The sequence below is a fragment of the Lissotriton helveticus genome, chromosome 1_1 (genome assembly GCF_964261635.1).
Source record: "Lissotriton helveticus chromosome 1_1, aLisHel1.1, whole genome shotgun sequence".
NCBI lineage: Eukaryota > Metazoa > Chordata > Amphibia > Caudata > Salamandridae > Lissotriton > Lissotriton helveticus.
Window position 1 is genome coordinate 1,744,456,027 of NC_136057.1, and position 144,179 is coordinate 1,744,600,205.

Genomic DNA, 144,179 nt, shown 5'->3' on the forward strand with positions numbered 1-144,179 from the left:
CACCAGACATCTTTAGTTATCTAGGGGTACAGATTTATCACAGTGATGATGATCATGTCCAGGAAATGTAGGAAATTTCAGAATCAGATCCTCCAATCCATTTAGGACTGAGCTCCGTCTTTTTCCCATGGGGCGGATGGCTATTGACAAAATGTTAGTCCTGCCCAGGTTACTATATCACTTGTGGCCATTCATCACATCATCCTTAAAAAAGTGTTTTCAAGGAACTCAATAGGCTCCTAGTAGACTTAATTTAGGAAACCAAAAGGAAACAATTGTTCATTGCTAGACTATGAGATCCCTGAATGAAGGCAGATGGAGTGCTAAACCTAAAGGTCTACTTTTGTGCAGCACAGCTGATCTGGATGATGCTATGGATAGCAAATACAATTGATCAATCAATCAATCAATCAATCAAGTATTTGTAAAGTGCGCTACTGACCCGTGAGGGTCTCAAGGCGCTAGAGGTGAGGGGGGGGGGCAGCTACTGATCGAACGGCCAGGTCTTGAGAAGTCTCCTGAAGGACAGCATGTCCTGGGATTGTCGCAAGTGGGTGGGGAGGGTGTTTCATGTTTTAGCGGCGAGGTAGGAGAATGATCTGCCACCGCTCGTCATTCGGCGGATGCGTGGGACGGTGTCGAGGACAAGGTCAGCGGAGCGAAGTTGGAGGTTCGGGGTGTAGAAGGTGAGTGGTGATGTGGCTGTGGCAAGGGATTCGGAGGATGAGCTGAGCAGAGGCATTTTGTATGCATTGAAGTCTTTTCTGGAGTTTGGTCGTGATTCCAGCGTAGAGGGCGTTCCCGTAGTCCAGCCTGCTACTGACGAGGGCTTAGGTGACTGTCCTGGTTTCGGTGGGGATCCGTCTGTAGATCTTGTGGAGCATGCGGAGGGTGTTGAAGCAGGAGGAGGAGACCGCGTTGAATTGCTGGGTCATAGAGAGCGTAGAGTCCAGGATGACCCCCAGGTTACGGGCTTGGTTGGTGGGTTTTGGGGGAGTTCCCAGCGTGGCCGGCCACCAGGAGTTGTCCCATGCAGAGGGGTTGGAGCCGAGGATGAGGACCTCTGTCTTGTCAGAGTTCCGTTTCAGGCGGCTGGTCTTCATCCACTCTGCGACAGCCTTCATTCCTTCGTGGAGGTTGTATTTGGCGGTCACCGGGTCCTTGGTGAGGGAGAGGATCAGCTGGGTGTCATCGGCATATGAGATGATGTTGAGGTGGTGTGCTCGGACGATGTTGGCAAGAGGTGCCATGTAGATGGTGAAAAGGGTCGGGCTGAAGGATGATCGTTAGGGTACGCCGCAGGTGATCGTGGTGGCCTCAGATCGGAAAGGCAGGAGGCGGACTCTCTGGGTTCTGCAGGTGAGGAAGGAGGTGATCCAGTTTAGGGTTTTGTCGTGGATCCCTGCGTCATGGAGGCGTGTGCGCAGGGTGTGGTGGCAGACAGTGTCGAAAGCAGCCGAGAGGTCCAGGAGGAAGGCCGCGGTTTCGCATTGTCCAGCAGGGCCCTTATGTCGTTGTGGCGGTGATGAGGGCGATTTCGGTGCTGGTATTGCTACGGAAGCCGGATTGAGAGGAGTCCAGGATGTTGTTCTCCTCAAGGAAGTGGGTCAATTGTCTGTTGACGGTCTTCTCAATGACTTTCAAGGGGAACCGGAGCAGGGAGATGGATCGAAAGTTCTTGAGGTCCTTTGGGTCGACCTTGGGTTTCTTGAGTAGGGCGTTGATCTCGGCATGTTTCCAGCTCTCCTGGAAGGTAGGGGTCTCGAAGGAGTTGTTGATGATCTTCCGGAGTTGGGGTGCGATGATGGAGCTTGCTTTGTTGAAGATGTGGTGGGGGCAGGGGTCGGAAGGTGAGCCGTAGTGGATGGTGTTCATGATTTAGTTGGTGTCTTTGTCGACGTTGTTCCAGGAGAGCGGGGTGTTTGGTGGGCGCAGAGTCGGGGGTGTCGGCGTCTGTTGTCGGTGTCTGGGTGTCGAAGCTGTTGTGGATGTCTGCGATCTTGCGGTGGAAGAAGGTGGCCAGGGAGTCGCAGAGTTCTTGCGACGGCGGGATGTCATTGGAGCTGGCGCTGGGGGTGGCGAGTTCTTTCACGATGTTGAAGAGCTCTTTGCGGGAAACATCCTTTACAACGCACCTTTTACCACGCAGTGCCTTTACGACGCAACTTTTACAATGCAAACCATTACAACGCATTGCGCTGGGGGGTGCTCTAGGATAGGGAATAGGTTTAATTTACTATCCAACACCTTCCCTACTATCCACGGGGACTGGAGTTGGAATAGTAAATTAAACTATTCACTATCCAGGGTCCCAAAGCACTATGCGTTGTAAAGGCATGCGTTGTAAAAACAGCGTTGTAAAAGCATGCGTGGTAAAAGCATGCGTTGTAATGTCATACATCCGCTCTTTGCTGTTGTGTGCATTGTTGTCGATCCGCTCCTTGAAGGAGGTCCTTTTGGTGTATCGGATGAGTTGGTGGTGCTTGCGTCTAGCGTTTTCGAGGGCTGCATAGTTGTTTGGTATCTGGTCATGGTGCCACTGCTTCTCGAGTCTTCGGCAGGTTTGCTTGGAAGTCTGGAAGTCGGTGTTGAACCGGATGGCTCTCGTGCCAGTGCGCCTGTTTGAGGGTTTCCTGATTGGAGCGAGGGTGTTGGCGCAGTCGTCGATCCATTGTCTGAAGTTGTGGGCTGCTGCGTTGGTGTCTGCGGGCTCGGGTGGAGGGCTTTGGGCGAGGGTGGTGATCAGCTGGTCTTCGATGACTTTGTTCCAGCTGTGGTGTGGGATTCGTTGAGGTTGGTTGTGCGCGGTGTGTTTCTCGAAGGAGAAGTGGATGCAGTGGTGATCGGTCAAGTGGAGTTCGGTGGTGTGGGTGAAGGTGATGTGGTTGCTGGCGGAGCAGATGGGGTCAAGGGTGTGTCTGGCAGAGTGAGTGGGTGTTGTGACGACCTGTTTGAGTCTGAGGTTGTCAATCAAGGTTGTGGAGTTGCTGTTTGTGTTCTCAAGGTGGAAGTTCAGGTCTCTGAGGAAAATGTAGTCTGTGGAGGTGAGGGCATGCAAGCTGATGAGGTTGGTGATGGAGCCGCTGAACTGTGGTCGGGGTCAAGGGGGTCTGTAGACAAGGGTTCCTCTGAGGGTGGTGTTGTGATCAACGTGGATCTGGAAGTGTAGGTGTTCGGCTGTGCTGAGGGAGTCTTCGGTGTTGGTCGAAATTCTGATGATGTTCCTGTGGACAATGGCAATTCCTCCTCCTGATATGTTGTTTAGGTCCCTGCGGGTGATCTTGTAGCCATCCGGGATGGCTATGGCTATGTCCAGCGCCGAGGAGGCGTTCATCCAGGTCTCCATCAGAAAGGCGATGTCCGGGGAGGATGAATTGTGCAGGTCCCAGAGTTCGACAGCGTGCTTGTTGACTGAGCGGGTGTTGAGTTGTATGCATCTGAGATGGTTGAAGTCTGCTTTGGTGGAGTGGGCAGGACATGCGGGTGTGCACTGGTGGGTGTAGCTGCAGTTTTGGCAGGTGAAGGGTCCGTCGGTGAGCTTCGGGGTGGCCTGGAAGCAGGTGAAGAATCGGCCGGCGTTGAGTGCGTGGAGGTTGTTGGCGTCGTTGCCGCGTCGGGTGTTGTGGCGCTCGAGGGGGCCATGGGGTCTGGCGATGGGCATATGTATGGGAAGGGGGAGGGAGCGGGGCTCGGTCGGGGGGCAACCACAGTGGCAGCAGCGGCTGGAAGGGTGTGGGCAGGTGGTGCAGTCAACCAGCAACAGTGGTGCAAAAAATCACAAGCAAACAAACATGAATTAGGAAGCCAGAATTAAATAGTACAGCAATTTAGGGAGAACCACAGACACAGAAGGAGAACCTGCGAAGGGGGGGCAGCCGGCTTCAGCCCTGCCGGGTTAGCTCAGTGCTGGAGCGGACAGCTGACTGCAGGAGCTGCTGGAGAGGGTGTTGGCCTTGGCCCAGGAGGTCAAGGAGTCACGCACGCTCCCCTGCAGCGGTCGGCATATTTAGGGGAGGGGGGGCAAGAGCAGCGGAAGGGAGGCGGGAGCTGGGTCCGTCAGGGGATGGGCCGCAGGGGCAGCTGCGGCGGGAAAGGTATGGGCAGGTGGCACGGGGGAAGAACCCCAGTCAACCAGCAACAGTGGTGCAAAAAAGAACAAGCAAACAAACACAAATCAGGAAGCCAGAATTAAACAGTACAGCAATTTAGGGAGGAACACAGACACGGAAGGAGAACCTGCGAAGGGGCGGGCAGCCGGCTCGAACCCTGCCGGGTGAGCTCAGTGCTGGAGCAGACGGCTGACTGCCAGAGCTGCTAGGGAGAGTGCTGGCCTTGGCCCAGGAGGTCAAGGAGTCAGGATGGTTTGGAGGTCCAGGCATGTCTGGGTGAAGAGTGAGTTGTAGGGACATTCCTTTGGAGCAGGAAGGGATTTGGACAGTATGCCAGGGCCATTAATTTGGTTAAGAACTGTTGACAAAGGTATGCCTGTAGACTCGGCAGTGGGAAAATCTATGCACCAGAGATACCATCTTGGCACATAAGGTTCAGGGACCTGACAAAAATGTATAACAAAAAGTTCTTGGGTGGAGGTCTGGATATATGTAGGGTTTGGTTTGTATCAAGATGGGTTGTTAGACCTCCTAACAAAATCTGAGAGACAAACTCGGAATATTGGTAGGACTGTTCATGACACATACTGACTTAGTGCATGCTGCTACGTGAACATGGGGGGTAGAAGATGAGCCCTGTAAATCTGAGGTACTTACCAAAATTATTATTCTGGGGTACTGCATACACAGTGACTATCCTATATGCAAGAATGACTCTTGCCTTGTACATTTATATATCTCTAGTCTATAATGTTACTGTTTTAACATGTGATTCATGTGTTATATTATCCTAGCCTGCATGTACAACGTCCTGCATATGCCTGTTTCTCTTAAAAGTTTATTTCTTGTAATCTTGCAGTCTTTCAGTAGGAGCTGTCACGGAGTAGGACAGCCTTGCCAAGAACAGAACGTGTGGGATGTGGATTTGAAAACATGAGAGGGAGTGAGAGTTGTGGAATGTACTTTTGGTCTCAAAGTGCAGTGTAGAGAGCAGTGATGCACAAATGTGCTCGGTGTTGTACATTGAGAGATAAAGTATGTGATGCTATAGGACATTGAGAGATGAAGTATGTGAATCTATAAGCAGTTGTTCACAAATGTGCATTGTGTTGTACATTGGTAATATTCTGAAGTTCTTACTATCGGCTTTGACATGGCCTCATATCATCCTGAATTCTGACTCTGCCTTGCTTGAGCTTTTCTGCGTGCACAGCAGCACTTGCAAGTTGTTTGGGTTAATCCGTTCAAGGATTGTTTTTGTGAGAGATTGTTTAATGTACCCTGAAGATTTTGTGAGCTTCGCCAAGAGAAAGGCTGAAACAAACGAGATTGGAGAAGGGAACGTGGGAACTCCTTCCAGCCAGGGAATGCTTGCTTGGAACCTGGCCAGTTCTGATAAGATTCCTCTGGCACAGGGAGTTTGGAATTCGAACTGGGACGGACGCATCTATTTCGGAGCGTGGAACCCTGGTTGCTGAGGCTCTGAACCACGGCTGTTTAATTCCCCCAGTCGGGAGTGGCTAAGATACAGTGTTTGCACCAAGTGAAGTATTGAGTTTTGACTAGTGCCATTGTGATGCATGGTTTCAGTGGCTGTGGTCATTTGAGTTGATTGAGCTTTTATTATTGCCATTGTGATGTTTGGCCAGTGGCTCTGATCATTTGAGGTGCTTTCTTTGTGATGTGTGAGTGAGTTGAGGTGCACAACCAAAGTAATCATTTGATGTGTATATATATATATATATCTTTCTGATCTCTTGCAGGATGCCCTGTATATTTGCTTGAGTCTTATTTCATATTATTTGCTGCTTGTTTATTCATCAGTATTATTCATGCATTATTATTGCTTGCAAATAAACATATAGATCTCTTTGTGTATTTGAATCTTGCACATATGGCATCTGGGAAAGCATTTCTGGTAGAGAGCATTGTGTAAAATAAAACCCCAAACCTTATTCTAAAAGAGGGAGTCCTTGCATTTTGTAAAATAAAACCCTTTTCCAAAGGTGCTGTTTGATTTGTGTTATGTCTTATACTTCGCCGAGTGTTGAGCCATCGTGTGGAGGCTGTACTATCTGAAAGGCAAAAGCAAGACAATATCCCAATTGAAGATCAGATAGGAACCAATGCATTGGGAAAAAAATCTCATATACTGCCTTGTCCAGCATTCTGAGGTATCCCAAACCAGTCACTTAAGGTCCGAAAGACACAGGTGGATTCGTACCACACAGAGCGGGATGTCTGTAGATCAAGGCTTATTCTTCATAACAGGAAGTATCTGTACAAAAGCATTTGAGGTTAAATAAAGCCCATCCATGATCCTAGAGTGATATCCTACTGTATTTCCAGTCATCCAACTTGTGTATGGATCTAACAGACTGTTAACTTGTCATGCACTGAACCCCCACAAATAGGGTCAACACACCTACTACTGCATACTGTTTACTACAAGTGTCACATTTGTAGGATGCTGGTCTTGCAGTAAGATAGAGATGCTTGTGGAGTGAAATAGAGTTAGAGTGTGTCGAAACCTACACTAGGGTCTGGCATTTCGCTCTCATTAAGTTGCAAAGCAACCCTCCACATCTGTCAAATGTATTTCTGTGCATGGACATTAATTCACCAAAATGCCAGGGTAAACAGAGGTGACATCACACATTTTTTACCTCATAGGAGGTGACGTCATATGACCGTTGGCCTGGAATTTTACCAAGAAGTGAATATAACGTGACGTTAACACTGACTGACATTGCTGATTTTCCATAATAACAAAACACAGGTAAATGTTTATTTTAGATATCACCTATATATTAATAAGGGTGCTGACATGATATGCAGGGGAGCATCTCTCAATTCATTTTGTCATGCATGACAAACTAGGTGCTGAATTAAGGTGGATATACTGTCTGTTAGATATTGGGCTATTGGTTGGCTGGGGTGTGAGCCCTGGTCAAGCAGCAACTACAATCCTAGTCAGGATAAGGCACAAGCGATCCCCAGATTAACCTGTGCTCAACCCCCTGGTACTCTGGTAGTCTGGCACAGAGCAGTCAGGCTTAATTTAGAGGCAATGTGTAAAGGATTTGTACACCACTTCAAACAATAAAACAGGGAAAACACCACACAAAAGATCCCACACCAGGTTAGGAAAATAGAGCTTAATTTAATAAATAAAGCAAGACCAAAACAACAAAATTCATATCAATATAACTGGAGTTATTGAATTTTAAAGAATAAACTTTAGTATAGCTCCTAAAAGCATAAAGCGCCAACTGGGGATTTCTGGTGGCACCGGACCTGTACAAAGTCACAAGTTCAGGCTGATCGTGATGGAGTGCGAGCCTAGTTAGGCCAGCTGAACAAAGTACCTTAAATCCTGGTTGCATAGGGTTGTGTGTATTTGCATAGAAGACACCCCGCAGCTGAAGCGATACGGCCCATTCTGAGATGCGGCGAGGCTGCAGTGCGAGGTACTATTGCGTCATCCATGAGGAACCCATCGACAGTGCTTGTGATGTGAAGTCTAGCATTGGGGATGCAGCGGCAGCTGGCAATGAATCGGTTCCAAAGAGCTGCGAGGTGCAATGCAGAGACGACGAGAGATACAATGACCTGGGATGTGGATGGGCCCTACCCTTGGGGTGATGTGACGATTCTGAGGGCTGCAGGGGAAACATGGGTCTTTGCAGCGAGTCCAATCCTCACAGCAGTGGCGATGTGTCGGTTCTGCTCGGAGATGCGCTGCTCAGCAGAGAAGATGCATTAGTTCTACTGGCATGCACCATAGGCTCATTTGTAAGTTTCCAGGGCTGGGTTGGCACCACTTCACAGGGTAGGGTCACAGATGGCAGAATCCAGGTGCAAGGGTGTTAGAAGCCTTTTATGTCCCTAAGGCTTCAGATCAGTAGGCCAGCCAACTAGCCCTTTCAGTCACTCTGGATTCTGGGTTCAAGAGATGCAAGTCCAGTCCTTCCCACCCAAGAAAGAGGGCAGCAGGCCAATAGCAAGGAGGGCAGCAGTTCAACACAGCAAGCAGGAGTCCAGCAGAGTGCAGTCCAGCAAACTGGCAGCCCTTCAGCAGCACGGCAGTCCTTCTTTATGGCAGAGTATCCACAGGTCCAGAAGTGTACTGAAGTGATGGTGTCTGAGATCCTTCTTTTATAACCAGTTGTGCCTTTGAAGTTGGGAGAAGCTTCTAGAGGCATACTGTTATACTGCTGCTGCTCAGCCTGAGTGTCTGTGTGAGAGAATGTTGGTGAATGGAATGTTATTTTTGTGAGAAACACAGTCCCAATCGTTTACAATTCATCGTGTTGTGAGGATGTTTAAACCATCGTTCTGGTTCAAATTTAAAACTTAGCACGTGCCACTCACTTGGCATTCATGCTCTCGCCGTGCTGCAGTGTGTTCTCCATGACGTCCTTGCTTCTTCGCTTTTTGCTGCTGAGGAACGCTCAACAGACCAACGTGCCGTGAGCCACCTGGCTCAGCGTCACAAATGTGCCACCATCTTAAGTTTGGCATAAGAAGGCCTATGTCTTCTGTGATATCCTGTATGTTTTTGGCCAACCAAGATGGGTTTTTTTTCCAATAAAGTTTGTCTCTCCTGATGTCACCGAGAAAGTCATTGCATCCACGTAGACTGGTTATCTCTGCCTCTTCTGTGACTTTGCAGTGAGTTTACTGAATGTGTTTTTTTGCACCTGTATGCTTACGAAGCACATGTCCCTGTTTCTCCAGATGCTCCGATTTCCTTCTTCAGTGGACTCGATTCTTACATGTTATTGTTTCATTTCAGACAGTCCTTTGTTACCTCTCGCCTTGAAGGTACTGCTTTGTTTTCTTTCCTGCTTTCTACCACATCTTATGCAAGCAACAAGAATTTACACTGTTACATGATGGAAACATTTTTCATGTTCATTGGACCTTAGTTATTCTCATTTATTTAATCGCTGCTCATGTCATTAATGCTTCTTACCTAATGCGTGTGGTACTTTACTTTACCCCGGGTGAAAGTTCGCTCACCAGCGATCAAAGTGTTACGCAGGGCTAATATCCGATGCCTTGTACATGCTGTTGTGTTTTGCTTACTAATGTGCTAATGTGTTAACTCCTTCCATGCTCATGATGAGCTCAGCTCATCATGAGGCACGGTGCTCGTGTGCTGATGACGAGCTGAGCTCGTCATGACCACACCCGTTTCTATTGACCTTCAGCACAGCAGGGGAATATCTCAAGCAGCCAAGGTGTTAATTCTTTATGCTTTTCATATTTCCCTATGGTTCAACTCCTTATTGTTTGAGTGTGCTATACATTTGCTGATTCAAATGTGTGCTTGTGTTGACTACTGGCATTTTCATTTCTTTCAACGTTGAGATGATTGTTTATTAGTGTATATTTGGAGTTCTGTTTCCTGGCATGTGAACATTTTCAGGCGTATGCAGATAAGTGAAGGGTAGTTTTTGATTGTTTTTTTCTCCCACTTTACATGGTTATGGGTTAATGGTGAACAACCACCCATTGTAGTACGGATGTATTGTGTTTGCTTTAGACAGTTGTCTTTTCTAGTGCGTAGTATGCATGTCTGCATGAGTCATATTTGACATTCTGTTGTGCATTTACTTACTTTATGTGCACCTAATTTCCCTATGTGTATTTACTTTAATCCTGTGTGGAGCCCCTTCCTCACATCACAACCCAAATTTTATGTGTGGGTGGAGTTTATTATTGCTGATTGCTTTACTTGTTCTGGGTAGAGCTTTACATTTTAAGTAATTTGATGTGTGCTTGATTGGTTAGGTGTAGACACATCACACCCTAACTTCCTGTTGGGGAAGAGTTTTGCGTACTTACTTCATGTGCATTGACTTACATGATTTCAGGTTGCTTCTTGCTTTGGTCTGCTTTGCATTTTTACTCCCTTGGACGTCAAGGTTTTCTTGCTAGATTTGGGTTTGCATTTTACTCCCTTGGATGTCAAGGTTTCCTTTGCTAAATTTGGGTTTTTTCCCTCGCACGTCAGGGTTTGTGTTGGGAGTCCTGGTGGTTCTGTGAGAAGCCCCATACACACATCACATCCAAATTTGTTGTTGGGGGGAGTTTTATTAAAGTGTGCTTGTTACTTTGTGGAGATTTTCCACGCCTACATTTCTTTTTTTTTCTTTCACACTCTTATGGTTGGTTCTCTCATGCTTCCCATGTTTGCCTGGCCAGCTTGCACGATCCTAGTACTTGGGTTGGTCTGTTGTGTGGGAGTGTGTGGGTTGTATTGCGATAGAAAGGAGGATGGTGGGCATGAGTCATCATGCTGGTGCTTTGTTTCCCTCTCCTCACTTGATTTTCTTGCATGAATGTACCATCTTTAATTTGTCATGCCTTGTTCCAAAGTTGTTGTCTTTTATATTTCTTGTAATGTATTTAATGTCTTTTGAGATTTCCTTCTCATCCATTACAAAGAAGGGGGATGTGTTATACTGCTGCTGCTCAGCCTGAGTGCCTGTGTGAGAGTGTTGGTAAATGGAATGTTCGTGTGACTGAGTGCCAGTTGGAGATGGGCTGAGCAGCAGTGAGGCAGCTCATTATGGGGCTCTCATCCTTGTAACATCTAACTTATAATAAATCTACATGGAAACTTATCTGGACTACTTATCATCTCTACAACACATACCTTTGAATAGCACAGAGGCTGTGCCTTCCCTGCCCTGGCCTCAGACTAACTACAGTGGGTATGCAGCCTTTTGTGTGGGGACAAAACAGCGCCTATTCAGGTGTAAGTGAGGTGGGGCCCAGCTCCTCCCTCCCATCCTGTCAGTGATGGCTCATTCGGTCAAACCTAAGTTCGCATTGTGTGTGGCTTTCTAGGAGGAATACACAAAACCCACATGCCAACTAGACGTCATGATTTTTATAGGGTTTTTATGAGACTGTGATTTGTGATGTTTTAATCAAAATAAAATATTTTATTGCTGACATACAAGTGTTGTATATGTAATTGTTAGGCTCTACCATATGGGCTGCATTGTTTGTAGTGAGAGGGTGTATTGCAGGAGCGACACATTCTTGCTTGTGCGCCCAAGCATTCCACCGAGTGATCAGACAGAATTTTCTACCAAGGGATAAACTCCTTCTACTTTCCAATTAATGACACCTGTTATTTCTTCCATGGCGGCAGCAATTAACACGTTTGTCCTTTATGGGCTGCTCCAATACTCCTCATTTCCCTCACAGCCACTCATGTCATGACAAAAGTGTGGTGTCATTTGGCAACGAGAGTCCTCTGCAGTGCTCAGTATTCTAACGCAGGCACTAATTCTCATGCACCAATATCATTGCTGATACCACGGGACTGGTAATTTCCGGGTTCTCTAATACTTTAGTATTCCAGATCTCCAGTCCTCCTCTGACATGGCGATTTACTGGGGCAATTAAGATTTCTGGCAGTGAAGATGTGTGTTGTCTTAGGTCATTTAACACACCTCATAGTCACCTTTACCTGTTCTATTAGCACTCACTGTCCATGAAAACCATTTACTCTGAATGGTCAAAGGCCTTCTGGTTAAAAAGCCAACTGGGTTAGAGCTTCGATAATCTGACATCCTGGCAGATAAACTGAAACCCCTCCCTTTTCACAATGCCAGTCTTTCCCTGTTGGAATCATAAGGTGGGAATTAAAATAAACACTTCGTTTATTTTACAGATATCGTGGTTGGATTTTACAGTAGAACCCCTTTCCTAAACCAAATGCCAACAACTTGTGAGTGGATGGGCATGATAACTTAACGGTTGCTACTTTTAGAGTTCGACACACTTCTGCAGAAGTAAGATTTCTGTCATTCCTGAAGCCTTTTGAAATTTGATAGCTATAATTAATCTTGAGATAAGCACCCCTGAGCTGGTGGGCAGCATTTGATTGCAAGATTGTTGGATAAACACACTCTGGTTAGAGCACAGTGCCCCCATTTCAACAAATGGAATAAATGGCCACTCCAAGAAAACTGATTATAGATTTCTGTTTGTGTGCGTTTGTTAATAATATACAGCCTTCCCTGCACACTGTCTCATCACCGCACACTTGGCTAGTATAGACTGTGTGCTTGCTAAGCTTTCACTTAATTTAATATTAAAGTTGTGGTTGGGATGTGAATTGCTTCCTTTTTGCTGAACTGTGTCCTTCAGAGTAACATCTTCATGTGTTTGCCAACTCCACAACAGCTCCTTAAAGTGCAGTTAGAAGACACAATCTGCCCATTGTTTGTAGGTCTAGGTCTCGCTGGTGGGAGGTAACTTTATTCAAAGCACATTTACTGTTCATTTTTCAAAGGACACATTCAGCCAATGCTTAACCGATTTGGGGCTATACAACTAGAGGTATACTCGAGAAGGCCAACTTAATGAATTAGCTTTGCAGAGTCTACTCTTTTTGAGCAAATAACTGTTTTGTTTGATTTCTCCATGATGTACTTCGATTAATCATGAAAATAATTTACACATCCTCTGTTGAAGCTTTTACCCATGCTGCATACTGTGCCTAGCGAGCATGATAGTTTTCTTTTTCACAGCCATGCTTTCTCAGCAGCATGCTACCTAATTAAACCATGTCTCAAAAGCCTTTTACTTCAACTGAGATTCGTTTGCTTCTGTTCATCACCACTATTATTGTGCTCAATTCCTTTCAGATTTCCTTTGGCATTTTTACTCTGCAGGGCAATAATCTGACAAATTAATGGCTTTCATTTAGCTGGGAACCACTGAGATTTAAAAAAAACATTTTATAAAAAAATATTTTTTAAAGATGTGCATGGGGAATCATGACTGGCCTCCCAACAAATGCCATGCCCCCTACCTTGAAACGCCACCGCCCAACTAGAGCTCACCACTCTCAAACTTCACCAGCCGCCACTGGTGCCGTGTGTGTGAGGTAGCACACAAGTTCTCTGGGTTTGTGGTCCCAAACTCAATCAGAATTAAACTAATCCCCGCAGCATTACTTCCATGCTGAAGTAAGCACTCAACCCTTGCTGTGGTACCAGTGACCCCTAGCGTTTAATGCAGCTAGTGTTGAGCAAATTGTTTTACACCTGGGATCAGATGTACTAGCTTTTCATAAAATGCTGAGCAGCAACCACATTTTCTGTGTATTGTTGTGCAAGGCGGGGGGGACACAGAAGAGCTACTCTGTTGAGATGGGCCTTCTTTTGCAGCGATTCCCCTGCTGGTGAATAAACAAAGGGGCATATGTAGGTAATTTCCATTTTGCGATTCCCAAATAGCGATTTTTAAGGAATCGCTATTTGAGAATAGCAAAACGGAATGTAGGTAAAAATTTGCAATTCTTTTGCGAATCTCTAACATTCCTTATTTGCGATTAGCAAATTGCGAATCGCAATTAAGGAATGAGTGTCCCATTCATTCCTTTGGGCCAAAAGGCCCATAGGAATGAATGGGGATACATTCTCAAATTGCGATTTTCTGTGTGAAAATCGCAATTTGAGAAACGCAATTCCAAGAGTGCCAGGGTGTCTGAAGGACACCTGTTGCACCCCTGGAATGTGCCTGTAAGTACATGTGGCGCACATACATGCCCTAAGGGCATGTCTGTGCGCCACATGGCACTTTAAATTTTTTGTAAAAATGCATTTTTGAAGGAAATCGCAAAATACCATCTGCTTGAAGTAGGTGGTATTTTGCGATTCCTTATGCAAATAAGGAATCGCAAAAATTGCTTATAGCATTTAAGGAATCGCAATTTTGCGATTCCTTAAATGCTAAGTGGCACCTACATATCAAAACGCCGTTTGCGATTCGCAAACGCCAAAATTCGCCGAATTTTTGCGTTTGCGAATCGCAAATGGCTACCTACATATGCCCCAAACTCCCTTGTGTGATGCACAGCCTCGCACCATGGTGCAGAGGTAAGTGGGCATCGTTTAGCATAGGACTCTTAGTGGAAGAATATGCTTCCAGTATAAATCCTATGTCTAGACATACACCCGTGTTTGCTGTTCACCGCCGTTCGAGGAAACAAAGAAAAATTCTCCTCGTTAATGTCTGCTTCAAGGAAATGTTAGATGTTAATGCAAAACCTGGTCTGGCTATCTTAGTAGATTGGGTTTTGTGTCAAACCATATGAGTATTTGCGTTGATCTCCCCCAATAATGAATGACTCCTTGATGCAAAGCAATGCACAGCAGCACAAAGGGGTTTTTGCACTAGGAAGTGAGTTACATTTTGCACTTCAGTTGGGAACAACCAAAACATGTCATGCATCCAAAAAGAACACACAATGGCACCTGGGTTAGTTTTTTAGTGCAGCTTGATGGTTAACATGAATACTAAGGAGATGCACTATTTTATTTATAAACGAAAGCTTGGCTTTCACCTGTGCAGGGCTATCACAATACCTCAAGTGAAGTGCACGCATGGTGCTGGCAGTCATGTATGACACTCAGCCCTTGTCTCATGGTCACATATTTGTTATGGCTATGTGCCTCAATGAGAACAAAACATCTTTGCGAACAGGTCACTTACAAACAGCGCATCCTGTCCACCGGGAGGCCTTAACGTTGTGGACAGATGGGAAATATACGTCATGTTTTTGTGCCTGTGTTTAGCACCTTTTCACCAGCCCTCTGGCTGGGATGTGTTTTGATACCACTTCTCCCTATCTCTTGTTCATGTTTACAGTGTGCCTTGGGTGATGAGGTGGTCATCAGGTCGTGACGCAATTGCCAATAAGAGATGAGGCAATGAAACATGCTTACCAGGCTGTAAGATGCACAAGTTGTTAACCATGTGTCTAGATAATATATGCAGTTGCAGGAAAGCATGGAGGGTTTCTGGGACGCATTTGTAAGCCAGTTCAGGACACAGAAGCTTTAATGTCTTGATAATCTGAGAACTGACAATTGAGCAGGGGCGAAACAGGAGTAAGTTACACAGCACTGACAATTCCCACCATTATTTATTAGCCACTGAGCTGGACTGACTGTAGATCAGATGGGCAGCCCGCACCTGCACACATAGGAGTGCACCAATGGTGAGACGTCTTTTCCACTGGAATGATCATCCAGTGTCGCCATCTCCGTTGCGTGGGTAAGGTTTCTCCTATTTTCACAGCATAGTAGCCACAACTGTTCACGGTTGCTAAAGATAGCACTAAACACTCTGTAGAACTAGACTGTAGATGGTCTGACACTCTTGGAGTTTGGGATAATGGACAAAGAGTTACAAGTAGCGTACACATAGGATGCTAGAGCATGGACATTATGTGTCGACAACTAAATCTCCAACCTTTTCTATGAAGAGGAACAGGTTAGGTGGGGAAGTTTGTTAATATTCAGAGACGTGTGTGTTTGTGGGTGTGCATAAAGACTCTAGGCATTCTGATCCAGGAACACCCATTACCCGCCCCATGTTCTGCGGGTGCATAGATTAACTCACACAAAACACTTTGTATGAGAGTCAAGCCTTTTATGAACCTATTACCAATTTTTGTGAACCATGTGTCTTCCAAAATTGTTTTAACAATAGCAAAAAGTGCATTTGAAGTGCAAGCTAAACTTACACAAATAGCTCTGTCAGATACCCATAGTACTGAATGCTTGGACATGTGTGTGCTATAAAAGAGCACAAAGTAGATGTGTGAGCTTGTAAATAAAAATTTGACAAGATGAACACACTTATGTTTAAAATGGGTGCCTTTATTCTGATTAATCTAAAGCGATTAACATAAAACGTAATAGTGCTGTGATCAGCAGAGCTTTTTCAGCTAGTAGTTTCATCGCAGGTTCACAAAGAGATGCAAGAGGGTTCCTTGTTATGAAACAATCAATTCTCCTGCTCCAAGGAAGACGAAGGGTCTAATTTCCTCACTGCAGCCATTAGGCATGGGCAGGTTGCTGATGACTTCATTATTGCTTTCATCGTAAAAAAGTACCTGCTTCTGGTCACAATCTAAAAGTGACCCAACTATGTCAGGGGAATCTCCCATTGCCCGTGGATAAGCAAAGATTCCTGCATCAGTGGACAAGACAAGTGGGCCCTTTCTGGTCACAGATAGAGCTGCATACCCTACAAGGAAGCCTCCATCCCCGCTTGCTTTGAAGAAGTGTTTCCCGCTGGTGAACCCAATGGCACCCAGGACGCAGGGATCAGAGTCAAATCGTTCTGTGTTGTTGTCAAGGTCCTGCTTGCTGCTATTAAACCTCACGCTCTTCAAGTCATCCGACAGGTAAAGAACAGGATGCGCGGTCTTTGGATCCAGTGTCACACTCTCTGAGGGGGAAAGGAATTAGGTACAAAGGAGATAAAAAATAAAACTAGAGTTAAACCAGAGAAATTGGAACGTGATGAGAAAAAGCAAACATTTTCACTAGAATTGCCAGAGAGTAGCAACTTTGTAGCATTTTTGTATGTGTAACAATTAAGTGCACAATACTTAACATTTGCGTTTGAAAAAAAGTATAGGAGTGACTTATGTGGAGTTTAGGGAAAAGTGCATATATTTAATATCTTTATTAGCTACTCCCTCATTCATTGGATTTTCGAAGGACTTCAAGCCTAGATTGGCATACTATGGAGCATCATTTTGGGCAGTCGGTAGTGCGTGGAGAGGTCACTGGTAATATTCCACATTTTCCAAAGACGTACTCACGTCTCTCCATGATGAAATAATTCTAACTTCACACAGTTTCTTGTCATTCCAGAGGAAATAGCACAGTTGGAAATAGATCTTGCCTGAGTGGACTACCTCCTCAGAAATCACACCAAATCATTTTTGGTTCAACAGAACGATTGATAGACTAAGGACATTGGAATCCTATTACATATTGCTGTTGGACGCACAATGTCCAAGGGGACTGAATGATGAAATATATGTACATTTACATTGAAATTCGTGTCTTCCTTGTCTGCTTGTGCCTGCAAGCAATCTTTTTAATATTAATGGTGATAAACATTTATTTGTACGTTTTTCTTTCTCTCGAACGGTTGTATGCGATTTCATAGAAAATCGATTTCATGGAAAACCATTACTGAGAAACTATTTCACATAAACTGTTTAATGGAATGTTTCTGAATGAATGCCATTCACCATTTCATAGAACCCAACTCATAGAATGCCTTTTTCTTCGAAATTGGCTTTTGCATGCTTATTTTAAAAGTGTAAATACAATAGTTGCATCCATTCCTGCCCCTACACTCTACCTATCCCTGAAACATAAAACCCCTCACTACCTCTAAACTCCACCTATTTCTGAACCCTAAAACCATTTTACTCCTAACTGCCATCCATCTCTGACCACTTAAAACCCCTTCCCACGCCCAAGCTCCACCTATCCCCAAACCCTAAAAGCAACCCTCACTGCCCTTTAACACCACCCATCCATGACTCCTAAAACCCCTCACCATCCATAAACTACCCAACCCTAAAAACCCCTTTTTACAACTAAGCTCCACCCATCCTCGAATCCTTAACCCCTTCGACGCTCATGACGAGCTCAGCTCGTCATGAGGTACGCCTCGTCATGAGGTACGCCTGTCGTACGCTCATGACGAGCTGAGCTCGTCATGTAACGCGGATTTTAAAAAAAACTCAGCGTACGGCGGTAAAATGCGCCGCACGCATGAGGTTAAAACCCCTCTAACTCCACCCAATCCTGAACCCTATAAACACTTCACCGCTCTAACCTCTACCCATCACAACCTTAAAACCCTCACCAGCCCAAGATTCTGCACATCCATGAACCCTAAAACCTCTCAACACCCCTAAACCCCACTCATCCATGAACCCCAAAATCTCCTTGTCACCCCTTAACTCCACACATTCCTGATACCTAAAAAAAGACCTAATCACTCCTAAACTCCACCCATCCCCTGAACCCCAAACCCCTCTGCACCCTAAACTCCATATAATCTTACCCTAACCTCTACCCATCACTGAACCTCGAAAGCGTTCAAAAGCCCTAAACTCCACACATTTCTCAACCCTTGCGGTGCCTGAACTTCACCCAATCTTGACACCTAAAAACCCCTGACCACTCCTAAACGTTAGCCATCACTGAACACAAAAACCCCTCACTACTCCCAAGTTTAATGTAATTTTGGATTTTTCCTTGAAATTAGTTTTCCATGACTTGGTCTCCTGTAATATGGTTTCTCAGTTTTTGTTTGCCATTCATTTACATACATTACTATGGAACAAGAATCATGGGATTTAAAGAAAACTTTATATGAAATGGAGAATGAGATATATCAACAGATATTCCCAATCGGTAGTCATCTTCACCAATCGAACCACTGTCATATTATCTTCCCTTTTCCCACCTTTGTGCCCCGGCTGGAATCCGAAAGAAAGATAAATATAAACCAAGACATAAAACGACATACAGAAAACCATCCATGCTAAAGCGATAGTACTGCACTTTTATATACATTTGATAATGTTAATTTGCATTATACATCTTAATATATACAAACATAGTTTCGGTCCTATGCTTGGATAGAATAAAGTGCAATGCCTAGATTTTAGGCCTCTATTTGAGTTTGTAGGCTTTGTTTTTGAGCAAGGTAGCAGGAGTTGTATGTTCTGAAATGTTTTTCTGGTCAAACTGAATCCCTTGTAGGGAATTTTCCCATAATTTCAGTGTTTGCAGTTGATGAAGTCTGACTACAGGATGATCCTGTGCAAGTACCATTTTGGTGGTATTTAAAAGGTAGAAGGACTGAAGCTTTCATGTTCAGTAATAGCACTAACAGGAGTATTGTTTTCAGTCCTGTGATGCAAAATGCAGGACCCAATGCATAAGCCCCTATTTTCTCCATGAGCTTCTGAAGGCAGAACACGTATAAAAGACCATGGTGGAGCAGCATGCAGGTGCACAGAAGGTTTATCATGACTCTTCTCTTCAAATAATCTAATCTAATAAATAATCTCGCAAGGGAACTAGGGATGTTAGACTATTTGGTTATAAATGTGCAAAGAACACTGTGGTGGGATTTAGCTTTCACTCATTTTATTTTTGATCAGAGGTATTCCTTATAAGACTGCTAATTATACTCATTTAGTTTGCACAAGAATACCTCATTACAATATACCACTGTTGGTGTGTGCTTCTACAGGTGATTACAAATGACCCCCCCCCCACAATCAGCACACAAAGTACTCTCCAAGAGGTTTGTCTGATTTTAAGAACTCCTGTTACATATGGCAATAAATCAGTAGGAGGCATGAGAAACATCTGTCAATTTTCCTGTCCTCCACAAAGGTTACAGTTTCTTTTAGGGCTTCAGGAAATCTACCATATGTGACCCCCAAATAAGTGGGGTGCTCACAACATGTCACCCAATGTACTCCCACACGCTTAGATCTCGGAGACCTTGCAACCCCCCAAAAAATTGGTTAAACAATAACTGAATTGGAGTTGTCTGAAGGAATTTCGCATCTTCAGACATAGAAAAGGTCTCCACTTGAACACCCAGCTACTAGTTTCATTGCAGACTCACAGAGCGATGTTAGAGTGTTCCCTGTATGAAACATTCAATTCTCCCACTCCAAGGAAGAAGGGCCTCATTTATTCACTGCAACCAATAGGCTTATCAGTTGCAAAATGCAGTCACCCACACTACTACAACTATTACCACAGTACTATTTAGGTACTGACTGATAAATTAGAAATTCCCAAATATGTGCACCGCACTCTTTCTGGACATTTAAAAGAATGAGAATTCCCACTATGGCAGGGGAAAAAAAGTAGTGGGAGTAGATCCAGAAGATATGACTGAAGTATTCTATTATTGGATTGAGATGGAAGTTTCTAGTCAGCATGGTTATCCACCAACTATACTCCCAAAGATCCTTTTTGGAATATTGGTATTAACATACATTGAACCCATAGTAATAGAGGGGGGGGAAGGGAAATGTAAGCAGTAAAAGGAGGAAAGGATCCTCTAGACTGTTAACACCCATACCACTAGCATTGAATAAATAGTTTGAATAAGACATACTAGCTTTAAAAGCCTTAGTTTTAAATTCTTCTTAAGTGTTATAAATGTATCATCTTAGGAATGTTATTTTTCGGATTCGAAACTGCTTCCATGCCAGCACATGGTCCATGACACTGTGTAATAAATGTATTGCTTCATGAGAGCATGTCATATTATATTCATCCTTTTAAGTGTCAGTTGGGGTTATTACAAGCGCATACCCTAATGCACTTGTAATAAGATGGATTGGATACCCGTCACATTTGTGATAAAGTACCCGTCAGCCAAACTTCAAATTAGCCTTAAATCTATGCTCAGTGGCCAAGTCACAATAGTGTCAAAGTACAAGGTTTTACAAATTGTGATGAAGAACATGTCTGAAAGCCCATGAACTGATGTTTACAGGTGGTAAACTGGTCAGAAGGTATGGAACAACCCTTTTGAAATTTGAAAAGAAAATCTTCAAGGTTACCATTCCCTGTCCAGAGTCTTTTAGGGGCTGAGGTTTGACTGTGAGAAGACGTCAGACTCAATGGTATTGCTAAATACAGGGGCTATCTCCTCCTCATGAAACATACTCTGTATTGTTAGATGAAGCTCTAACGAAACAAAATAAAGTTTGCCAAGAAATTAAGAAACAACGTGTGCATGGAATGAGGCCTTTTGGGAACAAGCATTGCATTTGTATCTTGACCCTAAATGTCAAATCTCTGGATTCTGATTTGGGCTGAACCAAGGAACGTTTCTTGACATTTTGTGTATTTGAAAAAATATATATTGTTGATCCAATGATAAGAAGGATGGAGTCTTGAAAAACTCAAAAACATACATTAAGAATACATTAACTCAAGAGTACTACTCTGGGATTTATGACAGTACTCTCCACATTGGAGGTGTAGATGTAATGAAGAATGAGAGCTAATGTTTGGACACTGAGTGTAGAAACACGGAAAGTTGCAATGATTATTAGATGAACAGTGATAATGTTGATAATAACAATAAGAATACTACAAATAAGAATAGCGCTACTAATAACAGTAATAATACTAGGAGCAACATTTACCATTACTAATATTAGCAATGACTATTATAAGTTACAAACAATAATAGTAATACAATCATACTAATCATAACTAAAGTAACAGTGATGAAAAATGTTTAATAATGTACTGAGACTGGTTTGCATTGGTAATTAAAATGAATTGGTTATGTACTTGGTTATTTGTATTTGTAAGATTTAATATTGATTATTTTGTTAATCGAGTCAACGTCTAGAAGTATTTTTTTAGACAACAACCATACCTTGATACTGATGGACATTTTCTGAAAACAAATGAAGACAATGCAATATATTACTAGAAGGCAGTTGTAATGAAAAATCTAAGAATTTCATTGTGAAAATAAGATTTTTGAATCCCAATCGCTCTCCTTAACACATCCGTGTCGCTTTCACTTGCAGTAAGATGTTACAATTGCTCAAAGCAATACAAGATTCATAAACCCCCTATAGAGATTGTTAAATTCCAGTTGGACTTAATTTAAAAGGCATACCCATCTCCTAGGACACTGGGTCGACACTGGACGTCTTCCCTATCAGGAAAGAATAGCCCTTCAACTACTACTGCACAGCTATTGAACCACCAGTGTCATACAGAGGTGAAACTTCACTGATAAGTAACTCATTTTGGCAGCTCCACAGAAGAATTGTATCATTGCTATGCGAGTGAAGAGCAATCCATAAACAGAGATCACATCAATACCCCTCTCCTTGGGAATTGGTTCATGCATGATTCTCATAGTAAATGTTGGAACAGTAGAGCTGGAAGACAGACCAAGTGCATAATTTCCAACCACTGCTGTGGCCCATTGCATATTATAGCCTAACCTCATTCCAATAATGTTTAATGATTTCTAGTGACGAGCCTGAAACTGAGTCAAGAGAAACTCCCCAAACTTCATTTTATTCTTTTTATTTGTATTAAGTCATTGGAATTAACTGCTCAGTTCTATATTCTATGATTACTGAACCCCTTTCTTCCAATTAATTCCTTTCCTTTCCTTCATTCACATCAAATGTATATCTTATTAAAATTTCTCCTCACAACCTTCGCCTTGAGAAACTAAGCATATTAAGCCAAATCTTTACTTCGTCCATAAGTTAAGGCCCGAGTCCTTTTGCTTATTGTTAAGCTCTAGTAAATAATTCACTGGTAGCAAAATAAATCAACGAATAAATCTGTTTTTGTGGAATCATATCTCATTTAAATCATTATAATTATGAACACAACAGAATACCTCATTCCTCCTTCTACAAGAAACAATTCAGCCCGATGGAAGCCAGAGTGATGTAAGAGTTCTACATCAGTGTTCTCACATAGTTGCTACTAAATCCTTACCTACAACTGTGAAGGAAGTATCTGGAAATGAAACAAAAAGATAGTTTAATTTAATCTAGGTTTAACAGATATTGCTTATTTTTACAGTAAATTACCATGTTCTGGTTATTGCAACCTAGTGCATTTAGTAGCAGTAAATCAACTACAATCCAGTGGCAACACCCACTACAACTATATTCATGCCATTGCAGTGAAAGTAAATGTCAAATTATAATACATGTTGTTTAGTGCACCTGTACCAATAAACAAACACACATTCACACATTTATTACTAGGGTGCGAAGTTAAATTTGCTATTTAATACCACAGTTGAAGGAGCATGGCATGTTTACTTTCTCACACCTTGCATATTTTAGATTTACAGATTGAAACAATTCTCCTAATAATCAATGTCTCTTCAATATGATTTTATCAAACTGTCCCAATTTAATTCCGTGCATCCTAGTTTTGGTTAAACATCTGTTTTTAAAGCAAATAAACATGCCAAAATGTCATGGCATAAACCATATATGCAAATGTGAGAAATATGTCTAGATCAGTTGCTGGTTGTTCATTACTAGAATGCAACATCACTTACAATTGCGGTGGTGAGCCCACCCTCTGGTTTAAGGCAGTTCTCCCAAGTACCTTTATCCCCTTTAGGCACTACCCTTTTAACCACTGAAGGGAAATAATGCTACTAATACATCCTGTTCCAGCACACAAATCATTTCTCACCCCAAAATAGCATAAATAATGGGAGGAGGAATGCGGAACTGGTGAAATTAAGATCACAGGTAAATAATTTTGACATTACCTTCCTCATCCACATTCCTTGTTCCATTTCTTACAACTGCAGGAAAGCAATAACGTTCTACACAGAGCAGCTCATGCAAAAACTCATGTTTCCCAGATGTTTAATTTAAAATATATGAATCTCTCACACCCTACTGCCTATGGTACAATCTTTCATACCAATAATTTTGTGCTAAAATGGAATTCTGAACATTGTGACAAATTCAAACTGTTTTGTTCAAAGGTAGATTGTGATGCCCAGGTAGCTGTACAAATAACTTGGACAGAAACACCCCCAACCCACACACTCTGCCCATGAGGCTGTCATCCCTCATCCAGAATGAGTTTGAATAGACACTGGTAACTTCTAGCCACCACTTAAATAGGAAATTAAAACTACTTCCTTGATCCAGCAATGTAAAGTAGAGATGGATTATTTCTTTTCAAAATCTTCCTGGCCATAATTTACAAACAAATAAAATCAAATTTCCTTAAATGAGCTGATGTAGCCAAATAATAGCAGATCTGACCACATCAAGTAGACCAACTTGATTAAATTCAGAATCTGAAACCAAGACAGGAAGACTTCTTTCTTGTGATCTGTGAAATTCACTTTTGGAACAAACTGAAGAAATAACTTTAAACCAAAATGGTCCTCAAGAGTACTGAGATAAGATGGATTACATACTAAGGTAGTTAACTCCAATAGTTTCTGGTGTGAGAATATCCACCAAAAACACAGTGTTTAGAGTTAAACGATTTAAGAGGAACACCCTCTAAAGGCTCAAATTGATCTTTCTGTAAAGCCTTAAATATCAAAGGAAAATGCCTGATCGGAAACAAATTCCTTATTCTAGGTCCTTGAACTTTAGCCTAAACCTTTGAAACCCTTTAAAAGCATTGACACCCAACTGTCAATCTCTGAAAGTGAACCAGAAGGGAAACAAAAACGCTCCTGCACCAACCCACTGCAACCTCAAAGTAGAAATTGGCCAACCTATGTCAAAGACATTCTGCCAAAGCTGCCAAATGTTTTCTGAAGGATTTAGGACAGGAAAGAGATTGTCACGCTACTTTAAAAATGAAGCCCAATGATTATTATATGACTTTTGTGTAGATTCCCTGTTTAAGGCTTATATAAAGCTAGTGTAGAATATAGATATGATCCTACACTGAGAACACAAGCATTTCTGCAGTACGAACATGAATCCCCTCTCCCGAATGAAATCTTGCCTCTAGATCAGTATGAATACATAATTTACACGGATGGTTCTGCTCAACCATCCATTGGAAGTAAACAGCAATAGAGACCTGCGTGTGTTATAGTGAAAGGTCGTATGCGGGATGGTAAGTTCCATCCCAGCAATACGACTACTCAATCTCTGGGAGATTGTACAGGGCAGCTGGCAGAACTAAAAGCCCTGATACTAGCACTACAGTATATGGATTGGGAATTCGGCACACTGACCGTGTGCAATTAATTTTACTATATGCAATCTGACAATGAATATCTTCACTACTGGGGCCAGAATGGGTTTAAAGATGCCACGGGTGGTACGATAAAACATAAATTGCTATGGGAAAAAGTGGCAAAGCTGAACGCATACCTGCCACGGGCTCAAGTTATTCACACCTTAAGTCATCAGCGTGTTGGCATGTACGTTTATTTATTTATTTATTTATGGGCTTATTACGCGCCGGCATCACACCCGAAGGTGTATCTCCGCGCGGTGCTGTGAGGTGAACAGGTCGAAGAAACTCCTCCTAGAATAGTACAGTCTTTAGGCGTTTCCTGAAAGCTGAGTGACTCGGGCATTCTCTAAGGGAGAGGGGGAGGTTGTTCCATAGACGCGGACCCATGATGGAGAGGGCGCGGCCTCCCTGTCTGGTCTTATAGTGTCTGGGAACCTGAAGCAACTGTTGGTTGGTGGACCTGAGGATGCGGGATGGACGGTGATAAACAAATTTATCCGCCAAGTAATGGGGTCCCAGATTGTGTAAACTCTTGTGTATCACACAGCAGATCTTGAATTCTACCCGTTTCCGGATAGGAAGCCAGTGAAGGGCTTTGAGGAGGGGGAGGGACGGCGTTCTGGGGGGGGTGTTGGTCACCAGCCGTGCTGCGGTGTTCTGCACCACCTGTAGTTTATTGAGCACTCCCTCATTGGCAGCTAAGAGTAGGCCATTACAATAGTCCAGGCGGCTCAAAACGAGGGCCTGGACCAGGGTCTTCCGAGTATCGTCGGGTAGAAGGGGGAACACCTTCCGAAGGAGGCCAATAATGTGGAAGCAGGACCCTGCAGTGGTGCTGGCATGGTGAAAAAGGGTGAGGTCCTGGTCTAGACGAACCCCCAGGTTTTTTACTACCTGTTTAGGGAGCGGGGCCTGTCCCAGGCTTGAAGGCCACCAATCTGGGGTCCAGAGGATTTTCGCCTCCCCGAATAACATGACCTCAGACTTTCCCACGTTGCACTGTAGAAAATTCTTGGCCATCCAGCTGGCGATTGCAGTCATGCCGTTGGAGAAAGCTTGTCTTATCTCCGGGGTAAAGGTCTTAAAAGTAAACAGCAGCTGCGTGTCGTCAGCGTAGGAGATAGGCATAAACCCAAAGGACCTTGTCATGTTGGCCAGAGAGGAGACATATACGTTAAACAACGTGGGGCTAAGACAGGAGCCCTGCGGGACTCCTCTGATGATATTAGCCGAGGTGGAACTAAAGGAGCCCATGTTCACCTTCTGGGTGCGCTCTGAGAGAAAGCTGGTGAACCACGCCAGGGCAGATCTATCGATGCCTGTCTCCTTTAATCTGGTAAGGAGAATGGCGTGGGATATGGTGTCGAATGCTGCGGACAAGTCCAACAGCACCAACACCACAGACAGCCCTCTGTCCAGGGACAGGCGTATGGCATCCGTAACGGAGAGGAGGGCGGTCTCGGTACTATGCCTAGGCCTGAACCCGGACTGAGAATGGTCTAGGCTGCCAGTCTGTTCAATGAAGGCGGAGAGATGGTGATTGACGTGCTTCTCCGTCAGTTTGCCGATGAATGGCAGAAGGGAAATTGGCCGCAGATTGGTCATGTCCGACCAGGGGATGGCGGTGTTCTTCCTGATAGGCTTGACCATGGCCTCCTTCCACACCCGGGGGACCAGTCCCTCAGACAGGGAGCGATTGATCACCGTCCGAATGCAGGGGCTAAGGACACTCCCAATGAGGTGCATGACACGGGCAGGTACGGGGTCTACTGGGCTGCCTGACTTAATGGTCCCAATCAGGGAGTTGACCTGGTCTAAGGTGATCTCAGGGATGAATGATAGTGAGGCTGGAGCAGCGTAGGCTGTTCCAGACTGGAGACTGGAAGAGGGGACATTTTCATCCGCGGATGTGCTTGATTGGGAGATATTTCGGTAAATGGCATCAATTTTATCCGAAAAAAAACCGGCCGTGTCATCGCACAGTTTTTGGGTTAGCACTTCTGCACTGTCGCAAGTGACAGGCTTGGTGAATGTGCAGAGCACCTGGTACAACATTTTGGGGTCGTTGCCGGCCCCAGAGAGTTGGGAGATAATGTGGGACTTACGGGCAGCTCTGATGTTTTTATGATAGAGTCTCATTGCTGAGCTATACCTGTCTCTATCGATAGTGCTGCGCGAGAGTCTCCAAGATTTCTCCAACTTTCTGCAGGCTCTTTTCTCCGCGCGCAGTAAGTCTGAGTACCATAGTTCTTGTTTACGGTCCGACCGCTGATTGCAGCGTCTTAGGGGGGCGATCAAGTTGACCGCCGTACTCAAGGCATTATTGAATTTGGACAAGGCCAAATTGGGGGGAGTCTGAGGGGAGAAAATCAGGAGGAATAAAGGCAGTTCTAAAGGAATTTGCGGACACCTTATGCCACTGCCTGCGCCATAGCGGCAGGGGGACAGGGTTGGGGTGTTCCTCCAAGAGAGTGGGGAGGGAGAAGTTGATTATAAAGTGGTCGGTCCATTCCACCTGTGATGGGGGGTGACAAGTCAGGGAGTGAGAGTTCGATAGAATTAAATCGAGGGTATGACCGGCTTGATGAGTCGGACCCCGGTTGCACTGTTTGAAGCCTAGGGCAGATAGGTAGGTCAACAGGTTGCGAGTTTCAGCGTTGTCAGATAGTTCGCTGTGGACATTGAAGTCCCCTAGGAGTACAAAATTAGTCCCTGATCTGATATGGGGGGCTAGTGTCTCCAGGAGGATGGTCGAAGCCTCAGTGTAGGGACCCGGAGGGCGGTACACCAATGCTCCCTTCCAGTAAGATAGGGGCGAGGAACCAATTTTAAAAACCAGTATCTCAATGTCGTCAGTACAGCATTGGTCAAGAAGAGTGACAGTAAAAGTATCTTTGTAGATTACCGCGACCCCACCGCCGGTTTTAACAGGGCGGTCAAGCCTAAGAATCTTGTACCCCGAAGGGACCCCCAAGGTGATAGCAGGGACCAGGTGGGGTTTAAGCCAGGTCTCGGTGCAGAAGCAGTAGTCGGGGCGGTTTGAGTGTATTAAGTCCCAAACCTCCGAATGGTGCTTCGGGAGAGATCTAACATTACATAGTATGCTATTACCCCTGGGGGGCAAGGGGTTGAGGTCCACAGGAGTTGGAGTGTCAGAGAAGGGGGGACCAGGATGTGACTGAAAATGACAATGTTTGCAGGAGAACGGGCCCCCGGGACATGGGCCGGCATCCTGCGCGCAACCTTTAAGGGGAGGGTGCCACAGGTTGCGTAAGTCACTAGGAGAATACCTTAATCTATCCACAACTCTGCAGGTTGAGGCAGCAGAAGTAGGGTTCATGGCCCCTGGCCCCGTGCGGTCACGGACGGGCACAGACGGGCTCCTCTCTGGCTCGTCTCAGGCGCGACTAAGGCGCCCCCTGCGCGCAACCGCTGCGCGCTTGGGCGACGAGAGGGCTTAAATGCCCTGCCTGAAGTGATCTGCTAGAGCGCTAACAGCGCGAGAGTGTGGGTGGGGTCACTGGCTCTTCCTGTCCCGCCCTCCGCTCAAGCGGCACTGGTTGCCGTGTCGGAACGGGGCGGGGCAGGGGAAGAATCGAGCACAGGCCCAGGAAGTCAGCGCAGTCTTAGCGGTGAGTGTGCAATCGTTTTTAAAATGTATCAATCACAAGGGAACTCGTTGAAGGGAACTCACTGGCTGATGAAGCCGCCAAGGTGACAGTACAAACTGCTGCAGTTGCTGCAAACACTCGTTCACAAACAAGAATAACCGGAGATATACCAGTAGCTATCAATGCCACAAAGAACAGCTCTGCCGTCCTACCAAAAGACTTTCCACTCAAGTACTCCTACATGTTCGATGCGCAAAACACACTGCATGCTCAAATTCCAGGAGTGGGGTATAAAGTAATACTAAACAAAGATCGCAGGTTAGGTTTAATTCTAGCTGAACATGAGGGTCTGGGCTCTGCAAACGCAGGAGTCACTGCAACAATCTCATTATTGAAGCAGAGTTACTGGTGGTCAGGGCTGACAAAAAAAACAAAGGACTATGTCTTGAAGTGTGCTATTTGCCAGCAGATGAAGGGTTCCACCATCTACAGGCCACCACTAACACCATTACTGATTTAAGACAGACCTCTCCCATGTGTCTATTTGGACCACTGCAGCCCCTTAAATTTAGACAGGGCTTAAAAGTACATCTTGGTAGTAGTGGATTCATGCTCTAGCTTTCTATGGGTTTGGCCCCAGCGTTCGGCTGAAGCTCAAACTGTTATAAAGGATTTGTGAGTCTTCATCTGGACATACGCAATTGCCATGTTACATTCCGATCATGGCCCTTTGTTTAGCTCTCAGGCTTACAAGGAAGACATGGAAAGTATGGGCGTGGCTTTTTCGGTACTCCTCCCCTTACCATCCCGAGGAAAATTAGGTGCTGGAGAGGAAAAACCCGGACCTAATGCAATCCTTAATCGCTAGGGTATTAGGTGCAGGTGGTAGTTGGGTCAATCACCTATACAGGGTCCAGAGGGCACTCAATAATATGCCAATAACATCCTTGGGAGGCCGTACCCCATATGAAATCCTGTTTGAGACAAGAATGTGGATACCTGATCTCGATTGTGCCAGTACAGTGGCAGATGCAAAACCATTTAAACTGAAGAACTGGCTGTTTTATAGGATCTCAATTAATTCTGTGTGTTACAAAGCAATGTGCAAGTCAAACGCAATGCCACTGGAGTAGTGAAACCAGTTTCGACAAGACCTGCCTGGGTCCCGCAGATTGGGGTCCTAGTCAGGTAAAAGATTGTGTACAGAAGAGAAATTCGGGCCATCTTACAGAGCACCTGTACCCGTCCTGGTGGTTGTGGGAACAAGACCAGTACCTCTTGCCAGCAAAAAAGAGAAAAGATTTGTCTCTATTGATCTGATCAAACCGTATCATGTGGCCGATTCTCAACAGTATACTACGTGGGGTCCCGAGTAGCCGCAGATCTCCTCTTGCTACTATACAGGAAGTTTAAATGGAAAGACTAATAAACTTTCAAGACTCCACTACAGAAAGTGAAAGAGTACCAAATCTTGGAGCACAAATCTCTCCAGTTTAAATTGAAAAAACAGCAAGAACAACAATGCAAGTTGCAATTCAGCCAACAATGAGGTCTACATTAATGTGCCTTCAAACACCACATCTGCCAGTTCTACGAAACCTACAGCGCTACAAAAGATAGATCGAACTGCGTCTGGCTACTTCATCAACGTCGATGATTTCTCCTCAGATCCAAGTGAACCTGATCAAACGCCACCCATTTCAAAGAAAGAGAAACTTCTACAATTCCATCTTTTGCTCAAAAAAAGACTTACTTTGTGTCACCTTGGTTGCACTTTTGGTTTGCAATCAGGGTAGCATACCTGTTAATTTGGATTAGCCTCTTTCTGCTTTTTAATGAACATTATTTCCCAGAACGCTCTACAGTACAATCTGTGAACTTGGTCCTGAAACCACATACGTCATAACAACGTAAACTGATTGGGACATTGAAACTGTAAAGACTATGCTTTCAGATTCAGAACAGTCTGCTGCATTTTCTTACAGGGAATTGCATGAAGATACAACCGATTATGATACCATGTTTTGTTACCAGCATTATGGTCATAATTTTTTGCATAGAGCAAGTGTACCACGGACTGCTAACACTTACCATCAATAGTAACATTGCCCGTCACCACCAAAGGGTAGTACTGCCACATTCGCACAGAAATTCACATACTTTGCAGGGTTCAATACATCAGAAACAGATTCATTTTACTACAAACGTGCACAGACTAATGCAACAACGAAGAAGATTACGCTGACTAGTACTAGGCTGATATTTAGCACCTTTTATCTCCCAACTGTCTATACAGGGTTTCGACTACTGGAGAGGCACCATAGACACAAAATCTACCTGGGTGACAAGAGAGTAGCGGTTTCAGGGAACTGAGGCTTTAGTCAGAGCTTGCCTTATACCATTACAGATGATTTTCCTGACCAGAACAGTGCAACAGACTACAGGTTTGCAAAAAATTAAAGACCTAAGAACACTGAACAACTATGCTCCAGTGAGGGACAACCCCCCCCCCCAACCCCCCCAAAAAAGAAAGTAAGCAGTTAGATAAGAAGCAAGCAAAGGAGAGCGAAAGAAAGACTCTCAATCATGAGCAATGGGGCCAACCCATAGCTCACTCTAAGAACTGGAACTGTAAATATTAGTTTTTTTTTAAAACAGATAGCCAAAGCTTCATTAAAATAAGGGGCCTGATTTGCCCAAGGTCACTAGTACGACCTTACATGGGGAGGCTAGTATGCATCCCTGTAGCTGCATCAAGTGCACTGTAACACTATAGCATAGAGTCACCAGTCAGGGTCTGGGTAAAGAGGTCAACGGAGGGCTGCCTCTTTGAGGCTACAGAGTGAGGAAACCAATTAACAGCCTCTATAATTTTAAGGCATACTGAATGTGTTTTCAATGAGTATTATATCTGTAGTTTGGGAGAGGCCCGTAGGATCAGGAGACCATCAAACTGTGTCAAAGTGCTGCGTTGTAAACACAATGTGTGGTAAAGGCATTGCGTGGTAATGTCTGCGGTGTTAAGGAGGTTTCCCGCTTGGGTTTACGTTACTGGTCACAAGGATGGGACCGGTTGCCTGCTCTACTAGTCCATAGTAGCATGAATGTAATGGATGCTTCTTATCTGAAGAACTTTCTCAAACATCAAGGTAAACTCGACCACACGGACGGAGACTTTTTTTAAACGAAGTATACATCATTGATCAGCCGATCTGTTTCACGTTAAAAGATGCAGACACTGATACTTAACCAAGAGCCTAGGTGTTTTTTTTACCATCTTTGTTTATTGTGGTTTTTGTGTGCATCAATTGAGCATTTTGTGAATTACTACGACTAACAGTAATTTGAACTACAAATGCAGGAAAAAACAAACACACACATTGCTTCAACTCCTCGATAGGAATAGGATGCACTATGTAATGCAATTTCAATACATACACAAAATACCATGGTCTGATCTTCAATGTGATCGACGTACCATTGAGCCAATGACTGAGTTACTCACATTAGCAAGCGAATGACTCAAGTCGGTCGATCCAAAAACCTTTTCAGTATGTTATGCGTGCGTCGATATGACAATTTCTATAAAGGTTTTCTGTAGCCAGACCCAAAGAGGTGGTCAATGACATGTGAATATATAACAGCAATACAGTAGGGAAGAGTCTGCAAATATTATTTTAAATTATATCAATGCTGCAGTAGTAGCCCCTGGCATTTGTATTTCTACTTTTCAAGCTACTTGTGTCATTTTAACATAAATCTTAGGGATGAAGAAATGGCATTTCTAATGACTATTTTACATAACAGTTTCCTACAAGGAGACACCTAGGTTTTTACTAAGCATACCTTGATCTGTGTTGCAATCGTCTGAAAGGAAAGAAAGGACAATATTAAGCATCAGGATACTGACAGTTGAGCGACAATCAACATCTGTTCCCAACGGGGGTGAGAAAGTGAGAGCTTACCCTCCATAAACATGTATATTCTTTGCAAATGCCTCATCTACCCCAGTCAGGTGCAGAGTTACAGATAACTTACTCAGCCTGGTTAAATGCAAGATAGAAGGGACCTGGATCATATGCATTTCTTTTGGAATTGTTTTATGGCTTGGTGTAAACAATAAATAAACACAGCAAACAGGCGAACTCATCCCCTTCAAATAGAAGAATCCTGGAACTGTACAGCTGAAAAAGAATCAACAGATTGCGTTTGGAACAAACCTTATATTAAGGCACTTTCATTGCAATCCTTAGGTTCCTATTAATCAAAGAGGCTTATGTATAGGTATCACATAGAGCCTTTATCATGAAAAATCAAATCTAAATCTGGGTTTTCACTGAAATGACTATACAGAGGGAAACAAAAGTTATTTTCCACTATTAAGTCACCTGTGCTCCCCAGCCACCCTCGGGGACCTGAGCGAGGTGGTTGAAAAGTGGTCTCACCCACCTTCTTCCACCTCTCACAGATCTCCACATACCCAAGGGAGGTTGGACAGCTGCGGCCCGTGCTGGTAAGATGGTGGGGCCCAGTGGGGGTAATTTCAACAGACCACAACGAGGGAAAAATAAAGAAATAGTTAATTTTCCCTTGTTGTATTCTGGTGAAATTCCTCCACCCTGGCCCACCGCTCTTACCTGCACGGGCCGCGGTGGAGGTTGGAGTATGCAGGCACATTACCCGCTCAACATGGATCTCTGCAGACCAGAAGCGAAACATAAAATGATGGGGGGCCTCTGCAGAATGTGATGAGGGGCCACTGAGTCTCCATGTCTCAGAGATATTCATTGGGCTGAGTGGGGTCCCCAGGAGGGTGGGTGGGGCCCGTGAAAGGTCGGTGCCCTCTGACCTCTACAGGGGCCTGTGTTACGCCCCTGCCACATAACTGAGCGAGAAAGAGGACAAAAAAAAACCACACAAGCAGGGCTGACTGTCCTCTCTATGTGACACAGAGAGCTCCGCTTTGGCAGGGAAGCGGAGGTAAGCACTTCATACCTTGATTTTGGTCATCATCCTCTGCTAAGAAATAAAAGAAAAAAAAAGTTAGGACAGATATAGGCACGGAGCATTTCTAAGAATGTGGGGAGACAGTGAGTGCTTAGATTTGATATCCAGTAATCCTGCGTCTGTGTTATCCATTATTATATTTATTTCAAAAACTTTTTTTTGAGTTTTATCATGACACCCGTGATGTATGAAATAAATACAATAAGAAACAAAGGATACTTAAGGGACAACATAAGACATATACTCAAATTATGGTTACAGGGACCAAAAGGCCCCTACAAAGTAAAACTAAGACAAATAAAAAAAAAGGGGGGGTTGACTTGACTATACAGATCCATTACATTGTAGCGGGTTAACTGGCACTAAGCTTTACAGCTGCAGACGACCATGATGAGTGCTTGGAGGTACACGCTTACTGCTGAGAATAATAATATGCATACATTAGGACAGGTAGATGCATAGTCAAGTACAGTACAGAATAAGGCAAAATATTTGTTTCCGGAAGCTCTATTATACTATGGGTAAGTTGACCCGGGATTTGGTATCGACTCAAGGAGTGTGGACATCTGCCTTGAAATTGGGAGGGAGAGCGTTGCGATATAAGACAAAAGGGTAGCATACAGTAGATGTAACCGAAAAGTCTACAGGCGGTTCTGGCCTAGAGGGAGTGTTATACATGGGTGTGTCTAAGGAGTTTTTTTGGTGGCAAAGTAATTATCTAGGGTTACCCAAATGGGTTTGGCGGGAGGTTTCCATGGTGAGTGCTAAGGGAAAAGTTGTCTGCACCTCGAATGTGAGAAACCCATTTGATCCAGCCATTGAAGGAGACTTTGTGTGTATTTTTCCACTTGGATAAGACTATTTTGATCGCAGATGTTAGTAGTAAGTCGAACAGAGCGCTGTCTGCAGGGTTGGCTAGGTTAGTGTCGAGTAAGCCTTTAATAAGAAATGCAATTTTTTTTGTGTGTCTCATTTGAATAACTGATAAAAATGAGAAAACCTTATTCCAAAATAGGGAGAGGACCTTGCAGTGTAGGAGAAGGTGAACCATATCACCCACTTCTTCCCTACAATTCCAGCAGGTGGATTATCTAGAATTTTCAGCGAGTGTAAACGGGATGGGGTCCAGAATGATCTGTGTAGGAGCCAGAATTTAGTTTTTAGAAAGTACTGGGGAGATTTTTTGATAGGTGACTGACTTCCAGATTCAGGACCATTCTGAGGACATATGGGATTGGAAGAGTGATTTCCACAGAAAGTAGACAGGTCTTTGTTTAGTTGTAATGCCGTCAGGCATAGAAGTTTGTATAGGTAGGATATTTGGCGGCAAATTTACAAGCCCCTTACGCCAGATTTGCGCCACGGTTGCGTCCCATTTGTGATGCAGCGGCAGCGCAAAGCCAGCGCCATGATGTGGGCTATTTACAACGTAACACGTGAGAGATTAGTCACGTTGTAAAGCCCTGCGCCACATGTGGGCGTTCCTGCGCAGGGAAGGGGTCTTCCGGTGCAGGAACACCTCCTAAAAGTGACTGAGTGAAATCTACAAGATTTCACTCAGTCACTTTTAAGGCCATACTGCGTCAAAACCCTGTGCCTGCTTGAAGCAGGCGTAAGGATTAACGCAGCATGTTCGGGATAGGGGCAACCCGAGCCTTGCTGGAGCTGCGACGCAACTCCAGCAATGCACCGCCTTTCCGCCGGGGGATGCGACACGCATCTGCCCATCCAATGAGGCGCATCAGTGGTGGCGCACGAGTGGGCAGATGCATCGCAACTCTTCTGGCGTATCCCTGCTGATTAGCAGAGATGCGCCAGAAGTAGTGAATCTGCCCCTTGTTGACCCGAGTTGTTAAGTTTCAGATAAGATTTGGTAGGAATGGTATGTTTTTATGAATCTTGGATTTCGAGCAACTTTGATTTTAAGGAAGTTGTAGAACTCTATTGTTTCTAGTTGGTATGCTGAATGTAGTGCGGCAAAGGTAATGGAGTGAGAGGTGGAGCCTAGTTGATGGGGGAAGAAGATGCCCTTGTCGATCCATGTTTGGTAGTCGAACGATTTGCTGTTATATACTTCGGTCTTTCTAGGATCTTGTTATTTTCAGCGAAAATACCTAAGAAACTTTTTTGCATTAGTTCAATTTTATTATTTGCCTCCAAATATGCCTTAGAGCAGAGATTGCTACCACTTCATGAGAATATGGGATAAAACTCTTGATAACTAGGGCAGTAATTCCATACATCGAAAGTTCTACTGAATTAGTAGCACTTTTTGGTTCAGTAAATATTTTCACTATATTTATAGAATTTACTTCAAAATAGTTTTTTAAAATATGCCCTTCTTGAAGTAACATAGTGTAAGACCAGGCTTTCTTATATATCTGTCTGACCTGGCCTGGAAACTAGTTTCAGGAAGGGCACTATGAATTTTCAGGTATCACCACCTTTGTGAAAAATAAATATAGGTACTTCGAACTACTATGGCTCAAACTAAAATTGTTGAACCCCTTGTAAATTCGAACTAACCTCAGCTTTGAGATGTAGAATTTTGAACCCCAGTTTCCAGTCTGCTCAGCAACATGCTTAGAAGGCATCATGTGCTGGCAAGTCCCTGACACGCGGAATCAGCACACAAAGCAAAAACAAAAAAGGTCATATGTAATGCACTTTTAAATATGTCCTTTGTACCCATCTGACTGGGCAGAGCATTTTCTTGTGAAGATTCCTGTACCATTAAACATATCGAAATGTTTGCAATAAATGCTAATTCCCAACCAGCAAAACAATATTGCTGAAATACAGAATTTACACTCAATAAAAACATTACAGAAAATGAAATGGGGGCAAGAACAGTTTGCAGATTAACAGACCTAGGTAAAATAATAAACCAGCTTTGAACACTCTTGGCTGAATTAGGCTAAATATGTGTTTTTAAGATGCACTTTCAGGACAGCAAGCGACAATGCATTGAGGCAGTGATTGAAGTTAAACATGACAACTCAGGATCTAGGACACAGTTTGCAATCAGAAGAATAATCATTTTACCAGATCTACAAATGTTGAAGAATCACATGTGGGTCAATAGGGTCCTCTACAGGATCAGTTACGGTGGCACAAAGAGGAGGCTGATGGCACACTATGCTGCTGTTTACAGCATGTTGAAAATAATTTCTGATGAACATACTCGTAGTTCCTATCTCTTCTGTGAAATTAAATAGTCTATAGTGACAGAGGTACATAATTCGTAATCTCTTACCCCAACACAGATTGGTAGTAATGGGCCTTCCTTCGGTTACCAAAGAACCGGCAACTCCTCCATGGGAGATTCTGCTTTGGTAGAGAAACGGACAGCAAACTAACTTCTGACCTAGGGTTATGATGGCAAGCTTCCCTGGAGGAGAACCTTCAAGAGAAGGAATAAGCACACGCTCCAGACTGTGCTACCAGTCAACTTTAAGTCAGGTCCCTTTCCAGTTGTAATGCAATTAGATCAGCAAAAATATAAATTCCAAAGTTCGAGCTTCTTTTAAAAGAAACTACTGGGTACTCAGATGTAGTTGCTCCTCCAGTGGCACGGTTATGCACAGCAGTAGCAGTAATAGAGGAGAAAGCAATGGCACTCCCTGGTGTAAATTTCCTAAAATAAACTCCCTGGTGATATACCTCTGAGTGAAATACTATGCAAGAAAAGTATGAAGCTTCTTGTAACATTCTTCCAAGTGAGAAATTGACAAACTGGACATTTTGACCACTTCTGCTGATCCAGATTACTGAATGGTCACGCAGTTGTCTCATGGCTCAGCATCTTGGCTACTCAGATTGGCCGAAATGTAATCCAACTGTCCTACACCAGCCCACAAAATCATAATGCAGTGCATTCTGCTTCAAATCTGCTTCACAGAGTGGTCCTCTAAACACATTGGATGCATTCATAGATAAATTATGGAGTCTCGCCAAGATGCCTGACCAAACACACAGCAATTGTAGCACATCAATGAATGAGTGTTTTTCAGACGATGAGTGGTCTAGCTAGTAGCAGTCTTCCGCTATAGAAACAATGGCACGGCCACTCTAAGCGCAAACACGATCAGTTTCTAGATTGAAACATTACTTGCCTTGAAAGGTCCTGTCTAGGCTAACACACATTGGAACCCAGGACAGTGAAATCTTCACTGAAAATGTTGTGGTGTCCCAATAGTATAGTGACTCAGAAGACTGCCCTACTGCATTGTGTGTGTTTGTGCTCTAGTCGAGTAGAACCCAATGCTGCCAATAGTATGTGTAGGAAATGACAATCTTCTATGTGGTTAATTTAGTAAGTGTAGTGATGTACCCGAGCAAGGATTAGGTCTATTGCTTAAGGTGGATCATCACCCCCTTAACTAATACCACCATTTTTGACTGTATGTTGCAAGGTGTAGCAATGTTTGGGATGACACAAACGACATCTCGTGTGGACAGTAGTGGAGGCTGATGAAGGAATGCTGGTGGAGGATGCTGTACTGAGAGAATGTTTTTTCTGGCTCTACCATATTGCTGGTTCACCATACAGAAATGGTTCCTTTTACTTCAATATGTCCCAGTACTTTAGTAGGCATATATCTACCAATGACAGAACAATTCTAATGGTAAATTCTTGCCATTTATATTTTGCATTTTGTCATGTTTTCAGAAACGATGCATACCTCCTTTTTTACTTCCACATCCTGCAAGAAAAAGAAAGGACAGAAACAATATCAGAGATCAGGACACTGACAGATGGCTTCAAAGATGAATTTTAGATCAAATGAAAGGGTGATGAATGGTAGCTTTGTAGGCCTCACTTTGAATGCTCCACCTGCCTTTATCAACTCTGACATTGCTGTGGGGTTGCTTGGTTTGGTGAAATATGAATATAGAGCGAGCACATATCAGTTTCATGTCTTTTACATTCTTTGCAATGTTCCATTACAAACTATTGAAGTATCTGAGCTGCAGTGCTTTGTATTTGAGAGACTTCACTAACCTGATCATGCACCTAACCATATACTTCAAGTCTGATTCCATCAGCTTCCACCAACACAAAATTGAGGCTATCTATGGCCGCTACCCGGGTGTTTCGCTATCCCTGTAAAGTTCTTGAATTGTTTTCTAGTCAAACACTTTTTGCATAGTTTTATCATGCTTAAAGGCAAAACATATCAAATTATATGTGTGACGTCAGAAAAGCATAAGTTTATGCACCAATCTATTTCTAAGGAAGAGGCCAAGATATTGTTTAAAACAGTTATCCATACTAGTTTTGGGCAATTTCAGCAATATCTTGATCTGGTTACTTCTTAATCAAGCATACATTTGAAGACTTGACTTGATGTGCTTCCAGCATTGCACAAATAAGATTATTAAAGATCGCTATCGTTCTCAAATGCTTACCCCCGTACAGTTCTTGAATTGTTTACTGAGGACATCTGCTGGACTTTTGATGGAGGATGCTGACATGGTGTATTTCTTATGGCTCTACTAAATGACTGAATCTTACTAAAGAACTTGTTCTTGTTACTTCAAGGTTTGCTGGTATATCGCCTACATAACATGTTAAAGTAAATTCCTGCCAATTTTATGTCAGTTCTAGAAATCACATTTTTGATGATTTTATTTTAGTCTTGTGTTTAGTTTTTTGTGTATTTTGAAAACTAATGGCAAGTATAGTATGAGAACAATAATATCTACAAACAAATTTGATTTTAAACTGCATAAATCTAAATTAATGGGGCTGTGAAGATTTACAGTCCTCCCATACGCATCATAAATCAATGAATGCAGTATAGCGGGAGGGGGCTTACTAGCAGGGAAATAATGGCATCCGAGCCCTGTTTTCAAAACCTATGCCTACCTTTTTTTGGAATTCCATATCCTGCAAAAAAAAAATGACAGACCATATTAGAAATATATTGTGGAAGCAGAAATATTTAAAAGGTAATGGTGAGAAAGGGAGCTTAACATTGCTGAATGGTAGCCTTGTACCCAGGTAATCTTTGTTGAATGCTTGACTTTCCCCACTTACCTTTGTCAACTGCCGCATTTCTGAGGAGTTACTCAGTTTGGCCTATTTTAAGAATGGGAGCTTCACAAATCAAAGGCACTATGTTCTTTTATTATCTTTGCTGTCTATTTCAAACTACTGAGTATAAAAATAGAAAATTCATAACAACTCCAGAAGGGAGAAAAAAGGGTCCAAGGGAGAGTTTAAAGACCAAACCCCAGCTTTAATCCCCATTACAATTAATCACAACTACAATAGAATCTGGTGGTCTCAGAGAGAGAAGCAAGAAACAGGTTATCACAACAACTAAGATTGAAAACACCCAGCGTATATCCAAATTGAAATGAAATGAACCAAGAAAGAGTGTATAGAGAGAGGCAGCCTTCGCCAGATGATAGGATGTCCATCAACTACCAAGGGAGGTCAGTGTCATCACTTGGATATTCTTCCTTCCTACCACAACTCTTCCAGATCACTGAGAGAGATACTGTGGGTCAGATTGCGAACAGGCTACATTAAACAACAGCAGAAGGAAGTGCAAACAAGAAAGAAGAAGATTACTTCATTAACTATTATCTCCTTTTGGGAGTGGATATCGGTAGCTTGGGTGATGGAATAGTCAGTGCAGTGTTAGTGAGTGAGATTAAAAATGGATATGGGAGTTAGAAAATTACTTTAATGGAAATGTCTCCACCAGTCCATTTAAAATAGTGCAAAAGCAGTTTTGAATAGACTGCTTCACAATATGGTCGACTAGTTTCAGCCTAGAGGGCCCCTAGCCCAGGCTTTCTTCAAGACTTAAATGAGATTGCTACTGCGTTCTTCAGAAAAGTGAAATGTGCTGACAATGGTAGTCAGAATACAACCTTTATAAAAAGACCTCAATACAAGCGGAGTGATCTTCACACCTGTTTTGTATGAGATAAAAACCTCACCTCACCCGGTAGCAACTCAGGTATGGGAGACCCCGCCCTATCCATCGGTGCCTTGGACTCTAAGATGCTGAATACAAGTCTGTGTAGTTTTGATTCAAGGTTACGTCTTTTTCTTCCACCACCCAACATTCCCAGTCTCTTTATCTCACTCACTCCCTCTCCCTTTCCCTCCCTTTTCCTCCCTCTCACTCTCCCACACCTCTCCGTTCCCCTCCCTCTCATCTCACCGTGACTGTGTGTCAGCTGGGGCACACACACACTCACAGCCGCACCCGAGCACTTAACAGGTCTTTAAAAGACCATTTTCATGTTAATGAGGCCTTGATGTAGTTCACCTCTTCTTAGGCCCCTGCAGCTTTACTCTGGCTATCACTAGGATCGCCCGGCCCCCACAGAGCAGCAGTCTCTCGCGCTGCTGCAGACACTCTTAAAAAAAAATTTAAAACACGGGTATGATGTCTCAAGGTCTGCGGACGGCCACGGAAGGCTTGCCGGGCCGCCCGCGGGCCGTACTATGAGTACCCGTGGTATAGACAAATCCGAAAATGGTGATTGCAATATGAAAAAACAGACAAAATATATAGTATTTGTCATAAGCAGGGCATCAGGAAAGAATGCATAATTCAAGGCCAGTGGCTTATTAAATTAATACTGTGCAGTGATAAGGAATAAACAAGTAAATTACAGCCAAACGGCTTCAAAGATATGAACACTTTTCATAATAAGCCCACATAATTTCAATAGCAAAAAGCATGAATGCAAAGTGGCAAAAATCACAATATACTCTTGTATGTGATCGATGATCGGAGTAATGTGTATAACTGAGCGCAGTATCCAGACAGAAAATTCCCAATCAGTAAATCACCCAAGCGTATGCATCAGTTGGGCTGACACCTGGGGACCAAACGGAAGAAGCTATAACGGGCCGAATCGTAATCGGCCTCGGGCCTATTATGCCATTGTAATCAGCCCCCCGGTTTACTTTCCAACCGCCTAATTATGATCTAGGCGGTTGGAAAGTAAACTGGATGGTCATTCCAGCTGCCTTCCGACGGGCTCTAGGAGCCTGTCGGCCAGTCGGAAGGCAGCCAGTAATCTCAAGGGCGGGCCTTTCCATCCTTGAGATTACGATGCACGGTTTCCGGCATGGTTTCCATGCCGGCCTCTCTGACATGGAAACTATGTCAGAAAGTGCGCATGGGGGCTTCCAGCATGGCCCCCTTGTGCTTGCAGCCTCATGTGGGCTGTGTACATAACCTCTAGGAAATAACTGACTTGGTCCCCAGCAGACTTACTGACCACATGAAGGACCCCTTTTTCCCAAAAGATGAAGGATGATTATGGCCCAGCTAATCAAAACCTTATTTGTGATTTTGATACCATAAATGCAGTCACCTGCTACAGGTCATGAAACTGAGACACCAAGATGCTCTCTACGAGGTCACTGGTGATTTCCAACAATATTCAAGGGATATTCCTTTTGAATAGGAGCAACTCTCACGGTAAGAACATTTCTGCATTAGAACATTTTAAACAAGCAGGGCAATAGCTCATTCATTAGATCTGACTGTACCTGCTCCACAGTTTCACCATCTTTCTGCAAGAGAGACAGGTGCTCCAAGGCTCGAACCTCTAGAGAGAGGCAGCCTCCTCAACCTGTCAAGCCCTGCAGAAGTGTTTTCCACGCTACAGGGGAAGGGACACTGCTAGAGAAAGGAAAAAACTGGAGTCTACCCATTCCTTCTCTCTGCGACGGTACAATGCAGGTAAATACATCGTATGCCTTTGCCCCACATTTTTTAGCACACATGTTTTTACAGCGAATATGCATTTACAACGCTTGACAATACCACACATTGTATTTGGGGGAGAGACCCCCCACCCACCCAACTTACCTTAAATGCGTGGAAAAAGCATGTGTTGTAAAGGCATGCAAGTGGTAAAAATATGCATGCTAAAAAATGTGTGGTAAAGGCACAACGAGGTAAAAACCTCGTTGTAAGGGCTGTTTCCCGCCTGGCCTCTTTATTTCAGCCCCCTCACCCCAACAAATTCTTAGGATTGCCAGCGTACCTTAGGGCCTACAGGCCGTGGGGATTCTCAGGGTTTCCATTGTACCGGCAGTGCATGCAGAAACAGTGCGAGGGGAATGCTGGGCATTTCTTATAGTGTAACTGCCCCCTAAAAATATTTCTTCAGATTTTTTTTTCTCAAATAAACTTTTTTTGGTTTTTAAACTTTTCACTTCATTTTACCATAGGGAGACTCCACAGTTGGGGTTGTGATATACTTACGGCTAGGTATAGGGAACATTAATACACTTTAATAAACGTTATAATAAATGAATGGAAATATTTTGTTACATATTAAGGTGTGATTCATTTTATATATTTTAAATGTGGAAAATAAATGCTGTCGCACTATTAACTTGATTTTGAATTAAATCTTCCATTTACATATAATAAATTAAATATAAAATATTTTTCTAAAGTTTAAATTAAAAAGTAGATATTTATCTACAGAAAATGACTGCATTATTATTAAATTGCATTGAATTATATGTAAATATAAAATAATGCTGTACTAATTTATACATCCAAAAGTTAAAATATTTTATATTAAACAACAAATTAATGTTAAAAAAATCTAAAAACTAAAAACATGTATTTATTGTTTTAACTATTTTAAATAATTCAATTTAAGATGATTTCCTATGACATTTTATTGCAAGTTCATATCTCCATTATTTTTTAAAGGAGGGCCTTGCAGTACCAGTGGTTGTCCCTGAGTGGTGCTGGACTTGCTAATGTTTCTTTTTGACAGTAGTAACTTACCCTCTTACATTTGGCTCCACATCCCGTTTCATGCATTAGAAAGGTGTACATCTACACTTCTGAGTAACTTTACACTCGGATTTTGTGAATAGTCCAAAGTAGTAAAATCACTCAAAAATGTAATAGTAAACTTACACCTGTAAGTAACTTTTGTTAAGAGAACAATTCAGCAATGAAGAGGGGCTTTGTATTTCCGGTGATGCTGAGCTTGACCGATAACCAACTGATTTTTAGCACGAGTTTGTCTCACCCTGTAAAATCAGTGCGAACTGTACTATGTGTCACACCAGAGGGCGCTCCTGCTTTCAGACGCTCGAGTAGACATTCTACTCGAGCGGCAGCTTCCTCAACGCGAATGGCAGACTTCTCAAAGCGAGAGGTTGCGACCTGCCACGACCACCTGCGATGAGAAAACTCGCCAAGAGGAGGTCAAGCGTATTATTTTTCCTCACAAGAGCTCGCCAACTTACCGTTGGTGAGCAGCTCGAGAAAAGCTACGCACTGCATCAATTCGCTTAGTTTTTGGGAACTCTGCACTCTGCACGGAGCGTGAAGTAGGCAAAGCACGGAGCGTGAAGTAGGCAAAGCACGGAGCGTGAAGTAGGCAAAACTCTGCACTCCGCCAGCGGAGCGGAATTCTTCGCCCACCCCTATAGTGTTCAGAGAAGTACTGTATAGTGTTAGGAGGCAGTAGGGTGTTTTCAGGGTTCACAGAAGGCAAGCACTTTGGAGTTCTAAGTATTTGTTTGTGTTCAGGGTAGCTCAGGAAAGCGTTAATGAGCACACATACTTATATATGTGTATGTATAAGAAATAAGGTGCTATAAATGTATAGTTGTGGTTTGCGTGGAAATGGTAAATGTGATTATTTTGACTTAAATGCATTTTAAGTGTACTTGTGCATGCGTGGTAAATACTACACAATTAATGTTATGGTAATCGAATACAGGCTTATATGCCCGATTATATTCTACCGAAGATGCTACAATCTACTGCTCCATTATCTTCTGCCTTCATGGTACCCATAGGAATACAATGCCCTATACTGGTGGCAGAGGCATGAACTAGGCATGGTGCAGAATATAATTATTATCTCAATGGTCTTAGGTGCAACTCTATCACTTGTAGTTACCTTTGGTATTCTTCAGGCAGAGTCTCATGTCTCTGTGTTCAACTCCTTTGGAGTCCATCTCGGTCTTTTTGCTCTGGACACTCTAAAGCTTTGTAATGCCTGTGCACCTAGTCTTGCAAGTTGATTGGTGAGGTAGCGCAGTCTGCACCTTTTGTGTTTCTGCAAGCCTCTCTTTGGTGCACATATCATTGGGTGAAGGCAGCATGGCCTGCCTGGGACCACAGCATAGACCCTCTCTAGTTGTGGCCAAAGGGGACAAATCAGGCTCACTGTGGTGAGGTGCAATTACACTTCAAAGGCTGATGGGGCTCAGTGATTAGGTCCCTACTCGATATTCTGGCATCAGCTGGAGTAACACTATTTCATGGCCGGCAGTGACATAGCCACCCTTGCTTTAGTGTTGTCTTTGGAAGGTTTTCATGTAAGGTAGGAACCATGCAGATAGGCCAGAGGACCTACTCACAATACAAGCCGCTCCTGACTTTGCTCTGATACCATCTGTTTTCTCTGGATGCTCCACACACCAGGAACACTGTGCTTCTCAGCCTCGTCTCCTACAGGGTCATGCACACTCCTGCCTTTTTTTCACCAAGCATGCATATTTCTAGGCACAAGGCAGGCCCTCAGATCCTCCAGCAGAAATGCAGACTTCAGGTGGTGTTGCCTCACCTCTTGGAGACTGGGAGCTCTTCAAGTACTCTGCAGAGTATATCCTCCTTGGTCAAGGAGAACTCAGGACTGGATGAAAGTTAGGAGGGTTGTTGGAGGATTTTTTTATACTTGTTTTCCAGACATAGGATGTGGATCCACCGTCTTAAACTTCAGTACCAGTTTTGTTGGTTTCACTTTTAAGTGTCCTTCTCATGCTGCTCTCCAGACACAGCCTATGTGTAATGTAATGGTTTTCACAGCAGGTACCATTGGGGCAACAGAAGCACCCATCCCATAGTCACAATGAAAGGGTTCTCTGTGCCATCAGCCTGTCTAAAATAATAACTAGGACAGACAAAGGGACTATACGGTAGAGTTGGACTGGAAACTGCCACAGTGAAAAACCAAAACAACAGTTCCATCCTCCACCATCAACCAAATGGTAGTGCTCAGCAATAACTAATCAACAACCCCTTGTTAATAAAGTCTTCATGGAATTTCTGAAACTTGATCTCCATCCTCCTAACTTCAGTGTCTGGATTGCCACATTCCAGCCACTGGAATACCGGCAATACATTTCCAATGTCTGTGGAATCTGTCCTTATCATCCATCCTGCTAAACCCGCGGTATAATGAACTGATCCCGCTGGCTTCAGTACTCAGACTGCTGCACACAGAGCCTTACTACCACACATGACCTAGATGCATACTACACATACATAAGATTATCCTTCCATACTCTGTATTCCTGATTTGACAGATGGCACCATCCTCATAATGCAGCAGCCTAATATCACTGGCTTGGCAGACATCATAAGAAACATACTCAGTCTGCTGGCCAATGTTTGGCACATTGTATAGCACCTTGATATCACTAGTTTCACCCCATCATGAAGAGCAGCAAATGGTCACTGGAAGCAAAGATAGTAATGCAGGTTATTTGTGTGCTTTGAACTCACTGGAACACAGACCACAAACAAGTGGACAACCTGCTATCACAATGAATTCCAATTAAACAACTTGATAATTTCAGTTGCAGACATTGTTAATCCACTTTACAAAGGTTGCTATTTCAAATCGGCTTCTCGTGTCAGGTTAGTAACTCTTACCTGTATCATTGGTCTCAGAAGCTGCAAAAGGAAGGGAAAATTGATTATTGATATTGTGCCTAATCAGTTGAACATTTTTTAAAGACATTTGGCAATGGTTCACCAATCTGGGTATTTCCCCATGAATTATGCCTGCTGTCTATGCTTATGAACAGCATAATAACAAAACATAATGGGTCTCATTATGGAATACTGGGCAGTAAATTTCCCTACTGGCATTTCTTGAATGGAGAGGGGTGATGTTGCATTTCGAAGATAGACGCTGGTATGAAGACCCAGGAAGCAAGTGGGAATAGAAACAGGTACTTTCTTTAGGAAAAAGTTAGAAGAGAACTGCACCACAAGCTAGGACGTACCTAGCTCAGCCTCCAACTTCAGACAGAAACTCCAACTGACAGCGATTAAGCACTCATACTAATGACATCACATAGTACCTATGACACACAACATTCCACACCAGCCTAGGACAAAAAACACGGCTATAGCAGAAGACAGGATAACATACATCATCCTCCTCACAAAGAACAGCAAAACATGAAATAACTTAATAGAACATAAGAAACAGAACATAATAACTAAACAATAAGAACACAACTTCTTGTAATACTAAAATAATCCTGAAACAGTGAAAGTAAAATAGAACTTTATGAACATGCACACGCGCTGGAAAGAAGTTCAAAACTAAACCACAGGGGGACGAGGCTTAGCCACTGAAGATGGTGGATGCACAGGGGTGAGCTCCTCCACTCAACCTGCTGTTATCCGACAACATCCGTAGGCAGGCATTATAAATGCACACATTGATAGGGATATTTTGCAGCAGCTCCAGGGGAGGACCTCGCTGACATCCTAGAAGGAAAACAAAATTGGTTGACGAGTGCTGGCCTTCTGCCTGTATCCAGCTAACAGCGCTTGAGGGACAGAGGGGGAACATCCATGACAACGCAGTCAAAACACCGCGCTGCCATTACCACGCGTCTTTTACAACGCAAGTCGTTACCACGACATACGCTGGAGGGCGCTCTAGACTACGGAATAGTAGATTTACTATTCCAACACCTTCCCTACTGTACGTAGGCTGGAGTTGGAATAGTAAATCTTACTATTCCTAGGTCCAGCACCCTACAGCGCAAGTCGTGGTAACGACTTGCGTTGCAAAAGATGCGTTGTGATGTACCGCGATCTAAAAGATCGCGTTGTAACATCATACACTCGGGACAGAGGATGGCTGAGGGGAGTATCTGGCACTTCAGGCCCCACAGGCCTTATTACCTGTGTGGTGCAGGCATGGCCTCCCCCTTGTGAGGGCCCGATGTTGGCAGTTGTCTGTCCCTCACCGGACAACTGCTGCAAAGCTCCCAAGATGAGGAAGCATGGAGCTGAGTGACCAGGCCAGGGCTGTGGCGCCCTGTTTGTGACTCTCCAAGAGGAAGGACAAACTATCTCCTGATTGGCAGCGAGTGCTCGGGCTTCAGCAGCCAAATCGGCTTTAGTGGTGAGGACAGGAGGTCGTACTCTGCTAACTGTATCCAACGGACTTTCAAGGAAGTGTGAATGACCTTGTTCCTTAGCGGGGGAGATGGTAAACCCCCACTAGATGAAAATGTCCACGTGTCCCAGGATTTTCATGACCAACTCCGTGGTTCACTAGGTTACTTTCGTTGTTTTGTTATTCTGGCCATGCCCAGGCACTTTTTTAAATTAAAACTGTTTTTATTAGGTTTCATAACATATTTGCGTTGCAAAAAAGAAATTCGGTTGCAGACATATACGAATATACATGCGATTGATAATCAGCATAGAATCAATTCTGTCCTCACAGGGGTGCTTCTCAATAAGTATATTTGACGTCCCAGCACGTATTGTTGGCAAAGTCCGTCTCTCAGTGCAGTAGCGTGCATCCCCTTCACCCAGCATTCTGAGCATTTCAAACTACCTTTACATTTGCATTTTGTTTGACATGAGCATTTGGAACAGTTCATAATCAACCAGTAGCAGTGCAGTGCTCACTTTTGCCTTCCCATGCCCAGACACATTGTACTCGATAGATGGAATCTCGTGCGATGTAACTTGTCCCAGTGAGTCTGTGGCTTGGATTAGCTTAAGGATGTTACCATGGTTTAGAATATCAAATGAACCTTTGGATTTATATTCTGGGTAGAATGATGTGCAGACGGTTGAGGTTTCGGATTGCCTTGTGTCTGGGCGGCCATCATGAGTTCCGACAGGCGTTTTGGTGGCTTGAGGTGGGGGTGGGTGGGTCGTTGAGCCAGTCTGGGACTGCTCCATCTAGCATAACACATTGTAGGGGGGGGAGCTATTAGAAGAGGAGTAGGTCCAGTACCAGTGCTCCCAAAGATTAACATAGTATTCACTAAGGGGTAGCTGTTCCTAAGATAAAAGAGAATCACAACCTATTCTGGTTGAGAGGAAGTATGAGAGAGGTCAATCTCAATACAGTTGGTTTATCTAAAGCAGGGGTACTCAGAGTACGGCCCGCGGGAGGCCCGGCAAGCCTTCCCTGGCGGCCCGCGGACCTTGCAGACATCGTACCAGAGTTTACAATTTAAAAAAAAAAAATTGGGGGGAAGAGTGTCTGCAGCAGCGCGAGAGACTCTGCTGCTCTGTGGGGGCTGGGCGATTCCCGCCATAGTCAGAGTGGGGGTACAGGGGCGCTGAGAGGTGAACCATTTCCCCAGTGAAGATATCTCGAGAGGGTGCGACATCTCGCTCTTTCCTCCCCCTCCCGCCTGACGCACCCCAGCTTGTACCAAGGGTACATGCAGGAATCTTTTGTCATGGATCTCTGATGCAACTGCTGAGGGCTCGTGCTAAACAGAATAGCCTTAAAACGTGTTCTAAAAATGTGTATACGCCGCTTCTTACGTCTTTCAAGCTTGTGTCTGGAAATTAGGGCGTGGCACAGGGCGGGATCAGGGTTATCAGCAGAGCTGCATCTTCACAGTTCGAGTAAAGCTAACTACACTGCGCGACATTGACATGCCACGGGTGAAAATGCACACTGATCGCCTTTCCTAAACTACCCCCTAGAACCCAGCGTGTTTGGGCTCATCCACAAGACCCGAGCGCTGGCAGAACACTGGTGGAAAACAACAACCAACTGCTCGGAAATAGGCATCTGTGACTACCGAGCCTGCTGAACCGCAGATCACAACACGTTCAGAGATAAGATAAATGTCAGTAGTTTGAAATGCAGCTTTCATCGCTGTGGCAGCTGGATGGCGTTATTAAAGTCCTAAATGTATTGATGTTTGGATCAATGTAGGTTTGGCGTGATTCAAGTTTTTTTTGTTTTACAAGGATATGTTTATCGCTTATTACAGGAGGGGAAGGCGGATGCTCAGTGAGGCAGTGGTTTTAAATTATTCTGAATGGCACATTGCCAGGGGAATATTTACCTACAGATTGCACCTTTCTCATTAAAGTAGCCGTTTTCACATTCTATATATGACTCGTGGCTTCCAGGCTGCACCGTCCTGCCTGAAAACAGTTCGTCATTCGCACAATGTAAGTTCTGAGACGACCCCAGCAGCTAACATCACTAGTAATAGGAAACGCAAACCCAACCCTCAGACTTCAAGAACAAGATTCAGCCCAGTCATAGCATGTGTACAAAAATACACCCAGCTTCCAGACTGTAACTCACAGTACCAAGTACTGATGATTGGCAGACAAAAATACCAAAGACAGGCAAGCATAGAGATGTGCTCGGACAGGCAGACAGAGATACTCATAGACAGACACAGCGCTACACGCAACAGATGTGTACTGACCCACAGGTACACCTTGGACCCACAGTAACGAATATACAGGGATGGACATATACAGATATATATGAATCATTTGCATAACACAAAAACATGACGGCCCCTACAGAATATGGGGAGGGGCCCTGAGACTCATATCTCAGATAATGTATCCTTGAGGTAATAGGGGACCCCCAGAAGGAGAGAAAGGGAGGGAGAGAGGGAGAAAGAGAGAGGGAGAAAGAGAGAGAGGGAGATGTGTGTATGCCGGGTCTGGTGGCTCAGTGGATGAAGGCGTCCGCTGCAGGAACCTGGGATCAACCTCATGGTCACTGTTTGTTTGTTGGTCTAGCCCCGCTCCCTTCACCACTGACCCCACCCCCACCGCTGCGGCCCTCGGACACAAGCCACACTGTAAATTTGGCCCCCGTGAGAAAGTTTGTGAGTACCCATGATCTAGAGTGATTGGGAATCCCTCCTTTTTGGATATTGTGCTCTCACACACCCTTGCGAGTGTCATGCTTCATCATCGGGCATTGCTCCTCGTGGGGGTGGCGCTGCTGTCCTCCAAAGGCCCCGCGAGAGGGCTCTTTATCGGAGATCTTTTAAGGAGACGCTGCAGTTGTGCATATGGGTATGTGGGCTTAAGGTGGTGAGTGAGTTAAAATTACCAGACAGAACCTTGAACCTAATTTTATATGACACGTTAAGATGCAGTCACAAAGCAACAGTCGTGTTGATGGCAATGTTCATTGTATTTAGTATTTACTCAAACGTCACAACACAGGATAGCAGAAACACTGACATTTCCAAAGATAAAATGTTTACAAAGGTTGCAGCCATTTTTAGTTCACACAGTACAGGCTGCTATTAGTAGTGAAATGAAGAAATCAAACCAGAACAAAAGGTGCTTGAGTTAGTGGTCCCTGCAGTCGTACCTTCATTAATGACGTTGGTATCTGTGAAAGATAAAAGATGGGTCAGGATCCATTCACATTAGCGGATACTTGTGTGTTTTAAAAGCCAAGACTTTCCAGAGCATTTCCACAAGTGCTATTCCTTTCTTTAATGGCTGGACCGGATATTAACAAAATAATGGCATTTGTGCAGGGAATTGTGCCAGCAAACAATAAAATTAATTCAGACTTCAAAAGACAATTATCCAAAATATACCAGCCTAGTCAAATTAACAGCAAGAACCTATCATCTGCTTTTGGTTAATTATATGACATGTTTGGAAAATTATGGGAAATTACAACTAATTACAAGAACTGCAAATCTGTTCATTAGCTGTATACTGTAAAGGGAAATGTGTCCACTCATCAATTTTTGAAGCAAGGAAAGGTTTCGTGCAAAAAAAGGAAAAGGTCAAAAAACACAAGTGCCGCAAACTAATGTTCATGCTTTAGTTGGTAGTGCTGTTCTTGGGATATAATTTTGCCACAAATAGCGACGCATTACACAACGGTAAAATTCACAAAATTACGTTAAGTACACAACAGTAAGTTATATTTTAACAAGGCCTTTTCCCGAATACCCATGAACTTACCTTGTTCAAATCCTTGCTGTTAAATTAAGAATAAATCACTTCTCGCGTTTGTCACTAGAGACCCTAATCTAGCCATGCCAGTGATAGAAGAAGAGGCACACCTATTCGGATTTGTATCTGGATATAAATAGAACTCCAACAAAACCCAGATTGTACTAAACAATAAGATTGTGATGGGAGATTCAAGAGTGACGGAGGAGGCCGTATACCTAGGCGTTACAATAAGTGCAAAAATACAAAATATTGTGGATATCAACCTAAACCCATTGATTTCTCGAACTAAGAAGGAGTTGGCCCGACTGGATAATTTACATCTGACCATAGGGGCCGCTGTAATCTGATTAAGATGCTTTTTTTGCCCCGATTTTTATATTTCTTTAGGACCATTTGCCTTGAGTTCTCCCCCCAAATTTTTAGGATTATTGAATCTATGCTTTCAAGCTTTATTTGGGGATATAAGAAACCCTGAAGGGCCCTTAAACGGTTGGTACTACCAAAGGAAAGAGGAGGTTTATCTCTACCTAACTTCAAACTGTATTATTGGGCCACTGTCCTGAAATATTGCGCTAAACTGATTTCACATGATGGTATTAACCTAGAGATACCATCCCCCAAGAACTTATACTAGGAGAAGATTGCGCTGGTTGTTTTTGGCGACATACCAACGATAGCTACTTTAAGAAAGTCAAGTTTAAAAGTATTGTAGGGGATTATAAAGTGTGGTGTAGTGTTCGTAAGATTTTGGGTTGGGGCGATTTTCATTTTATACGCCAGTGAACAGCAATAACGATCTACCCCCAATATTTCATGATAGCTGTATGAACAGATGGGCCTAGGTAGGGGTGGTGCAGCTGGGCTGTTTTTATAAACAAGGCTGTCTCAAGATGTTTGAAGACCTACATGAGGAATATAATATTAGCCATAGGGATTTCTTTAAGTTTCTGCAGGTCAGAGATTTCTTAATAAAGAAAACTGGCGGGCGGGAGTATTTCCAGAATAATCAATTGATTGATAATTTATGTAAAAAAATTACTCCCAGGATCGGGAAAATTTATGAAATATTGAATCTAGCCTCCCCAGATGATATGGATAAACAATGCACTGTTTGGCAGGCTCTGCTGGGAGTTCATATTACAATCCCCCGCATGGACTATGATTTAGCCCTAAACTCGTTAATGTCGATAAAGCTACAAGCACAATTTTATAAAACATTTTTCTCCCTGTATTACACACCTAAGAAAATCGCCAAATGGGGAACAGGGAAGGGAACTACATGTCCTCGCTGTGCACTCTATGGGGCTGATATTATTCATATGTTTGCCACTTGTAACACGCTCTCCGGCCTGATCAAAAATATATCGGAATTTATTTCAGAAGTATGCCAAACAAGAGTAGAAGTTTCAACAGAGGAAATCATGCTGGGGGTAGCGAATGGTGAACAGCAGACAAACACACAGGGATAGATTTTTGTGGCCATGGCAATACTCCGACTTAGTATCGCCTCCGCCTGGCTAGATCCTAATCCACCGGTATTCCAACAATGGAGGGCTAGACTATTAGCGACCTGCAGTCTGGAAATGGCAATCTATAGAAACAAAGGAGCTAAAAAAAGATTAAGGGGCATGCGGATCTGGGCACCGCTCTTGCTGTGGATTCAGAGACATACATGAATGTATTTTGTCTGTTTATTTCTTTTTCTCTTTTTACGCTCAGGAAATGCGAATTATAATGGATTAATTTCAGATTTATGAATGTAATAAGTCGTTTCTTTATGACATGATCTTGGTCGGGGAGTTGGGGGGAGGGGTGGGTGGGAATGCATTTATTATGTAAAAAATGTTAATAAAAAGATTTTTAAAAAAAAAGAATAAATCACTTCTCTATGCGCATCCCTTTGAATACTTGCCCACACAATTAACAATCTACTCTCCCCTCACATATAAAATACACATCTCGTACATAACTGTGCCTCATGCTTCACCTCAAATATCTAAAAAATCCAAGCAAGTGCAGCAAAGCTTCACTAAAGTGCACCTACTTCATCCTTTACAAATCACACTTTCCACCCTTTCTCTCATGCTTTTTTCCTTCTACCACACATCGCCAGCAGAGGTAATTCCATTAGCAAAACGTCAACACTTAACACCTCATCCAACTCCTCAGGTCCCCAAACCTTCACATCATAAATCCAGATTAAAAGGGTCTCTGAGGTTACAACCCACACAAATGATCCTCCCTCACTTATCCAACTTCTATTTTCTAAGAAGTTCTAATTTTCTATCCAACACCTTCCCTACTGTCAACGTGGGCTGGAGTTGGAATACAAAATTAAACTATTCCACTATCCAGCGCCCCCTTTGTAACGACTTGCGTTGTAAAAACAGCGTTATAATGGCATGCGGGGTAAAATCCCGCGTTGTAATGCCGTACAACCGCCACCATAAAATCTGGTTAGAAGCAGAGCTCTATATCGGCTACTGATAATAAATTGCTCAACTCAACCAACCGCTCTGTAATCTGGGGCCGCTACATGGTCACACCCAGTCTTTGCTCAGCCCTACAAAAGCTGCTTCGCCAGAACCAGATCTCCATGCGGTATCTAGGTCATGTTCCGTTTGCCTCTTGGGGGTCATTACATTGAAAATCTTGCATATTACAAGAGTCTTCACAACTAGAACATCTATTCACAAATTTGCCATAGAAATTATGCCATAGAACTATGTAAGTATGTACTGTCTTGTTATTGCTTGTCATCCATCATATATCACCTCAATCTAGTTGAATACATCCACAATTACTAAAATGCCTTTCATACTAAATTACCTTTCTATGCACAACATTTCTTGTCCAAATAAAGAAATTAATCTGCCATAGGCAATCAGGTTTGCCTACAGAACATCAAGTTATTTTTGGGTGAAAGCTATGCAAAGAATTATAGGTTTTAGGCGGAGGCCTGCCAGGTGTTTAAGACAATTCCTTTATTTTAATGTCATTCCCTGTACCACCATTACAAATAAAGGAGTACTGGCATATAGTGAACCCATATTACTAGGTTGAGGCAGAGACAAGCAGAATGTTTTTGAGCTCTGTAGCTTTAGGGTCTTTCTTAGAAGCTCCCACGCAAACAATGCTACGATATTTGAATTTCAATCAGACCATCCCAGACAGGTTGATTTGTTGGGGTAGTTAGAGTTGGAAGAGGTGGTTTTGTAGAAACATTTAGCAGTTTGGATTTCACATTTCAAGAGCAAAAGATCAATCTGGATGCCAAGATTATTTCCTGTGAGCAAACATTGTACACTATTCCACTACTGTTAGTCACAATGATGTAAGACTATTATCCAAAAGAGATCTGGTCTGATGACCTCAAGTCTCAGAGGCATTCAGAAAGTTGCAGTTCTCCTTCATCCAGCTTTGCACATGTTTAAGGAAAGAAGAGATGTTTTTATTCTAGTTCTTGTGGCTCTCAATGAGGCTGGAAATAAACATCCACAATTTACAAAAGTCCTCCATACATAGAATTGGTCTATGCTACTGTATTACAACTATTCATCATACGCACCTGCTCATATTCCTATGGTGTATAATCTGTTGTCAACAGCGGCTGTGTCCTTTCACACAGATTGTTTTGGAACAGGCTTTGGTTCTAAGCCTCAACCTACTTGCCAACATAAATCAACAACCCACATCAGGTGAACTCAGCCTCATTCTCTAACTCTATGCCGCCTATGCCTACGATGTTATCAGTAAAATCAGTATGTCACCAATGATGTCACTGAATATGTCACTGAGTGATGAAACATGTGAGGGCAGAAGCAGTACATGGCGAGGAAGGGTGTTGTGGTTAGCGCAGTAAACTTTAACTGGGGAAGTTCTGTGTTTTTTGGGGTTTTAAAACATTTGTTTCATCTTATTCCTACACCTCACTAATGTCACTTTAACTTGTGTTTTTTATGGATTTTTCTTTTTTTAAACTCGAGGAAAGATCTTAATACTATAAGGAACTATAAAGTTACTTTTACCTTTGGTTTTGTCAGCTAATTTCTCCCCTGCTGAGCCCGGCCTAAATTTTCAATCCCTTCAAGACCAACCTGAGCACCTCTTTAAACACAAATTTCTCAAAAATGGCAAAATTAATTAACAAAAAAAACACAAAAAGCGCACTTTGAGTAAAGTTCTAGCTTTATGCCAAATTTGGTGTAATTCAGATCAGCAGTTTTTTTGGGATTGGAAACCAAATTTTGCTGTGGGAATTAACATTATAAATCAATGTATTTGGACCCTCTCCCCTTTTTCTTGGCCCATGGTTGATGGATAGAGTGCCTGCAATATGCGGATGATATTGTTCTCTTCAGTCAAACGGCAATAGTCCTACAACACAGCATGAATGCCTTAAAAATCTACATGGACGAGCGGGGGCTAGAGCTAAACTTAAATAAAACTAGAGTGGTTTGGCTGGTTGATACCAAATTAAAAGTAATTCAACTGGTTTTTAGAATTCAAAAAGGTCAAGGTTGTTACCACATAAAAATCTAGGCATCAAATTGGAACATGAAATGACCTATGAACGTCATTTAGCCACTATGCAGGCTAAAACAGTGTAGTTAATTTTTGGGTTCAAACTACTGAAAAAGAAACCAAACTGTCTGTCATTTATGCATCTACTTACTGGAAAGTCCACACAGCTAATGCCAGCGGTGGCCTACAGCACAGAAATCATGCACGGATGTGAAATAGTTACATTCAACAAGATCCAAATGAAAGTATACAAAACTGTTTTCCATTCCAAAAACACCTTCACCAACCCAGGTACGTCTAGTTTGGCTTTCGAAACAAAAAAACTAATCACTTCAAACTAAGAGTGCTTTTGTGAAACTGTGCCCTTCGGTAGGGGCTCCATTAACAATCTTTGTGTAAGCTTGAAAATTGAGGAACATCACAGTATTCAAAAAGGATCATGGGGAGAATACTTAAGCTAGGCCATTGAGGTGAAGGAAGTGGCCCTTAGGGTCACCCAGGTTATTTACAACCTCCTACTCGCCTTCTACCAAATGAAGAGTCAGTCAGACAGTAGAGGATACAAACGAGCACTTCTTAGTAATACTCTGCAGAGTAGTCCAATCTGACCTGATCCCTAAGATGTCTGCCGAGGGACTGGCCCCCCCAACAGTCTGCAACGCATAACCATTCCTCCAAGAACCCCCAACCACGCACACAGTGGAAAGTTATCAGCTTAGGCCGCGCATGAACAAAGAAGGCACAGAAGGATGGGCTACCACCTGCTAGATCGGTACACACTATCACACTTTCATGGTTGTCGTGCCTGGTCTCAGCATCTCCTAACGTGGGAGCAGAGCTAAACACATGGATAGGTATGCAAAGGCAGAATGACTTATTCATTAGTAAGTCAGAAGGCAACCTTGAACAGGAAAGAACATAATAACTAAATGCAGTGTTAAGCGGAGTCAAGCAAGATGAATTACGGGGCCTAATTCAGACACAGCCTAATGGGTATTGTAAAATACAAAATGGAGTCACACTCGCTAACTGAAGTTTCGTGCATTACAAGGATAACTCAGAGGGTTGCATAACGTGAATACAAATGCAATCTAATTTAGCCGCACACTGCTAACCTACTATGGCACGAAACAAGAATATAATGAGAATATGGTTTCTCAAACCTAACAGAGGAACTAGGCATGCAAGATGTGTGACCTCCAGTACAGACAAATCCGCCTTTAACTGAGTAACCAATGCCTCAACACCATTGCTGTCCCATCTAACAGCCACAAATTACTTTCCAAGAAGACGGCATGCCAGGACAGTGATCAACTCATACAAACATTTGAGACCCCAGGAGTATCTTTCAGCACATTTTTCCCAGGCCTTAAAGCAGCAGTTTGTGTTACATTGATTCGGATCATAGACATTTAATATTTCATTCCATCTTGCAAAAACCAGCCGCAAAACTAAAATTGTAGGCTCTACAGATAGATGCAAGTGACATTAGTACATATTTTCTGTCTATGCCCGGTGCCAGAGCCACAAAGGATAAAATTGCTGAAACCAATATTCGTAAATCTGTAAATTCGCTCCTGCAGGCAAGTAGTAATCACTTGACTAAGTGGTTTCGCAATCCCCCTAGCCTACAATGGTCTCCAATTCCTAAAACCGCTTCTACAAGAACTGAACCTGTGAATGAGCAAGGTCATGCTACTCCCAGGAGCATTCAACAGCACAAGTCACCTGCACTTTACAACCAGCTTCAACAGGACACAAGAAAAAAATACCTAAAATGGTTTAATCAAAAGAATTGGGCCAACGATGGAGCAAGGAAAGGCTACTTTTAAGAAAGTTGGTTTGCTTAAGTCACTTGCACTTTACCCGTGAATGAGCTAAGTCAGGCTTCTCTCTGGAACACTCAACAGCACAAGTCACCTGCACTTTACATACCACTTCAAGAGGACAACAGTTGAAAATGCCTAAACAAGCTTCTTCAAAACAAAAGATTTGACCCAATGAAGGAGCAAGGACAGGCTACTTTTAAGAACATTGGTTTGCACAAATCACTTGCACTTTACAACCCGATTCAAGGGGTCCATATTTGCACTAATTAATTGTACTCTACAACACGCAAGAAAATGTTTTTTATAAGAATAAAATTGGCCTCAGTAAACTACATGGAAGGTGCCAAAGGCAAATTCAGGTCCCGTGGGCACTTGCATTTCTACACACAATAAACTCAAATCTTGGAGATTTTAATTTTGCTGATTTTACTGTAAAGAAAAAGTTTTTATGCTTTTCCTTCACTACCACAAATGTGTATTAGAAATGTTTCTTTAATTGATGAGGTCCTTGTCATGGAGAAGCTTTTTAGATTTTTCGCTTTTTTTTTTTTAATGAATGTATCAGAAACGTTTTTTGTTTGTAACTGTTTGCAATGGTTTTTTATTAATATGCAAATAAACTTGATAGGTAAAAAAACTTGCCAAAAAGGAGGGGAAGTGGATTTTTTTTTTTTTAAAGTTGTGTGCAGACTGGGGAAAAAAATAAAACTTATTAGCAAAACAAAATTATGGAAGATTTGACCTAGCAACAACTACACAGTGGTGACCTCCCCAGTTGCATCGATGGCCTCTTGTGTGCCACCCCTAAAAAATACTTCTAGAGTCGCCACTGATCATCTTAGCGCATTTATTCAATATCTCAAATTGGGTTTGTGATCCACTGTATCATGCAATACAGGTAAATCAAGGGGCATAAGATTTTAGTGAGCCTGTTACAAAGTTCCCTGCTTTCCCCCATTGAGAGAGACAAACAGACGTTCTCTAATGATCGCAGGTGGTCTTATACCCACCCCTTGGTCTGAATCCTGAATGACTGCCATGTTGTAGAATTTGCTGAATTCCTATAGCTGGCGTGGTGTTCCCTCTTCAAATTTTAGACAGTTTTGCACAGGTGTGTAATGGACCTGTACTTGGTTTGATCAGTTTCAGAGTTACACCACTGATAACCTTCATCGCGGATTTAAAAAAAAAAAATTAAAATACATTTCCAACCTAATTAAATAAATTAGATATTTTAATTATGCATTAATAATTAGTAAAAGTGCCCAGACCCCTCGTAAAACATGCCAATAGCATTTGTGCAGCTGAATGCCAAAGTTAGAAGAATACACTTTTTTTTAAACAGGCGATCTAGAGGCTTATTTCACAATGAATTGCATAGTGCCTCTTAACACTCTTTAAAAAGGTCCACATTTAGATGTGGACACAGAGAGTGGTGCCCACTGGGTGGTTACAACGACAGCCGTGTTGATGGCAATGTTGATTGTATTTAGTATTTACTCAAACGTCACAACACAGGATAGCAGCAACCCTGACTGTAGCATCCCGCTACAATAAACACAGACACATCTCTTAACTTCTGACAGGAGCTTTATTTCGTGTGTCTTGTCAGGTCCCTGTCCCTATCCTATCCCCCTTTCCTGTCCTGTCCCCTCCTCTTCCCCTCTGCCCACCTGGCTCCGCCCACCCCAGCTACTGGACTGCTAACTTCGTTACATCTCCCCTCTTCTTAATAAAATAACAAATAAAATGGAGATTAGTCCATCTCTGCAATCAGTCTCTTGGGAGGCCACACGTGACGGCGGGGTCTCGCTGGTGTGGACACGTCACCTCCAGGTGAGGGTTCTTCTATAGGTGAAGGTCCGTAGTCGGGTGCGACAGTCTCAGGGTTGTCCCGGCTTTCTGGTGCGGGGATCACAGGTGTACTTTCATAAACTTCAGGAGAGCACTTCCTGAAATGAGACGCGTTGCGGGTGACTCTTCGTGTCTCTGATTCCGCTGTCACCATGGTGCCCTTTTGTTGGGTAATTGTTAGGGGCTCATCCTTGAAACGACAATCAGTCTTTTGGCGTTGTTCCTGTTTGACAACGACTCTGTCGCCTTCTTTCAGGGAGGGGGACCGGGCTCTTCGCTTGCGGTCCGCATACTCTTTCATCTTGTCTTTGCGGTGCCAATCCGTTATGGCCATGTCTCTGTGTTGTTGATCCGACGGAGGTCTTCTCAACGCTCCGTCCCACGTGGGGATCCGATTCCTCATTGTCCTCCCGAGCATGAGAGTCGCAGGGCATTGGCCCGTTGTAGAGTGAGGAGTGGTCCTGTAGGCACTAAGGACCTCGTTCAGTGCTGACTGAAGGTCTTTCTTTTCAGCCGTGGCTTGCTGGAATGTTTTCTTAATGGTGGACATGAATCTTTCCACAGTGCCGTTGGCCTGAGGCCAGAGTGGCGTGACTTTGCGATGTTGAAAGTCCATGTGCTTAGCGAAGTCGCTGAATTCATGACTACTGAATGGAGGCCCGTTGTCCGTCTTGATGACCCTGGGAACACCCCAAGTCGCGAAGACTTCCTCAAGCACCTTGAGGGTGCAGGCGGCACTGGTGGATGATATGAACTGGGCCACTGGGAACCTGGAGTATTCATCCAGGATGACGATTACATACTTCCCGGATTGCAGGGGGCCATAAAAGTCCATGGCAACCTCTTGCCATACCCCATCAGGCAATGGGGTCATCTGTAGGGGTGCAGGTGGATTACTGTGACTGGTCAGTTGACATGGGTGGCAGTCTTTCAATGTGTTCTCAACCATCTGGTCGAGGGCTGGGAACCAGACACGTTCTTTCAGTGCTCTTTTGGTGGAGACGACTCCTCGATGGCCTTCGTGGGCCAAGTCGATTACTCCTTGTCTCAGTGTCGCTGGTATAACTAGTCTGTGATCTCTGAGGAGGAGGTCGTCACCAGTTACAGAGAGTTCATCGGAGACATGTCGGAAGGCTTGGAGTTCTTTCTTGACAGCAGGGCTTTCTTCTTCTTCCTGCGGGTGGTATCTCCATCTGTTGGTTCGGGTGCGCTTTATTACTGCTTGTAGGATACTGTCTTGATTGGTCACTTCCCTGATTGCATGCATGGGGATGGCTGGTGGACGAGCATGATTAGTCACAAAGTGAATGTATTCTTCCGCAATGGAGGGCGCAGTCTCTGATGAGTCTCGGGGGTGGCGAGACATATAGTCAGCTGGATTCTCATCCTTCCCCGGTTTGTGAATGATCGAGAACGTGTACTCTTGCAGCCGCAAACCCCATCTCTCGATCCTGGGGGGCATCTTGCACTTGGGATTCCCATAGATCGTGACAAGTGCCTGATGGTCGGTTATGAGCGTGAAGTGTTTCCCGTATATGAAGATGTGGAAGTGTTCGCACGCCCACACGACGGCCAGGCTCTCCTTCTCCGGTTGGGAGTAACGTTTCTCAGGGTCCGTTAGGCTCCGACTGGCATAGGCGATGATCCTCCTCCAATCCGACTCATGATCGTACTGTGCCAGGATGGCCCCTAAGCCCACGGGGCTGGCGTCCACGGTGATTTCCGTTTTCCTCTTGGGATTGAAATAGGAGAGGCACTTGGCTGATTCCACGGCGTGTTTGATGTCCTTGAAGGCACGCTCACACTCCGGGGTCCATACAAATTTTGCGCCAGCTTTCGTGAGGAGCCTCAGAGGGTGACTTACGGTGGCGTAATCACGAATGTAGCGGGCGCAGTAGCTGGCCATCCCAAGAAAGGAACGTAGGTCGTTGACGTCCGCCGGACTCTTGGTGTTGTTGAGCGAGGCGATCTTGTCCGGGTCTGGTTTCATGCCACTCGCTGAGAAGATGTGACCAAAAAATGTCAGGGTCGACTGGTGAAATTCACATTTGTCCTTGTTGAGGGTTAGCCCAGCTTCCATCAGGGCGAGGCAGACACGATCGAGGGCGGTGTCATGCTCCTGCGTGTCCGAACCGTAGACCAAGATATCATTGCTATAATTAAGGGCGTTAGGGATGTGGTGGATGACGAGACGTATGGCCTCTTGAAAGATCTCGGCGGCCGATGAGACGCCAAAACTGAGACGTTTGTAGCAGAAAAGACCAAGATGGGTGGCAAACGTCGTGATGGGGCGAGAGCTGTCGTCTAGCTCGAGCTGATGGTAGCCCTTGTTCAGGTCCAATTTAGAGAACACGGTTGCCCCGTTGAGGGCCGTGATCATGTCGCTCAGGAGTGGGCCTGGGTGTCTCTCCCTCTCAATAGCTGTGTTCGGCAGACGCATGTCCACACAGAGACGGACTTTGTTTTGGGATCCTTTCTTGGGGACGATAACCACCGGGGACACCCATGGAGTGGGGCCCGCAGTGCGCTCAATGATGTTGGCGTCCAGAAGTTCCTGCAGTTCACATTCAACCGCGGATTGCAAGTGAAATGGCACTCTTCGCGGGTGTTGAGCCACTGGTTTGATTTGCTCGTTGATATGTAGGTGGATTTGACGGCCTTTCAGTTTCCCCAAACCTCGGAAGAGGGAAGGGAATTTTCCAGCGCAGTCCGAAATGTCATGAATGTTGAAGAGGATGTGCACCAACTGAAGACGTTCCGCCGTGGGGAGGCTCAACAGACAGTCAGCCTCAGGTCCTTTAATTACATGGATAACTGCTGGGATGGAGAGCTTGCCATGCGTGAGGGTGGTGTCAAACTTGCCCAAGCATTGAAGAGGTTTCTTCGCCATCCAGGTGTAGACGCGGACGGGCGCGAAATGCAAGCATGGTTTGGGGTCCATACGATCATGTTCGGTAACTGAAATGTAGTTGAGCGATGCACCACTGTCCATCATGAACTTGGCGGCATGGTTGCCCACTTTGATGTTGAGGCGTGGATAACGTTTGAACTGATCATGGTCAGCAAAGTTGACATATTCGGTGGTGAAGGATGAATGCCTGGATGAGGACGATCTTGAGTCTCTTGATGGAGAACGACGGTCCCATCGGGAACGCCGAGAGTCGTGACTGGAGTGTGAGGACGTGGGAGATCTGGGAGGTTCTTCTTGAACTGCTCTGATGTGATGGCGCTTGACCTCCGATCGTGAGGGCCGCTGCGGCCCATCCTGTCTGTCACCATCGTTGCGTTTTTCTTTGTGGTAATCCCCACACATGGCTTCAAAGTGGTTGGACCGTCCACATTTTCTGCACCGTTGGCCCATGGCAGGGCAGGAGTCGATGTGAGGGTAATCGTATCCGCACCTGAAGCATCTCCTCGTGCGTTCAGGTCGTCGGTTCCTCCTCTCTGGTTCTTTCTTTCTGTAGTCTGGGCGCCGCCTGGGCGAGAACCTAGATCGCCGTGACCTGTCTCGCGGATGGCTTCTTCCACTGTTGCGTCGATCCTGTCGACCATGTCGTCGTTCAGTAATACGATTGGCATGTTCATGCCTAGTACTGGGTCCGGTTTCAATTTCCGCTGCATTTTCTTCAGCTTGGTCGTACAATCGGGAGTTCTCTTCGATTTCTGCTAGTTCCTGCGGTTTTCTTAGCAATCGTCGTCTCAGCGATTCCGAGTGACACCCAGTGATTATTTGAGATTTGATGGCTGCATCAGGCGAAAAGTTTGTAAACTCACAGTAATGGGACTGTCGCCGCAGTCGATGTATGAAGGAGCTCAGCGGTTCATCCTTTCCTTGGCGATGCTGGTGGAATTTGTGTCACTCGTAGTCGACGTTTCTCTTGTGCAGAAAACGGTTATTTAGTATGTCTCTCACTTTGACATAGGTGTCACCGTCTGCGGTTGGGATCTCTCGCACAATCTTGCTTATCTCACGCCCCCCTAGGTTGCGAAGGGCTATTATCTTGTCTTTGTCCGGCTCTATTTTGGACCCTTCAATGTAGTCCTCGAAGTCCTCTAGCCATTCCTGCCATTTTAGGCCCATGCTGCTTCCAGTTGTAACGGTTAGCGGCTCCGGTGCTCGCAGATGTGTTCCTCCCTTGACTTCCTTTCGCGCATCCGCGGGAGGGTTAGACATCTTGGCAGTCCTTGTCTGTTTCCGCTACCAATGCTTGTTCACTTTCGCCAATGCTCGTTTACGTTCGCCAATGCTTGTTTATATTTGCCAATGCTTGTTCACTGGTGCCAATGCTTGTTGACGTTCGCCAATGCTTGTTTATATTTGCCAATGCTTGTTCACTTTTGCCAGTGCTTGTTTACTTTCTTTTTGTTGTCGCCTGACTCCAAGATGGCCGCTCTATGAAACTCAAAGGGTCTGTCTTGACGAGCGCCTGACTCAAAGATGGCCGCCTCCAGTACCGGTACACGAGGTTTTCTCTCACAGTTCATTCACAGTTGGCTCACTCTGGACTCACCGGTCGGCGTCTTCGGGGCAGCACACATCAGGGCTCGCTTTTCTCTGGCCACCGCAGCTACCAGGTGAGGTTGGGGTGGGCTCCCGCCTTGCTCAGCACGTTCCCGCTTTTTCTTCGCGGCGACCTGCCGATTCACACGCGCTCCGCGTGAGGATTCCACCGACGGCGGGGTCTCAGGCTCTGGTTTACCGGCGCTTGATCGCTCTCGCTGGGCGGTCAGGGCGGACGTTGTCCTCGACACTGGGGCACTTTTCTTTCACTGTGGGGGCACACAGCAGAGTCGGGGTGGGCTCCCGATCTCTGCACCAGCAATGCTCACGCTTCCGGCGGGGTCGCGTGTCGGCTCGCTTCGTTTCTCTTTCCTTCGAGCCTGTCAGCGCTCGGACATACGGCTCCTCACAGCTCCTCCACAAAGGGGAAACAGGTTGTCTGCGGCTGGCCTCTTCTCCTGGAGCACTAGCAGCTGGCACTTCTCGGTGGCACCTTCCTTCTCACTGCTGCCGAGGGACAGGGCGGCTCTTCAAATTTTCTGCAGGCAGTGGGTTTGACTCTATCCCACCCTCGTCGCCAGCTGTAGCATCCCGCTACAATAAACACAGACACATCTCTTAACTTCTGACAGGAGCTTTATTTCGTGTGTCTTGTCAGGTCCCTGTCCCTATCCTATCCCCCTTTCCTGTCCTGTCCCCTCCTCTTCCCCTCTGCCCACCTGGCTCCGCCCACCCCAGCTACTGGACTGCTAACTTCGTTACACTGACGTTTCCAAAGATAAAATGTTTTACAGAGGTGTAGCCATTTTTTATTCACATAACACAGGTTGCTGTTAGTAGTACAATGAAGAAATCAAACCAGAAAAAAAGGTGATCGAGATAGTGTCTCTGCAGTCTTACCTTCATTACTGGCGTAGTTATCTGTGAAAGATAAAAGATGGGTCAGAATCCATTCACATTAGCGGATGTTTGTGTGTTTTAATAGCCAAGACTTTCCAGAGCATTTCCCCAAGTGCTATTCCTTCCTTTAATGACTGGACCGGATATTAACAAAACAATGGCATTTGTGCAGGAAAGTGTACCAGCAGCCAATAAAATTAATTCAGACTTCAAAAAAACAATATTCCAAAATATACCAGCCTAGTGAAATTGAGAGCAAGAACCCTTACTCTGCTTTTGCATGACATGTTTGGAAAATTCTGAAATTACACTTAATTACAAGAAATGCAAATCTGTTAATTAACTCTATTCTGTATAGCAAGATATGCACACACACGTCAATTTTTCAAGGAAGGTTTCCTGGGGAAAAAAAAGCTGAAAAAACACTTTGTTGTGCTTTTCTTTTATTTTTTTTGCACAAAGACAAGTGCCGCAAACTAATGTTCATGCTCTAGTTGTTAGTGCTGTTCTTGGGATATAATTTTGCCACAGCCATGCAATTACACAACGCGGTGTAATTTTGGGATCTTTGTGTAACAACTGTAATGCAAAATTCACAAAATTACGTTAAGTTCACCACCGTAAATTCTATTTTACCCAGGCCTAGTCCCGACTACGCCTGAACTTACCTTTGTCAAATCCTTGCTGTTAAATTAATACATCACTTCTCTATGCGCAGCCTTTCAAATACTTGCCCACACAATTAACAATCTACTCTCCCCTTACACAAGTTAAACATTCCTCCCACATAACTGTGCCTCATACTTCAGCTCAAATATCTTAAAAAATCCAAATTAGCCCAGCAAAGCTTCATTAAAGTGCATCTACTTCATCCTTTACCTATCACACTTTCCACCCATGCTCTTTTCCTTCTACTACACATCTCCAGCAGAGGTAAATCTATTAGCATAACATCAACCCATAATGCACCTCATCACACCTTCAGGTCACTAAACCTTCCCATCAGAGCCCCTTTTAATCTGTATTTATGGTGTTACAACCCACACAAGTGATCCTCACTGAGAAGTTGGCCTGGTATATGCTGCCCACTAATTAAAGTGGGCACCTTGCACCTGTCCAAACGACCCTTATGATGTATGAGGTCAAAGATTCTTTAGAAAGCTATCCTAGTGGTAGCTGTGGAGCGCAACCATCAGGCTTAATCTTGAAGGAATGAAAAGAAGCTTGTTTTACCAGAATATCACTTTTAGTATCAAATAAATGAAAGAACCACACAGTAGTTATACAAATATGTATTTTCTACACGAGGATGCAACACAGAGCACACAATGCTTTAGCAAAGAAACAGTTGTAAGTAGCACAATACACAGTGGGCTCCAGGGGGAGACCAAACCATATACTAAAATAGTGGTATAAGAGCCACGACTTAAGTTGAGACAGTGTCTAGAACATGTAGAATCGCGGGAACCCCATGGAACCACCCTAGGTGAGTAGATAGGGACCCCTTGGAGGACAGGTGCAAAGTGCTAACACAACTGCATGCTCCGTGCAAATCTATGGGGAAGTTGTGGTTACAATTTTAAAGTTTAAGGAACCTTCTTGGTGGACTTCGAGGAAACCTTTTGGAACTTAGGAGGTTAGAGAGCCGCTCCACCCGTGGATACTGGAGTACCAAAGATACCTATCCCAGGGAAGCCGGGTGCATAGGTCTGAAGTGGTGCCGGAAACTGCAGCTGTTTCCAGTGTGGAGCTTCAAATAAGTGCCGCTGCCAGGAAGGAAGAAAGCGTCCGTTGGATTCCAAGGGTGGATTTATGATAGAAGGAACCTGAAAGCAGAGGGGACAGAGTCTGGGTCACTTCAGGGTGACCAGGGGCTCGGTAGACGAATCCCCACCGATGTCGGGTGCTTCAGGTGCAAAGAAGGGATTCTTCACTCTGCAGCCACGAGGACCAGGACACGTCGAGGGCGACCAGGAGCTGAATGCGAGCTGAACCATGAAGGATGTTGAGCGCTGAGGGGTCAATATCTGGCTGGAGCACCAACAAGCCTTGGTAACAGCAACCCACGCAGGAAGGTCAAGCAGGTTACGGTGTTGACCAGCAAGGTTCAGGGGATCGAGCAAGATCACAAAGTACCAGCCCACAGAGCACTAGGTGCAAGTAGGCCAGAGTTCTTTGGTGGAAGTACTGCTCAGGGTCAGGACTACACGAAGTCCAATGTACAAGCTCAGGATTCACCAACAAGCATAGGGTTTGGGTTATGCGGTCCACACGAGTGATACTGGCCTCAAACTCGGAGAGAGGGCAGCTCAACCTCAGGGAACATCGTAACCCACCCCCTGTGTTAGAGTCTTTCGAGTTTACAGGAGCTCAGGATCAGCAGACCGGTCAGTTGCATTACGGTGCCTACGAACGCAGGGGAGTCGCGCCTTCACCCCAAGGGAGATTCTAAAGATGTCCTTAATGCTCCACATGTCCAGGATGGAGCCTGTATGGAGCACGAGCACATACAATGCTTTGGACGGAGAGTGAGACGAAGTTGGGCCCATTCGAAGTCCAGCAAAGTCCAGAGTGTCCAGAAGGTTGAAGGTCAGTGGTTTCTTGTTCAGAAGCTTGTCCACATCAAAACTAAGGTACTGCAGCCAGGTAAGCCCTCATGTACCCACGGGAGAGGGTTGTACAGATTTAGGGGACAGGACAGATGGGAGGTTAATCCCATGCCCTTTGGGCAGTTTCACACCAGAGCAGGAGCCAACAGCTCCCAGATCTGGTTTGAACTGGACTATGCACAGGGACACCAAGTGTGCCCCAGATCCATACTTTCAGGCAGGAAGTGCACCCAACCAGCCCCAGTACACTAAATCCTGTCTGGGAGGTGGTCACGCCTCCCTGTCACAGGATGTCTATTGTCCTGCCTTCCCCTGCTCGAGCTTGGCTCAGCACCCGGAGGGCAGAAATGTGTCTCTGGTCAGCAGCAACCATTTTGTGTTGCCCGAGTGAAGAAGGCTGGCACCGGAAAGACCAGTGACCCCACGAAGCTTGCTTCAGAGGGTGGAATCATACCCCCCACACCTATTACTGGTGTGGAGGTAGGATTCCAAGGTGTTTGATACCAAACATAGCATGTTTTGTTTCAGCCATTTGAGATAGCATTTACTGCAAGGTTATAATGCACCTCTACCTATATGTCTGGCTGAGTCACAGACAACACGGGGGCATGGTCTCCAAAGGCTGCAGAGGGGCTCTGCTCATGCAGGGGCACCCTCTCACCTAAAACCCTGCCTTCAGGAATGTTAAGGCCTGCTATAGTAGTAACTTAAGAGTTTTAGGTGTAGTGACCTATAGATATAGTGAACCTATATCTAAAGTTTTAGGTGTAGTGACCTATAGATATAGTGAACCTATATCTAAAGTAAGTGGCACAAGCACCAGCATACACAGGCTGCAATGGGAGACCTGTAGTTCTATTTTGCATGGCCTCTCATGGGTGGCAGAATACATGCTCCAGCCCATGAGAGGCCTCTGGGGTACCTATGCTCTGGGTACATGTGTACCATATACTAGGGACTTCTAAGGGTACCCCAGTATCCAATCTGGAGTGTACCAAAGTACATAGCATAACATTTTACGGAGAAAGCAGATCGACTGGGGTCCTGATTAGCAGGATCCCAGTCAGGCTAGTCAAAAACAGTGTAATCTTATACTGTATATCAGATTATACCTCTGTACCTGAATCTGTTCTCAACTGGTTCTCATCCAATCTCTGAAATCACTCATTCACATTTTCTTGGTGTTTTCCTCTCAATCCATGAACCCTGGTGGATCTCTGTCCTATAAGGTTCACTTCTGGGTCCCTTTTACATCATCTCTCAACAATATCATCAGTTTTGTTGGCTCCCCAACCCATCAACTATATGCAGAGGAAACAGCTTCACCAGCCCAGGTACGTCTAGAGTTTGATTTTAGAAAAGAAAAACACAATTACTTCAAACCAAGAGTGCTTTTGTCAAACTGTGCGCTTCCGATAGGGGCTCCATCAACAATCTTTGTAAGCTTGAAATTGAGGAACAGCACAGTATTAAAAAAGGATCATGGGGAGAATACTTAAGCCAGGCCATTGAGGAACTAGGCATGCAAGTCGCTGGGGCCTCAAGTATAGGAAAATCCGCCTTTAACTGAGTAATCAATGCCTCAACACAATTCCTGTCCCATATAACAGCCACAAATGCCTTTCCAAGAAGACGGTATGCCTGGACAGTGATCAACTCATACAAACATTTAAAATGCCAGGAGTATCTTTCAGCACATTTTTCCCAGGCCTTAAGCAGCAGTTTATGCTACATTGATTCAGGATCATAGACATTAAAGATTTCATTCCATCTTGCAAAAACCAGTCGCAAAACAAAAATTGATAGCTTTACAGATAGAAGCAAGAGACGTTAGTACAGATTTTCTGTCTACACCCGGTGCCAGTGCCACAAAGGATTAAACTGCTGAAACCAATATTCATAAACTTGCAAATTTGCTTTTGCAGGCAAGTAGAGTAGTAATCACTTGACTAAGTGGTTCCTCAATCCCCCTAGCCTACAATGGTCTCCAATTCCTAAAACCGCTTGCACAAGAAAAGAACCTGTGAACGAGCAAGGTCAGGCTACTCTCAGGAGCATTCAACAGCACAAGTCACCTGCACTTTACAACCAGCTTCAACAGGACACAAGTAAAAAATACCTAACATGGTTTAATCAAAAGAATTGGGCCAACGATGGAGCAAGGAAAGGCTACTTTTAAGAAAATTGGTTTGCTTAAGTCACTTGCACTTTACCTGTGAATGAGCTAAGTCAAGCTTCTCTCTGGAACACTCAACAGCACAAGTCACCTGCACTTTACATACCACTTCAAGAGGACAACAGTTGACAATTCCTAAAGAAGCTTCTTCAAAAGAATGGACCCAATGAAGGAGCAAGGACAGGCTACTTTTAAGAACATTGGTTTGCATAAATCACTTGCACGTTACAACCCGATTCAAGGTGTCCATATTCGCACGAATTAATTGCACTCTACAACACGCAAGAAGAGGTTCTTTCAAAGACTAAACTGGCCTCTATAAACCACACGGAAGGTACCAAAGGCACAATCAGGTCCTGAGGGCACTTACATTTCAACACACAATAAACTCAAACCCTGGAGATTTTTAATTTGCTGATTTTACTGTAAAGAACAGGTTTTAGGCTTTTCCTTCACAACCACAAATGAGTGTATAAGAAATGGTTCTTTCACAGCTGTTCAAAGGGCAGAAATGTTTAATTGATCGCTACCTTGTCAAGGAAAAGCTTTTTAGGTTTTTCTCTCTTGTATTTTAAATGATACATCAGAAACGTTACATATTTTTATTAGGCATTAATAATTAGTAAAAGTGCCCAGAACATTTCGTAAAATATGCCAATAGCATTTGTGCAGCTGAATGCCAAAGTAAGAAAAAAATATATATTTTTGTTTTTTAAACAGGCGATCTAGAGGCTTATTTCACAATGAATTGCATAGTGCCTCTTAAGGCTCTTTAAAAAGGTCCAGGTTTGGATGCAGTAACAGAGCGTGGTACCCAGAGCGTAAGTCTGCAACGACAGCGCCATGTTGATGATTATGTTCATTGTATTTAGTATTTACTCAAATGTCACAACACAGGATAGCAGAAACACTGACGTTTCCAAAGATAAAATGTTTACAAAGGTGCAGCCATTTTAGTTCAAACAATACAGGCTGCTATAAGTAGTGAAATGAAGAAATCAAACCAGAACAAAAGGTGCTTGAGATAGTGGTCTCTGCAGTCTTACCTTCATTACTGGCGTCGGTATCTGTGAAAGATAAAAGATGGGTCAGGATCCATTCACATTAGCGGATGCTTGTGTGTTTTAAGAGCCAAGACTTTCCAGAGCATTTCCACAAGTGCTATTCCTTTCTTTAATGGCTGGACCGGATATTTAGAAAACAATGGCATTTGTGCAGGAAAGTGTACCAGCAGCCAATACAATTAATTCAGGCTTAAAAAGACAATTATCCAAAATATACCAGCCTAGTCAAATTAAGAGCAAGAACCTATAGTCTGCTTTTGGTTAATTACATGACATGTTTGGCAAATGTGAAATTACACTCAATTACAAGAAATGCAAATCTGCCAATTAGCTCAATACTGGAAATGTGTCCACTCAATTTTTGAAGCAAGGAATGATTCATGGAAAAAAACACACACACACACACACACAAGTGCCGCAAACTACTGTTTATCCTCTAGTTGTTAATGCTGTTCTTGGGCTAATATTTTGCGACAAACAGCCACGCAATTACACACCTTAGTGTAATTTGGGGATTTTTGTGTATCAACTGTAATGCAAAATTCACAAAATTACGTTAAGTACACAACAGTAAGTTATATTCTAACAAGGCCTAGTCCCAAATACCACTGCACTTACCTTTGTCAAATCCTTGCATGTCTTATGGACTCTCGTCACTGAATGGCAGTTCATTCACTGATGTCAAATTCGTCCAAAATGGAAATAAACAGTATTGCCAAATTGGCACCTGCCTCCCTTCCCTCAACTATCCATCGCCCTGCCTCACCCAATCACAGGCACCATGAACGCAGCATCGTCAGACAGAAGCCTACAGAAAACTTCAATTAATACGGATACGTTTATCTACAACAGGTATTAGTAATGAATATATATAGAATATGCTCAAATTTTTCATTCCTCACAAGACACTGCTCTCCTGTGCAACCACAACAAATGTAACCATTTACTGGTCTAGCTCCCCCTATATTATTCAGCGTCATAGGACAAAGTACTATATTCTGCTACAAGAACTTGTCACAAGAACTCCCCAGACACACCCATCTTGCAGCACCGCCACCATACGATTTGGTTAGAAGCAATAAAACAAAGCTCTATATCGGCTACTGATCATAAATTGCTCAACTCGCACAATCTCTCTTTAATCTGGGGCCGCTACATGGTCTCACCCAACATTTGCTCAGCCAACAAAAGCTGCTTCGCCAGAACCAGATCTCTATGCAGTATCTAGGTCATGTTCCGTTTAGCTCTTGGGACCCCTATATTGAAAATCTTGGATATTACAAGCGTCTTCACAACTAGCCCATCTCCAGGCTGGAAATGAATAGTTTTAATACAGTGGTATAGACGAATTCTATGTATTGAGGACTTTTATAATCTGTAGATGTTTAACGTCGGCACGTGCCCAGATATCCCATTGTGGGTAATCTAATGCCAACAGCAGATTTGACCTGTCACATAGACTTTTTCGGAACAGGCTTGAGCTTAAAGTCTCAAACCACTTTCCAACAGACCTCTGCAACCCACATCAAGAAAGCTCTGCCTTTACCTTGTTTAACATGGACTAATACTTCCACTCCAAACTTCAGTAATTTGGAACTGGTGCACCATATAACTTTCAACATGCACAATTACACTTTCCTCAAAGGCTTACATGGTTTCCATGCTATGGAAACACATGTACACTCAGTACACTCTCTAACTCTATACTGTATATGACTACAATGTCATCATGGTCGTCAAGAGTCAAGGCAAACTACTCTCTCTCCCTGCCTTCTCCAGTACTCATGGGGGTCCCCCAAGGGTCCGCCCTATCTCCTAGTCTCTTCAACTTTTTCTTGGAACCATTAACTAACTCACTAAATTCTATGAACATTCTCTTCCATATGTAAGTGGACAATATGCAGCTCTATTTGAAAATATCATCCCCTGAAAACATCATCTCACTCAACACTACCCTAACATCTACTCAAAACTGGTTAACTGAAAACTATCTCCTGCTCAACACCTCCAAAACTGAATTCCTGCTCATGTTCCCTTCGAACTACATCCCCAAGCTAGACCTTTGGCTGAGTCACCTCACTGCTTTCATCTGCACTCTTCTCATCATAGACTCAGCCAAATCGCTCTGAGTCACCATGAACAAGCATCTGAATATGAAAATTCATATCAGCAATGTGTGTAAGGGAGCACACCACTTGATGAGGACACTGAGAAATATAAAACCTTTGCTTCCGCAAAATGATTTCAGGCAGGTGGTCCAATCGCTTGTCTTGCTGAGGCTAGACTATGTCAGTGCTACCCTCTGTGGCCTTCCCAAATACACCCTAGCTCCACTAAGGGCATCACTGAACACTGCGGCTAGACTGGTTACAGGCACCAAATGAAATGAGCACATATCCCCAGTCCTAAAATCTCTTAAAGAATGCCGTTCTAGCGCAGAAAGCCCTTCACTCCAAGTTTTTGCGTAAGTTACCTAGGAATTTTGAACTATCCTGTGGTGTAAGAGCCTCAAGAAGCGCCAATACTTTCCTCTTGAAACCACTCACCCCTAGCAAAAAGAGAACTGGTCACCGAGCCTTTTCTGCCGCTGCCCCTAAGATATGGACCTCTGTTCCACTGGAAGTACACCGAATCTCCTCAACGATGGCATTCAAATTGGAAGCATAAAGATTCCTAATGAATAAATTCTTATCTTAAGTAGGCTAGGCTCACCTCCTCGAAGACATTGCTCCTACTACCATTGTACCATCACTTGATACTGCTCTTCTTTACCGCATACTGTGACCCCCTTTATTGCCTGCTTACACCGGTTTATTGTACTAGCCTCCATGGTGCAATTGCCCTGTAATCTATGATCATTCCTGTTTTTCTACTCCTACTTGATGTCAATATTGCATTCATGTCCTTCCTTCCATCCTAATGTAAAGCGCTCTGATATCCTTTGGGATCTTGTTCGCGCTATATAAAACTTTATAAATAAATAAAAATCAATAGTATCAGTATGCCATCAATGATGTCATTTGAAATGTCATCAATGATGTCACTGAAAAAGTTCAGGAGTGATGTAACATGAGGTCATAAGAAGTACATGGCAGCGACGGATGTTGTAGTCCACACATTAAACTTTAGCTGTGGAATTCAAGTGGTTGTTTTTTGTTTTAAAACAGTTTAATCTTACTTGTACACCGAATTAATGGTACTTTAACCTTTGGTATTTTAACTTTAGTGAATTTCAGTTTTTTAACATAAGGGAAGATCTTGTTACTATAAGTAACTATAATGTCACTTTTATCTTTGGCTATGGCTATTCAGTTAACTCTCTTGCTGCACCCAGGGTAAATTTTTGACCCCTTCAAGTCCAACCTGAGCACCTCTTTAAACACATTTTTCCAAAATTGCTGAACGGATTAACATAAAAATCCCACTGAGTAAAGTTCTAGCCTTATGCCAAATTTGGTGCAATTCCATTCAGCTGTTTTGTCAGTATCAGAGAGCAAAGGCTTCTAAGGTAATTGACAGGAGAGATCAATGTTTTAAGACCGTCTTCCCTTTTTCTTTGCCCATGGTTGATGAAAAGGTAAAAACCAAAACTTTCCAGAAAGGAGCAGAGATAGATGAACTTTTTGTTTTGGAAATTTGTATGCAGACTGGCGAGGATTTCTTGGCTTTCAGGATGCTTTATGATGTGCTCTCTTACTGGCATTGTACAATTCAATCAGCTACATCCCTCACCTATGTTCCAGTTTCTGGTCTAATGTTTTCATGTTTTCAGTCTCCGAGATGTGCTACTTGCTGACAACCATGGCCGCGGAGTTTAGTTTTTAAAGCTGTATAAAGTTCAGTGTCCAGAGTTGATAGATATTTTGGGATTGGAGACATGAAGGAGAGCAACAGAGTTTGACAAAGGCGGATGAATGGATTTTGAATAATTGGTCATTCTTTATTAACTCCTTCCGTGCTCATGATGAGCTCAGCTTTTCATGAGGCATGGTGGACGTGTGCTCATGATGAGCTGAGCTCGTCAAGACCCGCTGGGCTAATTCCCCCGCGGTGCTGAGCGTTCCATTAAATGGGCGTGGTCATGACGAGCTCAGCTCGTCATGAGCACAGCGCCACCGTGCAGCGTGATGAGCCAAGCTCGTCACAAGCATGGTGGCGCTGCGGCACCCCCCTCCCCCCAGCGCCGCGGGGGAATTAGCCCCCAGGGAAGGGGTTAAACAGACTACAAAAACGCCCTTCGACATAGGAGTTTAATTTGCTTTCCCGTATAAATAGGTATTAATCTTGTATGTTTAAAATTGGATTTTAAACATAGGTTGGCCAAGATTTAGGTTGAATCTTTTACTCAGGAGTACTAGTGCTGCATTTGAATACAAGATTCAGATTGTAACATGCTGCATGAGACTAGATGATGCAACGTGCTGGATGAAGTCTACAGACGTAAGGTTTTCAACCACTTGTGCAGCCATTGCTTAGGTTGTCCACCAAGAGCTAAAAATCAGCCAAGAACCTTAATCTGTGCAAGAGAGGTTTGGATAAAAGACCCAGTCTGAATTGTATTCAATAATGAGCTGGCTGTATAGTGAGTACATATAAAGAGGGCATTAGAACAGGGCGAAGTCAGCACAGTCACGTGCTTGGAAGATATGTAGTGAAATGATACTACCTAGCGTTCTTATGGTAGACTTGAAGGTTAACAGACTGCCAACCCGTCAACCTCTGACCATTTCACATCTAGGCATAGAAGAACTTGCACATGCGACTAATGGCACTTAGAGCTGTTACAGAGGATCTTCCCATGGAAGCTAGGCCACTGAGATATATCTCTTCTTGTCGTTGGATCACTGGGATGAATACCCAGAGGGATAATAGACAGCGATGTCAGCACAAAGTTGTTGTTGTTGCAAGTCTGATGTCTCAGACACGACTGGTCTCAGAAATCCCTAAATCAGGTAAGCATTATCCACAGAAGAGGTTTAAGAACATAGCAATCCCCGCCAGGGTAGAGTCAACAGCATGGATCATCATTGCCGTTCTGGCCTTTTATCCATTTAGGGTGACCATAACCCTCCGAACTCCCTATCCCATCAGTGGATGGTTCTTACATCCGCAAAGTCTCAAAAGGCTTGAGACTGTTCATTTGAAATTGCTAGTAAATCTGAAATCAGTTTTTACCCCCTAAATTAATTACAGGGTTTGAAATCCTGGACATCTTTGCTTTCCTGATCTGGACTCAATGGAGGCATCTACAATCGAACATTCACTGTTGTCATATAGGGTCACTTTCTTAAATTGGTCTCATCTTTAAAAGTGATTTCGGAAGGGTAGATTATTCCCCACGATCTTAAACCACGCCAGAATCTGGTACCTCCGATGTGCAGCATATTCCTCTAAATGTTTACAAAAACAGAGTTCTGTGTGGAATACTTGAATTAATTCCAGTCACTGGTAATTACTCTGGGTCAAATCCCTGTCAATTACTTTGCTTATATAATGCCATTTCAGTTTGGACCCAGCATTTCCAAATCAGGCTTTACTCTCCTCCAGTAGGAACAGTCCAGCCCAAATGCCAGGCCAGTTCCTCCCTTAACCAGAACAAAATCAACCTAAAGTTTTGCCCTGATTGGAGCTCTGCAGTCTGGTATGGCTTGGTTTCAGTGGCACAGTGAGAACGAGACACATATCTGGGGATATCCATTGCACTATGGGATCACACTGAAGTATACAAAACGGTGATGGGTGGGATCATTTAGCTCAGTTGGCGAAAAGACTAAATTAAATATTTGGCACTAGCTTCATAGTGGCAATGCAATTGCACAGAGTAATTCAGAATGTGTGTTGTAGCACAGAAGCACCTGTATAAACGGCTGGTCTGTACAGGTGTTTGAAAGAAAGACATGTTAACCCGCTTTTTAAAAAATACGGTTCCAATATTGGCAAATGTAGACCTCTTTTAGATTGTTATTGTTATAAACGAACGTGGAAGGTGTTTTGCATATTGGGTCCTTAAAATCTGCTGCACGTGTATGTGCATCTATACGGTTTTAAATCATATTGCTCTTTTATAATCTCACTATGTTTGTATTTCTATGCATATCTTTAATTCCTATGCTATGAATTGCATTTTTATGCTCGTTTTGCACTGTGCGATGATTTTATGGATGCTCAATGCCTCCAAATAAAGTTAATTGATTTGAAAGAAATTATGTTCAGACGATGGTTAGGACCAATTACATCTATTTTATCTTGAAGCCTAGTCTCTTTAAAACTCTACAGCTACCTGGAAGTAGCTCTCAAGTGTGCTTCCCACCCTACTAAATTGGGAGTTTTTGCCTGGTTGCCGAAATATATGTATACCAAAATTAAGAGTGTGTTTGACAAGAAACTGTATTTTCAGAAAACGTTAGCAGATGTTTGGAGAAAAATGGTTTAATTTCTATTTATAGTGATATTTGAATGATAGTAATTTGTCTCCCCAGCACCAGATGCTCTAACATAGCCATGGCTGCAATGCCCCTGCCACCAACGCAGTTAACATATTACCCATGTGGAAGCAATTGACTAAGAATTCCACGTTGCGGTAGGCAACCCTGCCCGATACACTGGGTGATCACTACTAGCTAGCAGTTTTGTAGATGGTGGCCACTAATGTAATCTTGTCTGATGTGGTTACCATGAGAACATTAATTATCATAGTAGCTTGAAATGATTTCATTGAACATAAGTAGCACTTAATGTAGAAAAGGGTGGAGACCCTTCCTCTGGACTAATGAAAGAAAGTTACACTAGCAGTCTAGTGCTCACATTTAATAGACCGGCTATAAAAGAGAAGGAAGTGAGTCTTGGTATCAAAAAGGGAGGATTATTATGAATTTGAGAGACGTTTCACCAGATGGTCGTTGGTCGCTAATCTCACTCTGACCCCATGGGCCGATCATGTAGCCATGTCAAGTGGAAAGCAAGTAACATAAGGCATATTGAAGACCAGGAACCAAGACTAGCTGTCCCTTGAATACAGTGATAGACCACAGGGGAGCACTGCACTGTTTGCATGATGTGACACAGGTTTATGCAATGGAGGCACAAGGAAATGTTCACTTAATTAGCATGGTAATGCACAGGTGGAAACCATTGCAATGTCCTGTTGCCCATTGTCATATTTACACACTAACGGATTGTTGGAAAGGTGATTATTAATAGTGATAAGTAGTGACTTACCACTATCATTGAGGCCACGAACACAATCAAAGGTTCAGTCAAGGTCTCAATAAATTATTCCCTTGCTTAACCCTTGGCAGCTGGCAACGAGCAGGCAGGCGTAACATAGGAGACAGGAGTGTAAAGCATTTAAAATCACCAATACATTAAATAAGTAAGACATAACACTATAAAAATCCCATACCAATTTAAAAACATAGGTTATATTTGTATGAACCAATAGACGCCTGGAGATATGAATTTTTAGAGAAAAAACACTTTCTAGTTCTTAAAAACACATAGTGCCAAATTGGGACATCTGGTTGCACTTGACTGGGACAAAGTCAAAGTTTGAGGCCAACCGTGATGGAGCCCTGGTTGGATGCACTAAGCGGGAGGCCTTGTTCAAAATTTTACCTTTGCAGTTAGTTTTTCTGAAGCTTTTTCTCTCAATGTAGAGGGAGGCTTATCTTTAGGCCGGATTCCATTCAACCTAATCGGCTTGGTTTTCTGTGAGCCTCGTTCATATCCTGAAAGTATGGAGCTTTCAGCAGGACAAACCTGAAATCCAGGCTGGGTCACGTTTGAAGGTTGCCAGCTTGACTCTCGACGTAGAGTCAGTCACCTTATGGAGCATTTTACCAAAAAGTTCCCAAACTTCTAGATCTTCTTCCAGAAGGTCTTCTTCAGGGTTCAAAGAATCCACAACACCAATCCAGGGGTCTAGAATCTTAGAGATGGCCCTTGGGGTGTTGGGACTACAATTCCCACAATGCATCTGGCCAAATCCTAAAACGTACACTGGATGTACTCCAGGATGGGGACGTATTAGTGGAGATGATGCAGGTGGGCTTAGTTCACCTGTAGCTTGCAGGAATTCCCCTCTTTAATCCTTCTTGAGTCAAAGCAAAGTTCTTAGGACTGTAGTCCCAGAAGGCGCAGCAGGTGCAGTCCTATGGAATGCAGACCTTTGGGGTGCAGATCAGGTTTCCAACACAGCAGTCCTTCTCCTTGGAGTTTCAGACAGAAGATCTGAGTTGCTTGGAAACTCTTCCATTTTTATGCAGTGTTCCTGGGTATCAAGCAGGGGACACCCCGGACCAATGGGAAGCTGTTTGCCACCCAGGTGTATGAGCATTTCCTCCAAAGTGTGGTATATTCTTGCCCCAGGAGGCACCATTCTTCCAAAATCCAAAATGGAGTTACGTCTTTCCTTGGAGGTTGCATGAGGCTAAGCCAACCCACTGGCATGACGAAGATTCCCTAACACTCCCCTTCCATCCTCTTTCCTAATCTAATCGGGGCTCCTGTATTGTTGGGAGTGGAGGATGTGCGGGTGAGCCTGTGCTGGCCTAAAGTGTCATTCTCCCTTTGAAGACCAGTTTGGCAGCTCCACTCCCCTTCCTGCCTGTAGCTTCTACAGCTGCAGCTCTCCTCCCATAGGAAATTCATTGGCTCTAGCAGGCTGCTTCACACCTATTTAACCCTTCCGGTGCTGGTGACGGAACCGCTCCGTCACCAGCGTCGGTTGAGCTGTGCTGGTGACGGAGCGGTTCCGTCATGGCCCGCCCAGCTCGATAGAACGTTCATGCGCGGCACGAATTCCGCGCCTGCGCTGAGCGTTCTATTGAGCGGGGCGGGCCGTGACGGAACCGCTCCGTCACGAGCACAACTCAACCGACGCTCGTGACGGAGCGGCTCCGTCACGAGCATGCGAGCGCCGCGCGGCCGCCCAAATTCTTTAGCACTGCGGCGGAATAGCCGCCGCAGTGAAGGTGTTAAAACAGCTTGGCTCAGCCTGGCAGAGGCTAGCCAATCAGGAGAGAGCAGCTGGAAGGCTGGATTTTGACTTACAGAAAATAAAGTTTAATAACGTATTTTCTGTTTTAGTTATTATAAATCTAACAGCGGCAAGTTGATGGATTTATCATAACTAACATCTTGATACCTTGAATGATATTTTATCTCGCTCCTATTAATATTTATACTTAAATAAAATATTCCAATGCTAGCTTATGGAGCTCATTATCTACAATGGGGGAAATCAAATTGACAGATTTTTCCTCACCAGGGCTTATAAAACATTTTAAATCATTCCTACTTATAGTTACAAGGCACCCTACCCCTGGGGCACTTAGGGGAGACCGTAGGGGGTGACATGTGTATAAATAAGGTAGATTACTACATTAAAAAAATATTCAAATGAATCACTCGTAGCATGTGTAATTTTGCAGCAACACACAAGCATGGATGCATGAAAAATGCAATTTACAGCTATTACACGTGCTGATGGAAAGCCAATGCATATAAATGCAGTGTGTGAGGTGTATTCCTCTTGCCAGTGTAGGCTCCAAAACTTTATTTCAGAGAATGCACAGTGGCTCTTGTAATCCCAATGATAAAGAGTTCAAATAGTGAATGCTGAAAGTTAGTATGGGGAGATTGGAGGTTTTAAATTAATTGGAAATGAGGAAGAGTTGGATGTATGCTTCAGTGTCCAAAGCAGGATACCGTGAATTGTTTTGTGTTATAATTTTTTATTAGCATTTCATATTTAAAGACAATTTCATATATAAATATAACAATATCTCAATCCATCCATGAAATAAATACCAAATTACATAAACATCGTATTCCAATATGTTATGAAAAAGAGAATAAATATATGATATATTATACAATAAAGTTATTCAGACATTCATTAACTGAAGAGCACCATCAGTAAAACATTGCATTGAAAGTGAGAAAGCCATGGATCGTGACAAATCAGAAAATATCTATACTATACAATATAAAATTAAAAGAAGAGGATAAGAAAGCTATATGTACATAATGTGAAAGAAGACAATGTCATCAGTCTAAGTGTGGAAGCCGAAATCTATTATGATCTACATATCATAATATCAGTACAATTGAAAACAGAGCTGCAAATATATCTAATAACAGTAGCAAATAAATTGTAATAGAGAAGAAGAAGAAATGAAAATAAAGTATAATAGATGAGTTAAGGTGAAGAAGTGTGTTGTAAAGGAGGTAGAAGGATGATTTCCCATAGAAACATCATCCATGGTGAGGAAAGGAGCCCAGATTTGATTAAACAAATCCAGTTGATTATTTATATTATATATAAGTCTTTCATGGGAGGCAGTTTGTATCATTGCTGTAAGCCAAATTTCTGGTGAAGGTGGAGATGGAGATTTCCATAATCCAAGTATGCAAATTTTAGCAGTGGCTAATGCGGTGTGCATAAGTCTACTCTGAGGTTTGGAAAGATGTGGAAATATTCTAAAATCATGCAAAATAATTTTTGAACTGAAAATGGTAATTGCAATGAGATAATACGACATAACGTCTGTCCAATATAGTTCCAATAAGATTGAATCAAGGGACAACTACATAAAATATGTATGATATCGCAGCCATAGCTATCACATCTCCAACAATTAGTATGTGGAAGTAATCCTGCTTTGTTCAGTTTTACTGGAGACCAATGCCAATCATGAAGTAGTTTAAATAAACAGAATTTTAATCTGGCTTCTCTTGTACCTTTAGCTAAATTGAGCAGTAAATCCGTCCATTCTTGATCACTATAAGCAATTGATAATCGTGATTGCCATTTGTCTTTAAGATGATTAGTCATGGGATGAGAGAATAATTGTGATGTGAATATTTTATATATTCCTGATGTAACTCCCTTACATTTCCCCCAAATAGATTAAGATATTAGAGGTGAAATTTGCAGAACATAAGGAGGTGCACCAAGAATTTTTTTAAGACAAGTTTTAAGCTGTATATAATTTTGTTTTTGATGCAATGAAATTCCAAACTCATTTGCTAAGGAATCAAATGACTTAAAATTACCATCGTGCAAAAGTTGTTCTAATGTGACAATTCCAGCTGCTTGCCATTGAGGCCAGAGAATAGCTTTACCTTTGATTCGGATACCTGCATTATTCCAAATTGGGGCTTTATTCTATGTGCTTTTTGCCAAACCTTGCACATTTCAGCCAATAAAGGATGGTGAGGGTCCGAACGACTGGTGCCTGTGCCATATAAGGCCGATAAACCCATGTCAGCTGATAGCAAATATCTCTCTACATGCACCCATTGTGGTGCACTAGAGACATCCGCCACCAAATACGATAACTGGGACAAGTGTAAGGCCATAGAGTAGTGCTCAATGGAGGGGAGACTCAATCCTACTGTAGAGTGATGTGCTTTAAGTTTGTGTATCGCTAAACGGGGCTTCATGGACCCCCAGATAAAGGATTTAATTTTAGAATCAATGTGGCATAGGGTAGATAAGGGGATAATAAGTGGAAGCATCCCAAGTGTGTAAAGAAAACGGGAAAGCGTGACCATTTTCACAACTTGGACTCTACCCCATAGAGATAAACCCAAAGATTTCCATTTGTCGAAGTCTCGCTGCATCTGGGAAATTAAGGGACCCATATTATCTGCGACCATGTTCTCTGCCCCTTTATTTACTAATATCTCTAGATATTTAAGACGAGATTGTTACCGTGAATTGTTTTGGTGTGCAGAACCATGATAGTTTAAAGTTAAACACACCTTGTGAGGGTGCTAGAGAAACATTATTTGGGTGGCAGAAAGTAGACACTTGGCAACAATCATTCGGTCCTTTTGTGGTGTTTATGGCCTTTCAACTAGAGTTTCATTGGTTAGATTCAGTAGAGACACAGCTAACCACCATCTACACATCTTCTGAACCCGCCTGGAGGAAAGGTTGGGTGTCACTTGTGAATGTATGTTATTATAGCTTAATATAGCGCAAATGACTCACACCAGTAGTTGTATCTCAGCACTCCACTAACACAAGGCTTATCAACTGATTAAAACAACCAGGTAGCATTACAGAGAGTCTTTATATGTGGGTAGAGTAGATTTGGAAAAGACTTGTGCAGTAGTATCAATTACAGTGACGCCACTCATCTAAAAAGAAGTAGAAGACTCATGTCACAGTGCGTATGGGTGCAAAACTATTTCCTGTAGCCACAGTTCATTGAATTGGCACATATATCCTAGCACTATCAAGTAATTTCGTCCTATGGGGCTTGCAGAGATGTGGTGCTGTTAATCAGGTGGAAAGCAACCAATGAGAAGGAGTATGTGCAACTATAGTTCTTAACCTTGAATAAAGGAGACATTTATCCAGGACAGACAGCGATAATGACTTGCAATGAGGTGAACATCTGATTGGCAGATATTTAGGAAAATGATTTTCTTATTTACATGGTCACTGCCGGGTGGTTTTCTTCAGTGATGGAAAGGGAAATGACTTACTTGGGGGGTGGGGAATCATTTGAGGCCCGATTAAGAGTTTCGGTGGTGCAGAGGCGGCCGGTACACCACCGCCGCAGCCTCACACCGCTGAGATTCGCCGCCACCTGCCAGATTACAAGCTATTTGTAATCAGGCAGGCGGCGTGGCGTTCCCAGGATGGTGAATCTTTCAAAAGAGGCACTGCAATGGGAACCCCTTACAGTATAGTCCATCCATGCCATGCAGGAACTCTGGTGCATGCACACAGGGCGGCACATGTTACACCCCCCTATGTGCATGCAGAAGCGAAGGAGGCTCAGGGAGGCCCTCTAGGTCCCCCTTTGTTTCCTCTCCGACCTGGGTTGCCAGGGAGTAGAAACCTCACCACCGGCAGAGAGGAAACCCGTAATTTGCTTGGCAGGACCCACTGGCCGCCGCACCACCTCCAGGGAATGGCGGTCCCAGGGTGGTTCGATCGCCCAGCTCATAATGTTGTGGTCTTATCACAAGTGTGGTAGTGGCTGGACCGCCACCGCCAAGCACCATGGGTCTGCCAGTCCTCGGACCGCCAGCCTTGTAATTTGGCCCATATTATTGTGAAGTCTAGGGCTTGTGTTTTTAGCAAAGTAGCTACCAGTATCTGTTTGTGCTGGGAAGGTAAATGTTGGTGAACAGATATCAGTTGATTATTGTGCAGCATCTATTGAATTATGTACGGGAGCATGAGTCTCCTGCAACTAACATCCCTACCACTTCCTACAGTTATATAAAAAATAAATGAACACTGCAACCACATGCACAGTAGCATTGTGGCGTTTCAAAAGACAACATTGCACGTAGACACAGTCATTTTGAACTCACTCAAAAACGTTGCTATTTGAAGCACAATGAAGAAATCAAAGCAGAACAAAAGCAGCTTGAGTTAATGGTCCCTTCTCTTCAGCCCCACCCTTTACCAGCTTACGTCAGTTACGTGAGTCTTACCTGTGGCTTTGCTGTTGGAATCTGCAGAAGGTTAAAAAAAAATAGGTTATGTTACATTCACTACAGCAGATACTTATGTGTTTTCAAAGCCATTTGTGTTGGAGAAGACTTTCCGATCATTTCCCCCACATGGTAAATATTCTTTTGACTATATGAATAGCACAGTAAAATATTGATCTGTGTGCAAGAAAGTGTATTCACAATATTCACAACCAAGAAAGTGAAGTGAAAAACCACAGCGGACCCACCAAAGACCCACCGCCACATTAGGATGGCTGGTGGGTCCAGGTTTACGTCCGCAGCTTTTCCGCCGCGGTTGGCTTACAACCGTGGCGGAAAAGCCCTAATATGGTGGCGGTGTCTCTCAGACACAGCCAGCCATATTAGGATGCCCAAACAGAAATGCTTTTCCACGGCGGGCTTTCCGCCGTGGAAAAGCATACGGAGCTTCACTGCGGGGACCCGTTGCGGGCCCCCTGGGTGAAGGGGGGGTGGGGGGTGCATATGGGGGGTACCTATGGTACCCCCCTGCATTTGTATGCAGTAATCGGCAGGCACCGCGCGGTGCCTGCCGCTTTCTGCATACAAATGAAATGTATGCATTTTTAACATTGCGGCGGGTGCAGCTTGAAGCTGCACCCGCCGCAATGTTAAAAATAGAGGATGTGACTGCCAGGGTGGCGGTCACATCCTAATTGGAGAGGAGGGAACCCTGCAGGCCATGCGGAGGTTCCCTCCTCCTCGATGGTCGCGGAGGGACTCAAGTCCGTCCGCGATCATAATGAGCCCCTAAATTAGCTTAATGATATGGAGACCAAAAATCTAAGCAAGTTAAACATGTTTCACAAAACATAAGAAAACTCTTAGTTTTGAAAAAATATATAGGATCAGTTGACCAATATGGTACAGGGGAGGCCCATTTTCTTGATGTAAGGAAAGAGCTGCACAGGGGATGTATCATGGAGGCAGGGAATAGAGCAGGGAAGCCAGCAGGACAAGCAGTGCCCATAGCCACGCATCCTTTGCCATGTGTTATTGGTGCATTTCCATAACACCCATCATTACGCCATGCTGAAATCAGGACAGGAAGCAAGGAAGGATACAGCACCTTGGATGACTTCCATGCTTAGAGACCCTCATAAAACATGTCAATAGTATTTCTGGAGCAGCATGACAAATTTGAAGAATACAAAAGAGACGATCTAGCTGCTTTTTACCCTGAGAATTGCTGGATGGCTCTTAAAACCCTTTAAAAAGGTCCACATTTTGATGCAGTCACAGAGCGTGGTACCCACTAGGCCGCCTGCAATGGCAGCCATGTTGATGACGATGTTCATTGCATTCAGTGTTTACTCAAACACAGGTTAGCAGCAATACTGATGTTTCCAAAGATAAAATGTTTTACAAAGGTGCAGCCATTTTTAATTCAAGCAACATGGGATGCTATTTGTAGTGCAATGAAGAAATCCAACCAGATCAAAGGTGCCCGAGTTAGTGATCACTTTTCATCCCTTCCTTCATTTAACAGCACACGTATGTATAGTCAATCTTACTTGTAAAACTCATGGCTTCATCTCGTGCAAGGTAAAAAAGAGATAGGTCAGGTTCCATTCACACTAGCGGATGTGTTTTTAAAGACAAGGCTTTTCAGAGTATTTCTCCACGAGATATTAATGTATGGACTACATATTAACAAATCAATGCCATTTGCGCAAGAGTGTATCCCCAACCAAGGAAATGTATACAGACCAGACAATTACCCCAAATAAACCAGGCTAGTGAAATTGGGACCAAGAGTCTACGCAGGGTCATAATATCTAGTTCAGGTCGTATCATACCAGTAGAGACTGCCAGCCCCAGCTCACTCCTTGCGGCACGAGCGGTTACAGGCCAGCAGCAGTCAGTGCTTTAAATGGGAAGGTACTACCAGGCACACAGTACCTCCACTTTTTTTTTTGCACTTATTTAATTTGGAACAGATAATACCAACACTTCTCAAATGCATTAAATAGGAGTTTTGGCACTGCCCGGCAGCAAAGAGTTACACTAGGACAAGGAGTACCTCTACTTCTCTATTTCCAATTCAACCACCATGCAACTGACTTAACCATGCCGCATATTTTAAATGTAGCCTCCTTGTGACCGATTAAGTAAGCTACAACAGATGTTCTACTACAATAGACCTTGCAGGCAGTTTATTTGCTGCAGGTTGTTAAAAAACATAAATGCACAAGTTAACTGTCAGTCTCAACCCCTTTCCTCTGCCACATCTTGGCTCCCATTTTATGGGTTCCTGGAGTCATTTTTTCCCACTTCCAGCACTTGTACTATGTATGGCAAGCTTGCATCTATTTTCCAATAACTGAGAATGATTTAGTCATTGTAGTGGACAGACTGGGGAGGGGGTGGGGGGGGAGAATAGTTGAACCTGGAGAGTGTCTAGGCGATGGGCATATACGGTCCTTATAACTCTTGTCCACTCACATCCACGCACTCACAATGACTGAAGACACTGCCAAATGACACAGACCAAGTCATTCATTTGTTAGTACTATAGAAAAAGGAAACAGCATACGTACCGTCACACAAGGAACATTGGAGGATGGAACCAATGAGTAAACAGAGGACAAGAGAATTCGCCAACATCCTGAGAAAGAGGGGGAAAAAAGCAGACAGTGTTTGTAAAATGAGTCGAACCTCGTAAACTCTGAGCTAAAAATGGAGTCTGACTGAAGTAAGAAAGCTGGGCATTTTACAGGTGAAGTTTTCAGTAACTTGCTATAGACATCTTCAAACATAATCCTAGCTTGTAAGCAAAGAAAACACCTCTTACAATATGGAAACTGCAGGTGCAACATTAGTAAGTTGCTTGCAAAACCACATGATTTGATCAGTTCTTAATTTGAGCCGGTGGTTTCCGTGCTCGGCAAAGGCACTTAATTGTCGGCACGGATACTTATGACGGTGCACCACTTGGAGGCACAGTCTAATCTTGAAATGAGCACAACAGTTGTTTAATAATTATGTACTCATTGAAAATGGCTTAAACCAGCCACCCAAGCCATTCTTAAGCTTTGGGCGGCCTGGAATAGTTCAAATTGTCATCTTTGTAAAAGTGTAATGGTTAGTGGTTATTGCTAGCGCAGGATAGAGCGAGCTGCAGTGGCCTCCTGACAAGCGCGCTGGCATTTAAAAAAAAAAATTAATCACTGCTAAAAATCTGTTCCTGTACCCGGAGAATCTGAGTGGCGGGAACTATTGAGTGAAAACGAATCCCCCTTGGAAGCGGTGCACGACTTCATCTGGGAAAGGAGCAAAGTGATGGTGATTCCCGGAGAGACTGAGAATTACTTAGTAAAACAGTTCATCATAAAAGGTTGTATTTTGTTTTTTACAGTGGCAATTACTTTTTTAATGGTGTATTGAAAACGAAAATCTATGAATACCTGTTGTTGCAGGAGTGCGGCATGATAGTCCCTTCTCTGCCCCGCCTCCTTCCATATAATAACTTTATTTTTTTACATTTTAAATTTTATTTGCCACCATAGAAAAATACAGTGATGAAATCAAGTCAATACCTGTCACCCCCCCACCCTACCCCCAGAGACCCCAACGTTATACAAAGAGTTAGGCACTTGATAACAAAAAACCAGCTACCACTATTTTCAAATCCAAGTTCTAGAAATTAAGTCAATCAGAAATGAAAGTAAGGAATTTCTTCACCATCAAAAAAACAAAAACAACAAGAGAAAAAAATAGAAAAACGGGAAAGAGCATAACTTTCAAAAACCGCTCCTTCTATACTTGGTTTTGCCACACAGTTAGAGGATCCCATATAATGAGACCCTTTTTTTCCCCCGAATGCATTTCTTTGCATTAATGGCTCTCAAGATGACATGTCATGACCAATCGGGCCAGCCAGTAGGAGAACAGTGGGGGATTTAGATCTATCCATGCATAGGCTATACAGATGCGTAAAACTGTCATAGCTACAAAAATAAATGCTCCACCACTTTTCCTATTAACCTTGTCTTGGATCCCCAACAAAATAGTTGTTGGGGTTAATGAAAAGGAGGGGCCGCTCGGCCCCCCCGCCCACATGGCAGTGCGGCGCCCCCCCTTCCCCCGGCCTGTCGGTGGTGGGGCGTGTCGCCTGGCGATGACGCGCGCGGCCGCCCCACCACCGATAGGCCGAAGCCTCCCCCGTGACCCGGAGGCAGCTGGATAGCTTCCGGGGCATGGGGGTGGGTAGTCTGGGGGGCGGGTCAGCAGGGCCGGGGACCCCCCAGCAGGACATGTGCATAAGAGGGCCGGGGAGCGAGCGGAGCGCCCTCTTTGCCTCCGACTCGCTCCCCGCAGACCTCGCTGCGCCACGCTTAGGGCTTCTAATTTACCCACCCACCATCCCCAAAAAGCAGGCTACTAGACAGGAATAGTGGTGTCAGGCCTTTTTTGCCAGTTGGACATGATTGAAGTAGATAGGCTGATTTGTGTACCTAGGCCTTTTTGTCCCACGTTTAGCTGTGAATGTTGTGTTTAATGTTGCTGTTGTTCAATTATGGTTTGTATACCTAGGCCTTTTTCCCGTTTTCTAGCTGTGACCGTTTGCCAATACAATGTAATTTTGCGTATGCTTAGGCCTTTTTTCCCATTAGTACAGCATGCACAGATACTATTTGTTTTAGTTGAGTGTTGTCCTTTAGTGATTTCTTTCTAGGTTCATCGTCGTATTTATTAGGGTGGGTCATGCGGTAAGGTCATGATCGGTGAGCAGCAATTTAAGGTCCTAAGGGGGGGCGTCACCATCCACGGAGGGGACGGCCCAGGGGGAGGGGCCACTGGTCCCTCCTAGAACTTCAGGGGCAGGTATATCCGCTAGCTGCTAAAAATGCGGGGGAGGGAGTCACGCTTTCCTTAGGCCACTAGCCACCCCGCACATACACCATGACGTCAACTTATGACGCAGAGTGTAAGGGCCCTCCTTGTTGGTTCAATGGAGTTCAGGATGCCGACGGGGTAGGCAGTCCCCGGTCGCGCATACACACCTTTAGCTAAGAGCGTGGTTTGTAGGACTTGACACCGGTTAGCGACCTTGCCGTCAGGGCCCAAAATGTTAGAATGCAAAATTCAGGTAGGATGTTAGATTCGGATAGGAAACATGCTGTATTAGACTTTTGTTAAGGTTAGCCTTCAATACTTGTCTTCAATACTGTAAATCTAATGTCTGCAATTTTGTGATTCTAACATAATGATGTCTTGTTGATATTCATATTTTCATTGTTTTGTATAATAAATACGGCCGGGGGGGCCCTGACCCCCCGCCTTCCAAAGACAATTTGCCTATGTCAATCTTCAAGGTGAGGTGTGGTAAGCTGGGAGGGGCGGGTAGCCAGTCACGGACCATGTTCAATGTCTGTAGAAAGAACTTTCCCCAGAAAATGCAGTATTTTGGCGAGGAGAGGAATAAGCTTTGGGCATGTAGCAAACATGTGTACTGAATCTGCACAGTACTCCGAACATCTAGGACACAGCGTCCCTTTGCCAGTTCCCTATTTTGCAACCCGGCTAGGTGTAATGTACAAAAAAAAAGCAGTTTTAAAAAATTGCGCCTGTGATTTAGTTGAGAGCAAATACTCTTGGACGGATCTCAAGGGGTTATAAAAGCCGTTATGTGGGATCTCCAATTTAGAACGCCACTTGCCGGCTATTTTGAGAAGATGATCAGGCATTTGGCTGTTCAATGCGGAATAAATTGTTTCTATCCGGGGTAGTACAGGGGCTTTTAGTTTGTCAAAGAGATCTATCTGTGCAAATCCTATAGCACCACCTGCCTTTCAGGTCAAGAAATCTTATAGAATTATACTAAAAGGCATCTTGTTCCCGTAAATTATGTTGGGTTTCTAGGTCAATAAATGACTGGATTCCATCTGTGGGAATTAAATCTCCTAATTTTTTTGATTCCCGCATTGTACCAATCCTGAAGATAACGCCTTCGTAAAATATCCGGCAAGCTGGGATTCATATTAATGGGAAAATAATAATTCAAACGGCCTAGTCCATACATCTTACGAATGTTAGAAAATACTTTAAATACACTCCCCAATGTCTTAAATCTGACCCGTTTGTAATAACCAGAGGTCACTTGTCGCCAAAGGCATCCGCGAACCTCCTCCCCAAGCAAGCAGTAGGAAGGGAGACGGGAGCCCTGTGTTTTGAATAGAGGAATGTTCATATAGCAATTCCAGGCTGTACTGTAAGACCGAAACCCAGTAGTATAATCTTATATTAAGGAGTGCCCATCCACCCCTCTCCCTAGGAAGAGAAAGTATTTTGAAAGCTTGTATAGGCTGAGAGTATGCCCAAATAAATTGCAAGAAAAGTTGCTCAAATCTTGTAAACATGGTCCTGTTGAACTCTAAGGGGATGGCCCTGAAAAAATAAAGTAACTTGGGGAAATAAGTCATCTTAATGACGTTGCAACGTCCCACTATAGTCAGGTGCAGGTTATTGATCCGATTAAGCACCCTCTTAGTATCAGCTGCAAGTGTAATTAGATTTTTAGCCAAAATCATATTGGTGTTTGCAGCCACAGTCACCCCCAAGTATTTAGCTTTTGGAACCACCCTACTGTCTACCCAGTTGATTTTATTATTTAAAATAATCTGGTTTTTATTTTTGAGAGCGTACCCCGAATTTATTAGAATGTGATGTGGCACAATAGTAATTTTTGTGCAAGTATAAACTGTGGATTCAATTTAATTTAAAGTTTGTGGTGCGAACGACGGATTTACTGACAACCAGCAGATGGCACTGTGTCCTTATTTTTTCTCCAGACAGAGGTAATATTTCGTAGTTTCCAATTATATGTCATCTACTTGCTTTTATGTCAGTGGGTAGGTGCTGGCTAGAGTTGCCACACCACTTAGCCTTAACAAGATACCGTTTGCCTAATCATGCTTCCCGCTGGTATATTCCTCTTTCGACCCTCTCCAAGTTGGACTCCCAAACCTTAAATATTTTCTTATCTTTAAAAATGTCCTCTTGCTCAATGATGGAGGGCCGAAATATGTTAGTCACAGTGCCACAGCTGATAAACCCAACTTCTTAACACCAAATGTTTTAAGATGATTAATCAAACTCTCCTAATGTATGTAGTATAAAAAAAACCTTGTCGTATTGTATTGCTGTATTAAATCATTTAAAAGCCTAATATATGCATTTGAACAAGACACCGTATTTTCTAGTCCGGGCGGCCATGCCACATTAGTGCATTCTGGGAGTTGTAGTCACACTTGCCTTCAAGCAAGCACATTGGAGTAACGCACCTTATGATCATTTGGAAAAGTAAAGCCCCACAGAAGCCCCACATGGCACTCCTAAGAGCCTCCATAAATTCTGCAGCGAGACTCATCACGGGTTCTAAAAGAAGGGTCTACATCTCCCCAGACCTAAAATCCTTAAACTGGCTACCTCAGGAAGCCAGAATTCATCTGAAAATAGCGTGTATGACACATAAATCCCTGCATCACAAGGCACCAAGTTATCTGGCACAGAAACTGACGATTTCTGGTGGGATAAGATCTTCCAGAAGAGTGGCAACCTACTTCTGAAACCCCAAAGATTCAACAAGAAGAAAACCTATAAAGGATCCCTCTCAGGGATGGCTCCCAGGATTTGGAATGCCCTACCCCCAGAAACCAGACTTAACTCTTCTATGGCTTCTTCAAAAAGTAAGTAAAAGCGATTCTCATGGCAAAATGCTCCTGAGCATTATCTAAAGAAATTGCGATACCAAACCAACCTGTGCTGATAATCTTTAATATGACAAATGTCCACTGCGACACTTGAGTGTGTATTTCTACCCTTTACTCGCTCCCACTGGATGGTTCTCTTTGCTTAAACTTACTGCTTTACTGTTTTATGACGGTATGTACATGTGTTTAACATGCATTGATTTGATGTATAACGAACCTTACTTAATGTAAAGCGCTCTGTTATCCGCAAGGATCTTGTTCGCGCTCTATAAAACTTTCAAATAAATAAGTTCTAGTCGTGTTGGCCATATTGAAGAGATCGTACCGTATGCCTCTCTTGCCTATTTCCTAGAGAGGAAGATGATGGTCTCAGACACACAGATTATAAAAACAGGGGTCAAAACAAGGCCCCGCCCACTGCAACACAACAGTGATTGTGAAAGTTATGCAACGTGCTACAAAAGCATAGCTCGAGAAGCAGACTGAAGAATGGGAATTGCAATAAAATGGGCTTGGCGTGCCCAGTGGTGCAGCCAGTGTGTCATGGGCCCGAGTGCAAGGAAGAAATGGGTCCAGTGGCTGCTGTTTGAATTATAAACTTAGCAATAATCGGGGCTCAGTGGGCTCTTCGTGCCTCTGGACCCCGGCGCCACTACAGCTGATGCACCAATGAAAGCTACACCCCTGAAAATGCCTTAATGTGCACAAATGAGAAATCTTCTCTTTTAACTGAAGACTTCCACACTAATAGAAGAATGATTTATGACGCCTGAAACTAAATCTCCGATGTTGTGCCTTTCGAAAACTTGCAGTTCAGCTTTTAACATTGTAAATAAGGGCTCACATTTCTCATTGTGGATAGGGATACTGGATACCAACCTAACCTGGCTGAAGGTGCGGACCAGGCCATGAAACCACTCTGTAGCTCTGCTGCGGTGTGGGTCAGTCTCTGTGCCTTAAAGGACGCCCCTGCCTCAGCATCCCAAAATGTCACCATAGGCAGAAACTTAAGCCAGTTGCCAACTTCTCTTCCTGGCTAACAGACCCCAGCCAGTCTTCGGCTGTAGACTGCATTTCTGCATGCTCCGGTTATGAAGCGACAGTAGGCTAAGCAGGGGTCTGTGGTGGTGTCAGCGAGAGATGCCAGGGAGGGCCATGAAGAGAACAGACACGCAGGGCACTCGGTCCGGGTCTAGGGCCTGAACTCACACCTGTGGCACCCGGCTAATGCACGAGGTGAACAGGGGGGGGGCTGGGCGGAACGCAGGAGACCTCACTTTTCACATGGGGACTTTGGAGGGAACACATCAGTTCCAGATCTCTGCGAGGAAGAGATTCCATCCTCCCACTGGAGCGAGCCGCCTGCTGCCCTGTCGATCTTTCTGGTCATAGCTGTACTGTTGGCAAGAGACACCACCACCCAGGCCTGCATGAAGCGGCAAGGTGGTACCAGATGGAAAGAGTTGGCAGTGATGGCATTGTTAATCCAGAATGTTCTATATTTGATGGCAGTCCACATAATAGGAGTAGATGTTACTCAATCAGATAAGCTGAATTCACCCTTTCCCTCCTCTCAGGTCGTCCCCACCACCTGTCCTCTCCTCCCTCCCACCCCTTTCGGGGAGTCGCCTAAGATGTTGGCTCACTCACTGCGACAGAGACAAGAGCGAATCCTGGAAGTTCTGTTGACTTTGGACCTCGTTTCACGCAGACTTTTCCGTCTCTGCAACCTCTGCAGAGAATGCGCCTCCGTGCGGCAGATAAACAGTGGAGGTTGGGAAGAATAGGCTTTTCTCGTGCTCTTCGAGTTTCAAGCCGCTAGAAAGGCCAATGGTGATCACTGGGCTTCTTTTCCGAAGCAGTGTAAGACACGTCTGTGCATTCAGGAGAATGTGCAGAGGATATTCAACTTCTGCTCAGACTCAGGAACTCGCCTGATGTGCCCGCCCTCTCCAGAGTTGTGCTCCTCAGGTGCACAACTGGATGGGTCAACACTGGTTAAAACTCAACAAATCTTAATCACTGGAGGCAAAATCTTTATCCACACGAATCGCTGGCCTAGGACCTTTGGTCCCTCCCCTGCCACCAGTGTGAAGACTCTTGGAGTTAAAATTGACGTTCTCCTACAGATGGGCACCAAAGCCTCTTTTCTATCTTCTTGTGTTCTGGGATGACTCCTTCAACCCTCAATTCCTTTAAAGACCTCATCTTTCACCCTGCTTCAACTCATACAGAATCGGCCGGCTAGACTGATTATTGGCGCACCTTGTTTCAGCCATAATAAAACAATCTTCCAGGAATTCCTATAGTTACCTATTCATAACCATCTTACTTTCAAAGTGCTTTGTATAATACAACATTCTCTCCATGGCAAGTCAACAAAAAATTGTTTCTGGAAGACTTCTTCAATGCACTCCAATCAGAAACCTTCGTTCAGCATCTTCAGTGTCACTGGTCAGCCCTAATTTCCAGAGAACTTGCCTCAAAGGCAGAGCCTTCTCAGTCCCAGCCCCATAAATCTGGAACCAGCTACCTCATAAGCCTCAAACTATGACCAGTCATTTACATCTGAGGAAGGTTCTCAAAACCTAAGTATTCTCAATCTTTTTTTCTGTTCTCCATTCTCTTCTCTAGTCTAACATCGCCAAGAGATGTTCAGGTGGTGGAGAGCTCTATAAATAAATCCTAGATTAAATTCAATGCGACCCTGGATTTGATGTACAATTGCCCCAGAAAGGGGTTTTTCGGGCTTATCGCCTGCTACACAAAATTCATTTGGCAGCAGTCAGAGCATGCAAGGAATGACAGTAGGTTTGCAGACTACCAAGACCGTAGGGTCTAGACTTCAAGGTTTCCGTTGGGGCTGGTCGTCGGGTCATAATCACGGAACACAAAATAATCCAACCACAATATTTACCCTGGTACAGACTGACGATTTTGAACCATTAAAGCAACCACACCAGGGATATGCCCTCACGCTTTGGGTACTGGGTGGCTAATTGTGGAAATAACAAGAGAAGATCTTTAATGTCCTGGAGTTGACACAAGAAGGTCACTCCAGTCCAACATCAAATTAGGTGTCAGCACATACAAAAAACCTAACCAACATAATTTGCCATTCGTTTTCATTTATTCAATGTTCCTACTTTCCCAGTGGCTCATAAAGCGCGCCAAAAATAATTCTACGTATTGAAACAGCGTAAGCTACAACTACTTTCTGTCTTGTGTTAGAATGAGGTAGGCGTTGTTATCCAACCAATTAGACTCATTTTAGCAACACCGACATAGCAGCCTAGTGACCTCATTCACCTAGACCTGGCGCTTAGTCAACAACGCACTACCTTTAATGACCTGCAATTTTGCTTTTAAAATTGTAAGCATGGGTACAGATATCCAAGAGTAAAAAAAGCAGGTGTAATATGTAAACCATATTTGTAACAGGACTGCATACACGGATCTCACATTATTTCTTATAAGCAGATGTTAATATGTGAAGAAAACAAACAGTCTACACTTTTCAAACGTGGAAGATGGGATGTGTTTTGAGGTAAATTCAGTGTATTTTCCCATGATTTTAAATAAGTGAACTATTAGTTTGCTTGGTAAAATGTTTATCAGTTGATAAATCACAGTTTCCACTTAAAGATGTTTGGGGACATAGGCAATGCGTCTTTTGGGCCCCTGTGCGGAACACTTTGCCATTTTCAGCTAATTTGAGCCATCTTGATGTCACACAATATTAGACCATACATTAAGCTTTCAGAAGCAGATCACACAAGACCAGGCAGAAGCTCGAGCTGTCTGCCTCGGGAAACAGCCTTTAGATCGCATGCTTTACATTGCATGCCGTTACAATGACCGCATTGTTACAACACAAACCATTACATCTCAAGTTGTTACAACGACTTGCTGCAGAGGACAGAAAGTGTTGGATTTAAGAATCCAATAACTTCCCTGCTGTTGCCAAACTGGAGTAGGAATTGTAAATTATACTATTCCCTAGTCCAGCGCCCCCTACAGCAAGTCGTTGAAATGACTTGTGATGTAATGGTTCACGTTGTAACAAAGCAGTCGTTGTAATGACCGGGTTGTACTGGCATGGGATGTAAAGCATGCGTAGTAAAATAGTACCTAAATTAACGTTCAAGAAGCATTGCTAAAGCCAGATGTTTTTGCACGGGGACATAGATTATTTGCTATTGCAACCATACTTTACACTGAATTCTGCATCTCAGCAGCCTGTTCCTCTCAGTGCAGGAACGGCATGGTAAGGGTGAACTGGTAGATGTTTAGTGGAGTAGCGCATTTTATCAAATTAAGACACGTGCACACTGCTTGAAATTGTAACTTTAATTGCCGAGTATTCATTCATAAACTCGAAGAAATCTCTTTTACCAATGGGTTTCTCGCTACAACATGGAAAACAAAGCCGTGATCTGAGGAGTTTCGCCATTCCACTGGGTGCAATCAGATAGTTTGCACCTTCATTTCCTTTCCCCACCCTCTTCTCTCCATGTGTAGACTTCTCTGGAAAGGTCAGGACCTCTGACTGCATAATAAGAGACATCGGAGGGGCAGGACACAGAAGGACAGAGCAGTACAAGGAAGGTAAAGTGAGGGATACGACAGGGATGGAATGTAAATAGAGAAAGATGCAGTAGCCAGAAAGAAAGACGCAGAGAGGTAGAAAGGAAGAAATAGGTAGGGAAGGGGAGGTAGATAGTAAAGGTTTTATAGTGAGGTAGAGCACTATAGACAGGAAAAGTGAAATGTTGAGGGAGGGAAAGGGGTGTAGTGGTTTGAAGAGTGAGTGAGTTAGAGATAAAGGTAAGGTAGAAAGAGGTGTTTAGGGGGAGGTAGCAGCAGAGATGTATCTACAGTCAGGGAGAAAGGTAAGGCAGTGAGGAATGGATAGAGAGATGCAAGGTAGAGGGAAGAAGGGGAGGTTGAGAGGAGCAAAATGAAAAGGGGTCAAGAAAGACAGGCTAGCTAAAGACAGTCATAGGGAAATGTATGCAGGGAGGGCTAAAGGGGAGAAAAGAGTTGAGGCACAGAAAAAAACAAGATAAAGCAGCGAGACAAATAGGAGGTAGAAAATGAGGTGAGTGATAGAGGTTATGAGGGTGTTGTGAGGTAGAAAGTGAGATATGTATAAAGGGAGAGCAGGATAAGATAACTTAGAGAGGGTGAAGAGAGATTAGAGAGAAGGTTTTAGCAGAGAGAGAGAGTCAGTGATTGCAAGAAAGGTGTAAGCTGGTGAGGCTGGCGGGAGAGAACAGATGTAGAAATGAGCAGGGAGGTGGAGAGGTGAGACAGCAGAGGAAGGACACTGTACATTAAGAAATTAGATAGTGAGAGAAAGGTGGGGTAGAGAAAGATGAGGTAGTAAAATATGTGAGGTAGAGAAAAGGATGAGTTAGTGGTGAGGTAGAGAGAGGGGTGAGTTAGCGGTGAGGTAGAAAGAGGGATGAGTTAGCGGTGAGGTAGAGTGTGATGAGGTAGAGAGAGGGATGGGTTAGCAGTGAGGTGGAGTGTGATGAGGTAGAAGGAGGGATGAGTTAGTGGTGAGGTAGAGAGTGGTGAGGTAGAGGGAGGGATGAGTTAGTGGTGAGGTGGAGTGTGGGGAGGTAGAGAGAGGGATGAGTTAGTGGGGACTTAGAGGGAGGGATGAGTTAGTGGTGAGGTAGATTGTGATGAGGTAGAGGGAGGGATGAGTTAGTGGTGAGGTAGTGTGTGGTGAGGGAGAGGGAGGGATGAGTTAGTGGTGAGGTAGTGTGTGGTGAGGTAGAGGGAGGGTTGAGAGAGGTATAGCACAATCAGATATAGAGAGATGGGCAAAGAAATGAAGAGGTGATGTAGAGAGATGAGACAAAATGAGGTGAAGTAAATTGGAGAGGTACAGAGGTCCAGAGAGGTGAGATGGAACCAGCAGTAGGGCCCAGAGAAAGGGGGTAAGGTAGCGAGAGAGTTAAGCTAGAGAGAGGTGGTAGAGATATAAGAAAAGCTATGAGTGATAAAGAAAGAAGCCAGCTTGTGAGAGAGGTAGATGGAGTAAAAAGAGGTAAGCGAGATATAGGTGACGTCCAGAGAGCCGAGACAGGGAAAAAATAACAGATATCACTAGGGACATGTTAAGAGAGACTGGAGAGGCAGACGTGGTCAGGCGAAGTAAGGACAGACACAAGACGGATTCTTCCATTAACTTCTGTCAATAGCCTGCGAGCGCAAGAGCTGAAGTTAGACAGGCACACTAAGGTGCATGATTACAAGGAAATGACGGAGCACAGAGCTGTCGCAAATTTTGCATTGGCCAGCTCCTCCATTTCTAAAACACAGGGATGTGCTCTGTTTACAACAATGCGGTGCACCCCTGTGTTTCCCCCTGCGCTGATGATAAAAATAGCTGCCTAATGCCAACGCAGACACCCTTGTGCCATAGTGCAAGGGTGCCAGTGTTCCAGGGAATGATTGTCTATGTGTAGAAAGGTGCCCCTTCCTGCACATAAACAATCAATAATGGTGATTTGTTACGTCTATAGAAGTAGCAAATCGTCATTATTTAATAATTGTTTGTGTGCAGGAAGTGGCACCTTCCTGCACATAGACAATCATTTATGGCATTTTGCTCTTTCTAGGTGTGCTGCAGAATGCAGGTCACATAGAAAAAGCAAAATTGAGGGGAATAAAAGTATTTCTCCTCGTAGCACCATTCTAACACCTGCTATTGCATGCGTTCATTTTTGGCGCTGCCCCAGATTTATAAGGTGTAATAAATCTAAGGCAGCATCAAAAGCAATGGGAGTTGCAGTGGAACGCCCGCAGCAACACCCGTTGCACACCTCTTTCAAACAGATACCTGCGTGAAAGGGGATGATATTGACGAAGCGGCGTGAAGCCACGCAAAGTGGCTTATTGCCGCTTTGTAAATGTGTTGCAGGGCATCGCTCCACCGGTACGTCAGTAAAAGTGACGGTCCGGTTGCACAATCCCCTTGTAAATATGCCCCTAAGCTTCTGTCAAGCCTGCACGCCCGACTGTGAAATTCAACATGAATCTATTTCATGAACACTTTTTCTAACATTGGGACTGCCGACTGTCCCAATCACTTTACCAGGGAGTCCATGAAATGTGCGGGCATTGGCCTCTGTTGCGAAAATCTTCAAAAAACTGTGGAAATTCAATGTTAAAAGCTCCCGAACACACATAAAACAATTTATAAAGAAGATCGGTATCTTATGTAGGCTTCACAATTGTTTTATAGCTACAGAATAAATATCCTCATTTTTTTGCCCCGGTGCAAAAGACCTCTGTGCTCCATTTCAAAAACTGAAAAACATTGCAAAAAGATATGCCATCTTATTCACCACTGCAAAGTTTTTGCATACGACACCAGTTTTCTACCCCGCTCTTCAGTGCATTCTGCATGAGGTAGTGGCCATTATTGCACTCATTGAGACCAGAAGATATGTGGTACCTCTCAGACGCGCGGACTTTGGAACTAGGGAACCAGGTTCGAGTCTCAGCGTCGGCTCAATATCCTATGACCTGCCCGTGCCTACCGAAAATACAAACGTATCCCTGTATAATATAACTAGTGCTCATAAAAAAGGCTCCAATACCTTCGGGTCGAGTTCGCGCTAAATAAAGCTGCAAAAAACTAAAATAAAAAAAATCTACAAGGCACTCAATGTGGACTGATTTTGGAAAGCCCGTCTTGCAGACAAATCATAGCAAGACGATAAGCAGCTACAGGCACAGTTTGGACCCCACCCTTGTTATTCACTGATCTCTGAATGAAGGTGGTTGATTCAACTTTGCGATGGTCCTGGGACTCGGGCAGATGACTGTAATTGTAAACTGATTCTGAGAGATGCAATGTTCCTTGCTCCACAGAGACACACACTCACCTCGCCGCGCTGTGCCATGCCTTACCTGCCCATTGAGTACAGCTCCCCTTGATGGCAGATACAGATTAGAGTTCCGGCTGTGCACCTGTTGTTCCTGCTGCTTTGGCACTACCTGCTGGATGGAGCCGGAGCCATATTTAAATACGCGCTGGGCGTGGGCGGCTTTGGTGGAAAATTCTGGAAGGCGTGACCGAGAGGATGGGAGCAGGGAAGGATGCCAAAAGAAGCAAGCACCTGGCGAGAACCAAGTAATCACGCAAACAGACCCAGGCCTGCGAAGTGCATTAAATAAATTGCCCTTATAGTATTTACTCAACTCATTTGTGGGCTGGAGCTGGGAGACAACAATGGGCACTTAGCAAGAATGCAGCCAGATGAGGTAAATTAAGATGTGCATGAACTGCCACGTTTCCCAGGCTCTTGTGTCAGCTTTTCCACTCCAGGTTTATTCTTTGAATTCTGGGGCTTGTAGTCTTGGTTTTATAATGGCACTAGCAGCCCGTCCCGACGTTGTCTGGGTATGAATTGCTGCCGGCCAGTAGTGTATTGTTTTGTAGGATTTCGTTTTGATAGCATTTCTCACCTGTGACAGGCCTGTGAAACGCTCCGATTCACAGTGCACTGCTGATGCACTTAAGAGTGCGCATTTAGTAGTGTGTGAAGAACTCGAGTTTCCCTACTTTATTTTTCCTTGCAATATTATATAGCGCGAACTCGACAACATGGCATGAGCACAATTTACATTACAGAAGAACACATTCATTTGTGGTAGGCACTGGGAGACAAAGCGATTTGCCTGGAATCACAGGATGTTGAGCTGATGCCGAGATTTGAACGTAGCTCCCCAGCTCTAAAGTTCGCAATTCTAGAACTTGTGGCAGGAGGTGTGTCTAAAAGTGTATGTCGGTGCTGGCCATCAATGAGAGAGACCTGTGCATTTTTCAAATCGGTGGTGAAAAAATATGAGTATGTTGCTGGAGATGTGGGCCGCCGTGCCACCAATGCATTTACCGGGGGAGGGTAAACACCCATTATTCCGCAACTTTCTTTCCGCATACCATCACTCCGCATACTTTCATTTCGAAAGTACCATGACTCCGCAATGCCATTATAATGCATGGCATTACATTTTATATGCTTTACCACGCATACATTTACAACTACATTTGCTGTAAATGCATGAATGGTAAAAGCATGTTTTTTTTAAATGTTTGGATAAGGTAAGTATGGGTATAGGGGTATATGTTTTGGGGTACTGAGGTATATGTTTTGGGGTGTTTGGGTATTTTAAGGGTTCAGATATAGTTTTGGGTTATGGGGTACAGGGGTAGTTTTAGGGTTTAGGGATAGGTATGGGTTTTGGGGTACAGTGGTATTTTTAGGGTTCAGGGCTAGGTTTGGGTTTTGGGGTATATGGGTATTTTTAGGGTTCAGGGGTAGGTTTGGGTTTTGAGGTACAGGGGTATTTTAAGGGTTCAGGACTAGGTTTGGGTTTTGGGGTACAGGGGTATTTTTAGGGTTCAGGGCTAGGTTTGGGTTTTAGGGTACAGGGGTATTTTAGGCTTCAGGGGTAGGTTTGGGTTTTGGGGTACAGGGGTATTTTAGGGTTCAGGGGTAGTTTTGGGTTTTGGCGTACAGGGTTATTTTTAGGGTTCAGGGCTAGGTTTGGGTTTTGGGGTACATGGGTATTTTTGGGGTTCAGGGGTAGGTTTGGATTTTGGGGTACAGGGGTATTTTAGGGTTCAGGGGTAGGTTTGGGTTTTGGGGTACAGGGGTATTAGGGTTCAGGGCTAGATTTGGGTTTGTGGTACAGGGGTATTTTTAGGGTTCAGGGTAGGTTTGGGTTTTGAGGTACAGGAGTATTTATAGGGTTCAGGGCTAGGTTTGGGTTTTGGGGTACAGGGGTATTTTTGGGGTTTAGGGATAGGTTTGGGTTTTGGGGTACAGGGTATATTTATAGGGTTAATATGGGTTAGTGTTTAAGGGTGTTGGGGTATTTTAAGGAGTAAGGGTGGGTTATGATTATGGGGTGCAGGGGTATTTTAAGGGAGCAGGGTGGACACCCGGAGCTGGAATGTACAGAATCTGGGAAGAAAAACCAATGAAATATTGGGCACAACGCTCGCTTTTTTTCCGTAATCCCGCGCCCCGCACACGCCCACGCCCCCAGCACACGCCCAGAGCACACGATATGAGACATGGCATGAAGGGCGGAACGTACCACACGCCCCCAGCGTTTGTCATGCCCCCAGCACACGCCCACAGCACAACGCAGACACGCCCACAAGGGACTACTTTGCTGGCACGGTTCTTTTACCTTTTAAATGTATATGGTGGGCGTCTGCATAGCCTATGTCCTTCTTCTGCAACTGCCCTTTCCAACGCTGTATTGGGTGTTGTGATTGGTGCTGTGGTTCCTGAGATTACCCGCCTCAAAGGTTTGGGCTCTCTCAATATTATATTAGTATAGATACCGGCTCAACTCACCCACCTGTGGCAGGTGACACCGCCTATTAATAGTCACGCATCTACTAGCCTCCCCTTCCTCACTCACCTTGCTGTTGGGTGTAACTGACTCCACTAACACGTTTTTTTATAAAGCATCTCATGCTGTAAATAACAGATATTACTATCTCCCAATGTATGCTGTACAAAAGAGGAATCTCAGCAGATCGGACAGTCTAAAGTTTGGCTATGAATTAAGGACTCCGAGATCTTCGAAATAAGGAGATCGGGTCATCTAAACTCCGATGTGTGGCTTAGGGATTCCAATATCTCAGAATCCTTAAGCCGCACGAAGAACTTTACATGACCTAATCTCCTGATTCTTCTTTTGGAGAGGGAACTATTAATTGTTATCTTTAAAATTGACCACTCAAAAGCGGTATGCCGTGATAATACAAAAAACGACTCTTCTTTAGACACGTGTTGGCTGTTTTCAGGATTATGATGTATATATATTTTATGAAAAGATTTTGCATAAAGAACTATTTCTTCCAAAAAAAAAAAATGTGGAGGGGAGGAGGCAGATTTATTGCATATTTTTTATAATTGTTCTAAATTGAGCCCCTTCATTTCAAGTATAGAAAGATTTATCGCCGAAGTTATTCACTTTCCTATTAAAATATCCCCAGCACTTATGCTAATGGGGTGGACCCATTCGATTAATGAAAATATGGATTTGTGTAAATTTAAGCATTTTTTGTTTGTAGCAATGATAATAGCTCGGCTATGTGTAGCTGCTGAATGGCTACAACCTGAGGAACCTGCGTTCGAATTTTGGAGAAGGAAATTATTGAATGTATATGAATTAGAATGGAATTTATATGCTTCAAAAGGGATAAGGAGAAAAAAGATTGGTTTATTGACATGGGGGTACTTAAGGAATATACAGAGGATTAGCTAATTGATTTGCTATCTGTAATGAACCAACTTAATTTGCTTTTTTTTTTTATCGTGAATCAATCAATTATATAAAAAACTTTCTGGATGTATTTTATCTAAGGACTTTATTACTGTACTGTGTTATTTTGACCCTACGTTGGCAATAAAAAATAATTCAAAAAAATAACTATTTCTTTAAATATACCTGAAATGTGATGGATTTATAAATCATTACTTGAACTTTTATGAATCAAAGAATAAAACACCTCTTATGGGACATCTCCAAGGGTAATCAACAAGGCAGTAGTTCCAGTGGGGGCAATACTACATGATAAGGATATGACCTTTCCTTCCTCAACAACTAGTTTGTGCCTCTGATCTCCCTAAAACTGTTCAAGATATGTCAAGGATGTGTGAAGTTGTCCCCAGCTCCAGGAGATTTCTAAATTGAATCTGATCTTAATTCTCAAGGACTTACACTTTACTTGGACTTTGTTCCGGCCGATGCTGGTGGTGACTGTACCTCTTTCAGTGGACAAGGCCATGGCTCTGCAACCTTGTTAGAAGTTCTTTGCTCAATGTATCCGACAGGTTATAGCTGCGAGTACAAGGCCTACTGGCTGCCACTACGGAGGCAGTGCCTTGGGGCCATCTTCAGTTGAAATCCTGGGTCCAGTTTCTCCTAAACCATTGGTGTCCTTGGTAGGAGGATTATGAGGCTCGCAAAACCATGACTCAAGAAATTTGTTCTGCCACGGCTTGGTGGTTGGTGAACAACCACATCCTGATCCAGGTGCCCCTAGAATACCCTACACTTTTGGTTCCAACACAGATGCCAATCACCTGGAGTGACTGACTATTTTGGGGGAGAATTCAACATAGTCCTTCAACCGACAAGAGCTAACAGCAATTTGGCATGGTCTTCTTTCATTCGCCCATATGGTCTTGGGTCAGTAAGTTCTAGGAACGGCCTGGTGGCTCAGGCATATGTTACCCATCAAGGGAGGTGGGTGCAGACACAGCACAGGGTCTGTGTTCCTAGATGTAAAGATATCTAGTGTCTCTGAAAGGAGTTTACATCCCTCAGATGGAAAAGTTTCAGGATTATCGCCTGAAGTGGATTTACCTCTCCATGCTCTTCATACTTCATTAAGTAGTATTTCAGCTAGTTTGTGGCATAAGGTATCACCCTGATTCGACCTTTTTGCATACAGAAGTAAAACTTTCTTTCCCCTCTTCTTATCATAGGCTCGGGGAGAGAGGAATGGATGCTCTATCTTTCCATTTACCAATGGGCCTGTTGAATGTGTTTCCACCGATTCTCTTTCTCCGGAGGATGCTGAGGAAGAATCAGGAGGAGAGGGTGTCATTGATTCTTGTGGCACCTCACTTGCCCAGATGTCCCTGTTGTTCTTTTCTCCTCATGTTAGCAGTGGGGTCTCCAATGTGTCTTCATGTGGATCATCTCCCCTTGTTGAACTAGATTCATTACCATTCCTTCCTGGTAAGGTTACGTCAGATGGTTTGGAGGTTGAGAGCTCTGGGCTCCAACAGTTAGGATGTTCGGCAACAGTCAATATAGAAACTCCAGAGATCTAGAAAGCCCTCTACTTTGGCCAGTGTTTCCCACCATTGGTTGCCCTTTGAAGAATGGTGCTCTCTTTAAAATTATTTTCCTCTTTTTAGTGACCCTTTCCTGATTGGATGATGCCGGAAGCCACGGAGGTCCACGACCTGGGTGCTGGTGGATTCCAGTTCCTTGGTTGGTAAGTATCCAGAGATGCCTTTGAAGACTCAGCAACTGAGGATTCTGGCTGGAGACTTTGTCTCTCATCACACACGGATTGCAAAGCAAGGTGTGACACAGAAGGTGTGGTATGGACGTGTCAACAGTATTTTTGATAGGAATCCCTTTTCCAACAGACCTAACACCACATGCCCATAGTCTTCTCTACCTAGGTGTTCCTGGTGGTCAGCCCTATTCGAGAAATTACGTATTGAATCATCACCTCTTAGGATGGTGCACCTACTCTGTGCCCAAACCATAAATATTTAATTGTGCACAGAGTGGCTACCACAAAGGTTTAGGGGCATATGTGTTCCTTTACTACTTGCACTATGGGTGGTCATTACACTTTTATTCTTTCCCCAAATTTTATTTTGAATGCATTAAGCATGGGTGTGAGATCTCACGGAATTTCCTGATTGTTTTCAGAGAAAAAGAGAATTACCTGCTTATCCTAGAGAAAGGCCTTCACCCCCTCAGAGAAACAAAAACATTCAAGGAAGAGTTGTGGGAAGAATATCCCTTCATCAATTACCGGCATGTTGGAGATTTCCCTTCACCAGCCAGCTGCACTTTACAACATGTTTTTTCTCTGCCACCAACAAAACACAGTGCTGTTTAGGATATTTTCTCTTCAAATAGCAACTCTGGATCTGTGAGTACGTCTATTATCTTACAGCAATTCTTTTCTCTCTTATAAATGCATTCCTGTACAATAAAAGATCAGTGTTTGACAGTAGTCACCCAAGTCCACCACTTTTCTAGTACTTGCTTGTCACCACAGTTCCATCCTCAAGACCTGGCAATAAAAGATGCTGACCCCCTATGGAGATGACAACTGTGTCATGTGGTTAGAACCTTTGTCTGGCTTCTCCCTGTCATCACATCCCATTTTAAAAGTCTTTTGCTTCTAGCCTCCTGTTCACCGGGCTTTCTCTTCCTCTTCATCTCCAACCCTTCTTCACATCTCCAACTTGTCCTACAACTCCAGTTTTCCTTGCCTCCCCTCACCTGCTATCCATCTCATCTTCCACATCTGCAGCACCTCCAATCTTTTTCTTCTCCTCACCTCTGTTCACAGTCATATCTTCTGCCTCTCCTGCTCCTCTGGACTTCGTCTTATCTTCTCATCTGCTCTCAATCCTCACTTTCCCTTCTCCTGCTCCTCCATTCACCTCTACTGTGTTCCTCAGTGGATCTTCAAATCACCATTTTTCTTCTCTCCCCAACAACCCTGAACCAGGAAGACTTGCTGTTTTTCAATCCCAAGATTTCTGAAGCTGCATTTACATCACATCTGGTGGTTGGAGTTGGAGTGGCCTTCCTACACCTATCATCCTCTTCCCGGAAGTCAGTGGTGTTTTTTCCCCCAGATACTGTTGTATATTCCCGACTGGCTGTACAGACACTGGGAAGTACTACGCAGGCAAAGTTTGTTTATAAGAATTGGACATTTTGCATTATGTTGATGAGGCAAAATTCTCAAAGCTACGCCATCATGCCATGTCTCGTAATATGGGAATGGCTTGTCTGAATGTACAAAGCATCCTTGTGTCACCTCTAGGCTATTGAGCTAAATTTATTTTAAGTGGATATTTTTGTGCAAATATGACATTCAAACACCTTTTTTATCACAGATTTCTTTTTTTTTTTTTTGGTAGGGTCAAGCCATGGCGCACGACACCATCATATCGCGCAGGCTTGCTCCCAGGTTCAGAGAGGCACGAGGGGAGGTAGAATTTGGTGCTCTTTTTTGGTGCTTTTGATGACGCCTGCCGATTGTACTGAGTGACTGGCTGGTGGTCAGTGTGCAGTTTGAAGATCGCTTGAAGACCGTTAGAATGTCACAGACACTGCAGAAGTGCTGATTGGGAGACGAATGAACCGCATCTTTATCTGAGCACCGTAATTGACAACATCTCCTTACCCAGCTATATTTCCGGATGGGTGCTTGTGACTCGCTAGACCAGTGATTTGCCTTACCAAGACCAGTGATTTGCCATTTCAATTGCTCATTGAGGCCATTTCTTATTAGCTTCATTTCATTTGCCATCTGCCATCTCTCGTCTGCCACATCAATTGTCGGCTACATGTGTATTGTGGGGACCGTCTTACCGACTCCTTTGATGTAATTATGTACGCGAGGAGCGGCTATGCTTGATGAGGCTGCAGAACGGGAGGGCTACCTGATTATTGCAGAATGACTCCGGAGATGCCACGCTAAACTTGCCACTCACCCCCTCTGAAGTCATGCAGACACCGGCCCTTTCCTCCTGCCGTTTCATGGCATAGATTACACCCCCATGCTTTGTGAATTTTGGGGAACGACTGAACTTAACACCAAGGTCTCAACCCCCCTGCCTGACCTCAAGTTGGCAGCCTCAGTTGTTCTCTCCACGATGCTCTAACGCTCCCGGACAATAGAACTGGTCAGCGTCCTGAGCTTAACCACATCTCTCATCTGACCTTGATCCTGCTCTCCACTTGTCCACTGACCTTCCCTCTATCGTAGAGTCCCTGCTATTTGACCAAGGTCCGGTGGAGCTACCTGTTAGCTGAAGAGGAGATGGGTTGTGGATCCCCCTCGGCCGTCACCTACCCAGCCGGATTTTGGGCAGACTTTCCCTTCGTCTCTCAGCTGTATCTATACACTACCCCTTTTGCCCTCACTCCATTTCCATTCCTCACCCCATTTTCTTTTTCTTCTATTCTCCTAAAAAGGTTTTTTTCTGGTGTCTTTTATAACCATCTTCCCCCTGTCTCTACGTCCTGTCTTCCTCCTACCTCTTTACCCTATCCCCTTACCCTTCCTGCTCCATTCACCTTGTCCCCTATGTTCTTTAAATGCTTTTCTTGATACTTATGTAACTTTTAACTGATGTAATTTGCAACATTGTTGTCCCTCATGTAAAGCGCTCTGATTCCATCGGGTCTAGCCAGCGCTATATAATAACTCATTAATTAAATTTGTTCCCATTTAGTACTCTTTCTCCCTGTGTCTACCTCCCTAGCTCCTAGCTCCTATCCACTCTCCCCTTAATCTCTCGCCGTACCTGCTATTCTGCCTAGTCCCCTGTCCTTTGTGCCCTATGACTAAGCACTCCTTCACCCCTTGTTGGGGAAAGATCCAATATTTATACTCTGGAGTCTCAGATACCACGTCCCCTGGGATCACAGCTTACTGGACTTTGGACGTTACTTTGACTCGTCTACCAGTTTGTGTCCCCATCGCCTTCCCCCTCCTCTTTCCATGCGATGTCTTTCACTCTCCCCTCCTCTTTCCTGCCTTCATTACCTGTCTACTTCCCCAGCTCCTGCCCATAATCTTTCCCCTTGCTTGCTTTTCCCCTTTCATATTTGTGCTTATTGTTTATCCTGACCTTACAAGTAACTATGTTGCCATGCTCTGATAACTGTGTAACCTTTGTAACGATGTAACCTCTAACTATGATCTGATGCTCATGTAAAGCGCTCTGATACCTCCGGGTCTAGCCAGCACTATATAAAACCTTTAAAATAAATAAATACCACTTTCTCTTCCTGTTCTGAAGACTACTCCATGTTCTTTGTTGCCTCCATGGCTGTTTTGGATTTGAATATTGGAAAACAAGTTTGAATCATCCTTTGTCTGCAATCGCTGTTGCATCACCCATTTTTGTATTTTTGGGAATATCCAGTATATTCTGTTCAGTCCCTTGAAAAATATCTATTTTTGAGGGGCTAATATGTGAGGGAAGGAAGGTAGCATCAATTTGTTTTCATGTTTTTGGAATTATTTGTTTTACTTGATGTTACTGGAGAGTCTAGACTAGCATAGTCCTGTGAGGAGTAAGTGACAATCTTATGTGGCAGTGGGTATTTTGGGATGGTGAAGGCCAGGTGGGCTTATTTTTGACAGTTTTATTGTTATTGTCCTGTGGAGGTTTACTGTTTGTGGTCTGGTCTGCTGTAGGCCATAGATGTCCCCCAATTTTAAATAGAATTTTCACACGCTCACTACTTCATTGCTAGATGTGTTTTGGTGCCTGTGGGTGGCCTTGAATACATGCCAAGTATGGAGTATTTTCTTGAGAGCATGGGATTGAGGGTTTTAATTTTTTTTATTTGTACAAGCATACAAACAAAATAGACAACATTCCAGTAATTGTATCATACAAAACATATTCCATAAGAAAATACCACAATCCAGTAAAATAAGAAAAAGATGAACAATGAGCTGCCCACCATAACAGTCCATGTTTCTTGAGATTTAGGGCAGATGATTTGAAATGATGTTTATAAGACGTGCGTAAATTGGCCCCATTCATCCATACATTTTGTCATCTCCCCACATCATTTTTAGTATACCCTCTCAATAACCATCACAAATTTCAACGTGGCCCTTCAGTCTTCTATCGTTGGTATACCACTTTAGAGTACTTCTCTGTGTGAGCTACACCCACGCTTTTAATATTCCAAAGAATGTCAGTTTATCCAAACAACCCACTGTTTACCCAATCTTGCTAGTTTCTGGGAACTTAGCGTTTCTTGAAGAAGAACTATTACTGCACTTAGTTGGTCAAATAGAGAAGAGAATGTGCAAAACTTATAATTATTTTGCAGCACATTTACATTCAGTGATACAGTTTTATGATGTTCATTTCTTAATATATGTTATCATTATTGAAACCCATTTGCTACCTTTCAAATATTGTTTGCTGCCCACAGAAACCATCCCCATCCTCTCTGTCTTCACCTTTGCAACTCCCTCCCCTTCTGAGGAGCCTGGGTCTGGCGGGACTGGCCATTTATCTTTTACTGACTGCTAATATTTTTCACATTTATACATCATTCCATCTTCTTCCCGACTCAGTACATTTAGACTACTACAAACCTCACTGACACTCATCAAAATCATTCCTTCTTAATGGCACAGATTTATGCTAAGAAAGCTTGTTCAACAGATATGCCATCCAGGACCTTAAATTCTCCCTGCCACAAGACCTGTACATTTTACTGTTGGGTAGTCTCTACCTGTACCCCCTCTGCTTTAAATTATTGTACAAGAGCTCTCATGCCATTTCTCCTTTGTACTATTTCAAATGCTAATTTCAAATAAGTCTGTACAAGAGTTAAATGACCTAATAGCTCTAGTTTTTCAAAAATTTGCTATTTAATCCAGTAGCCCAGACATTTGCTATATTTATTCTAGAAGGGGTTTGCTTCTTGCGAGGAGATCATGTGCATTCTTGTAATAGTGAAATTCCTTCTTGATCCAGAAGAATCAGGAAAGATTGACTACTGGATGAGTTTACTCAAAACAATCTCGATAGAACCATTATCTTCCTCCCCCTCTGGAATCCCAATAAATCATAAATTAGATCTTCCAGAACTATTTTCAAGATTATCACTTTTTCTTTGTAGTTTTTTCAATGACACATCATTTATATTTTTCCTTGTACCACATTGATCTTCCCGAGCCTCAAACCTTTATTCATCGTCTTCTAGCTTCATAGAAAATCCTCTCTCTTATTGGTCAGTCAACTCTAAGTTCTTGCTTTTATACAAACCACTCTCTCTGTGCTTGCACCTTGAAACCAATACTCTGTGCTCCCATTTTACAGAAGCAAAGCATGGACAATGGCACATGGTCCATGGAGCTGGCGTGTAGTGGCAGGCATTGAAAACAACCTCACAAGCAACTGCATGTTAAAGGGTCCTTTACAGAAAGTACTCACACTGCAGAGGAATCCACCTTATAGCTTTTTTTTTTTAATGGTTTAATAGTTCAAATTACTCTCCTTTGAGGCAGAAGACTGGACATTTTTTTCTGGTGTTGACCTGCCATTTCTGGGCTTCTTTGTCTTTGACAAGACTGTATTTTTTATTATTTTCTTTGCTCCCTTCCTTCTCAAGCAGTTTATCCATTCCACAATATAACTGGACACTGGAAAGGATCATTGGATTCAGTTCCTGTTACATTTGCCAGTATTTCAAGTTCTGAATCATGGTCTAATTCTGATATTTAATCAGTAGATATACAACTGATTCCTCAATGCAGTATTCTCCCCAAAGCTCACATTTCTGCAATACTGACTTTGTATACTACTCCAGAGGATCAGATTTTCCAAATAATTGCAATGGTGTTAGGCAGCGTACTACAGGGAGAGAGATCTGGAATGAGACAATGATATAAGATAAACTAAGATTCGCTGTTGGATAAAGACTAAAGAACAACCATCCCAGAATTCCAACTTTGTTTTTATCACTGAAAATCCACAATGATATGATTTATCCGCCAGGCAGAGCCATAGTCTCCTTCATCAATACTCTATTCCAAAATATTTCCATTTATTTAGACTATTTTAATTTCCCTTTATTTGAATCTCTTTTATGATACCTGAAGGACAATGCAGATTTTTTCATTAAGACACCTTGCCTACTCATGGATCTTGGCAGTTATGCGCTTACCTTAGATGTTAACAGTCTATGTAAAATAATTTACCATCAAGATGGGATTATGACCTGTGCGTATTTTTTAAGTGTCAGGCTTATTTAATTATACAAACACACTAAAATTTTGTTTCATATGATTGAAATTTAGATAACTGAAAACATATTTCTTTTAAAAAAAACATTTTCAAGCCTCTAAGAGGTACTGTGATGTGCACATGATTCACCCCTGGCTATTCAAATTTGTTCATGGGTTGGTGGGAGTAGGTGTTCAGAGATACAAGCTATCAAGGGCACCTACCCATTGTGACGATTTGTAAATGTTATCCAGGAAATCTATTGATTGTATGTAATGGCCTTCTGAATGATTTAAAAATGTTTCTGTCACAGTTCAATACCAATACTTCGAACATTAAGCACATCATTAACTACAACCAAACAAGTGTAGACTTCCTTGACCTTAAAGTGGACATAGGGGACAGCAAATTACTGACATCACATTTTTAGGAAGCTCACAGCAATGAATAGTGTTATCCACACTAGAAGCTGTCCCTAACTCCACTTAAAAGAAATATAACCTATGGAGAATAATTTTGACTGAAAGGGAATTGTAGTACCACTGAGGATTCTTAAAAAACAAGAGAAGAAATTATAAAAAGATTTACACCAGGGTGGATCCCAGTAATGTGCCGAAAGCACAGAAAGAGTGTGAGGAAGTGCTTCTTTCGGCATGGTTAGCCCCCACGTTGTACCTGGCATTGATGTGGTTTCGATTGTAGTGCACAGGGTTCCTGCCAATCAGGTCCCCTGTGCCAGTGCTTCTTCCCTAAAAATGATTCCACAATTGGTCTTCAGGCCCCTGTGAATACCTAGTTATGTTTTGTAGAGTGCACAGCTGCCCCGCAAAACGGCGTCTAGGCGCTGACTGTAGCAGATGATAGGAGGAGACTGAAAAGAGAGGAGTAAGGCCTATAGTGTAGGGAAAAGATGAGTTTTAATAGCTTTAGGAAATTAAGTATTTTTGTTGATACTACAAATATGAACCGAGAGAGAGTTCCAGAGTTTCGCAGTGAGGACGCCGAAGGAGCGTCCACCTGCTCGGTCTTTCCTCACCCGAGGAACAACCGCCAGGCTCTGCCGAAGGATCATAAATAGCATGTGGGTGTGTAGGGAGAGAGCAGGTTCACCAGGATATCTGGGGAAAATAAATTAATGAATTTGTGGGCAATGCAGAGAGACTTAAACTCAATGCGTTTTGCCACTGGCAGCCAATAAAGTCTGCGGATGGCGTTGGTTTTGGGGCAGGTTCTTGGGAGGCCAAATAGGGTTCTGGCAGCTGCATTTACTCGCTAGTAAATGGTACCTGGATACATATGGCATTGGAACTGAAGAGGATCCCCTAGGGACCCATCACCTAGGCCAGGCAGACTGCCACTGCAGCACACATGGCCTGGTGCAGGTAAAATGACAAAGTTGACATGGTACACTGCCTGTGTGTTATGCCAACTAGCACTACCTAAAATATAGGTAAGTTACCCCTCCAGCAGGCCTTACGAGCCCTAAGGCAGGGTGCACTATATCACAAGTGTGGGCAAATCTTCATGAACAGATATGCCCCAACAATATTGGGGTCTATTCCTTAATATTGTAAGTGCCAGGGAAGACATAGAGAGTACATGGGCTGGAAACTCGACAACTCGAGTTCCGCAGGTCGGGATGCAGATTTGGGTTTAAAATAAAGATGTTCTCCATAGTGTTGGTTTACTCTTTGTAGGACGCTGGCTCTGTCTATGGGATACTACTAGGTGATTACACCTTGCACAGAGTCCAGAGATTCTCCCAGAAGTGTACAGGGTTCAATGTAAACCCACAGTGCTCTATTAGTGGTAGTGTGGGTGAGCAGCCTTAGGCCTAACACAGAGGAGAGTGTAAGACATTTATTGTACAACATTGTCCAATAAGGGACACACAACTCAAAAAGGAGATCCACACCTATTTTATAAAAATAAGCTTTGTTTGAGTTTTATTTTAAGACCAAGATCTTCATAATAAGGTAAGAACTTTTTGCAGGAAAAATACTTAGGACTTTCAAAAGTCGACACTGTGTAATTTTCAAAAAGTTCAATGTTATGCTACGGAGGAAAACAATAATTGGGTTATACAGGTAAGTATCCAACTTACAGCTCCAGTCTTCAGGACCAAAGGTCAGCAAGGGTCAGGTGAGTACTAAAAGTGCATCACCAGTGGCACAGATGGCGGGGCAAAAAAATGTGCTTCACTTTGCCTCCCCCACCTTAGGGGTGGGGCTGGGCGAGGTGGGCACACCTCCTATTCTCCTAAGTTTTCCCGCTGGTTTTCCCACCCATGTTCATGTTCTATGACATCATTGATAATATCAATGAAACAGCTCTGATAGCCTTCGGAGTCTGGTTCACGCTATAAGGTGATAAGCGTGCCTCAAATCCACCCGAGTGACTTACCACACTCACCTATAGTTACCCAATAATAAGTCAGCCGGACAGTGGAGAAGAATAAACAAACAATTTATTAGGCCACAAACTCCCATATGAGAGGGCCCTGTTCGACCTCACCCCTAAGAGTGCGCTGAGAAGGACTGACTCATATCATCATGGTAATACATTATAATACGAAAAGGCAGAATAAGACACGCCCATACTGGAAAAGTACTGGACCCCTGAGATGGTGAACAATGGTCTCATACAAGAGGCATCTGCACCTGCAATAGCAACATTTTGTTATCACCTCCCAAGGACGCAGAGCCAGGCCGCAGCATCTCCAGCACATGAGAGCGGCCTGATAAGGGGTTTCGCTAGAAGGAGTTTCAGTCACAGTAAACCAAGAAACGAAAACTGCTGACATGTGGAATATTCCTATTCCTACGGGGGGGTGGATGAGCAAGTGCAGCTAGCACGCAGAGAGAAATGCTTCAAAATGGTGGCACACAAGCTAATCTAAGGAAACTGGAATAATGTCACACACATAAATGAATACCTGGATGTTAGAAATATAAACGTAAACGCATAAATGAAGATCATTAGTTAGACACATTCTGCTAACTCATAAGCATAATATATGAATGGGCCGGGCATGGAAATTGAAACCTATCAGACCCTCCTTTTAGCAGACTGTGGCTAACACGTGTGTTTCCATTTATTATCCAAAAGGAGGGTCTTTACAGCAAGATCTATGGGCTGGGGGAGCTACTCTAATCAAAAATATCATCATGAATAAGCATCAGCCAGTTAAGATCAGAAAGCTCAACATCATTGGATACAGTATATTGTTTCGTTGGCCTCTTGGGTATTCGTATATTGCTGGCACACATGGAACAACAAGGTGGTAAACAGTAAACGCAAAGGCAGCATGTCAGTAGTATACCTACAATTCCCACAATACCCATAAAAATTTTCCAACCCCAGGAAGAGAAAAGGCCCCACAACCATATTCGCAGTGACCAAGTGTCAGTGTCCTGATGGAGTTCAGCTGCTAATCTATGGAGTTTCTGCACAGCCAAATTAACTGTCGGGGCGGAGTCAGGGATGTATACACAGCAAGACGTCCCGATGACGCGACAGGCTCCACCCCTATCTGCAAGGATGACGTCAAGCACCATCCTATTCTGGATCGTAAATAATCTCATAGCCTGCATCTCAAGAGACATATTGGCTGCAATATCAGCCTCCGTATTCACTACCTTTTCCATTACCCTCGAGAGACGTCTGATGGCTCTACTATTAAAGATGGGACCCCAGAACGGTAGGAGACCTTTAGAGAAATCTGTAAATTACTGTCCCGATGTGTCTGTCTGGTCAACATCATCAACTTGGATGTCCCTCCTTTTACGCTGTCCTGGCATAATGGCAAACCTTCTGTGAGTTTTATGATAATCTGAAGGTGCCACATAAACAGGGGGAAGTAGATATGCTAAGTAGCACGCCCCACTCCAACCCTCAGGTAACCACAAATACCCATTACTTCCGCACACAAAGTAAATATTTGGAGGAGTAACTAGCGAGGGGCTAAAGGGCAAGCGAATTGAAGCAGTCACATTAAGGAGCTGTCACCCACTTTAATAGGACCTCTGCCCCGAATACAGAAGTAAGGGGAAGGCCCAACAGTCGCTAGTGGTACCAGAGAATGACTACTACTGTTTGTTGCAGGAGGGTGTCTATATGTCAAGGAAGAGTTCAATTGCAGAAAGCTTTCTCTCACTTTGTCCGTATCATTGGGTGTCACAAACCGTTCTACCTTCTTCGAACATGTGTCTAAAAATGTTTGATCAAAACGTCCGTCAGTAAACAACCGTCCAAGGGATGAAGGGGGCAGAGGGCGTACTCGCATTGTCAACGTTGACCCAGCACCAGGTACTCGGGGAGTTAGGAAATCAGGTTGCTGGAAGAATTTCACCATCCCAATCAAGGTATACCAGCCCACACAACTATTCACAGGAGTTAAGGGAAGCGCCAGCAACCTATCCTTTTTATATGCAGCAGATGGGAGCAACCCACAAACCCAGCAATCTGTCACATTATACACAGCATGAGCATGATGTAAAGTCTTAATGAAAACATTGTCACGATAGCCTTTCCTCATGCATTGTTCTCCATAATCAACAGTAATCATATTATGTTCTGGCAAGGGGGAAGGAGTAGGGACAAGCTTGTGGACAGGGTAAGCTGCATCTAGGAAGAACAGTATTCCAAGAATTATCAAAAAGATAATGATGAGCACTACAATAACCACTATTTTCCCTTTTCGGGGCAGGGCATGCCATGGTGAATCAGGCTCTGATCTACGAGGAGCAGCAAAAGGCTGCTCCTCCTCTGGAATTGGGTGACCAAAAGGGTACATTTTTCACCTAAAAGGAAGTCCAAAAAGAAGCTAAAGGGGCACTCTAAAAGTTACAGACACTCTAAAACCGGCCTGAGGGGTTCTTCACCCTTAAAAGGGATCTTCTCCCTGTGTCCGTCAAAGCCTCACAGGCAGGGTTTCAGTCTCGCAATCCCTAATCCCTCGACGGAGTTGCACAACTTCAGCAACTCAGGAGCACTAAAACCTGGGCCCAAACGCAATCCTAGTGTCCCGCTCAACAATGTCTTGACAGTGCACCAGGGCTCTTACCAGCAGTCCATCCCTGTCACTAGGCTAACCTCCTCAGCAGTGTTCGTCTCTAGTCCCTACCTCAGCCCTTCTTCCAGTGCTCAGTTCTGTTGTCTCTCTTTTCTGGGCTGGAAGTTGTAACAAGTGCTCCCTCGCACTTCAGGATCTGTGAACAGAATGGGGGAATCAATAACAGGAGATGTAGCTTCCGGTGTTTGCTCACTATGACCAGGAGAGGCCTCGCGACTTGCACTCAGGGCTGGCCTCCGCTCACTCTCACTCTTTTCCTCGCCCGTCAGTAAAGCATCCGAGAAAGGAATGTAATGAGGAACTGTGGCCGTTTCGTGATCTGCAACACCACCTCTCACCCATTCATCATAGGGCAGTGGGAGAGGCACCTTTTTAACATGCGATGCATGGGTCCACGCCTTCCGACCCTCCACTCGAAGTGCGGTGCGGGTGGTGAGAAGCACCAATTTTGGTTCTGACCACCTGGGCTCCAAACAGGACTTCTGCTGATATCTCTTCACCACGACCCAGTCCCCTGGGTTGATAGTATGTCCAGGCCCCTCGGGCAACGGCTTCAGGGTGTCTGCTACCTGCTGATGAATAGAACGAAGATCTTTAGTCAAAGCATACAAGTAATCTATCAGCAAAGGATATTCAATTTCAGAGAAACATTTAGGCCTAGGAACACCCCACACATTAGCGGGCCTACCAAACACAACTTCGTGGGGAGAGACACCTGTCTTGGAATTCACTGTCACTCTTGTAGAAAGTAAAGCAAGGGGAAGTGCGTCTGGCCAGCGCAGCCCTGTACTCTCCTGTATCTTGCCATTTTCAATTTCAACGTACCATTAAATCTTTCAACTAAACTCGCAGCCTGGGGATGTTGGGCTGCGTGGAATTTTTGAGAGATTTGCAATCCTTTACAGATCTGTCTCATCAATTCAGCATTGAAGGATGTGCCATTATCGCTCCAGATCACTCTAGGCAACCCATAGCGTGAAAAATACTTCTTAATCAGCATCTTAGCTGTCGAGATAGCTGTACAATCTTTAGTTGGAAAGGCCTCCACCCATCTACTGAATGAACATACCACAACAAGGACATACTTGAGGTTGTTTACTCTTTCCATTTCAATGTAGTCCATTTGGATCACCTCAAAAGGGTAGGATGGGGTGCAAAATTACCTACAGGGACGGGTGTTCCCTTCCCAGGATTATGTCTTAAACAGACCATGCACTGCTGTACCAAATGTGTTGCCACCCTAGAAATGTTCTTATTGCTCCACACTGGATCTAATAATTTGCATATCCCCTTTGCACTTATATGAGCTGGTCCATGAGCCATCGTCACTACTGGGAGGACATATGCATTCGGGAGCAACCATCGCCTTTTGTCTGACACATCTGTCCAACACTCATCCGAGTCCAACCGCCCCCCTCCATCCTTCCATTGTTTCAACTCCTCCTCAGTCGCTTTTTCTTGTATGTTCCGCACACTCTGTACAGTGTTTGCAAACATGTTGACATCCGGTACCCACCTAGCTGGTCCTGCCACAAACATTCGTGGGAGTTTTGTCCTGGCTGTCTCTTTAGCTGTTTGGTCTGCAAATGCATTTCCCCGCCCCACATCATCCACCACTGCTATGTGTGCACTACACTTAATCACAGCTAATCGTTTAGGAAGTGTCAGGGCTGTCAACAGTCGTAATATCAATGGACCATTCTGAATCTTCTGTCCGTGTGATGTCAAAAATCCCCGTTCTGCCCACAGTCGCCCATAACTATGGGCTACGCCAAAGGCGTATTGGCTGTAGGTATAAATGTTCACATCCAGTCCTTCACTCAATTCACACGCTCGCATCAATGCTAATATTTCTGCAGCTTGGGCTGAGTTGTACGGGACCCTAGAAGTCTCTACCACTGTTTTTAAAGTCGTGACTGCGTATGTTGCCGTTGTGGTACCATCTGCTAATTTAAAACAGGACCCATCAACATACAGCTCTCCATTAGGATCATCAAGAGGCTTGTCCGTCAAGTCTACTCTTCCCTTTGTTTCCTCTTCTGTCCAAAACAAGCAATCATGGATCTCATTGTCTTTCTCATCTGAAGGGAGAGGTAATAGCGTGGCTGGGTTCAAAGTGGCACATATTTTTATCGTAACATGTGGTGCAAATAATGTCATCTCGTAGCCAGTTAGACGAGCACTAGTTAAATGCTGCGTCTGTGTCCTGTTTAATAAAATATCCACAGCATGCGGTACCATTACTGTGAGAGCTGAACCCAGTACAAGCCCTGCCGATTGTCTGATTGAGACCGCAGCAGCCTCTGTAGCCCTTAGACAGCTCGGCAATGCTCTTGCCACGTTGTCAAGCATAGCAGAGAAGTAAGCGCAAGGTCTCTGTTTCCCACCAAAACACTGAGTTAGGACAGACAGCGCGCAACCTTCCGCCTTGTGCACGTAAAGTACAAAAGGCTTCTGGTAATCAGGGGTCCCCAAAACAGGTGCAGAACACAAAGCAGTTTTTAATAACTCAAACGCCTCTTGACATGCTGGAGTCCAAGGTAAGGGTTCGCGCACTTCTTTAGTAGTCAGATACAGAAGGGGTTTTGTTAGTAAAGCGTAATTAGGTATCCACTGGCGACAATACGAAGTTATGCCTAAGAATGCGCGTACCTCTCGCTGCGTGTTAGGTACAGCCATGTTAGTTATCACCTTAATGCGCTCCGGTGTCAGCCTCCTGCCCTCCTTCGATAGGAGATGACCTAGGTAGGTAACCTCCTGTCGGCAGTATTGGAATTTAGGAAGGGACACCTTGTGTCCCTTGTGTGCCAAATGGTGCAGCAATTTGACAGTAGACTCCCGGCATCCATCCTCAATGTCTGAGGCAATGAGGAGGTCATCCACATATTGCAATAAGACATTACCTTGGGGAAGTTCTAAATCATCCAGTTGTGCCTTCAAAGCTTGACTATAAATGCTCGGACTTTCTGTATAACCTTGAGGAATTCTACAAAATCTAAAACTTCGGCCAGCCAATGAGAATCCGAAAAGCTAGCGGCTATCTGGGTGCACAGGGATACTAAAGAAGGCGTTCTTAAGATCCAGTACTGAAAAATACTTAGCCGAGGGAGGTATCATGGTCAGAATCTTAGTAATATCAGAGACCACCGGATATTGGGGCTCCACCACCTTGTTAACGTGGCGTAAATCAATCACAAAGCGATAGATGTCGGGTGTACCCTCGCTGGCATCAGAGGAGGGTCTCTTGAGGATCGGAAGAATTGGGCTGTTACACTATTCGAATCCGTCTCCTCCACCACTCCTGAGCGGATCAAATCCTGTATTATTTGCAACAGAGCCTTCTCTCCATCCCTAGATATTTTGTATTGGGGAATCCGAGGCAGTCGGGCCCCCACCTTGACCTTTATCGACACTGGGGCAATGTCCATTTTCCCAACGTCAGTATCACTGCTAGCCCACAAACTCTCTGGGATCCCCCCAAACTCAGCCGGGAGGGGCTCATCTTTTGAGAAGCACTGCTGCGCATGCGCGACAGAAGGACCCAACGTGAGGTACACACCATCCGGGGAACAGTATATCGTAGCATGCAATCTTTTCAGTAAATCCAAACCCAGCAAACCCAGCAAGTTCTCACCACAATTTGAAGTTAAAAGGAAAGGAGAGTCAACAGTGAAAGGACCAATCGTAAGTGCAAGAGGTTTAGAAATGGGGCTAATCACCGGAGTACCTGAGAACCCGACAGAGATATTATTCTTGCCAGACAGAGCCGCCCCTGGAACCTGAGTACGTGCCACTGAACTTTTCGTGGCACCCGTATCCACCAAATCCACCAAATATTTCCGAGGGGGACCCCAGTAAATCTTCAGTTACGTAAGGCCCCCGTTGATCAACGTCCACAAAAACCGGTCCCATGCTCTGTCCTACGCTGTCCTAGTTATAAGAGAATCCTGTCATGTCATCCATAGCATACGCATCGTTGTAGTACTGTCTATCTCCACAATTGTCCCTGTCTGTCTGAAAATGTTGTCTATCCCTTTCTCCGTCAAAATAATTCCCTCCCGGTCTCCTACCTCCTACATTGATTCTGTCCCAAACGCTCTCTTTTCTCTCCCCTTCCGTAACTACTTCCTCCTCGACCAGCTACCATAGGTGAGGCTCCGCGCCCTCTACCCTTCGCCACCTGCTGCAGCAACACCTTCGTCTTTAAGTCCTTGGCCTTCTTCTCCTGCCTGTCCTTATTCTCATTCTCCCTATGCTCGTAATACTGGGCCATGCTCAGAATACCAGAGGGAGTGGATGTTGTCCATGTACTCTCTGATGCCTGTAATCGAGCCGAAATTTCCGGCAACAAATTCGTTACAAATCTGTTAACGAAAAGTCTCAGGCCCCCATCTTGAGAAATATCCTGACCGCTGAAATACATGAACGTCTCTTCAAAACGAGTAAAGAAATCCGAGACTGCCTCGTCCTTTTTCTGTTGACATGCAGTCAACTTATCCCAATCTACCTTTTTAGGGGAATAAGTGAGTGCATATATTTTATTATACGCCCTGGTAACGCTAAAATCTCAGCCTTTGGCTTCTCCCCTGGCTTTCGTTCCTTGTCCCAATCCCTGAATGCTTCCCAGGTACCACCCAGCTCTTCTGTATGATCTGAACCCTTCACCTGTCTCCATACATCCACCGGAACCAATAATCCGAAAAACAATTCTATGTCTGCTAGAGTCATGACCGTCGAGGAAGCTGCCTCTGTTAATTCTTTGTAATAAGCTGTTAGATTTTTCCTCGAGTCGGGTAACTGAGCCTTTAAGGCAAGTACCTCGCTTTGTTTCCAGGGTGTATTAACCCATTAACTCCAGCGCATCCAAAACGCCTCCGCCCGACTCATCCTGGATGTGCCCCGATGCAGCCACATCTCCAGCCACCTGAGGAACCTGCACTGGCTCCCCGTCGACAAGAGGATCACTTTCCGGCTCCTCACCCACACACACAAGTCTCTCCAGGACCTGGGCCCCAAGTACCTCAACGACCGCCTGACCTTCTACACGCCCACCCGCCAGCTACGGTCCACCAGCCTCGCCCTCGCAGCAGTACCACGCATCCGAAGAGCCACCGCCGGAGGAAGATCCTTCTCTTACCTGGCTGCCAAGACTTGGAACTCCCTCCCCATCCACCTTCGGCTGACCCAGGACCATCTCGCCTTCAGGAAACAACTCAAGACCTGGCTGTTCGAGCAGTAGCATACCCCTCCCCCCAAGCGCCTTGAGACCCTCCCGGGTGAGTAGTGCGCTTTACAAATGGCATGATTGATTGATTGATTGTTCTTGGAAATGAGCATCGACACGAGCTCGTGTCACTGTATTTGTCGTCGGTTCTATCACTTCAGGTACCTCAGGGTGAAAGATAGGGTGCACTTCACGCATTGGGTGTATCCCGGGGAAATGGGGATCCCCCGCTGCCGGTAACTCATTTCTATATTCTAACAAGAACCTCAGACTACGGAGCACATCCTTTATTCCAGTGTTGGCCCTATAGGCATTATTCTTAATATCGCGAAGAATCGCCGGTGCCTCACCACCATATCCCTGTTCCCACAACGCTATCAATGTCGTCGACATGTACCACAAAGCATGCTGCTGCATCAAAGGCTCATAATCTTTCATGGTAGACCAAATGTCTTCCAATGAATAAATGTTATTCCTGGCCCATTGACAGGCTTGATTAGCTACCATTGTCTTCTCATCCAACCCAACAGCAGAACGCGTAAGCAGCTTCCGTACCTGAGTAAACAATCCACCTCCCGCCTCCCGGGTCGGGGTCAGGAACGCGCTCTGTGGGGTAGCACTGGCTGAAACGGTGGGAATAGCAGGACCAGGGGGGAGCGCCGGGGAGAGCACCGGAGGGGCAGGTGGGCTCGTCGCATGAAGGGAGAGCAGGGGTGCAGTGACAGAGGAGTGTGTTTGGTCAACCACAGGAGAAGCAGGGGTACCGGACGAGGGAGGGGCACCCATTTGGGGAACCGAAACCGCTGATGGGGCGGGATCCGTTAACACAGGGTATAGTGGCTGCGGGGCATATGGGGGAGGGGGTCGAGCATTCAAAATATCCTCCATCTCGTCTTGTTCCTCTTCTCTCGCTACGTAGCTTTTATTATCCAACAGCCTAAAACGTCTATCTGCGCGCTCAATCCGCAACTCATTCTCTTTCTTAGTGTGTTCCCTGGCCTTCTGCGCCATGGTTTGTGCCGCTTTCTTCTGAGCCACCTTCTCCTCCCTTATCTGTTGTTCTCGTACCTCATTCGGCCACATCCGCAAAGAATCGAACATGCTCTGGCGACTGCGCCTAGCAAACAATCTATCTTGTAAGTAATCTAATTTCGCTCCATCAAAAGAGCCAAGCAAAGGCCACTGTAAATCTACATTATCCTTCGTATATTTATGCCACAAAGTAGAAAACAAAATGGGAGGTAAACCATGCTTGACATACATTTCAAAATTCGGAGAGCCCTCCACCGGGGCAGGTTGGCTCTCCGCCAATCTAACGTCTGAGACATCACCACAGCACCCTAAACACCACAATTTACTGAAACACGGCATCCCGCTCTCACACAGTCATGCACCAACACAAAACTCACACTCGCTCACTTACCGGTAAACCACACACTCACAACTTAACGTACACTACGTCAAATCCTTACCAAAACATGTGTTACCAAAATGGGACGAGGCCCGTCGACCAAGTCCTGGGGAACCTGGACCCTACCGCAGACCGAACAGCACACCCGCTATTCCGAGACTGGGGAACACATCCGTCTCCTAGGTGACACTACAAATCGGCATGCACTACACCGCTTGGGGTCCGGCACCCATTCTCCACGAGCCACCACTCTAGGGGCTCGGGTGAATCCCGGAATCCGTCCGCAGCAAGCCACACACCAACTGCAGCATCACCCAGTCGGATGACTCCAAACCAACGTTCACCCAGTCTCCACCAAGTCTGTCAGAGTGCCACTCGCATTCTGAGTTCCCCGGAGCACACTAGCCCCAGGAGCACGCCAGCTCCTTTCACCAAAGACACACCGGTCTCTCGGAGCACTCCGGCTCCTCCAAACAACAGTCGAACCACTCACCTTCTGTACGCGGTACCGACCTCTACCGTTCTCCACCTCCGGCTGTCAGGACCAACACGGTCAGCTCCAAAGTTCCGCCTTCCGGACTCCGGCGTAGGATCGTGGACCGGGACCCCTCCCGATCAGCAGGGCGGGGCAGTGCTGCGAGAACCAAGCTCGGCATCAAATGGGTACCCGGGCCCACCGTGCCAACCAGAGGGTCCCCAGCCTTCTGCTACCCACTTACGGGTGAGAAAGGTCCTAATCGCGGAGCTCCTGTTCGGGCGCCATCTGATAAGCGTGGCTCAAATCCACCCGAGTGACTTACCACACTCACCTATAGTTACCCAATAATAAGTCAGCCGGACAGTGGAGAAGAATAAACAAACAATTTATTAGGCCACAAACTCCCATATGAGAGGGCCCTGTTCGACCTCACCCCTAAGAGTGCGCCGAGAAGGACTGACTCATATCATCATGGTAATACATTATAATACGAAAAGGCAGAATAAGACACGCCCATACTGGAAAAGTACTGGACCCCTGAGATGGTGAACAATGGTCTCATACAAGAGGCATCTGCACCTGCAATAGCAACATTTTGTTATCACCTCCCAAGGACGCAGAGCCAGGCCGCAGCATCTCCAGCACATGAGAGCGGCATGATAAGGGGTTTCGCTAGAAGGAGTTTCAGTCACAGTAAACCAAGAAACGAAAACTGCTGACATGTGGAATATTCCTATTCCTACGGGAGGGGGAATGAGCAAGTGCAGCTTGCACGCAGAGAGAAATGCTTCAAAATGGTGGCACACAAGTTAATCTAAGGAAACTGGAATAATGTCACACACATAAATGAATAACTGGATGTTAGAAATATAAACGTAAACGCATAAATGAAGATCATTAGTTAGACACATTCTGCTAACTCATAAGCATAATATATGAATGGGCGGGGCATGGAAATTGAAACCTATCAAAGGCTGCAAATACATCTCAAATGACATAATTGATGACAACACTGTGCTTGGCAAGGGCACAAGGTATATTTAATTCAGTTAACTATAACTGGTGAATTACAGTGTTTTAACCAACATGTTCACCTAACTATAACGTCCCATTAACCTTTGGTGTTGTTAGTGAATTTCTCAGTTTTTTTTATTGTTAAGTAAAATATGATACCATACCTAACTATAACTCGTCTCTTCAACCTTTGTTTTTTTCAGTAAAAACACATTATATAATACTATTAGCCAAAACCACCGAACAGACTGACACCAAGCTTATTATGAAAGTAGAACTTTACTCAGAAAACATCCTTTTGTTGGTTTGGAGTACACCTGTACATAAACATTTAAGAAATTTGCATTGGAAAATAGTGCCAGGTAGTCTTTAAGTTTTAACACTTTTGTGTATCTTGTCAGTTGAAAATCCTTTTGTTGCTTTACTCATAACGTGGGCACCGTTTCATGAATATGAAAGAATATGCATGAAATTTGGTAGACCCGTAGGGGAAAATGTATCCATACTTTGTGCCGGGTTTGCAGCACAAAAGTGAAGCAAGCCCAGTGTAAAATGTCGTGTTGAGGATGTACAAATTCAGATGTGTGTTGAAAAGTTGCATAAAGTAATAAAAAAATGTGCGTAGCGCTACTTTGCGCTATTTTGCATCAAAGAGGCATTCCATGGGTGGTACATGGGCATTCCTGTGCAACCACCCATACATTTTGACGAAAATCCCTATCAACTAAAAAATGTAGACATGGATTTGTGTCAAAAGGTACAATTCTTCAAGAAAGACGTAACCGAGGACAAATATTTTAATTTCTACATACTTTTCAGACTTTGCATATGTGCTGCATTGTACAACACTCATGCAAAGCAGGATAAAGTATTAAGGCAATGTTTTTGTACTGGAAGTCTCTCATTCAACTATAAACCCTTTACTTGACAAAAAACACACTGCAAGAGTGTGTGTATTGGTGCATGACAGCCTAAGGTGCGCCAGCTCTGGGAGAGAAAAAAACTTGCCATATCTTAGTAAAAGTGGTGCTGTTTTTTACTCTTCTATTGGTGCAATGCAGCCAGTGCTTAATTAGAGCACATAGTTGCAGGTTTTGCCACTGGCACTCATTTTTGGGCACAGGTACTTACTTTTCCTCATCAGATGCTGCCCAAGAGCAATAGGGAGAAAAACACACAAGCAGGAGGAGGAAGAGAAAGATGGAAAAACTGTGACAAAGGGACAAAGCAGTGATGAAAAAGAACCTGCAAAAGTGAAATAAAGGGGCACAGAGTATATGGTAGTGAAAGAAAGAGACATGGGGTTGAATCAAAACTACAGAGCCTTGGTATTTATCAATCTCGACATTTGTGAAAGAACCTCTTTGGGCACTGGCACTTTCTATTTTACCAATTAAGCACTGAATGCAGCCCGGCAAATTTGATTGCTGTGCTGCGTTGTGTCTCATTGAAGTAAATTTCCCCCTTGGTATATTGACATTCCTCTTGGCATTTTCAAATTCATGCAGATCCTCCAGGGTGTTTGAATCTGCACAAAACTTGGCAGAGGCTTGGAAGGATTTGATTTATTTTGTTATTTCAAATCTTGTGCCAGCCCATCAAGGTTGGCAACGGTATAAGTGGGGGGTCAACCAAAAATTCAGGGGTTTATAACTTTGGCAATCTTTGATGAATTTGCATCCAATGCGGTAAAGAGTTAGCAAAATAAGCCTAATGCAGGTATTTGGGGTTTTCTCACAATCCATTGTATGGGTGCAGAGCTCAAGGTGGAGGGTTATAAATATTTTTGATTCACTAATAACCTTAGCGTTGTTTGATAGATCTGCATGAAATATGGCAGAGTCTTAGAACATAGCGCTTTTCTTGGCATTTTTAATGTTCATACCCACCCATGCACAATACATACTGTCATGCTCAGAACACCCCTTAGCCTATGGTATGCCTACAAAGAGCAAAACATAGTGGGGACTAGAGTTATAGTGTGCATTTTGAATAGCACACCACAACTTGGGTATTTCACGGCTTTTGTGTTTTTGTTTAGCTGAACCCTAACTGGCCTTTAACGATGTCTTTTTGCAGTGAATATACATATCTTCTGTGACCAGTTTTCTGTCCACCAGATAACCTCTTAAAGTTTATAATCAGTTTGTGCTTTAAAGAAGAGGAGGGCTATTATGGCCAGGAACATGGTTCGACAAATTCTCAACAATTGCTCCCAGAACGCTTTCACTTCATCAATGTATGTTCTTCCTATATCTGTAACCAGGCACACTCTTAGAAAGACTATTTCTCCTGCCAGGACTGATGATGGATCCTCACTGTAGCCTTTGTGTCCATGAACACCACCCTGGAACCTTTTACCACTTAGTTACACTTCTCCTACCCGAGTTATCAGGAAATAGTCCAAGGACGACATTCAGTGCCAGACCACCAACCATCAAAGTTTAGAATAACAGTTGTGGTGAATGGGTGTGGTCCCCGCTTATGCTCGAGATTTCAACTGCCATCAAGAGTTTGATATACAAAGGGACTTATTTACAAGCCCCATGCGCTGCCGGTACGTCACTTTTAATATGGGAAAAGGTGACTTACAAACAACACACAGGTCTTGTAAATAAGCCCAAAATCTCCTGAGATTTGATACAAGAAACAGGAGGAATGCTGCATTAAATTAGACCTCGAATGCGAGGCACCCACCATGATCCAGAATAACTTGCTTTGGGTTAGCCACAATATCTGTAAGCAATATATACTATAATCTTGTGTCCCAAAAACAGCCTGCCTAGCCACCTGGTTACACATTGATCTTTCACTCGTTGTCAGTGCTGCTGTTGTGCTGGTGATGTAGGGGTATGGATATGTGCCATGCTACATTTTGTGGATATAGAAGCAGTGCAATCGTTGCTCTGCAGTGCTGCACGTGTTTGCAGGTGTTGGGGAATTAGAGGCAGAGTAGAAATTTGTGTCTGTGTGTTTGGAGAAGTGAACCCAGGCTCCCACAAGGCAATGTCTTCCAAATTATATAAAGTCAATTTAGAAACTTCTATGCCTGTGTTCAAAACTTTTTTAAAATTTACTATGAGTCCCTATGTTTTATACCGTGTTTGTTTTTTGCTCAGCTCTGACCCTGTATACAGTAGCTTTTGCTGCAGTCTTAACATCATCAAGGAATCTTAACACACTTCAGTAATCCGATTCCATGTCTATCTACAGACAGCATAGTCATTTTAATGTCAAAACCAGTGTAGCCTCCAGCGTCCATTTTAACGCAATCCTATGGACTTTTCTTTGCCATGCAGCCTTTAATAATAACCATTATACATCATATTAAGATTTTGTCGTACTATAAGTATCGGTATTTTTAGATATGTCAAAAAGATAAGTTAAGCAAATAAGCCCAGTTTCTGTTTATTACCATACCAATACACGATAAACGTGCTATTTTAAACCGCAAAACAGTTCTCCAATGCAGGTTGATTATTGACAACAGCTGCAGCACATAACCAACTAAGTACTTTAGTGGCCACATTAACAGAATATTAGGTTACTAAAATGTCCCTGAGACAACCCAGAACTCTTGGTAAATGCTTCTCATTCATGTTTACTTATTCAACTTGAAGAAACATATGAATGCCAAGTAGTTTGTATTTATACAATTCATTGAAGCAGAGCACGATAAGGATAAAATAAATAGAATCCATCAATACTCCACATAATCCCTGAATTATGGTGACCAGATGTCCTAGATTTGCCCGGGCAGTACCAGTTTTGTGGATGTGTGTGACATACATTTCTGTAAATTAAATAGATTTTCCTGTTCTTAAAATGGGAAAGTCTGTTGAGCGCACTGACTATCGTTTGAATGCGTGTGATGCTCATGCTCAGTGCTTAAAATGGGCAGCTACCGTCAGGTGCTATGGCCGCAGTTATTTAATTGAAACTAGTACTTTTCAGCAGGGGTGCAACACTTTTAACTGGACAGTACTGTCTCTTCGCAGTAGCCAATTACATTCCATTGAATCTTTATGTGGCTATAAAGTAGCCATAAAAGATATAACATTCTATTAATACCCAAAAAGCCCACAGCACAAATTTAGAGGAAAATGTATATGTATTAAAATACATTAAAATGTATATGTTCTAAAGTTTGACGCATATGACCATAGAAAATCTGCTCAAAAGAAGGTCATTTAATATCAAACTTTTAGGACTATTTATAAATATTGACAACCCTATATGAACAGGAAAACATCTTAAGGTAACCGCTTCTGAAAAAAAGCATGCAACAGTAAAACACCCCACTTCACTCGGCTACATCTTTAAAAACAAGCATTTGCAATGCAATAGGTCTCACATTAGGAACGTTTGAGCTATTGGTATTGTAAATGACAATTTTTTTATTTATGTGTTGATTTTGAAAATAGCTAAATGAATAGCTTTGTTATTATAGATAGATAGATAGATAGAGGGTGATAGATAGATAGATAGGTAGACAGATAGATAGATAGATAGATAGATAGATAGATAGATAGATAGATAGATAGACAGACAGACAGACAGACAGACAGACAGACAGACAGACAGACAGACAGACAGACAGACAGACAGACAGACAGATAGATAGATAGATAGATAGATAGATAGATAGATAGATAGATAGATAGATAGATAGATAGATAGATAGATAGATAGATAGATAGATAGATAGATAGATAGATAGATAGATAGATAGAGTGATGGCAATAGATAGATAGATAGAGTGAGGGCGATAGATAGATAGAGTATTAAGCATTGGCATAGCCAATAGTTCTCCCGTTTGGGACCTTATAAGTATTTAGCTATGCAGCACAATATCCTTGGTGCAACAACATCTACTGTTGCATGGCTAAACATTTATAAGGTCCCAAAGGCGGAAGAGAGAGAGGTAGAGAGAGGTAGAGAGTGAGGTAGAGAGGTAGAGAGAGAGAGGTAGAGGTAGAGAGAGAGGTAGAGAGAGGGAGGCAGAGAGAGAGGCAGAGAGGTAGAGAGAGAGGTAGAGAGAGAGGGAGAGAGATGGTAGGGAGAGAGATGGTAGGGAGAGAGACAATGCATACCCCAGCTGTGATGCTCGGGGATAAGGGTGGATAGGCCTCTAGCTTAATAGAATTGGGCCTGTGGGTTGCATAAGAGAGACTTTTCTTTGCTTGGGGGACCGGGTGGAAAGGCAAACCATGAATTCACAAATAATGTTTGGATACCCAGGGGGAGACTGGGTTGTAGACAACTTGATGACTTGTCTACTGTGTATTATGGGGAAAGGAATGTTTTAATAACTATGCAAATAAATATGCATATCAAATTGTGTGTATTTTGTTATGTTTTCTGAAAGTAAATCCGGCCTGAGATCGCAACCTTTTCCAAAAAACAATAACGTGCATCTCGGGCTATGATCCAATGATGGTTTTACGGAGGCCATCAACATGGCCCTTCCATAGGCATTTCTCGCACTTACAACTGCTGTTGCTGTCTAACCTGCTCTTGTCAGCACCATTAGGGCTCAGTGACCGACATTTTGCTGTAGAAGAAGGCAGTTTGCTCCACTAAAAGTCCCCTGAAGTTTACAGGCCTTGGATACATGAACAATTTAATTAGGTGGCATTTGCTACGTTCGTTCACCTGATAAGGGAATGAGTCATGACATAAAAAAATGTGGACAATGATGATGACTGAATGCTGTTTCTGACCTGTGCCTTCACTCCCTGCTGGCTTGAGGCAGCAACTGCCGGTAAGAATGTGTGCAAGAAATCAGGTAAAGTGTAGAAAGGTGGTACCGCGGCAGAACTGGCTGACCTATCTGATGGGTCACCACAGGCTCCGGAGACTGCAAATTGGACTACACTACCGAGACACACGTGGGGTCAGTGGCACCGGCAGGCATGGGGTCTGTAAACAGAGCTCCTGCTCTGTCCTCTGGTGGAGGGCCCCCCGTTAGTATTCATGTCTACACAGCGTATTTTGTTTCCATGTTTCTTAACCACAAAAAACACATGTTTTAATGCTATCAGAGTTATAGGTGGGTTTTTGTTAACAAAGGGATTGAAGCCCGGTATAATGAGAGCTCGGAAGGAGTCTGAAGAGCGTGAACACATCAGGCTGCTCACCCTTAAGACTTTGGACTCTTAGATACTAACTAGTGAGTCTGATGTGCTTACGCTACCTTTTAAACAAGAATTTGGTTTCAGCCTTAATGTCGACCTGTGTAGGCACAAATGAGGGAGGACGCACTGAGTGCCAAACCAAAACACGTTAGGAAACATTACGTACAAAAATAGCCAGGCTCACTGTAAAATAAAAACACCCTGCAAAGGTTTTAACATCAAACACAAAGCAACATATGCCTCAACACCACCCTGGCCACTCTGCACTACGCTCGCGCACATGTGCGAATAAGGCAGCTCCGGGATGCGTGGGGGCCGGGAAAACAGTGTAACCCCATCCCAGGTGAGGAAACCGGGGGTCAGAGCTCTGCAAAAAATCCCTGGGCTGATTAGTCCGGCTTGCACGTGCACACACCAACATCTAATGGAAACTGTGCTCCAAGCGAGCCCCTAACAAGATATGTTATCACTTGCATATGGTCCTACATGGAGTAAGGTATTAGAGATGGGGGTCAGGAGGCAGATAGAGAGCACACAAGATACGGCATGAGCCGTACGCGAGCAAAAGAAAACTCACATATCCGCTCCTGCCTTTCATGCGCGTTTTCCCCAGCCTCCGCCGGCCGCCCCCGAATCTGTAGCTTCCGGGCAGGATCACAGCGCCGGGCCTTACATCGCCCGCTACATTGCAAACAATGGCTGTGACCGCACGCTTTAGGAGACACGCGCTGTGAAAGTGAAAGTGTGGGAGAGCGCAAGAAGAGACGCTCGCGTTCACAGCGCGTGTCTCCTAAAGCACGCTCGTTCACAGCGCGTGTCTCCTAAAGCGCGCGGTCACAGCCATTGACTGCAAGGGGTTTATTAAGCTCGTGCAAATCTCATGTCCCACTTCGCCACTTACACAGCGACAATAAGTCTCGCTTCGCGTGCAGAGCATGGCGCTACATCGTTAGGCGAGACCTAACTAGGAATAAATATTGACAACCCAATATGGACAGCGAAGATCTTAATTTAACAGCTTCTGATAATAAGTATGCAACATTAAAGCACATCATTTCGTTCGGCAACATCTATAACAAGCATTTGCAATGCAATAGGTCTTGCATTAGGAAACTTTGAGCTACTGGTCTTGTAAATTAATTTTTTTTTATTTATGTGTTGGTTTTGAAAATAGCTAAATTAATAGCTTTGTCATTTACAATGCCAATAGTTATAATTTTCCCAAATGTGACACCTATAGCATTTGTAATGCAACATGTTTTATATTTCCGTGCCTTAGATGTATTGATATTACAAATAACAATGGCTTTTAATTTTTTACATAATTAATACTTAAATAAAAGTGATTGTAATTTATAATGGCAATAGCTTAAACCTTTGTAAATAACTTTTGTGAAGATTATGTTCAGTGTATTTTATTGTGACGAAAATCCAAGAACAGAAGTGAAATATTAACATCTTTTTGTGACATTTGTAATATAGCTTGAAACATTGAGAGAACATATTTGAACCAGTTGTTGTTGAATGGTTGCACAGATTGATGCTGTGATGGCGCTGAGTGATGTTGTGGTGGCGACGAGTGATGCTGTAGCGTTCAGTGATGCTGTGGTAACGCATAGTGATGTAGTGATGTTGTGGTGCCCCTGAGTGATGCTGTGGTGGTGCTGAGTGGTGCTGTGGTGGTGCTGAGTGGTGCTGTGGTGGTGCTGAGTGGTGCTTCTGAGTGATGCTGTGGGGGTGCTGAGTGGTGCTGTGGTGGTGCTGAGTGATGCTGTGGTGGTGCTGAGTGGTGCTGTGGTGGTGCTGAGTGATGCTGTGGTGGTGCTGAGTGATGCTGTGGTGGTGCTGAGAGATGCGGTGGTGGTGCTGAGTGGTGCTGTGGTGGTGCTGTGGTGGTGCTGAGTGATGTTGTGGTGGTGCTGAGTGATGCTGGGGTGGCGCTGAGTGATGGTGTGATGGTGCTGAGTGGTGCTGTGGTGGTGGTGGGTGGCGCTGAGTTATGCTGTGGCGGTGCTGAGTGATGGTGTGGTAGTGCTGAGTGGTGCTGTGGTGGTGCTGAGTGATGCTGTGGTGGTGCTGAGTGATGCTGTGGTGGGCTGAGTGGTGGGTGGCGCTGAGTGGCGCTGTGGTGGTGCTGAGTGATGGTGTGGTAGTGCTGAGTGGTGCTGTGGTGGTGCTGAGTGGTGCTGTAGTGGTGCTGAGTGATGCAGTGATGCCTAGCAGAAGATGACTGGGAATAAAAGAGATGCCGCAGGCTGGTAAGAGAGGTGTCAAAATATCCTGGTTACGGTAGTATAAGTGCGTGAAATATAGTCAATGGAGGGCTGGGAGAGAACTATGAAAAAAAATTGGCTGCGAAATGAAAATAAAAGCGGCCGGGAAATGCTCTCGGCATTGCCCGTAGTGTGGTATAAGTGCGTGAAATATAGTCAATGGAGGGCTGGGAGAGAAACATGAAAAAAAAGCGGCCGCAAAATGAAATTAAAAGCCCTTCCTGGGCTCTTGATTGGCCACTGATCTGGCTTCCCCTTCATCATCTATGCCAGGCCTGATCACCGAATCCTTAAATATGATATATTCTCGCAGGAAAGGTAGTTTGCTAGATAACATGAAATCCTGAAAGGCAACCTTTATCATAACAGGAAGTCCATGGGCGTAGCACCGCCTTCTCTCGTCTGCGGCTTTGCTGACGTGCATGATACAAACAACAGGGCTGTGTTTACTGGCTGTCTGGTCTCCGGTGTGCACACAATACAAATAGTGTTGTATTTACAATCTCTGTGTCTGGGGACACCAAGAACATGAAATAAATGGTGACATGTTTACAGTCTGAGCGAATGACTGAGCTTAAAAAAAACACGAAGAGTAAACCAGAATATTGATCAGCCTTGTCTGTGTTTGTTTTGCAGAGGTAGCGTGTTCTGTCCCAGAAGAAACCTCGTTGCGTGGAGCCAAGTACTGAGACACACTGCCCTAGGAGCCTTCCTGTGCCAGCAGATGCTCGAATTGAGGCTCCAATTGTGTTTTGGGCAACGTGCCCAATGGTTGTGACCCGTTCCTAGGTTACAGAGCAGCTGGAGCAAGCCAGAGGAATCTGGTCACGTGACGGCCTGGCGCCAGCCAGTAAGAGTAAAGTGTTTTAAACAATGGCCGTGACATCAGGCTGCCTCTGTGTGCTTCGCTCTGGGGTCAATGGCAGCATTGTATTGAACTTGATATGGTGAATTGAGAATTTTTTAATTTGAGGGTAACACTAAAAGGAGTTTTGTAAACATGATTAGGTTCTGCCTGATATGTGGTAGACCCTGGCCTCCTGGACTAGCCTGTCCTGTAATGCTCAAAAATCTCCAATCATAAATCCGGTGATCTCATTTGATAACTTCATATTTCATAATGTATTATATAAGCGTACTTTAAATAGGAAGGGAAGAAAGAGAATGGTGATGCTTCGGGTGGTCCGAATTGGAGGGTGCTGGTGAGAGGGCGGCTGGAATAGGGATGGACTGTGCATATGCGAGTGCAGTAATGCAGCCTTGTGGAGCCCCTGGAGAGTGTGACAGTGGTAGGGTCCAGCAGTGATGCAGCAGGGGTTTAGATGAAAGCTGAAGCGGAGTGCAGCTATAATAGTCCCACTGGCATTATAAGTGATGTGTTTTTTTGCCCAATGCTGCTCCTTTCGAAGGTTGGCAGGAAAAAAATGCTTGTTACGATGGGGAAAAATTTGAAGCCATGTTAGATTTTGCTCCACATCCCTGCTGAAAGCATACACTGTGCGTTAAGCACCCCGTCTATATGAAAATGCCCATCTGGGACACCTAAGATTCTAATGGTGTAAAACAAAGCGTAGTGAAAGCAAACGTTTGCATCCGCCTTTCTGCATGGTCTCAATAGAAATGTATGTGCTCCAAATTGGGAACTTTAATATTAGATATAGTATTATTGTGACTTAGCAAAATGGTAATTAGACTTTGCAAAATTTAATTTGACATTTGGAAGATAGGCAGAACTGTGAGGTGCCCCACAACTGACCCGTAACACATTTTGGGACTTTTGAGAAAACTGTTTTCTTTCAGCGTAAAAAAATGAAACTACAATTCCCAGAATGCAACTTCCGTGGCTAAAACAACCTGGCAAACAGAGGGTGTCGGACATAGCAAGAGGCAACGTGGCAGTTATGGTAAAGCTAAGCAGAGCCCAAAATCGGTTTAAGTAGGAATATCTTTGCTTCCTGTAGAGTTATTCGCAGTCCAAAAAAACCCTATACATTTTTTTTTAAGTAAAAGAGTCAGAATATTAGTTCATAAAAGTGAACAAAAGGATGGAATGGAGGAAGACACACAGCTTTGTAGTGGGCACAAGGGACCACGAGCACAAGAGAGTGCTTGTTCAGGCTGCGGCTGTGTTGCTGATAAGCATGCAGGTCGGAGCTCGGTCCTGGCTTTTCTAAAGGTGGAGAGGGTCAGGTTTCAGCTTTTGCCTCGACCTAAATGCTCAAGGGGCTTGAATAATGAAACCCGAAGCCGAGGGCACAAAACAAGCTCTTGACATTGCTGTGGGGGGGCGGGAGCGCATTGGCGGGGAGCAGCAGCCTTTGATGTGCGAGCGAGTGGGAGGGAACACCATATGGGGTGTGATTGAGAAGTGAGGCCAAGCGCGTGCTGGGGAAGCGTCGCGCTTGAGTACCTCACATGCATTGGGGGCAATCCTCGCTGGTTTCAAGAGTTTGTTTTGCCTATTATACTCTCACAGAACAACGCATGCGCGTTGGTTCAGCGAGACCTAAAAAGGCTAGTGCAGGTCTGGCTGAATAAAAAAAAAATCCTCTCAACAGTGGCAAAATATATTTATGTCGCAAGTTCGCGAGACCTCACCAAACATGAAAAACAGCAGCGTGTCCTGATCAGAGAAGGAATTGCAGCTGCAAGGCCCTAAATGTTCAACCAGTTTCCATCCCTTTGGAATAGTTAACATGTGAATATCGTGTTTAACCTGAATCACCTTAGTTCAAATTTATGGTTGGGGTTGGACAATAGCATCAGATAAGGTCCTGTGGATAATATCAGGGGCGGCCTTAGGTATGTGCAAGCTGTGCACCTGCACAGGGCCGCAAAACCCGAGGGGCCGCCACGCCAATATATATCCTTAATATAATAATCCTCTGAGGATGGATACATATTTGCGTGGCGGCCCTTGTCAGGCATTTGGCGGTCTCCCACTTCCAAACACCCTGACCCCTTCCTCTTCACTGGCCTCCGCGCCTGCTTTCCTCCGGGCCCCCTACCTACGCTCCCTGCCCAGGGCCGCCATGAGCCTAGAGCTGCCCCTGACAATGGTGTTTTCACCAAAGCATGTCATTGTATTGGTTTACACAGTTCTTTTGAGTACCTACTCGCCTGTGAAACACCCACAAAAAATGCTTTTTTACCTAGGCCAGATCTGACTCCACAATAGATTCAGGGGAGTGCAATACATCTGAGTACAGATTTAACATACTTAACCCAGGGTATTCTACCTCTTCCTTCCAGGTTCAAACACTCTCTCAGGATCATCTAGTTAATTCCTGCCTCCTTGTTCAACCAAACTGAGATACACCTTATTCTGGGAGGGAAGGCTGTCAAGTCTGCGCTGTAACTCATGCCCACCTCCTCAGGTAGCACACTAGAGGGGGTAGATTGTGGTAATGATAACAAGTGCCTTAGGAATTTATTCTTGACCACTTGCAGGATTGGCACATCTTTGTATCCCCATATGTCACTGCCATAACTAACGGCTGAGATGCATTTTGCTTGATAGATTATGATAAGCGCCGAGGTCAGCTTACTGGCTAGTCGACAGGCAAAATCAAAGACAGCCGAGATGGTTCTGGTCATCAAGTTTCTTTTGGAGGCAAGGAGCGGCAACCATGACCCTTTACTATAAAAAAAAACAAGCAAATAATTAAGGGGCTTTACCCTGGTAAATTCAGAGTATCCTATGCAAAATATTCAGGTTTTAGTGGACATTGAGCTTGCTATTAGGGCATGAGATTTGATAAAATTAGTGCTCAAGAGCAAAATATTCATATAAAACTAATGAATCTAACAAGTTTTGAAGTCCAATAGCGGTTCTTTCTAGGACCATCGCAACATAGGCATATAACAGGGCGGGAATGAGTTGCCAGCCTACTTGTGGAATATCTAGAGTAGCTGCACATAGTGTGTGGCCCAGTTGATTGATATACACGGTAAGCAGCAGTGGGGCAAGGATACACCCTTGCCTCTCTCCTCGCTTGACCTTAAAATCAATAGTGCAGCTACCATTAGGCCCGTATCTAACCACTGCATTGAGGTCCTTATGTATCATATGCAAGAAAGTTACAGTATCCATGTCAATCCCCAGTTCAAGAAGAATTTACCATAAGTTGAACCTATTAACCCTATCAAATGCAGAGGCTAAGGGCCAGATGTAAGAAAGTATTTTGCATTAACAAACAGTGCAAATCGCCAAATTTGTCAATTTGCGAATGCAAAAAGGCCTTTCGTTTTGTATGAAAGGATTTGTATTCGCAATTTAGGTAATCACAACTTTTTGCGATGACCTAAATTGCAAATGCAAATAGGGAATCGCAATTTGCGAATCCATAATGCACACATAAGAAGCCTTTCCTGAATGTGAAAAGTACATTTAGGAAACCCTAATTACCATCAAACTTCAAGTTGATGAAAACCATGTGCGAATTTTGAAAAATGCACAAAAATGCATTTTTCAAAGTGCCATGTTGCACACACATGTCGGGCACCCATGGCTTTGCATTCGCTAATTTGTGATTACCAATTAGGTAATCGCAAATTAGCTAATGCAAATCCATTCGCACCTATGGGCCTTTGCGCACATAGGAACGAATGGAGTCATATTACCTAATAGCAAGTCGCTATTTACCGAATCGCTAATTGGTAATATTCATGAATTACCAAATCTTTGTCGATTCCTACATACATAGCATTTTGCGATTCCCAAATAGTAATTCGGTAAAAAATCGCTATCTGAGAATTGCAAAATGCGCATTCGATACATCTGGCCCATACATGTAAGCATATGGAGGGAACGACCCTTCGCCACTACATACTTTTCCATAACCATTTGTAAATTCGTTGGTCAATGGTGCTGCACCATGATCTGAAGACAAACTGTACCAGGTAGTATGTTATTCTCGGCCACCCAGGCCAGGATCCAAATAAGAACGACTCGTCCGATAACCTCGACCACGGTCTCAATAAGATATATGGGCCTGTAACATCGCAGATCGTCGTTCTGTTCCTTCTTTAAAATTGGGATAGTTACAGATTTGGAACATGGTGGAGGAATCCCTATTTCGCAGGTGGCAATCAGCGAATGAGTTTGTACTGAGGACCTAGTTTATATAAATCGGCAGGTACTCCATCAAGGCTTAGGGCTTTGTTTTTAGACAGATAATCAATGGCTACGGGCACTTCCTACAGATGAAACTCAAACCTTTATCTACCCAGGGCATTCACATTGTCACTACAAGTGGGACCTTTGTCATCTCACCCTAAATCTCTTCAAAATGTTTCACCAAACTATCTGATGCGATGCGCCAATCAACTGATCCTCTGTTATCGAGACCAAACAAGTGTTCTTCCCAAAATATTTCCACTTCCCTTTCACATATAGAGAACAAGTTAGAGAGGAAGGTCTAAGGTACCACCTTCTTCCAACTAGGCCTGTGACTTGGATCAGTAGCCTTCAGAAGGGGAGAATTTACTTTTTCTTTCAAAGCTACAGATAAATGCTGTGGATTATGGTCACTCTAATGTCTCAACATAACCTTAAAGTTCCTTATCAAATTTGATAAATAAATTGAAATGCAAATAAAATCTATAGTGCAATTGGAACTTCTGCCTGTGTAAGTTGGGTTACATAGTCTAAATGTGACGTGCTGTCATTTAAGGAGGTAGAGGCTAAATTAAAATCAGCTAGTATAGAGTTAAGTAAATTCCCTTGTGTGGTGTGCTCCATGTGATATAGTGAGTTAGTGGCTAGATCATCCTCTCCTTCCCTCATATCACAAGGGCTGAAACATGGGTTAATATTAAAGTCACCTGAAATAATTAAAGGTATGGAGTCTGTTTATTTTTCTGTATGGCGGCCGGAGAATGCCTTCAAAACTTGTGTTCATCATTTCACTGGGAGGCATTAGAATTATAAATGTTAAATGTGAAGATGTTAGATGTCTTGTCAAAATGTAGCTTAACTGCTAGCAGCTAAGGTGATCCTGTTTCTGTCTGGACTGCTGAACATTTCAAATCTAATGAGATGAGTGTGGCAATCCCCCCTTTAGTTCTCCCTGAGGCATCAGGAGTAGCGGGGGGGGGGGGGGGTAGAGAAGTAAGAAACCCTCCACAAAAAGGAGTTAGTTGTTTGCCAGGTTTCCTGTAGCCCCATAATATTAAAGGCTTTAATAAATCCAATGGATGTCTCTTCATGAGTCTTGTCCCCTAGGCCAGCACCATTCCAGTTAAAAAACTCCACAATGTTGTGTTTGTAATCAATGGTGCTAGGGCAATATCCCCTAACCTTGAGTGACCTGGGGCTTGTTCCATAGGTTCCGCACTCTGTCAGTCATTACTATTTAGGCTGTTAAGTGGCTCGAGCCTGTTGGTCATCTGTAAGAGTCGATTTGTTATCTTATTTCTTTATTGCCCCCGCCTTTAGCTTACTGGGTGACTTTTGTGGGAGATGGGAGCAAGGGGGTAAAACTTTCCTAAGGGGAAAGCTCAGATTAGGGTTAGAAATTGATGGGTCTGTACTAGCTGGGCAAAAAGTCTGCCTGCTTTATCTGGCTGATCGAAATGAAATGTCACGCATTCCCCCATCAGCGTTGCTTTACCGCTCCCAGTCCAGTTTAATCTTCTCACCATTTTAATGTGGGAAAATAGATAGTCCCCCTTCCAGTGTACTACTTATATTTTGTAGTTGTTCTGTGGCTTCCTTTGCTCCTTGTTTTCCTTTTTATCATCAATGCTCTAGGAGTGGAAGGTTTATATTGTGAGCCTTTCGCCCGCTAAGGATCCTTCTGTTGATGTTTTATATTGTTTTTCATGATCCTGAGGATTCTGTGTAGAGCAGAGCTCTAATTGCTGGCTCCTGTGTGACCCCGGTTGCTCTATGGCATTAGGGTGCCTTCCTAAGTTCATGGCAACCTTGTCTCCTTACTCCTACTACCTCTGCCTGCACTCTCTGCAGCTCTAGGGGGAAGGTTCTCTGTGGGTAAACATAGTCTCTTATTGATATCTGGATCATTCCTGTGAATAGGTAGAAAGTTCCCCTTAGGCGTTAATTCCTATAAATGGGCAATTTCACAACCTACGCCATCCAACCTTGTCTCTAGTTTGATCAGGCTACTGGTTTCACTTTTCACCAAGGCTTTGATTAATACTTTTATCTGACCAAATATCTTAGCCATTGATGGCTCTGTCAGTGATTGTAATGTTTTCATCAAGGCCTACATTTCACACTGGAGTTTATCAGCCTTAAGACCTTCCCTCTGAATTGATGTCTTACTTCCCTTAAGTACATCCAATTTAAGGGACTCTGTTTTATCTTTGCTGTCTAAGTCCCTCTTCTTATTTGTCCTGGCAGGCTGTGAATAGTCCAGTGGGATGAACACCGAGCTACAATTCATCTATATAGTCATCGTCATGAAGGAGCCCTCCAACTGTTTACATTCTGTAGGCTGCGTCAGCGGACAAGTGAGTAGCTTCTCTAGCCACCCCTAGCCTCTCCACAGTAATGGTTGGAGGTATTCCTGCCCCTTTCCTAAGTTCCTCTTTCATGGAAATCTCCTCATTTAAATCCCCCATTGCTGGGGTGCAGAAGAGGATTATTGAGGGGCCTTTGCAACTTCCCTGTGAAGTCACCGAGTCAGCAGTACATGGGGCATTTCACTTGACCATACTGACACTAAAGTCTGTGGAGGTGGCAGATGAAAGAGATGTGGCACAGGCAAGCCTTCTCTGGGTTGGGCCAGATGAAGACTGGGCTTCGTCTGTGCCTGGGCTTAGCCTGGGGGTGTCATGCCATAAGCACACAGGGGAACACAGCTCCTCCTCTTGATCCTCGAATGTCTGGGCCTGTGAGTGCTGAGGGGCACACAGCTCCTCCTACCTCTCATATGTCTGGGCCTAGGGTGAAATGGCACAGAAAAGACCAGGCCCAGTTGAGAGCAAAAGGCCGCTTTATTAGGAACACGTATGCAGATCTGAAACTTATTGAGATTGTTAACAATTGCTTAGAAACCCTGCCTTACTCATACAAAGACATTCCTAATCTTTCTACCCTTAAACCTCCCCCTCATCAAGAACTGTCCCCAAACCATTATCCAAACATTCACTCTTCACCATCCCTTTTCTTTCATTCAGTGACCTTCACACATTACCCAGCCATCATTCCCCTTTGTTTCCTCTGCCAAGGACGACTCAGCAATGCCCCCAGCCCTTCAAGCCTGAGGCGAGCTCTTCAATTTCTGCCATCTGCCAATGCAGACTGCATTGTGACAGCACAGGAGGGTGAGCACACTTGGACCGAGTGCCCTCCCATCGCAGCATTGGCGTTTACTCCCCTCCACTGACATCATTACTAGGCCAGCGGGAGGGGAAGTAGGGTGCCTACCATAGAGGATGGACCAGCTGACTTTCCTGTACCCCTGCCACTTGCACATGGCAGAAAGACAGGCAGCTGACCACTGGTAGAAGACCTGGCTGCATGCCCGACCCCCCCCCACCTGAGTGACAACCAGTGGGTGATCTTCCATTTCCCTCCCGGGGATGCATGTTGCCAGGGATACCCCGCTCCCAACTAACATAATGGGTACACATCATGGAGCTGCACCCCTACTGAAAGTAGATCCTGATATGGCCGTCTTTGCCTCATTGCCCCACTCAGCAGTCATTTCCTAAGAGGCGTGCTCAGATTACCTCGGAGGCTTGGGATAGTAGCTGAGTATGCAAGGCTGGATAGTGAGAAGTGGCACTCCACCAGAGAGACTGCGAGGAACAGAGCCTGCCCACTTTGTTGCACTGAGGATTAAAATGGGGAAACAAATGGAGTAAACTACCCCCCACAGACCCTCACAGGTGGAGTGTGGGACTCCTCAATAACTCTGACAGACATCGGCCTTCGCAACATATTGGGAGTAGAGAATACGCTACAAGACGACACAGGAAAATTCTGTGAAATACTGGTTTCCATCATTGACATTAAATCTACCTTTGAACCTAAACTAGATGTGCTCACAATCAACATAGACCTCATATAAGCATACCATAAGAAGTTGAAGGAGAGGGAGGACGAGATGGATTCCAACACGGCACTCCTTCACCCTTCATTCAGAGATCAGTAATCCCACATCTTCTTCAGGAGAAGGTATGCCAACTGAGGCAGAGAGTAGATGATACGGAAGGTCGTTTCTAATGGAACAATTTCCACATAGTAAGCATATCTGAGTGGGCCAAAGGACCCAGCATGAGACTCCTCTCGGAAGACTGGCAGGTGACCAAAGTACTAGAGGGAAAGTAATCAACCTTCTTTTCCATGGAAGCGGCACCCAGAGCGCTTGCTTATCCACCACCCCGGGTCTCTACCTAGGCCAGAGATGGCACGCTTGTTGAACTATGTAGACAGGGTCACATATTGCAGGTGACCACGGCGTGGGGGCCCATGGCAGGTGCACAATATTAAGGTCACCCCTCACCACTTGTATTTACTAAGATTACAACTCGGAGGTCCAGAGACGGAGAGACTCCTGTGATGGAATGAAACAACACCTCCCGGAATGGAACATCCGCTATGTGTTAAATGTTCTGGGCTAAACTAAAGATTGTCCATCAAGACTTTACCAAGTAATTCATCGCTTTGGGGATGCATGGACCTACCTGGAGACCATGGGGGTGCCTCCCAAGATGACAGGCAAAATGGTCACATGAGGTGGACTACAGCCAGAGCAAGACATTGGAGAAATAACAGACCAAAAAGTGCTCCACCGAAGGAACAGATTGATAAAGATAAGGTGATGTGGGTGCAGTGATGGGGCACCACACTGGCATGGCCCCACGATCGGTAGACGGACATCCCTCGGAGGCCTCGTCGTCACAATGGTCTGGCTATGATTACACAGACCTTGACTTGGTAAAGTTGATACTCCTGGAGGGGCTTGAGGTGGTGCAGAAAGGGTGCTTTAGCCCATAGGTCAGTTGCTGTAAACCTGCAGTGGCGAACTTGATACATATTATACTGCATGTGTGCCTGGAACGGGGTGGGCATTTAACTTAATGCTTGGGAAATTCCTGGCGATCATGCCCCTCCCTTTAAATCCTTCCCCCCGTTACTGGGGACTAATGGAGAGAAGCATTACAGTGCAAATGGATGAACACCCGTTGGTGGGTCAACCTGGAACTATGAGTTCAGTTGGGTTATGTTTAATTGTTGCATAAGTTTTGCTTTCAGAATATTTGTGCCTGGTCACAATGGTAGTTGCGAGATGTCGATGTTTTCGTCAGTGGGTTTCTCTCTGAACATGCAGATGTACACTAGCCTATTGCACACACTCTAGGCCTTATGGAAAACCACAGTCAGACTCACTTACAATATACTAACATGGAATGTTAGAGGACAAGCAGACTATATGAGACAGTATATGCTTCACTCCTATTTAAAACAGTGCCATATACACATTACCTGCCTGCAGGAAAGCCACCTTATAGATAGCGCAGTGGCCAAACTTCACAAGAGATGGAAGGGCATACTGGTGGTTACCACATACTCATTGTACACCAGGGGGGTTTTCATTTCAGTTGTACCTCCAGAGTTCCCTATCACCCACATCACAAAATGGTTGACTTTGAGGGCAGATTTGCTGTAGTGGAAGGGCTGCTTGTTGGTCTTACACTTACATGGATTGCACTTTATGCACCCAACTTGAATCAAATGAAGTACAGAGATTCATTATACACTGTCTTTCTCTCTAACGCCCAAGTGCCTTGTATCTGGGCTTGAGACTTTAACATAGTACCGAACAGAAACCTAGACGGATCCATCCCCTTTGTCAGGTGCCTCCTCAGTGATTGTGACGAGGCAGTATGCAGCAGTGGGTGGCGCACATGCGAGTCAAGGAAAACTGGCGCAAATTATATCCAGAGGTCAGGGAGTATTCCCATTATTTATTAGTTCACAAGTTACACA

General features: G+C 44.1%; 1 protein-coding gene across 1 annotated transcript; it reads right to left on the minus strand.

Moving 5' to 3' along the window:
• Positions 1-15,787: 15,787 nt before the first annotated feature.
• On the minus strand, positions 15,788-100,040 carry LOC144765217 (butyrophilin subfamily 1 member A1-like). Its single transcript, XM_078650318.1, has 14 exons — positions 99,952-100,040; positions 86,845-86,912; positions 84,266-84,286; positions 70,784-70,804; positions 64,953-64,973; positions 50,740-50,760; positions 46,035-46,055; positions 39,224-39,244; positions 38,037-38,057; positions 33,340-33,363; positions 32,191-32,211; positions 22,487-22,507; positions 21,393-21,413; positions 15,788-16,382 (listed from the first exon to the last, which is right to left on the minus strand). Exons 1-14 carry the CDS (start codon positions 99,957-99,959, stop codon positions 15,925-15,927), a joined length of 768 nt encoding a protein of 255 aa, XP_078506444.1. The 5' UTR covers positions 99,960-100,040; the 3' UTR covers positions 15,788-15,924.
• Between the last annotated feature and the right edge of the window lie 44,139 nt (positions 100,041-144,179).

Excerpts from the sequence above, each read along its gene's own strand:
- LOC144765217 (XM_078650318.1), bottom strand. Across the intron at positions 50,761-64,952 it reads TAACTACGCCAGTAATGAAG|ATACCAACGTCATTAATGAA; the intron begins GTAAGACTGCAG and ends TATCTTTCACAG. Across the intron at positions 39,245-46,034 it reads TTCTGAGACCAATGATACAG|GATATGGAATTCCAAAAAAA; the intron begins GTAAGAGTTACT and ends TTTTTTTTGCAG.